Source organism: Haemorhous mexicanus, chromosome 4 (genome assembly GCF_027477595.1).
Source record: "Haemorhous mexicanus isolate bHaeMex1 chromosome 4, bHaeMex1.pri, whole genome shotgun sequence".
In the NCBI taxonomy this organism is placed as follows: Eukaryota; Metazoa; Chordata; class Aves; order Passeriformes; family Fringillidae; genus Haemorhous; species Haemorhous mexicanus.
Window position 1 is genome coordinate 49,689,741 of NC_082344.1, and position 108,462 is coordinate 49,798,202.

Genomic DNA, 108,462 nt, shown 5'->3' on the forward strand with positions numbered 1-108,462 from the left:
TGCTGGCATGTAATTATTCAGAAAACTGTATGTTCCTAACTGCATCTTACTTCAAAGCCTAAGTTTGAAATGTTCCTCTGCTAAATACATCAGATATTTTCAAGATTAGTTCTCACTTCATTTACCTAATATGTATGTCACAACATAAAGTCCTGTGTCACCTCTCCAACAGCTTGAGCTTAACTGTGTGAATGATTCCAGGTTGCTCTGAACTTTTAAAACCAAAATTTGAAAAACACTTCCAGCTATGATTCAAAAGTTTTAATATAAAATACTTTGAGAATTTTTAATATTTAAAGTATTTCAATACATCTTTAAAAATATTTCTCTTCATTAAATATGGGGATATTTAAAATGCAATATCACACAAAGGTTAAACAAAGGGAGATTGACAGAAACAGTAATTAAGAATAACTGATATATTTTTTATTAAGAAAAGGTACAGTAAACAAAATGCATTCACAAAATAGGTAATTGATACTTTTAAATACCATAAAGGATAACCTGAAAACAGAAAACACTTGTTAGAAACCCAAACATAGGAAACCATCATGAGTAGAAAACATACACTGGCTCAGCTTTTTTAACACAGTTGGGAATGTTATTCTATGTTAGCTCACATTAAGATGAATAAATTTCTCCAATCAAATGAGATAAGCAAACAAATAAAATAGAAAAATGAAAACAAGAGATTGTCAAATCAATACTCATTTCCTTCTTTTAATTATTATGTTTCCAAAAAAGTAAGAAAACTTAGCCAGGCTTGATACAAAACCTGTCAAACAGCCAGAAAAAGTCAGTCACTCCTGCCAGTTGGGAAAGCAGAATTTTGCAAAGTTGATTACTTCACCCGTTCTCAGAGGTTTCAAAGGTAATCAGTGATTTGAAGAAAACAGAGGTAAAATACAAGTATTCATAATTTATATAAAAAAAGTCCTTGTAACAAGGTAATGCTTCAGCTACTCAAGTACTGGTTATTCCTTGATGGTCACATTTCTGTGGAGTAAGAAAAGATGTCAAAATAAAGGTAACTATTATATTTTACTAATTAATATTAGGATAAAAAGTAGTAATTAGCTTTAGCCTCCTCAGATGGTCTTCTGTTATTCCAAATATCAACTATTAGCATATTACTTAAAACTCTACACCACTGACCCAGTGCTAAAATGATTTACAAAAGTAATAGTGAGATGAGGAGGAAGAGAAAATTTCTTGAGAAGATGAAATCAGGTCAGAGAGAGACAGCTGTAACACTACAGAACAGTAACTACAGAGTACACTTTACTCTGGTAAGCTCCCAAGAAGGAATAAACAAGAAGGATGAAAGATGGTAACAGCCCTGTTGAGATCACTTTGCTGTAATTGATACATTTAAAAAGGCAAGCTATGCATAACAACTGCATGTGAATTCAGTTGTTAAAAACCACGTTCTTTAAAAATACACACTTCATGAAAATGGGGTGTTTTCTGGTAAGATATGGTACAGAGTTGACATTGTTAAAACTAGGGATACAAATATTAGATAAAAATAGTGAACTACAAGCATAGCAACTGGACTTTTTATTGCTCTCAGGACTCACTGTAAAGCAAAAAAGACTAAAGACAATACTCTACTGATGATACTCATTCTCAGAAATGTATCATCTGTCATCACCTCAGTCAAAATGTCATTTTGCAACATAACAGGGTATGCCTAGGGGCTCACCAGTAAAGCACAAGGCATATCTGCTGTTTCATCCCCACTGTCAGTATTTCATTTGCTACAGTTTCCACTTTTTGCTTTGCCCTAAAATTCGAGAAGACAAAAATTGCTGACAATGTGGGTTCATGCCAGGCTGAGCTCAGTTCTCAAGAAACTTGTGTTTTTCTTAAGAAAGGTAAGATTAGAACAAGCCATATGTATTTATCAGTAAAAATAAACTTTAAAATCTGTTAGTTAGATTCATGAGCTGTCACACCACACATATTTCCTACAACAATCACTCTTTATCTCTTCCTGTCCTTCCCCTTTTCACTACAATTTATTATTCAATAGAGGACAGGTCAATACAATTCAATACAGTCAATAATCAAGCCTGTAACACATAACTGGCATAATCTAAAGCAACAATGATCTCTAAAAGAACAAACATGACAGTGAAAATGAACAGGTAAGAGGCCGATTTTGATTTCTTTTTTATGGACTATAGTGATCCCATTCTTAGACATTCATAGATTCAAGCACTAACAACGAAAAAATACATTAATTATTTTTATGCACTTGTTTTGGAGATAGTTTAATCTAGTCTAGGGTTCAAATGCATTTTAATTGGACTCTTCTCTGGAGTGCCTTTCCTTCATTGCTGTACTCGGGAGAATTTCATGATATTCCTCTTAATATGAACCATTCATTGTTTGGAGATAACTATTTCCAATAATAAACTGGTAAAGTATATTTGGATATAATAAACGGGAGTAATATGCAGGCAACATATATTTGAAAGTTATCAGGTGGTGCAAGGCCATTAAGAAAAAGCGGAAGGAGAATCCACTATATTATATGGTCTTTGGAGAGCACTTTGCATTTATTGGTTGCAATCAAGATTTTATAGTAGGAGAGACAGCAAAAGCAGAACTTAGAAACATCTGAAGCGTGTAACACTTTCATATAATCACAAAGGTATTATTTAGAAACAGCTTACACCTGACTCTTAAACAGAAAAGCCTTGCTCAACTCAAATCACTTACTTTTCAGCTGCTGCCTGCTCAGCTGTTCTGGCAGCGCTGCGCTCTGGAGAAGGCGAGGGAGACCTGAGCGTGGAGCTGAGCGGAGGCGAAGCGCGGAGCGAGGACGTGCAGAGGCCGTGCCGCCGCATCTCCTGGATGGCTCGCTCCCTGCCAACACACAGCACCCTCAGCTACACAGCACCTGGCACTGCACCACGGTAAAGGAACAAAACAGAGCCTTGCAAAAAGTCTCACTTCCTCGTAAAGCCCCTCCATTCTAATTCTTGAGAAGGGATTTTTTTTATTTTCATGAGAAGGCTTTTTTTTTCTTATTTTTAGAGGCAGTGGTAAACTCACAAAACTTACGAAGAAATTCAGAAACTGTGAAAAATTTTTTCTTAAAGCAGTTTTCAAGATGAACATTTCGTACGACAAGAGGAACAGAGTTTTCCATTAAAGTTCCTCGCTATTCAAAAAAGCAACACTTTTAAAATTGAGAAAGAAGAAATAAGGAGGGAGAGTAAACTCACGGAAAAACCAGCAGCTTACCGTTCAAATCGCTCAGTTGTCAGTTTCCTTTTTAAAACATCAGTATCAGTCTGCATCTGTGCAACTTTACTTCGAAGCATGGAAACCTCTCTATTATTGCTGCTTCTAAAAAAAATCATGAGAAGCAACAAAGTTTTCTTTCAACAATGTCAGCTATGAGCTTAGAGAAGTTAGAGAAAGATAAAACAAAACCAGATACTGAACATGTTGTTAAACAAACTAAATCAAAGACAAATTAGAAGCAGCAAGAATCAAATGAATGCAACAGAATGTTTCTGGAAGAACCTGAGGTGAGAATGAAGCAAGAAGTTGGCAAGCCTCTCACTATATCCTGACTACATCATGCTCTTTTTCAGACAAAGGAAAACACAAACATGTTTGATAAAAACAGACAAAACAATTAAATCATTAGTTTATTGCTTTACTGTCCTCTGTTCCAATTTGAGATAGTCTTTGTGTAAAAAAAAAAAAAGAAGAAAAAGGCAGTAAATATCCACAAAAAATTACAAACTTAACAGACAATAGCTTCAGTAAAAATTTTATCAAGTAGGCTAGAACTATCTGGCTAGCCATGAACACAACTGAACCAAATCTAAGTAAAAATTGTATTAAAGCAAATACCAGACCAGCAAAACCCAGAGTCCGAAATCTTGTTAACGACACCCTTGGTATTTGGGCCCAACTGTTTCAAGTGCAAGAATCAAAATTAAAAGGAGCCTTGAAAATCTTCAGAAACATAATTAATATAATAATCTCAGTAAATCATCAGCTTGGCTTACGCAATGCTTGGTCACAAAATACCATCAATTACATTATAAAGGAAGAAAAAGAAATTGTTGTATGTAAAGTAAATTGTCTAAATAAGAATCTAGACAGCTATGCCATTCCATACAGTCTTCAAAGCCACTGTGAGGTGGAGTGCTCAAAAGTCTCTTGTGGAAAAGCAAAGTTGTACTAGTTTATTGCTAAAGCACTGGATGGAGTACTGAAAAATGAGTTCCACTCCCAGCTCAGTCACAGACTTCCTGTCTGGCACCCGCTGGTCTTTGACTCCAGGAAGACGAAAACTACTCAAGAGATTTGTTCCACATAAAACCGCAGAATATTTTTTCCCATGTTCCCTACTCATCAGTAAAATTCCTAGAGTGGTATCTTGATCCAGTATGTTGATAACAGATGCAGAAGACAAGACATCTTGATGATAGCTTATATGTCCTTCAAAGACAGGCATATGCTTTCAGGATGGAGGTAAGAATTCAGGGCCCAAAATCATTATTGAAAAATAAAGAAAGAAAGCAAACAGTTTGTGAGTTCTGAGGTCATTCCCTGTCAATGACATTTAAACAAAATTAAGAGCATTAAGTAAATCACTCCAAAAATTTAGAAATATTTTGAAACCCTTTATGCACAGTAATCATCATATAAGTTTACATGATGATTCACAATTTTCAGAGGATATCTGTCTCTTTCACAGTAGATACATATAGCTCTCAAGAAGTAGTTTAGCTATTCTATGTTCTCTGTTTATTTAATTCTTTAATCACTCTAGACAATCAAGACCTCATTTACTGTACTATCACCCATGCAATACTCAAAGTAACAACTACTTATTCTTTACACAACTCATAATTTCAGCACTGGAGAACTTCACAAGTTAAACTTAATTCTTGAATCCTTCTAAAGTCAGAAGCTGTAGCAGTGCCATTTTCTAAATAAAGCAGAGGGACAGGTACTATAAAGCTAAAACTTTAAATAATGTTCAAAAATATTGGCACATGATTTTTGTCAGAGCTGAAATTCTGCCAAGTCAAATGAATTTCTGTGTTTTGCAAGACACAAACATAATTGTTACATATGTCAGTCACAGCTGTGAGCATTTAAAGTTCCTGCTCTTTAGACTACAGCTATCACAAACCAATTAGTAGAAAATAAGATATATACAACTAGTTCTCACATCTGAACACTTCCCTAGTAACATGCAAAACCTTTGAGATAGACAGTGGAAAAGAATTCAACAGAATGGCCACTCTTCCTCCAAGAGAACATCTTCCTTCTTCCTGCAAATATCTCACCCTATTAACACTGCAAGTATTAATGTTTACAAAAAATAAATGAACCCTACAATGTGTGCAAAAGGAAAAAAAAGTGAAAAAATTACTATGTACTTAGTTAAACAGTTTTATAATGTTTAATGTACACAAAGTAACTGGATTCAATTTCATTTAAAAAACTCAATTTAATTTAAAAACTCCTTTCCTTTGATTTTTTTTTGTTTGTTTGTTTTTGTTGGTTTGGTTTTTTCTAACTTTCACATTGAACTTTGTAATCAGGACATTCTATTAGCTTATGTTTGTTGTATGCAATTAACATTTTTTTCCTCAAGTAAACAAAACTCAACAATACTAAACATGAAGCAATTGCTGGCACAGGGGCAATAATAATGTCATCATCTCCAGATTCACTGAGAACACTGCTACTTGAGGTGGACCATCATAAGCTATCACAAGTTGTAGCCTCTACATAAATCGACCAAAAGCATATTTCTTGCACACCTGTGTGAGCAAGTTCATGACAGTTTAAGTGAGCTATATTCTATATCTCATGAGGAGTATTACCAGTTCCATTAATTTCCACATTTTCCTTTCTCTCCCTACATTAGTGTTTACTAAACAGGTGGATTTCTATATCTGAAATTCTGCTTTGACTTTACTCTTCACCACCATCTGCACTCGGCTGCTACTCCTCCTTCTTGCTGTTTAATGCAGAGCTACCACTAGTTCCTGCTGATGTATCCTTAGGAGAATGTCACACACACAGAGTACCTCCTCTCTTAATTTCATTGCTCCAAACAGATCAGTGTTTCCTATACAAGTGCTGCTAACAGTTACTGCTTCTTTAGGCAGGTCCACAGCAGAAGTTGTTGCTGGCCACATTTAGTGGAGGTGTCAGGTTTAGTTCTGTTCATATTTCAAAGGAATAAGTGACATAGGACTTTTCCCACAACAGTTAATATCAACAGCAGCAAAAGCACTTTTGCTTTTTCTAAAGCACTATGACTTCACTATTATGTAAGTGAAAATGTATGTATCATTACGTAATAATGATTTATGTAATCAAAGCAAGGACAACAAGCATCTTCAGTAGATAAGCACTTCACATTTACCATGAATTTAATATACTTGGGGTTTTTTTTGTGAGCAGTAAACGCATGTTGAAATTTTTGTGCAGAGGATGTTTCCTTTGGAACTCCTGTTCAATTTTACTGCTTGCACTAAACTGATGTCCACCAAAGTGCTGATTAACTGAAAGCAATATGAAATACCTGTAAAGAAACTTTAAATGATGCCATGAAAGGCCAAGAGACATTGCTGCAAAAATCTGCTCAGCCATACCGAACACCCAGATTTTGTGAATAAGTATTGTCACATAGTAATAGTTCTTTTGCAAACCACATAACACACACACATTTGTTAAAACTTACAGTTTGCTCTCAGCCAGTGTTAGCTTGTCTTTCAGTAACCGAATTTCGGTATCTTTGTCTTGGGACATTAATTGATTCTGAAATTCTTTGTCTCTACTAGTAGCCAATAACGTTTCAAGATTCTGTACTGTAAGTCTCTCACTGGATAGCTGCTTTTTCAGCAACTCTCCTTCCGATTTTGTATCTTCTAATTCTCCTAGAACCTAAGGCACAAATTTTATATGTTACTAATACACTAATTTACAAACACAGAGAATTTTGTTTTGCGAAGAGTTGTTACAAAAACTGAAATGAACAGAAGTTTAATAAAAAAGAACAAGAAACTGAGCTCACAAAATAGTGTAAAGGCTACAATCATTTTAAACTATACTTAATTTAAAACTATTCAAGCTGTACATCTGTCAATTGTTTTACTGGAAGCTGCATTACTGAGTGCTGGAAATGTTTAGGTGAGTACCTGGAACACAAATTGGCTTTTAATAGAACTTTACACAAGTACAAAAATAGTATTTACTATACTTCATTCTATTTGACTAGGTCAGCCCACAATTAGCATCTTTGCTGAAAATGTAAGAATATTTGTTTTCCTCTTCAGTTCTGTGAATATAAACAAATTTTACTGTTCTCACGGTCTTGAATACTACAGTCCCAGAAATGCTGACCAAGTCACTAAATGAAGACAAAATCAGCTGTAAAGAAAAAGGTTCAGAAAATATGAATATTTAGAACTTTTCAAACTATTTCAAAATATTCAGTGAATTCCAGCTGTATCTAAATTTCTGAATTGAAAAGAAGCCATTAGGGTAAGATATTTACTATCTAAATAAGAAGTGCACTATTTGCTTTCTATAAAATTTGTGTAAATTTAAAAACAAAAAGAAATATATATAACCTGTCTGTTAGGTGTAGCTCAAACTACACCTGCAACATTTTGCAGCGATAATGAATCAAAGAAACTCCCTCTTTTTGTAAAAAAACCCACAGCTACAGATCTGTATATTGTAAAATTTACAATTTATATAAAACCACAAAACTAATGATGTAAATTAACTTACCTTCCTCTAAGAAGTAATTATTTTCTCCAAAACCTATTAAAAGCAAAGGAAGTTACTTTGTTACAGCAAATTAATCTTGCCTTTCCTGCTTACCCTTTCATAATCCATGCTTTTGGACGTCAGCTGTCGAGCTAAAAGTTCTTTGCTAGCCTCAAGTTTCACACAGAGTTCTCTCACAGAAGTGAGGTCTGCCAACACAGAAGCCTTATCCTGATTTTCACGTTTAAGATCCTCTTCCAGTCGGGACATATTTTTGGTTATGGAGGAGATCTGAGATTCATATACTTGATGTGCAACAATATGCTAAACAAAACCAAATATGGATACATTTTTAGTATTAAATTTATTCCTGTTGAATAACCTGGGTTTTTTTAACACTTTATTTTCCCTATAAAATTAACTTAATATTGCTTCCCTCTCCCTAAAACATAGCTAAGGGCAACTAATAAACCATCTTCGCAATTTTTAATCACCAACCTGAGTAATTATAAAAGTTCTATGAAAGGGTGGAACAAGAATTAAAAAGCTTGAACCCCAAACATACGACCGATTTTTTAACTCAGCTTACAATATAGTCTCTAACTCTTTCTGGCTAATTAGAAGTATGGGACAAAATGTAGTCAATCCACCACAATTATGCTCCAGAACTTTTCTTATTGCTTCTAAAATATAAACCTCTGCTTCAAAAATATAAACCTTATGTTCTACAAAACTGGTCTAGGATTCAGTATTATGGAATCCTGATTCTGAATTTGGATGTCTACCAGATTTTTACCTTGACTCCAGCCACCAATCCTTAAAATACTTCATTCAAAGTTTCAGAGAAACGTAAGAACTAAGCTTGCAAAATATTCATAAAGCTAAATGCAAATGTTCTGAAGCAACTAAAGAAAAGTTTCTTACAATGTCATAGTAACAGTGATAACCCAACAGAAGAGATCTAAAACTATGAAAACATATGTCATGATTTTAATTTTGGGCAAGCAGGGGTGAAGCAAAGTAAAGCACATCTAAACTAACAGTAACTAATCAATTACTGTTCCAAAAACTCCAGCGTTCATATTTGAAACATTCACATATAGAAATTATTTTCCAATAAGGTGTTAAAAATCATACATTGACTTTATTAAAAAGCATTTGGATGTATCCCACTGTCCTAGATGGAATTTCATTGCACAAGTTATTACCCCTTGAATCTCTTTTTCCAGAAACTCTACTCTCTCTCGAAGATGTCTCCGATCTGTATCGACTGAAAGGAGTTCCAGTCGTATGGAGCTGCTTTCTCCTTCAGCCTGATGAGCCTTCATTTCCCAGCCTTCAGCTTGTGTATGGAGCATCCGGAACTTCTCCAACAATTCTTGGTTTTCTTTTTCCTAATGAAACAGTAAATCGCTCTGCAATGATCAACATACCCTCAAATTGTCTGATCTCATTTCATGCCTATTCCTTACAATATCTCTTCTCTTTTTCCCCCTAGAAAGCAGAACTTCCTTCATCCTCTTCATCCCACTATTCTGCAACTACTAAAAATCATCATCCTTTTTCCAAGTCCAAACAGCAAATAAATACAGTTATGGCATTAAGTTTTATTAAAATGGAATTACACTTAGGAGTTGCTAATGAGTTTTAAGACTCCCAGGAGAGGGGTTATTTTGGATCTATCTGCATTGTCAAGGGTCACATTACTGAGATACACTGTGTGCTGCCCTTTCCAAGAAATTCCATTTTCAGCTCTTTTCATTACTTTACTCTTATAAGTACTTATATTTCAGCAGTGCCTGAAACACTGGTAATCTACTAGAGCATATATGCCTAAGGAGTCTATCACAGACATACAAAAATGCAAGCTTTGCAAGCATGCTCTCCACTTGTGCAGTGATAGAACAAACGTTGCTTGTGAATTTTACTTTGGCCAAGCGTGGATTAGAAGGCAGGGATAGATTTTTCTTATTTACTTCCATTTCCTGCTCACGTAATGTGCAGGGATATGCAGGCTGGTAGTATAAATCAGTATAAATCTAATGAGAAAGGCAACTGTTTCTGAAATTCCTTCTGTGTATCCAGCAGAACTTGGGAAGTGCAGACAGGATCAGGCAGAACATTAGGAAATAGAAACTTGAGACTTAGCAAGTGAACACTGGGCAGAAAAGTAAATCCTTGTCTCCACAGGCATTACCCAGATACAATACTAGAAAGATGCCTGAAATCAAGCATTCATAATTGGTTGCTGGCATTCATAATTAGTTGCTGGCTGTGTATTCTATAGCTTCCTAGTACCTGACTTGAATAACTGGATTATCATTTGCCAAAGATGTAGCCACGTCTGTAGCTGAAGTAGTTTGAGCAAATGATATATTGTCAAATTCTTAAAAAATAAACTTTAAATATTTTAGATTAATAGTTCTAAGCTAACCTACTATTGACCTTAATTTTTTCTCCATGCTTCAGTTTCTGCTTGTAGAAAGTGGTTGAATTTACATGCATTCATCTAGACACGCAAGATGAAGTCAGATCAAAACTTACTCTTCCCAGTTCGAAGTTACATAATAAATTTGCCAGTTCATGTTGTCTTGACACAAATCCTATCTTTTAAAAATGATTTATAGTTTTAACTCACATATATCATGTTTTTGAATCCAAGTATCAGGATAAAGGACATTGAACAAGAGCACTATTTTACCAGTACTATTTTTACAATTTTATGCAGAACAGATAAATTATTTTCTTTTCCAAAAGGGCAAAATAATTAAAATCACTTTATAAGCTGCTTGCTGCCTACAATCATGAAACAGTACCCTTATTTTACTGATTGCCTGGTCAAAACCCAAAAAGCAAAAACATTCAAACATGGCATGTTTGTCAATCTCCAGCATTATGGCCAACTGAAACATGATCCATGCAATTGTGATGTGCTAGAATTAATCAGTGCTTCAGATCTAACAATGTGTTATATGAACACTAGTAGCTTTAAACACTGCAGAGAAAATAAGGGAAAACAAAAGAAGGAAATGGGACAGGCAGAGAGAACCGCACCCAAACCATGCAATTCTTACTTTTCTTACTGAATGCAATAACAACTGTCCACAAATTATATTTTTACCTTTGAAGCTATCAAGTTCTCAAATCTGGAGACTTCAGTTATATAACTATGAACCCTGGTTTTCATTTCTTCTTTTTCACGTATTGCATCTTCAAGCTCAGTACTGATAGCCTAGAGAGATTGCATAAAGGCAAAATTGTGCTTTGCAGTAAATTAATTGCTATATAATACTCTCTCAGATTAAATCAAAGTAATTGCATATGCCCTAGATTTTTTTCCATTCTACTTACAAAGCTCTTTGGGATTTGTAGAGTTCAGAAATATCCCCTGTTACCTTAGACACACCAATGAGTCTCCAGGCAAGAATAATCACAATAAACAAGACTATCCCACCAGTTCATAAAACATGCAGCTTCCCTGATGACACACCCTACTGATCTTTGGAAAATCTGACATACTGATGTTTGGGAGCTGGAATTTTTATAGCTTTAAGATTCAGTATCCCTGAGTAAAGGAAAGTTTTAGATTAATAGAAAGCCAATTTTCTAACATAATAACATTCATTTTAAAGTAGAATTACAAGACAAAATAACTAAATGCACTACTAAGATCATACTTAAACATCAAAAATGCACCATGGATTTTATTTGAGATATTCGAACTGCCCATTCTGTCCCTCTCAGCTTCAGCACTCTTCTCCTTCTGAGTCCTCTAGCCCTGAGAGCCAAAACTGCAAGTATCTTTTTCTAACTCCATGATCAAATGTGGGTAAATAAAGGATCCTGCCTTCTTTCTTCCCCTTCTTCTTATTGTGGTATATTACTATTCATTAGCCTTTTTACTGTATCCCTTATTTAACATATGCTAAAATCAGTCTGCCTGTCTCTGTGGTAGCCTTCCCAAACACTAGGAAAACTTCCATCAACACATTATGACATTATTCAATATTTTATCTTATTAGGCACTTGTAAAGAGTAGGCCTAATTTCAAAAATACATCCCCATATTTATATATTGCACTATACATTTTGCAAGAACTGTTCAAGGTCCTACATCACTTCCTTGAAACATGTTGCTATATTATACTTTGTGGCATCAGACTCAGCTGGGGTGACTGAGGGGGATTGAAATAAATGGTTTAGTTAACAATGTCCTGATTGTTTTTAGTGTTGGCACTTAGAGTGAAATCAAACAAAAATTTGTATCTCAGGATGAAAATTTTAAAAGGTACTTGAATCTCACAAGGAGCTGAAATAGCTGTATTTGCTATACAAGTTGTTTGTAGTGAGTTGCAACAAAATTCCAGGTTCACTCTTAAGATAACTCTCACATACCCTCTACAAAGACTTGCTAATGCTCAGCCCAATAAAAGATGTTACTTACCCTATAAAACACGGAACATTTTCGTTATATAGTGTCCATACAGACATTCTATACTATAGAGACATCCATGTCAGGCACTAGGAGTTGGGAGGCTTTTGGTCAGCAATAACCAGCTGCTGCACAAAACCAACTCATTATTCCTCCAACATCCTAATCTCCAAAACACCCTCATCTCAAATATGGCACACCTCACTCAATAAATCCAATGCTTCATGGAAACTAGATGGATGAAATTAATGAATCACTGCACCAGAACAAATTCAGATGTGCTACCAATCCCCTTCCTCTTCCTCTCACCTTCACCTGATAATCTGATGTCTGCTTTTGGAGTTTCTTTCTCGCTCTCAATAATCACTTCCACAGATAATAAAACCCAATCTTTACCAATTAAATACCGACTGCCAAGTGATATAACCAATTAACATAATTTCATTACATTATAAACAATAAGGTCTAGATTTATTTTATTTAGATTTCTTTTTTAATCTGAGGAAGGATTACCAAACTGAAAGCTTGCCCATTTCTCCCTCACTGCATTGACTACACTTAAGTATCTGAAGTATTTCTTTTACGATTTCTGCCCAGTGATTTTCAACATCCCGGGCTCAAGAAATACCAATAATTAAACACCTCAGTCAAAACTGAGGATGTAGCAGTTTTGATGCAAGCAAGCAATAAATGATTTAACACATCAGTATCACATACTGTCTTCATACCTGGTTTTCTCTGGCCATTGTAGCCAGGTCATCTTGCAGTCGCCTGTTTTCCTTCAGAGCCATTTCCTTTACTCTTCCCATTTCTGCAAGCTCTAGCTGGGATGTATCAAGCTGGCGATGTAAGCTGGCTATCTCACGGTCTCTGTTGCTCAGCCTGTCCTGCATCTGGCTATCAAGTGAAAATATTATTAAAGTTGTCTCTTCTTGTACTATACCACATACTGCTGAAAATAATCAGATAAAATTCTTGCTCTCTGAATGACAACAAACTGAGTCTAAATATAATGTAAACTAAGTATGGAAAATGTCAATCGGCAGAAATAAGATGGATTTAATCTTCAGTTTTGAAGATGTATCTGGTAAGATGTATCTTATTAGAGAAAGAGCAATTTTAGATACCTAGGTTTATTTGTGTTTGGTAGTGATGATGGTAATTGCATATTTTATAAGCCATAAAGGAAGAAGACAAATAATTTACACTTGAAGGACAAAAGAGTAATGAAAAGATTAAACAAAAAACTAGAAATATAAATATCCGTAAACTTAGGTGAACTTTTGCATTATTTTTTGACACATATAGCCCATGCATCAATGTAGCAAATATTCAGTTACATTGGTCTTCAAATATTTAAATACTGGTGTTTAAATTTTTGCTTTTAAGATTCTATAGCTTAAAATGTCATGCTTAACCAGAGGAAAGAATGAAAGATCAGAGGAAGCCCAGCTAAAAACAACATAAATACATTTTAATTAAGATTGTACTGGTATCTTAAGCTAGAAGAATTTGATTGCCAATCATAAAGAATTCAGCTCTGAATCTTACCTGGGTCAATCTAATACCCAGCAGAGTGCCAGAAAACTACTTCTTGACCAAGAGTTAGGAAACCTTACCAGTTTAGGGAAATTAATACAGACAAGCAATTGTTAATGACCGTTGCAACTGTTCCTTAGCAGCCTGCAATACAATTGCAGAGGATGTGTCTTCCCAAGACACATCTTTATCAACACAGTACACTCCTCTACTTGACTCAAACAATTAACTCAGTTTCATCAAAATAACTCAAACAGCCATCTACTTTCACTTTGAAACTACTACATAAAATAAAACCTAAAAAGAAGGCATCCTACTCTTTACTTACTCTGTTGAGGACTCCAGCTCAGAGAGAGTTAAACGTAAATGAGCAATTGTTTTTTCCTATGAAAAAAAAATCAGAAGTGTATTAGGTATTAGTATGTTGCAACATAAGAGAACACTTCATTAAAGAACTTTTAATGTAAACCTTTATTTTAGTTCTTCATCAATAAGTAATTTCCAAGTTTCTTTTCTTTACTGAGAAAGGATTGTCTTGTCATTAAAACGAAGGGAAGTCAGCTATAGATTCTGTCATCTCAGGCTAGTACTTTATATCTCAATAAATACCTCCACATGCAAAATGCAATCAAATGCTTCTTTATTTTCTTGGAGTATTTAGGGAATACAGTAACATCCATAATTAAAGTTCTACTGAGTTGGCAAATGACTGCATTGGGTCCAAGCAGAGTGTTTATGTGCTCTGCACGGACTTTGTCATCAAGGCAAAATGTCTCCCTAAAGTATAACTGCTTTAAAAATCCCCAAATGGAATGCAAGTAGTACTTTTACTGGACATACCCTGTTAGCTAAGTTGTCATCTAAGCACGCAATTCTTTCTGTTTTTTCATCTACAGTTTCTTGAAGACTGTCCTTTTCTTTGTCCAAAACACTAATTGTACTTCTCAGCACACTGACTGCTTCTTCCTGCGAAGTGCTCCTCTGGTTTAACCTATCTGAAAACAAAAGAGTAAGTGCTTTCTATTTTAAAAATCAGGAAATAAGCACAAAAATAGTTATAGATTACCTATTATCTCTTTCAGCTTTATAATTTCATCTTGAGCTGCCAGCAATTCATCCTTTTTGAGGGACAATCTGTGCTGTAAATCTTCAACAGACTTCTGCTGTTGGTCATTTAAGAGCCTGAAAAATGAATATACAGTTGAAAGAAGCTTGGAACTTATTCTGGGTCTTCAATGTCTGCTCTTAAGCTGCTTCAAGTGCTGGAACAGTTCCAGCATAACCTCCTGACAGGGCTGTACCACCAACCAGCAGCAGGGTTGTGCCATACTAACCATCCTCTCCCTTGAGGAGAAGGAGGACTTAAGGATTGCTGAGGCCAACATCACTTGGATCCCGCTTCAAGTCCACCTCAAGATCAATGCAAAATGGAGTAATGGAACCTTGGTGGAGCAACCACCTTAGCCAGAAACATTCACCTCCTTTGATTTCTGTTACTCTTCTTAATGCTACTCGTATCTTTTGATTCTTGCTTTATAAAGTTTTTGATATGGAGCTCATAGTAGGGATTATCAGCCCCATCACATTTTAAGAAACAACCAAATTGACAGCTACAGTTCTGATCCTACTTCAAAAAATAAAGAGCCTGAAAGATATTTGAAATCATCTACCTACACAGTTGTTTTTCTTGGAAAGAAATAGCAAAGTGATTGCGGGAAAAAAAAACCCACAAAAATTCCAAAGTTATTAAAAGGATTACTTATGAAACAGGTAAAGAAAAAATCCCTGTCAAGTGGGATCCCAGAAAAGCTAGAGAAGCTTTTCATTCTTAAAAAATCTCACTAATGCAGAATACAGCATGTCTCTCTATAAAGACTGCTTTCATCCACTTCAAAGTGAAACTTGAGAGGGGAAAAAGAAAGGACAAGGGAGCAAACATAGCATTTCCACCATGCAAAAAATAAAATCAAATGCTTAAATAAATGTAGCCCTACCCCTCATCTTCTTCTTTTTGCAATATTACTGCTTTACACTGAAATTATAGGAAACTAATATGACTTTCTAATATTTATTATTGTCCTCTTTGTGCAATTGGAAGCCTTAGATGAACTGCAAGGCCTGCTGCTCAGCTTCAGTTCTTCCTAGTAATCCCCCAGGTGCTGTGCTTTGACAGGCTGTAGTGTGGTACTGCTCAGGTGGGGGATTGGGGATACCCCACAGACACTGGTTTCTCTTGTAAAATATGCAAAAAATGTCATCTACAGTATTACCCATCCTGTAATGATCTTTTACATCAACAGTTCTCATTTCCACCTCTGTTTTCAAATACTGTTCAATATCATTTTCGCTTTCTCTAAGTCTTTTTCTTGTTCTATGACATTTAGACACCTGATGGGAGCTCTTTAGTAAAGCAGCTTTAAAAAGGAACAGTGATCCTGCAAGTTTAAATAGGCCTTAGAAATACATGAGGATACTTGAATCCTCCAGTTCTAAGCAAGCTGGTCAAATCCCCACAGACTGTGTCTGTGGATCATAAGATACCAGTTCTCAACACTGTAGGTCCTACTGCTGCAGTTTGCAAAGGCATCTGTCTTCTTTTTAACAAACAGAATTTGGGAATCCTTTTAGAATTTTTCAGTTCTACTACATTCATAAGCAGAAAATATGGTTATTGGAGGAAACAGTTCTAGAATGAGCCATAAAATTATCAGTATATTTGGTCATCAAGTAAGTCCAGGAGAAGCTTGCTGTGAAAAGCCACCACAGCCCTTTCCTTACTTACACCTATTTTTCTTTAACATACAAGCTGTACCAAGTGATTTTAAAAATATTTATAATTATAGTCTTTCCCAGGAACTCAACTCTGCTATACAGCCACAGAACAAACAGAATTATTCTAGAATCTGTAAAAGATCATTACATTTTGTATCAGACTTACTGAAGTGAGCAAATCTCAGCTTTAAATTGAGAAGAATCATCAGAAGTCTGGGCAAGTTTACTTGACTTCAGATTTAATTCATTTTCCAAATAGTTTATTCTTTCTTTCAGGATAGAGACTGTAGTCCTTAGTTCACACTTTTCAATTTCAAGCTGCAATTTAAAATAAATAACCAGAAGTTATTATTGCAGAAAGCTATCACAACTTGGCTTTTAAATAAATTTAAGTTGAAAACAGATATTAAAATTAATTTCTGGAACAGTCTATCCTATTTTAGAAATAATAAAAGCTTACTTCTTATAAAAGCACTTACTCCTTGAATATTATTCTCCAATTCTGAAATATCATGCTGCAGCTTTGATTTTTCATGGTATGCTGCTTCTTGATGCATCTGAGAAATATAAAATTACATGTAAAAACACAGACATTTTTAGATTTAGTCAGAGAAATTTAGGCTTCGTGTTTCAGAAGATATTGCTTTACATTCTTAGATAAATGACCAAATGCAAAGCTCTCTCTGTAAAACTACAGAACATTAGCTGAAAATACATTACTGTAGCTTAATATAACATCACTGATTTGGAGTTTGATTCTTGGTTTAGATTTTTTAAAATAGTATATTTATATTTGGTCCCGACCCAATTAATACTTGTCAGTTGTTGTAGAGTTTACTGAGCTGCATGTAAGGCACACTGCAAAGCTACCTGGCCTTTCCCTATATCTCTGAAGAAAATTTTAAAGATTACTTATCTGTTCCCTGACTTCTGTGCATAACTGTAGTGAAACAAACTCTCAAATTCCTAGAAATGCCTTAGATTAGTGTGTTTGTAAAGGTATTTCCAAGTGGCACACATATAAAACATTGGTACTCACCTATTAGAGGAAAGGATGGAGCTGGAATCACATCTCTACTACTGAATGCACATGCTTTAGCAAAGAGGTCAGATTTACTATCACTGCATTCAGGTACACAAGAGGCCTTTATTTTTGTGGTAGTAAAATAAAGCTATGGAAGCATTCATCATACAATTACTATTGACATATGTTGTCCTGGGATAAGTCCATAAAAATGATTTTCAAAAAGTTTTAAAACATTATATTAATGACCAATACAGAAGGCAGGGAAACAAATCCTCTGAAATTATAGGCTCTTAACTACAACCATTAATGCACATTAACACCAGACATCACATGGTCATAGAACCATAGAATCATTTAAGTTGGAAAAGACCTCTAAAATATTAAGTCCATCTATTAACCCAGCAGTGCCCCATTCAACACTAAACCACGTCCCTACGGGCCATATCCACATGCTTTTTGAATATTTGCAGGGTTGGTGATTCCACTACATTCCCGGGCTGCCAGTCAAGGTCATCATAACAGGAAAACCACTGCATTAACAAACATTTTTTTAAAGGTCAAAAATACTGAAACTTGGATTGAATTTATGTTTCATGGCTCAGTCATGTGCCATTTAATATATACTATGCTAAAAAATGGAACAGTAACTGAAGATCAGCAAAAATGAAAAAGCCCATATAATCCCCAATTTGTTGGATAAGAACCATATGTGACTGTGACAGTGTGCTCCACCCCGCTCCCCTCTTTTTTTTTTGGTTAAGCACTAGTGTCCCTCCTGATAGCTGCATCCAGCTCAAGGAGGACTGTGGGATGAGAGCTAACAGCACACAGCTAAGGGTTGTAAGTCTTGCTTGGCAGCAGCTGAGGGCTAGTTGAGCATGTGGCCACTGAAATACTGCTGGTATGCAAATAGAAGTCAATCATCCTAGTCCATGGATAGAGCATGGCCCATGGCCCATTGAGCTCTCCTGCATGGCAGCAGGCTGCACACCTGCATCTCCCTTTGAGCTGGGAAGCTTCTGAAGGATATATGTTAAGGCAGAGAGAATCCTTATTGCATCTCATACTCTGCTAATGAGTTGGGAATGAGAGCACTGAAATGTTGAAATGTTAGCTAAGTGATATAGAGGATTGATTGCTATAATCCTTTAGACACAAACTATTGATCAAGTATGGATCCAGTCACTCCTTTGAGGAGTCTGGAAGGCAAGAAGACCCTTCTGAACCTCATGCCTCAATGAGAAGGTCCCCCTGACAGTTTGGCCTCTATGCAGCAAACACTCAAGTGTACCTTACCATCAAATCTTGTTAAACCACCATCGCATTTACGATTGAATTTTTGAAACTCACTGCCTTAAGAGAATAAAATATATTGCTGCTTCTCTCTTGTGAGTGAAGTGCATGATTTCTTCCACCACAATGACACCCAAACATCTTCAAAATGGTGCATATGCAAGAAGTATTCTGTGGCTGGGCCTCCATATCTAGGTCTCCCACACAAGGTGATGACAGATTTGCCCTTAAATACTTTAAAGCATGTTCCTCTACCCCAGCTTGGGACTGTGTTTACAGGAAAACTTGCTAATTCATAACAATAATAATAATAGATATTTTATAATAATATAAATTCATTGAGCTCTCAAGTGAGTTTGAAATCCAAAGTTATTGAAAAGGGGAACTGATAGACAGCCAAACACAAACACAACATCATTGTATAACCCTTCCCTATATGCCACTTCAATGTAAGCAATTAAGCTATAAAGCTCACCTTTAATTTTTCTCCAAGACTTTCTTTTTCTGCCATTAGTATTCTAAAGTCAGTCAGTGCAATGTCTCTTTCTTCTTCTATGTGACTTTGAGAAACAAAACTGTGTTTTGCCTCCCTTCTCATCCTGTTCAATTCACTCTGAGACTTTAAAAGATTATAGTTTGTTAGCATACATGAACTGCAATACAGTGTACACACTAACAAAATGCTGTAATTACAGTAGAAGTTCCATTAGAGTCTTATTTTGCCCTAGATAACTAAAATGTATTCCCTGAATCACTCAGTGGCATGACAACTTACACTGAGTAATAAAATAATTATCATTCTTTTCCTTTATTGGCCCAAGTACAGCCTAACTTCACTGTTCTCTTATCAGTTAACTACTCCTCTCTTGCTCCTTTGCTGTATCTTTACACAACCTTCTCATGCATTGTACTGATTTTTTTCCTGATGTTTATCATTTACAAATGCCAGTACAATAACTTTTAATAGCTTTCAAGGTAATAAAATAACTGGAATACATAATTTATTAACAAGTAATAAAAATAGGTATGTATTTTATCAGCCTTGGTTGTGTTCTATTAGATTTTTTATTTTACATAATCAACAGTGCAAGAAGTGTTAATTGGTTTTTTCAATGTTAACTATAAACAATTTCTTCTTACCTGCTCATAAAGAACTTTTAATCTGTCTCTTTCTGAAGTCAATAATTTGACATTGGACTGAATTTCTATCATGTGTTTTTCAAATCTGTCTAACACAGACCGCAGCTCATCTCTTTCTCTGGTGATTGATTTAAGCTCTTCACTCTGAAAAGTGATCAATAAATTTATGTTAAAATTTGCTAATTAAAACGTCTGAAAAATTAATACCAGAAAAGAACTCTTCCTATTAGCAGTACATAAAAAATAAATTCAAAATAATTTTAATCACAAGAAAAAGCCTGGCACTGGTGGTGTAATCTAAGCAACAAGAACCAGCTGTTAAAAAGAAAAAGCAAAGATGCTAGCAATAAGATCTCAGCCTTTTTCTAATTATTATCTAGTTCTATTCATTTCAAGAAACTGATCAATAAGTAATCAGTGTTACTGTAAAATGTGACAAGGAAAGAAAAAGGCAAGTTCATTGGAGTTTCTCTCAGTTGATTTTTTGCATCAAGAATGTAATTTAGAAAACTACTACAGTCATTTAATGCCACTGAATTTGAAAATATATTTGATGTCTTCTTAATTGTTTCTACGGTATTTTTTTCACTTATCTTGACAGCAAGAACCTTACCTTCTCTGCAGTCCTGCGGCTTGGGCTAGGCTTCAGTCTAACCATTTTCTGAAGATAGTCTAATTCTCGCTTATAGTAATCTCTGTCATCTTCTAAGGTCTTCACAAATGCATCCAGACGAGATGGAGATTTGTCTCCTAGGGCAATACCAAAGTCCAATCTCATTCTTTCAATTTCTAGGACAAGCTCTCGTTCTGGAAGGAAAAAAAAAGAAGAAAGAAAAACAACTCCATGGTGAAGTAATGAATTTCCTCAAAGACACTGGCATTTAGGATGGATTAACTTGCACCAACCATCCAGGCAGCAATCCTGCTGAACAGGATGCAAGAGTTCTAAAGGCTAAAGAAGGCTAAACACAAATGAGTAGCATAAGACCATCAGAGGCCTCACAGCACCTTGAGCTCTATCGACAGAGGGATGTGATTATTCCCCTTTATTTAGCACCAATGAGATTGCACTTAAAATACTGTTTTAAGGTTTGCCCCTTCTACAATAAGAAAGATGTAGATAAATTAAATCCAAGGCAAGCCATGCAAGCTGGTCAGGGAGCAGAATGCTCGCTATGGGGAATAGCTGAGGGAACTGGGTTTATTCAGCCTGGAGAAGTGCTGGAGAGCCAAGGGGAGACTGACAGTACCACAAGGGACTTACAGATAATATGGAGCCAGCTTCTTCACAGATACATTGTAGGTAAATAAGGAACAGTGGCAATTAATTGCTACAAGCAATTACAAACAACTGTAATACGGGGAAAAATATTTTTCTCTGACAACTGAAGAACGTTAGAGATAATGTGGAATCTTCATCCCTGGAGGTTTTCAAAACCTAGATGGATAAATCTCTCAAGAAATGGAGTCTGAAGAGTTTTGGAAATTACTTTGTATGAAACTGCCACAGACTTAGGATAAGCATGTCCTGTGGGATCACACTAAAAAGCTCAACTTTCAGTTCTCACATGCAGAATGAAAACATCATTCTGTGACAGGAGTTTTCACTTCAACTATGACTGGAGACCTACAGTCTTCTTTTAGTTTATACATACTACAAGTCTTTTAGTACTATTAACTGTATGTTAACTAGGTAGGTATTCTATTTCAAAAATTACAGAAAGGTATTTTCCAAAAATCTATGTTTGATGATTTACCTTTTCTTTCTAAATTCTCTGTTTTTTCCGTCAACCTTTGCTTCTCTTGTTGAAGCTGGTTTAACAACAGCTCAAGATGCCCTTTTTCATCTGTTTTCCCAAAGAGTTCTTCATTCAGTCTCTCATTCTCCTTATGACATGAGCACAACTCCTGAAGTAACAAGTATTATTATAAAAATTAGAAGTGCCAATAGAGACATTTGGGGGAAAAAATGTAACATTTTGATAAACTTTTAATATACAACACTATTTACTTCTGGTTGACCTGGATGTTTTATGCTTTAATATTTGTTGCAGGCCATCATTGTATTTATTTTATTAAGTCTAAGTAAGCATTACTTTTTACATGGTTTGCAAGCAGTAACAAGAAAAGAAAACAATCCAGTAGGATAGTGGGATACAAACATGGGAAAAAATTTAACGACTAAAGCAAGAAATAATTTTAAGTGCATTTGGTAACAGTGTTGGTGTTAAAGTGCATTACAATACAGCATCGCAGTCAATGCAACTCTGAAGCCAATCAAATGCTATTTGGCACACCTTTCCTATAATCTGATGTCCTGAAAATTAAACATTTTTGTATTTGCAAGTTCCCTAGATAGACTGAAACAAAACACTGTACTCAGCTAATACACAAGTTGCCATATATGTTAGAAAGAGATCGGTCTTCAAAGAATTGATAATAGTGATGTTTTTCATCTGGGCCCTATGCTTTGTTTCTGAGTGAGCCAAGTATTGGATAATTTTTCACATCCCAATTAAGAGACAAAGCAGTTTCAAAACAATGAAAATCCTCTAGGGTGTTATAACTCATTTGTGGTAGAAATTATTACGTCCTCCGGAAATTATGACTTCAGATAGCAGAAATAAGGGAATGTGCAATAAGGAAATAGTCAACCATACTGTTTACAGTGATTTCTTTGTTTATTTTTTTCAACAATATGATGTAACTTCTCTAGCTCTTTCATTTATTCATTAGTAATTTTTACATCAAAGGTTCAGGGTACTAAAGAAGTTCTTGCTAATTGTTAAATTGATTTCTTTTATAATAAATGAAACAATTATGTGGATGACAGCATAATAAAAAGGGTACAAACAAGAACTGAAAATATTTTTACTTACTGATTTAAGCCTTGTTATTGTTTCTTGTAGATCCTGTATTTCACTGACTTTTCTTTCAATTTCTTTCTATCAACCAAAATTAACCTATATGTTAAGAGTTACATATTCAAAATGACAAAAATCCCTTTGTTACAAAAAAAATAAGGAAGCAGACTATTTTGGTAAGAAATGAAGTAGTTAGTTCCTGGTAATAAAGCAGTAAAGCTTCTATGAAGCGAAAGCACAAAAAATTTGTTGTATAAACACCCAAGCTCGTTTGGAGCACAATAATTAAATGAATCACTGCATGACTCCTCACAGGAAAAAACCCTCCAAATATATGTACTGCTGTTGCAAATATGCATTACCTAGCAATAGCATTAAGCACCTCAGCATTTTATTTCCTACTAAGCTAATAAAAGAAAAGAGACAGATTGTCCCTTAACTAAAATCATCCCAACCTAATACAGTAAAGATACAAAATAGTTGTGATTAATCCCCTTTAAGTGAGAAATTCTATGAAATGTTAAGAAAACTGGAAAAAAAGTTCTTTTAATCTTCCTTTCACAAGCCAATAAGCCTTTCATTGCAATTAGAAAATATAAAACCAAGTAAAATGGAGCAGGGCCTTCACTCTGTGACACATTAGTGATTACCTTTGCTTCTCCAATTTCCTTATCTGCAGTCTCAAGCACTATTTCTTTGTGTCTTTCCAACTGCTGTGCCAAGTGATCTATTTCATTCAGTTCTTGACACAGTTCTTGATTTTTATTGCTTAAATCCACAACCTCACTAGTCACATTTTGTTTAGTGTCCAAGAGATCTTGAATGTGATTTTCAAGTTCTTTGTTTTTTTTCTGAAGGTAATCAACCTGAAAGACATTTTTCATTAAAATATTAATATGCATTCTTAAGTTAGGTTGCAAAAGTTCCTCCCAATCTTCTGAAATACAGTATCTCTATATCCAAAGTAAAAAAGTGGTATCATGTTAAAAATGCCAAGATTTTCTATTTTTAGAACTTAATGCTTATCAACCTGAAAAAGAAACACAATGTTATGAGCTCTCTCATAGTCATGAATACCATTATCTAAAGACAACCATACATTTCTTGTCAAATAAAAGTGGTAAATTGGGACCAAGCCTGAGCAAATAATCTTGATAGGGCAAAACCAGCTTCAAGCAGCTCTGGGCTCACTCCCTGTACAATCAATTTGTATTCATCATGATTTACTAATTCAGGATCACTGAGCACAGCTGTCCTGTTTCCAACTCATAGCTCATTCCATATTTTTGCAGCAGTGAACTTAAGCTAATAAACTCTTCAATGTGCATCATGCACTGTACATCATGTACAATCAGTACACAAAATGTCTAACTCATGCGAGAAAAACCTGAGAATTGATGGTACTGATCCAGAGCTGGGCTTTATGTGATTTGTACTCCAGCCCAGCTTTAAATTCTCATTCAGAGACCACCACTGAATGCATGCTAATACAGTAAACACAAACACCTTGATCCTAAGCTTATCCTTTCCTCACAAGTTTGTGTTGGAGTAAAAGTGGGGACCATTTGAAATCCATGAGGAAGATTCCCCGCTCTCTCATGAGAATATCTACAGTGTTACCTTTTATCATAATTACATATACCATTGTTATTTTCTAAAGCATAAATGGCATGTATGCAATAACTTTCTAACTAAATAAAAGGATTTTCAAACTTGCTGAACACAGTGTGTCATACAAAAATTTGCTGAATACTTTCAGATTAACATACTATTTACAGACATGAGTTCATTGAATTCTTTACCAAAACCTTTCTGACAGACCTTCATAACAGGAAATGAAATTTCCTATTCAAGAAACACTGCCACCAGAAAAAGAAAGGCAAGTTCCATCTACTGATTTTATATCTATAGCAGTTGTTTGAAGAGCTAGAAGTTTTGTGGGGTTTTTTAGATCGCTATAGTTTTAGGTTTGACTAAACAACTGTAATAAATGAATTACCTGTATATTCAAGTGGGAAATAAGCTTCTCATTACTTTTAGTTCTTGATTCCAGAGAGAGAACCTCATGAGAACGCCCACCATCCAATGCCAGCATTAAGCGCTCGATTTCTTTGTCTCTTATCTCAACCTTTGAGGGACAAAAAAAAATGCTCCAATATCCTTACACACCATAAATAGTCCCTTCATTTAAATAAGCACACACATAACATTCGGCACAAGGTACACAACTAAAAATGCAATTTCTATCTTGTATTTGGTTTTCTGTTTTTTATATTTTTGGTTCTTCTGAAAAAATTGTGTCTTTGAAAGAGAAATAAATTAATAAAACACAATTTGTAAGGAAAAAATTGGAACAGTTCCTACTAGATTACATTCTTGAAGAAAACCAAATGATTTTAATTTGAAGTGAAGTTAACAAATGCTATAACTTAACTCAGACTAGCACTTAAAGTTAGGGAAAAAACTTCTAAGTAAGCTAACTCAGTGACTATTCCAGTCACTGGAAAAAATGAAATATTGGAAAAGGAAAAACCAAGATGTGAAGAAAAAAGAAAGACGACTGTGTCCACCAATCCCTAGAGTTTGAAAGACATAACATATGAACATTTGATGTAATTCCATTACTTAAAGATTGTACCTATCTTATCAATCCACTCTCATTAAAACATTAGAAAATCTGTTGTTCACAAAAATTTAAAAAATATAGCCAGTCCAAGCAGTGAAAAAATTATCCTAAGATATGTAGATCAAATTGCTATTTTGAATAAGTTAACACGCACTAAAAAATGCAGACAAATTCTACTTCTGATTGTCAAGTTTAGCTTATTTAATGTAACTTCAAAAGTCAAAATTTATCAGCAAAACCACTGGGCAAGTATTTGCTGCTGTCTCCAAAAGCAGAGGAGGGAAACTGCTCGACATCGGCAAGTTAAAATTATTAGATTTCACAAGCCCTACAGTTCATTCCCAAGAAGGTTTTTAAGACATCAAGGCCATTGCCATGGCTATAACACCCAAATAATAACAATATTATTAACATTAATAATAAAACAACAATACCACTACTACTGATGATACAAACATACCTGTTTGCTATAATTTTTCATTCCACTTTCAGATGTCTCCAGTTTTTCCTGTAGCTCTGTTACTTCTGACTGCAGTTCTTGGATTCTGAAATAAAGCACTATATTTTTTATGTGAATTCATGAAAGAACTGTATGCACACAATTCTATACTAGCATTTTCTCATTGCTCCTGAATCCAAATATTTCACAGAGAAATAGTTCTGCTCATGCAAATATTAATGCAGAAGCTGTTGTCTGAGATGCTGTAGCAGGCTGACTGTGTCTGACTGTCAGTCCCCCCCACAGATGGTCTCTTCCTTTCCTCAACAGGATGGGGGAGAAAAGAAGAAAAAGCTCACAGGTCAAGAAAAAGACAGGGAGACCATCTACCAACTACTGCCACCAGTGAGAGACTCCAGTGGGAGAAGATTAATTTAACTTATCAATCAAACGGAGTAGGACAGTGAGAATCAAAGACACACCTACACTTCAAAGCTAAAAAGCTCTCTGGCTCACCGATTATCAGCCACCTGGAGCAGGTCTGCAATATAAGGGTCCTCTGGCTGAGGCACTGGGTAGGCACTGACAGCTGATGGGGGCACAAGCTGGTCTATCTGCATGCGCTGCCGCCTGAAGGGAATGCTTTTCCTCCTGCCACCTAAAAGCCCAAACCAGAGACACAGTACTTGGAGTTAAAGCAAGGGAGTCATCATCTTTAATACCAAATTAATTTTCTTATTTATTCCACTGCTTCTGAATGGGCATGTTTCATCATTTTAATCCTTCTGCAATAAGCTGATAAAATTCATATATTCTAGACAACACCATTCTTGCAGGTTAGTACCAGTTTTGCCAAAGTTCACTATTATAATAAGGAAACACACAAAGCTTTTATAAGTAATTTCCCCCAGTGTTTAAGATCCCAAATACTCTATAGCTGAAATTTGTTGAAGCTGTTAGTGATTCAGCTTACTAAAACAGCTAAATCAAGACATCACAAAAGGCATTTGGTTTTCACATCTGAGAACTATTTCATGACTGAACTAACCTTTGCATTGTTAGGTAATATTGTAATTCCTTCTACTCTGTGTTCATTTCAGTTAATATCATATCCTATTGCTTAGCAAGCAGAGTATACTATTAGCTTGAATGATAACATATTTAGAAAAAAGCAAAACACAGTATTTTTTCCAGATAGAACATTTCCCCTTCATCATATGTTTAAATAAGAACAGGCAATATTGGATAATGCAGTATAGAAAAATCCTAGAAGACTGGTGACCAAGGGGCAAGTATGCAGAAGGATAGACAAAAGCCTAACACGTCATCTTTGTAGCAAAGGACATGAAGTGCAAAAAGGTATCCAAAAATAAAGAGGAAATTTAATTTTTTCCTAGCTATCTATTGATTTTCCTCAATTGCCAAAAATGCATATGTAATTCAATGACTTGGAAAAAAAGACAGTCTCAAAATTTCACAAAATAATTCTCTATTCTTTAGCTTCAAAATAATTAAGAAAAAGGAAACCCTGGAGAAAGACATTAACCTGTAAGTAACATCTAGAACATTTTAAGTTATCAAAAGACCCTTTAAATATTGTAAGTTTATAGAGGATTGGAATACTTGTAGACATACTTAGCATCTTGCTATGTTTAGATCTCGGTTCCAAAAATCTGAATTTGTCACTTACACATCAACTTACACTGTCAAAATTATGCAAGTGACAAACAATATGCCTCTTAATTAGTTGCAGCAATAAAAGAAATAGCTGTTGATTAACTCTGCTTTCTAGTCACATTTTAACTTAAAAGTCTTCAGTTTAATCTAAGTTTGCATTCAAATTTGTCCCTAACACAAGTGATGACCTAATGAAACTTCAGACAGAGAAATGACAGAATTCAGACCCCAAAGGTTCAAAGGGTGATGTTACTCTACTGGATATTTTACTACAGTAACTTCTCTTACAAGAGGAAAAGATATTATGTTCTGAAGATCCAAAAAAGCCCAGAAAAAAGTTGAAATATCTGTGATTATTTACACGCACCAGGTGTTTGCACCACGGCTTGCAGATTCTTCTCCTGAAGCTGCTGAATTTTTTCAGTTTTGGCTTTGGTCTCTTTTTCTAGCACTTTAATTTTATGTATATACTGGTTATTCAAAAATTTCAAGTCAGTTGTTTCGTGTTCAACCCTCCTTAAGCAAGCTTTCAAATCTTCAAGGGAGAGAAAAGCAATATTATCTCTTTCATTCACTATTATTTTTCCAAGTAGCACCAAAATAAGCATAAATAAAATCCAATATTCTTTTTCCATAGCATAAAATTATCAAATACACACACATATTGCATACTTTTACAAACAAACACACAAAAATATATATTTATAAATGTTTTACAAATAAACACCCACTGTGGAACAAAGGCCCATTTAACAGCAGTATTTAATTTTCAATTAAAAACCACCATTTCAAGGTACAAAAGTAAACATTAAGACTTCTAACATTGTCATATTTTATTGAAACAAAAATCTGCAGAACTTCCAAAGTTTTCTGACTGCAAAAGAAATGTCTGCGCACGAACGTTAATTCATTAAAGGCACCAAATTCCATGACCACTCACACTCACTTAAAAGCACAGATAAAAGAATCTGCAGATGAAGGATTTAGCCACGATTTTATTTTGGCATGGAAGGATTAAAATAATAAAATCTTCACTTGTATATTACCTTTAACATGCCGATCAGACTTCTCTTTCAGTTTTAATATTTCTAAATGTAGATCATTATTTTCCCTGGTAAGTCTAGCATTCTCTGTTTTATAAGGTTCCAAAATAGTATCATAATTGCTGCACTCTTTCTCAGTTTTTCCAGAAGAAAACTTTGCTTTGCGCAAGCTCTCAGTTGTATGAACTAAGTCACTAGGATAAAGGAGCATCAGATGTGTTAGCAATGTTATCAGCCTTCACACTGCAGATGCAAATGTTTATTATGACCGAAGAAACAAAACCCTTTTCCCAAGAGGGGGAACAAATGAGTTCAAACAAAGGCAACAAAACATTAATGTCATGTAAGAAAAACTGAAAGATAGGAACCATCTGTTTAAAAAAAAGGGTAATTAGGAAAGAACAGGACAAAGAAAAAAAGAAATAAAAATATTACAGAGCATATCAGGAGTTTACATCTGATAAGTATCAAAGTTAGTGATGGAGAGAGTAAATATACCTGTAGACACATGAATGAGACTTAATGTTGAAAACAGATGACTCTGTATTTGCCTAACTATGTTCTTCCATCTGTATTACATACTAGAGAGCAAAGGAACCAGAATAGCTACATTGGTGTGTTTGGTCAAATATAAGTGGATTACTATGGAAATTACTGTGTTCTTAATAATATCAAAGCCAAAAATTGGCAGATCTAATAAAAAGGAAATCTGAATATTTCTGCCTTTTTTCTGTTGTGTCTTGTAAAAAAGGGCAGAGACAACAAATCTAAAATTCTCTAAATGAAGCCATAATAAATGGAGATGTGAATGTTTTATTTTAAGTCACAGGACAGGCAATAGGGATTATTTTTTATACAACCAGTTACAAGAGTGTGTCCTTTTAAGCACACATCAATAGCCAATATTCTTGGCTCTCTTATGAGGTTAGAAAAGTTGAATCTTTCTATGCCATAAATCCTTAGAAACAATTCTGCTGAATTAAATTAAGTCTTAAGATGTTCCCATAATTTAAGCAAACCCATTTGACTTCATCAGACACTGGAACCTTATGTTAGCTCTAAAATAACACTGCTAGAAAATAATCCTCATATTAATCCTTCTTTCTTACATGTCAAAAATCAAACAATACCTACTATATGATTACTATTTTTAAACGAATCCCCTTTGAATACCTGAAAAGTTTTTCCACCAAAGGTAAACTGTCCACTCCCAGTGGGTGCCGATAGCCCAGCTGATTCAGACGTTTCCTGAGATTAACAAACCTTCGCTCTGCATTTGTACTCATTGTAAACACACCTCCAAAGCTGCTCTTGTCACACTCAACAAAAACAGGACACCTGCAAAAGATTGTTGGTTACAGCATCTGTCCTTTAGAGAAGGAAAAATATAGGATAAAATAATGGAAAAAACCTTTTTTATTCTGTAGGAAATACAGTGCATAAGCATGTCCTTAAAATTTAAGTAAATTAAAACAGGGTCACTGCAACTGAAAAGTTTTAAATATATTCCTTTAAAAATAAGTATTTGCCTTGGCAGTTAGTTTTCTCATTATATATTCTGATTATTTGAATCATGGTTATCACTGTATCTTACACAATACAAACTGACAGATTACTCTGAAAAACTCACTTTTTTCTTTCATTTATAAATCTTACTTTCAAAGTTTACAAGCCAGTACTTAATATAACTTATGCCAACCATTACATAAAATATGTAAAATGTTAAAGACAGATTAACTTTCAACATCTACATTCTATAATAGAAAATAGGAATGATAAAAAATACTGGTGTACTGTAGTCATACTTGCATCATTTTCTGGAAAATACAGTTTAAGGAACAGAGAGCTGGGATTTTCACAATTGATTGATTAGTTATCTTTTTATTACTAAGCAGATCTAAAAGGAACTGGATCAGCATTACTGTGTCTGAATCCAAATGATAATTTTGATTTTCCCGAGTACATCTGAGGGAAGAAGAACTTTTACATCATTATGTCCTTCTGAATTTAGACATAGAATGAGAAGACAAATCAAATACTAAAGCTTATGTTTCTTAACCTGTAAAAACATCTGTTAAATAGTTAGAAATATTTTTGAAAAGTAGTTATTTTAGTAAAACATCTTCCCTCACATTTCTTCAGAAGTTTCAGTATTAACCTATCAGCTGCAAAGACCTGAGCAGCCAAACTACCAATTCAAGGTGGTGGTGTTTGCATCTCATATAAAAGGAACAGAATACAGAGATCACCCAAACGATCATCGCAATCCTACAGATTTAAAAAAGATATTAAATAAATACATGCAGGTATTGGAAAATAAAATGAGTTATTATACTAAAGTGCATGAATAATAAAAGTTCATGTTTCTCTCATATCTAATGCTGGAAAATTAAGATTTCATCTCATTATATTAAAAAGCTACATAGAAGTCTAGCAACGGACCTGTGGTTGCCGGGTACTGCTCTGTAGATGAGACTCACCAGCCTTACAAGCACGGCATCTGCTCTGGGTACTACCAAAAATACTTGCTTGAAGAGGTTTGGGTTGTTGGGACATTAACTAAGCAATGGCATTGCCAACAATCCCTCACATACTGTGCTGAGGTGGCTGAAGGAGGCAGGGTTCCACCAGTGTACTCACTGGAAGTCAATGTCTTGATGCGTAGGAAATGCTCTTCATACTCCTCTGAAAGCCAAAGACTAAAGTAAAAAGTTCTTGGTATTTCTACATTAAAGTTGAAGATTCTGTGTTGAAATCAGGAAAAGTGTGATTGTGTTACTGTCTCTAGACTGAGACTCAGGAATACATTTTATATTAATACAGAAGAAAACTGGTAACTCCTGAGCTCATCTTCTTAAGAAGACTTGTATTAGTTAAAAAGATTAAATTACCTCAAAATAGTTCATCAGATTTGTTTAAAAGCTTGTGTTTTAGAAAGAGAAAAGATTTTTTTACTAACTGAATTGAGAAAGTTTTACAGAAGAAATATCAAGAACAAATCCCTGTCACAGCTTGTACAGGAAGTACCTGCAAAGAAAAATAAAAGGAAATATGTTAGCACTTCAGTTACTGTGGCTAGGAAGTACATATATAATCACACTAAATCCCTGCAATAGGAATTTAAGATATAGTAACCTAAACATAATCCAATATTGGGAAGTACTGACAAATTGCTGGTTGAATCACTCTCTTTCCTAAGAACTGAAATTTTTAATTTAACTCATTATTACCACTGGAATCAATCCAGAAAGGGTATTATCTTATATTCCCTAGAGTCATAGCTGATCCACAATAAGACCAGGAAATGAATAGCTGTAGTATAGGTCCAAAAGGCATCCTAGAATGAGTATAAGAATTGGGGTTGTTATTTCAGAGAGCTTAACACTGATATTAAAGTCTTCAAAGACAAAAATTGTCATACACCCTTTCTGGAAAGAAATTATTTGTCAGTAATTCCAGACCTCTGCCATTACAGACTACCACAATTTAAATCTTACACCCTAAACTTACTCTATCACTATTCTTACTATAGCATGAAAAAGTATCTAGCAACTTCTACATGAGGAAAATTTGTTTTTTCTGGAAATACAAAGTCAATATATGACATGCACTGATTCAGTTGAATTCAAGACCTGTCTGACACAATGTCCTGTGTCTCTTGACAGCTGCAACAGCAAGAGCATAAAAACCTAAAAAACATGAGTCGAATCTCACTCCTACATACATTTTTTTCATACAAGCCTATAATGCAGGGCCTTGAAGGGCTTCAAGATGGACTGAAACAATTATAATAGTACCTGATAGACCTTTCTCTGAGCAGCCACAGAGATACCCGGCTGTAGCCTTCACCATTCATATTGATTCCTAACTTATCATTTGCCTTTTTGATTGCTCAAAAGCATCGATTAGATGCAATCACTGTGACACATCTCACTGAATGGTTACTACCACTTCAGAGACCACATCATGTATCACTTTGCCTTTACTAACACTGCTCCTTAACTCTGGCATCATTACTCAGTCCAGTGAAATCCTTCTGACATCCTTGGACTGCACTTAACATGTCCACATAATGAGCAAATTTTGTCCCCTGCTGTTTAACCCACTCTTTCACATTACTGATCAGTGTTTGTCATAGCTTAAGCCCAGCCTGCAACCAAGCACCACACAGCTAGCTGGCTTGCTTACTCCCCCTACTCCCACAGGGGTGGAGAGGAGAATCAGGGGAAAAAAGGACAAAACTTGTGGATTGCCATAGGAACAGTTTAATACTCAAAACAAAATACAACAACAACAACAACAACAACAACAACAACAACAACAATAATAATAATAATAATAATAATAATAATAATAATAATAATAAGCAGCAGCAGCAGCAGCAGCAGCAGCAGCAGCATTGAGAGAGACTGATAAAACCAAGAGATGCACAATAAAATTATGCAATTGCTCACCACTTGCTGACTGATGCCCAGCGTGTCCCCGAACCACAATCAGCCCCGCTCTGGGTAACTCCCCAGGTTATTTTTTCAAGGTGTGGAATACCCTTTTGGCCAGCTCAGATCATCTGTCCTGGTTATGCTCCCTCATGGCTTTCCATGCAGCTCCTAACCGGCGCTGAGAAGTCCTCTGCTGAGAGCAAGCACTACTTAGCAACAACCACAACACCAGAGTGTTATCAACATCATTCTCATGCTGAATCCAAAACACAACATTGCACTGGCTACTAGGAAGGAAACTAACTTTATCCCAGCTGAAACCAGGGCACCTGGTCTTTGTTTGCTCTAAAGCATAGATTAAATACACTCACAGTGACACATCTTTCTGAGCAGTTACTGCCATTTTAGAGACTACAACACGTATCACATTGCCTTTATTAACAATATGCTTTAATTCCCACTTTATTACTCAGTCCACTGAAACTCTTCTGCAAGCCTTGAGATTCCACTTAACGTGTCTATAAAATAAGCAAATTTTGTCCCTTGCTGTTTAACCCATTCTTTCAGATCAGTTTTAAACAGCAGACAATCTTCTGCACATTCACTGTAAGGCAGTACTTCCTACTCTCTCTTAACCACCAGCTTCTTTTCTCCATTTCTGACAGAGACCTGATTTCTTAAAAGCATTTGGTAAACAACCTTCTCAGAAAGCTTTTTTGCAAATCCAAGTTTTCTACATTATTTGCACCCAGTCAATTCAATCCAGAATATGCTTTTATTTAAAGAAGCTTAATAGCCTTGTGAATCACAACCGAGTCCTGATGAAAGATATGTCACACCTACTAGACGTCTGTAAGTTTGCAAAGTACTGGAAAGCACTCTTAACAGCTCTGGTATTTCCCATGAGACAGGCTACATTAGCTGCATAAATAGTTCACATAATTAATCAACTAAATATTTCTTGCAATTTAGTGCTGCTGCGAAGAAAATCAAATTTCCATTTTTCATGAAAAATAGAAAAGAGATAATTGAACAGTACTTTAATTCAGCCATTTCTTAAATAGGAAATGTTTAAGAAATTACATCTCTAGTACTTTAAATCAACCATTAGCTAAACAGGATTTATTAATATGTTTAAATGATTACATCTCTCAATTGCTTGCTGAAGAGTATTCAGAGCCAATTAGCCTCATTTTGTGTTCCCCCTTTGCTCATGAAGACTGCCTAAAGTGACAACATTCACATGCTTCATTTTATGACATGCCTGGATGGCTGTGAGGAGTCTTTTGAAGATATAAATGTTTATGTAATAGATATATGTAGCACCTAAGAACTGTTCCCTACTGTTTTAAGTCACCAACTGAACCTAGATGTGAAAGATGGGCAATAACGAAACCTTATATTCAGCTGCTCTAGGCTTTAAGTAGAGAATCAACTGGCATAAAATTGTGTGAAAGAAGCAATGTTTGTAGGTATTAGATTAGCAGACTGAAGTCCTCCTTCTGTTCAAAGAACAACACACCAAAATTGGTGGTGAGTACAGTTTCGAACTGTTGCAGATGCAATAATTGTGTTATCAGTCAGAAAATGTAATAATAAAAAAGCAGAGCAAAGGTGGATCTTGGCCATGGAAGAAATAATGCAGTCATTGAGCCATGTGGACAACAAAACTACATTGATAACAGCTGAACACAAAGAAATCTCTATGGACAAATGCATATGCTATGAAACAATTTTTTTAAATTGAGTCTGTAACATTACCACCAAAGACAATCGTGAACTGCAGTTTCGGTGTCTCAGTTTTGGGAAATACCAAAATGCATTTTTTATTCAGCAGAACTTACATGTTAAGGGTTTTTTTCCCCCTTTTGTTCCTGTTCGCCCAGGTACCAAAGGCACTCAGTGGACCTGATATTTGACTACTGCGGTGCTTCAGGGCTGCGCCGTGATAAGCAGCTGCTGCAGTATCGTGTTGAAAATACCCCCAAAGAGCCAGCCTTGCTTTAGGAAAGTCTGCTTCCAAGGGGATTTGCTGGGACTTCACTTCTGACTAAGATATTCATACAACATGCTTGCTGGGAAGTCTCGGCACTTTGCCAATGGAAAGACAACACTTGTTCCGAAGAAAGATTTTTTTGCTAAAGTGTAATGGAATGCCCGAATCATTAGGGTTGGAAGGCAGCTCTGGAGATCATCAGGGTCACCTGGAGCCGGTGACAGGAACGTGTCCAGATGGGTTTAGAATGTCTCCAGAGAGGAAGACTCCACGTTCTCCCTGGGCAGGCTGTCACCACACGCTGGACGTCCCCACTACAGCACAGGAAAACTCTTTCGATTATGAGCCTGCTCATCAGCTTTGCAGACCTTCCAGCAATCCCGATCTATACCCACAGAGGGGCGGTCGGTCGCTTTGCCAACAGGTTTACGCTACTTTTCCCCCACACTTACCACTAAAAGCAGGTGCCGGCAAGCGGGGCGGCTGCGGAGCGGCCGCGACGTCCCAGCGCTGAAAAACCTTTGAAAATGGCGCGCGGAGCAGCGGCCGCTTCCGGCCCGTCACCGCAGCAACGGGGGGACGCGCCGAGCGCCGAGCGCCCGCCCGGGCCCGGCCCTTCCGTCCCTTCCCTTCCCCTCCCGCCCCTTCCCCGCCCGGCAGCCCTCGCGCGGCCGGAACGCTTCCTGCGGCCTCGGGCATCCTGAGATGCGGGATAAGCGGCGTCGGCCATGCCCACAGCCCGGCCCCAGGAGTCTGCGAGAAGGACGGAGGAGGATGGTTTCCATGGGCATGTAATGACAGGAGAAGGGGCCAAAGATTCCGAGTGAAAGGGAAGTAGGTTTAGATTGGGTAGGAGAAAGCTCTTCACTGTAAGGGCGGTGAGACGCTGAACGGGTTGCCCAGAGAAGTTGTGGAATCCCCACTCCTGGAAGTGTTCAAGGGCAGGCTGAATGGGCTTTTGAGCAACCTAGTGTACTGGGAGGTGTCCCTGTCCATGGAAGGCCGTTGAAACTAGAGGATCTTTAAGGTTCTTCCAGCACAATTCTGTGAAATCTAAGTTTCATCCAGCAGGTTTGTTACAAAACTCAGAAGGAAAAACAGTCATACTGGTTTTTTTTTTATTCTTGCATCGCATCTCAAAAAAAATTCTACTCTTGCATGTTTATGTATGTGTTTCTACCTTGTATACATCCCACCTCTATCCAACAACCTGGCCATTTCACCAAGCTGTACAGAAAACCTACGGCCTGAATCTCTGGCAGCTAAAGCTCCAGAAGAGGATTTACGTGAGGTTTAGCATATACTGATACTACATCATATTTACTAAAAGGAAGAAAAACAACATGGCTGCAGAAATGCAACAATTCTTCAATAGCAAGCAGGAAAACAATGGAATTAACTCCTTCAGGTATTTTCACCTCTTTGAAATAACTCTTCACAGAAATAAAGAATATGGTGAACATAGTTTAATAATTATAGCCACATTACATTTCAGAACATGAATTCAGTCTTCCCACTGTAAAAAGTTCTACATCCGTACTTCCTAGAACAAGGAAGGGAAAATATCTGATAGTCTTCAATACTTACATAATTTTGAGGATGAAAAATATTAGTGAAAACAGTAGTATTCTTTTGGCATACTATGAAGGTAGTGCTTACTGCTTTTGGCAAGAGAAGGAATTATAAATAAAAATATTTTAATATCAGGGAAAGGGAAAAACGGTATCCAAAGTGTTTCAAAGTGTTTCACTGAATTAATGCTTCCAAACAGTACTTCAGCCCAATAGAAGCCCAACAAATCCCCGAAGGTTTTATTTTGCCCTGAAAGGCTTTTGAAGCAGGAGTGTTACTCAACATACATGGCAGTTAACTACACACACATGGAAATCCACCTTTTAAAAACCCAATAACATTTATAGTGTTTGATTCCCTTATACACAGGCATACACTTTGCTAGCTTCTGTTTCCCTTTCTAGAACTTAGTGAGACTGTGCAATACTGGAGCAGTAGTCTAAAATGTCCTGTATAGTGAATTCCATAGTAATTCCTGATCCAGGGTAGCAGCGAGCTATCAGCCCTTCAAAGTGCTTGTACTGTCGTATGAATTCATCTTGCATAGAATGCCACACAACCTGCCAAAGAAAGCAAACTTTAGGAAATGTCAACTGGCACAACACACTGCATAGGTTAACTAGAAAACACTGGCTCATTAATCAGTCCTCACTTAAGGTGTCATTTTCCAGTTAAAGATTACTATTAAAGTTCAATAGCTCGAGTTACTGCATTAAAAAGAAGATTGATAGTTTTCACCCATTAAGATCTGCAATGCTGACATGACTTGTAATAAATGTGCAAAGCAGAAAATAGTAAAGAAGATGGAGAAGTTCTCCTAATAATTGCTTTTGCCTTTCAGGAAAACACCCTGAACCAGAAGAGTCCTATAATTCACATTTCAGACTTTAAAAAGCTGTTTAAACAAACTTAAGTCTACTTATTATTAATCCAGCGAGAAAGTTTACAGAGTGGAAGGAAAACATTAGATAACACAACTATCAGAAAATATATAACTGAAAGTATTCTGCTATAGTGCACCAGCTAAGATTCACATCAGGTTACCCATTCATTTAAATCTATTCTCTACTTCCAATATATTTTGCACAACAGACATCACCCATTAATGATCAGCTAGGGAATCATAAAGAAAGTTTCTTTCTGAAATTTTTTCTACCACTCTGGTCCAAATCAGTATTAAACAAATAGAAACAGAGTAGGATTATAAAAAACCCCAAAAGCAGTAGTCAAAATTTATGTTTTTAGAGTTATGCTGAACATTCTCACAGAATACAAATGCAAAAGCAGTAATAAAAAGCCTCTGTGTAACATTACAGGGTTTTTAAGACACAATTTAGTTTACCTGAAGTAAGTTTTCTTCTTCACAGAGATGTTTATCTACCTTCTTGTAGAGATTATCCAATCCCTTCTTCACTTCTTTACCGGGATATTCCTTTATAACTTTACGAAGCTCTTGTTTATTAAATGCCAACTGATAGCTTACTTCCTCTTCCCGTATACCTTGTGCCACACGAGCTTCAACACCTTCAAAAAAATGCTAACAACAAGTAATAGCATTAGTCACTATCACAAATCTGAGCTGTGTGGTTAAATTTTGATTCTGTTTCATGACTGTTTTGTTCTTCCAATTTTTGTTTTTTAATTGGGCATGAAGTACTGCTGAGCCATAAACATTAAAACACAGCCCAACAATACAGCAGTCCAAGTACTAGCATAAAATTGAAATCAACCATTTCTCAAAGCAATTGAGCTTTACTTTGCAACCTTGTAACTAATAACCACCAGTCAGCCCCAAAATCCCCAGTTCATGAGCTCATTAGCAGGGATCCAAATACGGGATCTTTTGGATGAACTCCCTAAGCACCTGAGCATCTTTTAAACCATAATTACACAAGAGCATATTTGTTCACAATTGCCTCCCTTTTCACTGTCATTGACCAGTTCCCTCAACATAGTAAATACAAAAGTTTCAGTAAATAGAGGGAAGTATTTCCAGGAACATTCAGGTTGAGCTCAACAGTGCATCAGGTCTGGGTAGGACAGAGGTAACTCCCTAGTTTCTTCCCAGCAGTCTACATGGTGCTGTGTTTTGGATTTATGGCTAAAACTGGGCTGATAACAATATTTTGGTTACTGCTGAACAGGTCAAACCTGACCAAATCATAGCACAAAAGATCATGCTCAGCTATAAAAATCAGAGCTGGAAGAGGCCGGTTTGGTGTTTGGCTTCAAGGTGGCTGTAGCTCAGAAACTGCCTGGGCATCAGTCTGCTTGTGAGAGGTAGTAAATGACTGCTTTTGCATCACTTACTTCATTTTTTTCCCTCTTTCTCTTTCCCCTTCTCTGATTAAAAGGTCTTTATCCCCACCCGCAAGTTTTTTCCTATTGTCTCCCCTGAAGAGGGGGGACTGAGTAGCAGTTAGCTACATGGCAGCTTAGATGTTGGTCAGTCAATCCACAAGTGGGAAACAGCAATAAAGCATTTTAATTTTCAAAAAGAGAATACATCTTAAGTGTCTCTGAAAAAGGATGCCTGAAATCCTGTTTATTGAAAAAGCCATGAGACATTCAAGTGGACAGAACTGAATCTGAACCTAAGCTGCCAATCAGTTTAACATTTAGCTCAACTTCAGACATTCAGAATTTTCCTATAACTTTTCTTGTTTAACAGCTCAAAAACTACAGCAATTTTCTCTGCAGTTGAGGTGAGAAAGATTATCCCAAAAATTCTGTTGACTTTTCCACTCACTTTCTTCTTCCTCAAAACCATTTGCTTAAGACACTGATGTTTAGTCAGTACTATTAATTGCCATGAAAAATTTGGTTATTTTCATCCAAGACTGTTACTCTCATTAGTACTCTTGCCAGATGTGCTCCAGTCCAAAATAATAAGAGATTATGACAGAGAAAGTGATAAAGAGATCAAATAGTGGAAATAATACATTCATAAACTATCCTGTACCAGTGAAATGAATACTCAAATATACTCACATTTAATTTCTCAAGAGGCTGCCCAAGTGAGTAGATTACATAAGACTGAAGATGATCAGTGTATTTCTGTTTGGCTTCTTTTTTCTCAGCCTCCAGACAAGAAATTTTCAAGCGAGAAAGTGTTGCAAAAATATGATGGAAGTTTTCCATCATGACGACATCCCTGGGTGTCTTCTGGCTTTCATTAGCTACTTTCTCAACTGAAAGAAATAAGCAAGATACTTAGATAAGCAAAATACTTAGAATACCAAAAGGACAAACAAATTCAGAAAAAACATAATCACCATAATGCTATCAAAAAAGGAATTCTGAATTTCATGTAACTGATTACCATTTGTATGAGTCATAACTACCACTAAGTAAAATGCTTCAAAATTATCACTAAATAAAATGTTGCTTTAAAAGCAACAGATACATACAGGCTCTAAGATGATGAAACCTGTGTGGCAAAAAAGTAACTTATAAAAAGATACAAAATAATGAGTATGTATGATCTCGTTACAGGTGTGAAGAACAAGTCACATTCTGAGAAGGCTCACAAGCATGCTTTCTGTAACCCTAATAAATAGCACATGACAGAACTATTTAAGAGAAGTCACAGCAAAATCAATTCCCATTTTCAGCAGGACAAAAATCTTCAGTAAGGTAGTAGGGGTTTTTTAAATGTACTTCTTAATCTCAATTTTTGCTTATTAGCTTTATGGTCAAAATTACTGTCAGTCCCTAAATGTAATAATTAAAATAGATAATACTGCACATAGATCTTTTACTTCCCCCTTCCCCTGTCAAAAAAAAACCCAACCCCAAAAAAAACAACAAGCAGGCAAAAAAAAAAGTTCTACCTATCCCTCCCTTACTGCACCTAAAAGCAGGCTGAAAGAGGATGGCTTCAACCAAGAGCAGTTAATTCTCTGTGCCTGTTCATCCATTAATCATTTTGCCAAGACTGTCAGGATGCCCATCATGAAAGTGATCCAGGGCACCAAAGTATCAGTAATGAGCAAAGATTCATTCCAGTCAAAACAATGAACTCCTAACTAGGAAAAATCTGCCATTGCCAATTTTTTTTCTTCCTATATGATTTTTTATAGGGGGAAACAAAAAGACAAGAAACCACTTCAGACTGAGCATTGCCAGGGTGCTGCTATCTCCCCTCCCTCTTCAGAGTCTTAACCACTTCCCTCTGTCACAACTCAAAGTTACAGGTTGTACAAAGGAAAGTATCTAAAAGTATATTACAATCAAAAGGATTACACTTGCTCACTTACAATAACAGAGACAACCAAAATTTCAGCATAGTCTTAAAAAAAACCCCACCTGTTCATTGGGGCACAATTATATATAAACAGGTGGAACCAATTATTTTAGTAAACTATGACAGCCTTGGAAGACCTACCACTGTCAAAGACAGCTCTAATAAGTTTTATGTAGGCTTTATCTAGATCTCCTCGTCGTTCTGCATTTTTGAAAATTGATTCAGCAAGGGCTGCAAACTCTTCAAATTCAGCAACAAATGGAAGGATCCCAACTTTACTCTTCTTTGAGATTTTTACTTCATCCATCTGCTTCATCTGATTACTCTTTAATTTAAAACAAGAACAAGTGTTAGGCTCTAGATCATGTAACAACTATTAAAAGAAAAATGCAGACGTACTGAAAAAACTGACATATATAAAAGACAGAAACAAATTCCTTCAATTAGTACATCTATTTAGTCTTCCACCCTTTTTACCATTATTTTTTTTTAAAGTAAAATAAACAAAAACAAACACCCAGTGGAAAAAAACCCGCAAATTTATGCACCAGAAACAATTTTCACTTTGTAATCGAATAAGAAATTTCACTTTTCTGATTCAGCCAAGCTCATAATTCCTTTTGCTGCACAAAGTTTCTTTAGTCTTCTTTTGAAGAAATTTTATTTCTGAGTGTAATAAAAAAATCAGTTTCCAAATATTATAAGTATTAAACTGATCAAGAATGGTCAGTTTTATGATGTTTGCCTAGAGTGAAATTACATTTATGACAATAAAACAATGTTATACCAACAACTCTGTTTTCACCTCTCATATTTAATATCATTAAATATTTGGTCATAACTGCATTAGCAAAAGAAAGTTTCAGACAGTAGGGGCTGCCTCTGCTACTGCCAAAAGACCTCATACCCTTGTACATCCACAAGGTTTGGTTTTGGCAAGTAAAAAAGGCAGAAAACTGTATTTTTCTTAATGAATTTCAGTAATCTCAAGGAGTACAAGTTTAAACAAAGAATTAAGAATGTCAGCTAGCTCAGAACCCTGAGCAAGCGGTCTTACTTGGTACAAAAAGCTACATATTGAGGAAAACTGGATTGGAGAGGAAAAAAGAAACCACCATTTATTTGAAGGCTTGGCCAGTAGAAAAGCAATAAACTACTAATTTTCACTTCAAATTTAAAAAATTTAGGTATATAGAAATGTAAAATCAAACTGGGTAGGAGTAGGCTTCCTATAATATTACAGTTAGCTTAATCAGAATAACTAAAGAACTTACAATGCACTTATCAAAGTTCCTTTTGACAGTCACCAAAACATTTCCAAGTGTTGTGCTGAGAAAGGACGCAGGGTCCACATTTTGTGCTGTCCATACATGATGGCTCATCTTAACTAACATATAAAGGGAATTAAAGCTATCAATCTTGTCTCCCAGTGCTATAAGGTTATTCAGCTCAGGTTCAATACAACGAAATATTTTTGTCATCATTTGTCGGATCATGTCCTTCCTATTAAAAATGCATAAGAGGAAAATATTACTCTGACAGTTTACTAGGGTATCTTACATGCTTTTTGATATATTTATTTGATATAGTAGTCTCATTTGCATTCAACAATTCTCATGACTTTCAGAAAGTCAGTACCACACAGTAAAAATTAACAGTCACAGGTATAAAATATTCCAAAAAGTATTTTCTCTGTGGAAGCTGTCACACACTCTCAGAACTTAGCATATTTTCTATATTATAGTGCCAAATTTCAATTTCCAAGCTATTAAGAGAATTAAACAACTATATACAGGAGCACCCATTCTATATACAAAAATTATTCTTTTTACCGACACACTCAGTGTCTAGGTAAAAATTTAAAGTTCACTATTCACTTTCACTGAAAGGGAATAATTTCTGATTTTAGAGGAAAAAAGTTTTATATGCCAAATAAACTCAAACATAGGCTTAAGAATCAGTAATAAAAAAAGCAGCACATACTCAGATGATACAGTTTGTGGAACACCAGAAGTGTGCGAACGAGATAAAGCTACTCCATCCGTTTCCTCCACTTCATTCTGTGAGAACAGGGAATGTATGTAAAGATAAGGTTTGTCTCCAATTCTTTATCAAAGCAGATACTACATCTGACAAAACCAATGTAAGTAGCAGTTCCCAGCAGCCCCCCCCCGCCTCCAGAGTAGAAAACAGAACAGTTTGAAAGTTTCTGGTAATTTTCCAGTCACATTCCACCAAATTCATTATTATCCACAATCACTCCCCACTGTCTTCCTATATAGCAGGATGGAGTGTTTGTTGTCATCTTATGAGGAAACAAAACCATGGCAAAGGAAACATGTCAGTCCTTCTTTCATAAATTTTGTTTTGGTTAGCCAAAATAAAGATCACTCCAGTTCATGAAGAAAAACAAATTACTTATCACCTGGATCACATAATCACTAAAAAATTCTCAAGTTCTCTTTCAAAGAGATCTCTTTTGAGGCTTGGTCAATACTTTTTACTACAGTGACAGAGAATCTAAATCATACCATTGTTGTTCCAGAGGTGCTCTGATGTTGTTGCAGTTTGAAAAATTTACTAATGAAGTCCTGTTCTGCCAGACACAGAGGCTCTAGTTCACTTAATACTTGCTCAAAAATCTAAAGAAAGTTAAAATATTTTATCAACACACCAAATACTATGGACGGTTAACAATACTAATTTTTATTGTTTGTTACATATACTTTTTATCTTCACTGAGGTTTAGAAGGCTTACTACTACTTAAGAAATGGAAACTTATAAGTAGATGTCTTAAAGTAATAGCTGCCTCTTCAGCATAGTCCTTTCTTATCCATGTAATACTGTGAAGAAAAGAACAGTCTATGTTTTTCCACAACTAGAAGTTTTCTACTTGCAGCCTGAGGAAGCACTTTTGTGCTATAATGGAAACACTTGCATTTTAATAGCAAGTCTTGGGTTCTGCCACCATCTCTTCTGCCTGGGTTGCTGAGCAGAGGAAGACAAAATTAAAAGCCTCAGGGAAGAAAAATAGGTCAACTGGGTATGTGGAAGTTAACTGCTCTGTACAAAAAGCAGAAAAAAATTCTACATAGCTGCTACAGAAACAAATCAGTAGGTTTTGTACTGAAGTATGCAACACAATTTTTAGATTTAAACTAAAGCAAAACACTACTTTGGCAATAAGTAATTACAAAAATTTAATTAATACAAAATAAGAAAATTCTAAGTCAGATGTTAAACATATTTCTCTTAGATTTTTCTATGCAAGTATTCAAAAATTAAGGCATGCAATAATTTACATAAATTAAACCAATCTAGCCACACAGGAAATCCACGCTGATGAAAATTCCTATAGGAAAAAAAATCCAACAACTTAGTAGGTCAGCTCAATAGCTTATAACTCTGTGTATATTAAATCACATTCACATATCCCCAATGGATGTGAGATACAAGTGAGAAATTGAAAATAATAACACAATAATTGCATAAACCTGTTTTAACAAGTTAGCTTTTTAATTCTAGACAAGTTGCTGCTACAAGTTTGTAATAACTTAACAGTTAGTATTGTTTCAAGCATATATTTCTTCTCAGAAAAAGACTGAGCAATCATTTGAAAAGTTCAGAAGAAAAACATTAATCTCCATCAAGTAATTCAATAGAGAACAACAAAACTATTTTTATCTCTGACTGATAACTGCTTGTTTTCCTTCCACAGCAGTGAGGAGTTAATTCTGCAAGAAATGATGAGCACTGTCACTTTTAATATGGTTCAGGGAAAAAAAGTCAACAGATGCTGAGGACAGCAAGTTTTAAAACAGGATGAGGCCACTCCAATAATAACTTAGTGCTATTGGTTACAGTTAAAACTGATGATAACTAATGTAAATCCAGTATAAGTAAAATTTTAGGGTCATGCTCAAGTCCTGGCTAAAATTTTTATCTTTCTTATCTTTTACTTTTGCTTACATACTGGCAAAATGCCATAGAACACTGCATGAATTGAAAAAAATAAAACCAGTGGAGAATCCATCAGTTCCATTCCTATTTGCTTAAATACACATATTTGGCTTAAACTTAAAATATAATTTTTTAAGCTTGATATTCTTTAAAGACTCCACACAGCCTATAAAGGATTTAAAGAATCTTATATTCTGAGATTAATACTGTAATCTACATATTTCTTAGAAATTGCCTTTATTAGATGTATGGTACATACAAACTTTGAAATTGGCATGTTTTAGGATTTAAAAAGCAGAGATTTTTGAACTATAGGAGAAGGACATGTAAGATACCTCTAACACAAAACTAAGCAAAAATCCTATGGGATATTTTGGCTTTACCTTATCAAATTTTGTTCTGTCAGCCACATCCAGGTCAGAAGCAGACATGTTTCCCATGTCTAACAGTGAGGATGACTGAGATCTACGGTTTCCTGAACTCTGAACAGAGAGTTTATTTAGACTAGAAGTAGACCCAGTTAATTTTCCAGAACTTCCATGAAGACCTGTGAAATAAAGACACTATGAAGGAGGAAAGTGAAGGCAGAATAAAATACTGAAGAATAGGTTTTGTTACAGAATATATGAGATCAAGAGTTGCTAGTAGTCCTATATTAAAATCAAACAACTTTTGTCTAAGCTATAAATGCTTTGCTGTAAATGTATTCTTTCCTCATTATAAGGTAACTGAGATTCTTCAGCAATTTTCAAAGTACAACATAACTATTTAAATTCTCATTGTAAAGTATGGCAAAAAGGTATAAAAGGAACAAAACTCTCAAATACAGTAACACAGGGATTGAAGACTTGAAAGCTAAAACCAGTTATCACATTTGTGGATGTATTTTGGGCAAAGGCTGCCACAAGCAGAAGAACTGAACCACAGGAAGGAAAAAAAATTAAAATGTTTTATATACAGGCACTTTTTCATCTTGCACTTGATCTTTCTGCTGTTAACATCCTTTTAACTACAGTTTGTTCCAGCTACTTTGCTGGACCTACAACCCGATAGTAACTCTGCTGCTAATACTCTCCCCTCCCTTTGATCATAATTAATATTCAGTCATTTCTTCATTATATTGCTGGGCCTTCTCCTAGGAGCACGTATTTCCTTTTTCATTTCCTTTTCCCTCAAATTTTTCAGAAATGTTGGACTAGGACAAAGAAAGCTAATAACAAAAAAGACCAAAAAATTATCATTATTTGATCTCCAAGTAAACTTCTCACATCTAAGCCACAAAGAAACTTATAAGCAATCTGGCAAGCTTCACTTAACTGCTCTGTTGGTATCTAGTCTAGGGACACAAGACAAAGTCTATAGATCAAATCTAAATTGTCACTTCAACCTACTGGAGGAATGGAAAACTATGACAAGGTCTCAGGCACAAATACATTTTTACTATTAACTAGTAGCACGGGAAACCAAAAGATATTGCCTTTATGTGCAAATTTTCTCAAATTCTTTGTTGGGACTTAGAGCTGTGCTTCCTTTTTGGCTTGCCAGCCCAATGGTTCTGCTCACTTTATTTCATTCTGAACAGAGTGCTTCCGTGTGAGGTAGATTCTTCCTGATGCAGCACTACATTGTAACATTGACACACATGCATTGACAACACCAACTAATGCAACTAGTTATACTCACTCTCAGTTTCCTGTTTGACAGCACTTTCTTTTCGAGGCAGTGTAGCTGGGATGGATTAGGTTGCAAGCATCAAAGACAAAGACAAGTTAAAATGCAGTTTGCACAAACCATGCACAAGATGCAAGTTAAGCTCTAACTGGAAAGAAACATGCAGAGAACTATGAGCAGCAAGTAACTACATTGCAAACACATTTAGTTGGAGAGGTACTATTCTAGAAATTCAGTATCTAAACTACATGGAAAATAGAATAAGCTTCTAGGTATTAAAGTTTGATTTTTCTTATATAGTATGTTCAAAGAACACTTTTGGTAACATGTATTTAAGTTCTCCCAAATTGAGAAGTCCATTAAATTATTTGTCAGACTCAGTTTCCACGTTAAATCATATCAATAATAGACATGAAGAAATTAAAATCCACTTATGGAATTTTTTTACTGAGTCTGAAATACTGTCCACCTTTCGAATTTAAAACACACACAATTACTGCAAAATAATTCATATCGACAGTAAGACTGGCTAACATTTCTTAGTTGTTGCAAATCAGGATATTTACATAGAGATTACATCTTTTGCATTCATGCTGCACAAAAACAGATGACTGCAAATTTGGAGAGGATAAAAATAATAAACATATAGTTAAAAAAATTTACAAAGAGGTTTTTATATTTTTCCTGGTTCTTTTCAGAATTGAAGTTTCCTCAAGTGGACTTCAATATGAAATTTAAAGTAAATGGGTATTTGTAGAAAATATAGAATCCCTAGAGTAAAAGGCATTTGCATACGTACACTAAAAGCAATATGAGGTTTTAAAGAGATCTTGATGAGGATGGATGCTACAAGCCCCCCAAAATGGAGCAGGCAAGCATAACCTACTGTAATAGAATGAGTATATATTTCTAAACGCCACAAACATGTCTTAAATACCAGATGTTCTCAAGTAGGCAACACTACTGATAATTGTAACATCAAATTCAAATTTAATTCCAGCCTGGTTTTTAGATCTTGGGGGTTTGGCCGATTTTGAATAAAAAAGGTTTAGGCATGATATATTTGGCATATGCAACTGTCATGCATTGGTCCCACTTCTTCATGATCCTCAATTTCTAAACACATGGGACTTAGAATGTGAAGAACTACAAAGATCAGGCCCTGGAAAACCAGGGGAGCCTTAGTGGCTTTTGACAAGCTACATCATATAAACATATGACAATAGTAGCATTCTTTCCAACACTGACTTTATGGTATTTAAGTATCAAAGTCTTGGCTTCATCAGAAAAGGAAAAAAAAAAAAAGAAAAAAAAGAAAAAAAAAGAAAAAAAAGAAAAAAAAGAAAAAAAGACTACTTCAGACAAGAGTGAATGCTCATGACCCAGGCTGGGTTTTTTTGCCATAAAAAATGCAGACAAAGAACCTTGCGCTAGCACAGAATGCCTGAATTCTCCCAGCATCCCCTCTGCATTTGAGGTATTCAAATAGCAGTGCTATTCCCAAAGCACAAAAAAAAGGCAAGAACACACACCAACACAACTTGGAAACAGATCACCTTTAGTATTTGAGTACAACTGGAGCATTATGCACCTACACTACTCTTTAAACAAGTTTACTATTAAGAAGTGATATATTTTGAATGAATGTGCAATTAGTAATAGTACAACCACTACAATGAACACAGAAGCCTTTGAAATTACACACCCTTATGAGGCGTTGCAACATAAATAAATTTGCACAAATACAGGACAGAAGTCTTCTCAAGGTGCAGTTTTTACTCTGGTGACTTGAAGGATCTCTTTCTCCAAAATGCCTGATTGCTCCATAACATTAACACAAGTTAGGGAACTGATACAAAAGCTGTCTCTTCACAAGTACAAATCACAAAACAAGTGTCAAGACAAAGTGTTTAGAACGTTTCAGAAATCAATTTGTTTTAGACTAAAGTAAGATTGCAGTAAGATTGCTTTTTAAGATTTATGAATTCAAATGTTCTGACAATGACATCTTTCTGCTTTCCAGGTCTTACAGCTTGCCAAGACTTATCTTCCCAATTCTCCATCTCTCAAACAAGCCTTGCTACCTTCCTGCATTCTTCCTTTCATTACATTTTTCTGGTTTCTACCATCAAACTTCAAGGCGCAAATTCAGGACCCAAAAGAGGCTGATAGAACTTACTACTTAGAGCTGCACATAATTCTGGAATTCAGAATTTGCAAAGTGGTAAACTGTGGCAATATAAATATTTCCAACAAGCTTTGAAACACTGCACCTCAAAATACAGAACTGACAATACATAAATACACTTATAGCACTGTTGCTTTTTAAGCTTTACTTCTATATTCACGCTAGACTAATCCAAGCAGAAATAATCCCCTAAATATAAACACCTACACATTAACAAATTATGATTTCTAGTCTCAGGCTACATAGGTAAACCCCCCTGAAAAAACACATTAAAATATGTAAGATTTACTAGGCGGGATTAGCATTATAAAACTAGCTTCTTAAAAATCCGCCCAAGATTTATTAAAAGCAGAAATAACAGCAGAAGGAACACAAAACAATGCTGCCCAAACTCCCTTTAATTACAACAGCTGCTTTTTCAAATTTGTTCAGGTAATAAAGTGGAACAATTCAAGTAAGAAAAAGTGAGTATAGATTTGAAATACTGTATTTTATAATTTTATTTTGACAAATTTCACGAGATTTCAGTTGTGCTACTCTGGCCTTGTGGAAGTCAGAAGTTTTACCAGTCATATTTTTCACCCAACTTCTTCCATCTTGTGAAAAGTAAAGAATTTTACACCATTACAAAATTAGCCCTAGGTGTCATAATGAGTGTTTTATATGCAAATAGTAAGATTCAAAGCAAGATATGTGCCTTCTGGAAGCTTACCAAACTTTTTTCCTTCTCTGGTTGTGCCTGTCATCTTGATCTTGGCAACTTCAAAGAAATCTTTTATTTCCCTTTCATAAAGTCGTGATAAATAATCCATATAATTCTTAAAAGAAAAATGTAACTTTAGTTAACAGGTATTCATACTGATTTTCTTCTATTATAGATAAATAACTCTTAAAACGTGTGCATTTTCAAGTCCTACTAAACAACAAACTGGTTTGGACTACATTACTGTATATATTAATGCAGCATACACAAAACTATATTTGTGATATTTAAACAGTTTATATTCATTTTCATAGTGAGTTCACTGAGCGTTAATCACGAACTTCTACTTTTCCTTCATAAGGAAAACTTATGCAGTTTTATAACTTATAGCAATGCAGTAGATACAGATAGGATTACTGGTGGTAGAGTATCACAGAATTCATTTCAAGGGTAGAAGAGAGAGAATTCAGCACCATTCTCCCTCTTCTATCAGACTCTTACTGTTCCCTCAAAAGCACACATAAATATGTAATTCTCATATTTTTTTATTAGATGATCACAAAGATGCCAACCATTCACTATCTGCTTTACACTGAAGGCAAATGAATAACTATTCGAAAGCTATTGTCAAAGTCCAATTTAAATCTTCCATTTAAGAATGACAGAATTTTAATTTAAAAAAGACTTGTTTTTTAAGGACTAAATTTTCCTTGACTTCTACTTGAACATTTTCTATACTTCTGTAGTAATTTTTTTACTCCACGTTAGTTTTAAACAAGGTAGTTAAAAGTTACATGCATACAAGGGAAAAACATTTCTATTTAATCTACTGTACAAGAGACCTCTAAAGTTTTTGACACTTCCAAGTGAAATGAAGGTCTGTTGAAATAGAGATGTTACACAGGCAATAAGCACACCAGTTTGAAATTAGCTTAGTATATTTTTCTTACTAAGCTGTTTAATGGCCAACTTGTTTTACATAAATATTAAGATAAATATCCTGTGATACCTCAGCATAGACTGAGGAAAAAAACCAATAAACAGAGCAAGAGACTGCAAATACTAAAACCTGAAGTTTTTATTCCAAAAAGGAATAAAAAAAGAGGAGCAGTTAGTTATACTTAATATATAGCAATATTAAAATGACATGTACATACACAGAGGCAATTCTTTTGATTCTCAAGGCCAGTCTGTTATGTGCATTCTCTAGTATCATTTGATCATTTCACATACCTTTGTCAGCCCTTCATATTTTCCATAATCTGTGTTCTTGAGCCACTCCATCAGTTTAGCATATCGAAGTAAATCTCTGTGAAATGGATGATGATTGGGTAATGTCAATTCAGCAGAGTGCTGGGCAAGAGTGGAGCTCTGATCATGACCCTTGATAAGAAAGAGTATTAAAGTAAATCTGGAGCACTACACAGATGCTTTAGAAGTTTACTGAAAAATTTAATCTGAAGCATCTCATTCAGACAAACAGAAAGACCTCAACATACCTCGCACAGAAGGGCCTAGAGATGCAGGCTGAAAAAGACACCTAACGTAATACTGACACTGAGTTATTATAGCCAAGGCAGGCAATGCATCTCAATAAGCTTGTTCATTTTAAGGCTTTTTGCCTTCAGGGTGAGTCCCTTTGGCACTTTTTGTAAAAGAATGCGATGTACACCTGAATGAAAATTTAATGACAAGCATTCAATTGTTCCTGAAAAATTTTAAGAGATTACCACATTATTCCTCTAAAACAAAAAACCAGCTGCTTCTATTTAAAGATGTTTTTCCCATATACAATTTTCAAGTCCACAGTTAATGGGTAGCCTCGGTACTAAAGATGAGCTTTACACCTCTCCTCTGACAGCCTGCTCCAGTTCAACATACTGTAGCCCACTTTGGCCAAGCCTTCCTTGATCAAATCTTAAAACATCAGTGCACACACATTCCCCCTCCCTCCACACAAACAGATACACAACACACCGTCAGTGAATGTTTACAACCAGCAGCATAAACCAATCCACTTAACACAAGCTACTAATTTCATGCCCTCCTTTACACAAAGATCCCATCATATTACTAGAACAACATATGATTTAGCTTTTTAAGTTTTCACTTGCTTGAACAAGCTTCCTGAGTAATTCACGAAGAGCAAGCAAGGTAACACCTCTGTGCCGCTACACAGCAGAACACACAGCCACTATGCCTGGGTTAAAAGAATGGAGGATAATTTATTTAATTAATTTCCAAATGGCTTTAATACTTTCTGTAAAGACTTTTTCTACTGGGCTTGCCATAAATATAGCAACAGAACTTACAGTCTGTGCCATGGAAGCACACAAAGATTGTACCAATTGGTCTCCAATTCCTGCATCACATGCAGGTGCTTTATATAGATCAGTCAATGTCCATCCCTGAGAGAGGAAGCATTCCTGACAGTTCCATCTTGGACATGACAAGTCAGCAGAATAAGCTATACCATTTAACAACTGCCCTTGCCTGATTCTAACTTGGAACAGAAGCCAGGTTGGATCAAAACCAAAGCAACTTTGTCTTACCCTTTTTCTGTTGTACTGGACACTAATCAGTTCAAGCCTTTTGTAAGAGAAAGCTCTTCTACAATATATTCACAGACTTGTTTAAAAAAAATCTAAGATTTAATTTGTAAAATACCAACTTTCACTAAGTAATGCAACATGAACACTGCCAGCTTCTGGATAAAGCTGAACTACTACATAACAATCATAGAATGGTTTTGAGTTGGAAGGGATCTTACAGACCATCTAGCTCCAGCTCCCCTGCCATGGGCAGGGACACCTTCATTAGAACAGGTTGCCCAAAGCCTTATCCTTAAACAACTGGACTTGAACACTGCCAGTGATGGGGCATCCTCAAGCTCTTTGCAACCTGTCGCAGTACATTTTTGTATCCAAAATGAGTGTGAACTTACTCTGAGCCCTGCTCTTTTAACTACATAAACTGACATACATAGACCCAAAGAACCAAGTCCTGGCCAACTTCTTTAATTTATGCTAACAGAAAATGGGGAAGGATAACACTATAAATTTTGCTTATAAAAACAATCCTGTAGTCTGACTTCAACAAAAAGCTAGTGTAATTATTGGAACATATAATTTGGAATTGGAATCCATCCAGCATTAGCAACGCAGCTGTTCTTGTGATTACTGAGGTCATATTCAATACTGTGGGCATACTTTTGGGGATACATATAGGAAAACTTCTCAACAAATCTTTGATATGCTTCTATAAAAAAAAAAAAAAAAAAAGATTAGAGAAGCTCCCTCTAGCCCCTCCTTTGTCACATTCCTACACCATGCATTTTTAATGTTCAAGTTCATTATAGTTTAACGTAATTTACCTGGTGACTGTCACAGCTTTCATCAACTACATCAGTCCAAATGCTCATTCATATTACTGCTAGCAAATACTCAGCTATCCAAATTTTCATTTCTTCTTTCATGTAACCATTTTATTCATGTCCCTTTATTACACACAACTTCTCTGCTTAGTAGTTGCATTTTTCATAAAGCTAGATGACAAATTCCCTCACAAAGTAAATTTCTCTCTCCAGGCCAACTTTTCCACAGGACTAATCATTCTAGTTACAGTAAAGTATGTTCTGTTCAAGATTGCTCTAAAACATTACAGAGCTTCTAGAGCTACCTTTCCCATCTCATTTAGGGGCTTTCTCTCATTACACATAAATTTATATCATTACCAAATGACACCGCGAATTTGTCATTCAACTATTTCATCATTTCAAAGCTTCAACCTACTACATATTTCAAAGGCAGAAAGCCTGGAGTTGCCTTTGAGTGATGAAGCTGGTTGTTAAAAAATCTTTAAAGTAATAGGTTAATTAATTATTAGTATTACACAAAAAATACAACTACATTAACTGTTAGTAAATGGTTTTTAACTGCAGCAAATGGCAATCTGAAGTTGCATTTCTGTTTAAAATTTTTAGTGTATCCTCCTTTTAATGTAAAGGAGGTGAAGCACTTTAGTATCTTCAACCATAGTTTGAATAAAGCATTGATTATTTTGCTTTTCAAAAAATAAAGAGCAATTTCATACTTTCAAGGAAATATATTTAAGCTCAAATGTCAATGTAACTATGTTTTCCATCTAATGACTTCCAAATCAAAATGTCTTGCTTATGTTAAGAGCTTCCTAGACATTATCATGTTTTCATTTGTCTTTTTAATTTACAATTCTCTATCTTTATCTTAGTTTTTTTCTGAAGTGCTTTAAATTACTTTTTTAAGAAACATTCTAAACAAATAATGCAACTCTTCAGATATTAAAGGTAACAAAGTATTGGAGCTGAGGTTTTCAACATTAGACTAAGAAATTGCTATATTCCTCAAACTAACAAAACTAGTAAGATTACACAAGAATCTGATATACCTCCAGCACTTGAATCTGTATCTCAAAATGAAGTACAAACCCTTTTTTTTCCTCTTTTACAACAATGAAAAAGCTTTGAAGAGTCTCATCTCCTGCAATTAATGAACTCTTCTTGCTTAAACTTGACAGCAAAATCATAATTTTTTATCTGTTGATTAATACCTCACAGCTAACAGCAAGCCAAAACTTTTCAGAGGGCAAGTTTGTATGAAAAACAATGTGAGGCCACTACTAGTATCACAATTTTAAAAAAGTAAACTGCCAATTGGTAATAGCATTCTCAACAGCACTGGAATGTGTCTTAAGAATAACAATTTCATCTAATACACATAATATTTCACAGTAATAATAATCTCTTGCCATTTTTAAAAAAAAAAATCCTCAGAAGAGAACATCAGAAAGCCATTCTGCTAAACAGCCACTTCCATACACAAGTCCAATATTCAAATTCTGTGGATGCATTTACACAAGAGTTAGACAACATAGTTTCTACTTGCTCATTTAAGGGCAGGGACACATAGTCTATACCCAGGTTTTCAAAATATGGAAAGTGACAGAGGAAAAATACCTTCTTAAGAACAAAAGCTAAAGGCAAAAAAAATATTATATTGTGGAGCTGGAATTCTTCTGCAAAGTGCAGACAATGTAGGAAGCAGTTACCTTTGCCATAAAAAGCCTGGCTCTAAATGCAATTTTCTATACAATTATCCAGTGTTACTCTATTCCATTTTCTGCACACAGTCTAATACATAAAATTTAGAACTGTAAAACTTTCATTGAGCTAATATGTATAAAACCAGAATTACTATTTTTTATTTACAAATACTGCAATTTCACACATTTTCAATACCCGTACTGTTGTACATTTATTACTATTTCCTGAAAATATTTTTCCTCCATGCAAGTCAATCTGTCTCTCAGCAACTTTTGGGAATGAGATCAGAGGAATGTTAGCTCATAAAAAGATGAACAAAGCTTAAGGGCTGACAAAAATAATAGTAGTGAAAAGGGACGTAAGTCTGATGCTCTGTAATCAGTAAAGACAAATTTCTTTTTGCAAAGTCCAAAATGCAGCTGCTAGTTAGATAATTTCAAGCTCGGAAAAAAAATTGGTTAGAAAATCTTGTATCAAACTCAATGTACTCACTGGAACTGAATGATAGGAGGACCTGTTATAGAGCTGAAGGAGGGTCTGAGTAAACTGATTGAAGATAAAAAACACATAAATTACAAAGCTGAGGCTAAAAAAACCACCCAGACTTTAGGAAACAAGTGTCAGGACAGTGTTTTATGAATATTTCAAGTTAAGAAACAAAACCAAGGTTCCGAAGTCTTATTTTGTATGTTTGGTTTCGGTTTGGGGGTTTTCTCACGGTCTTTGAGGTTCAGACAGCAAGACCTTCTATATTTTCAGCCACTAACATCCTTAAAATAGGTCACTGCTTTTTCTCCTAAATAATCAAGCTCTACAATTAAAGTAAATCCTTATATATCACATAATGCATTTAATTCTGATAGCAAGCTGTAGTGGTTTTGGTTTGTCAATTTGAGATTTTGGGGGTTTTTAAAAAGAGATGTTTGGGGATTTTTTTGATGTAAGTGATTCCTGTAGGCACTTAATGTTTGGTATGCTTAGCAATATCTGTGCCTGAAGACCTTCTAGCATTTCCTGATTACAGCACAGAATATGTCCAATTTTAGACAGATTGTTTTCCTTCTCCAGAAAGGAGACCAAAAATTGCATATTCAATAGTAAGAAATAATACCTGCTGAACAAATACGCTGTTCAAATGACTGGCAAGTCTCCGTGCAAACTGCTCACGCAGGTCACTAAACCGCTGCTGCTGCTGCTTCACTGCATGAAGCATATCATGTCCTACAAACAAAAAGGACTTCAGAGTGTACAAAACACAGAGTAATATATCGAATAGGGGAACCAAGAGGACCAGAGGTCACAATTCCTTCAATCAACAGAACAAAATCTGAGGCTAGTTGACAAGGCATTACCATAATAAATTTTATTAGACAGTAGTCTGACAAAAATGTTACCTGGACGAAGAGCTACATTCATACACTGCAGAAGGGCATCTGCTGCATTAGTGCAGGCCTCAATGCCTCGAGAAGATGTCAGATCTCCCTCCTGAAGGGCCTTTATATGGCCCTTAGCCAGATCCATGTGATTCTACAAAATAATGGATAGTATTGTCCATAAGCTGAAAGCAAATTAGTTTGCTATGCTAGTGAACCAAGAAGAATAAATACAATTTTGTCATTATAACTCACTGAAAATAGTGCAACAATTAAATTGAAAAATAAGCTTACTATTTTAAAGAAACCTCATGCTAAAGAGCATGAGGTTCCTTTAAAGAGGGTAACAATCTAAAAGAATTTTATACCTGGCATGAACAATCATAGTAAACATAACAAAAATGCTTACCACTAAGAACTCTATCTCTGATAGTAGTTTAACATTATTTGTGTTGCTGAGATGAATTAGGTGGTTACTTTCTGAAATTTGATCCATTTGCTCCTTTACACTCTGAAGCATTTCTTCATAACTGCTCAGCTTTAGCTCAATTTGGTCAACTTCCTTTAGAGCTTCATCCAACAACTTCATCAAGATATTCACCTGTTTCTCTGAGGCCATAATGGACTGAATATTTGCCTGTAAAGAAAATAAAGTCACACTTTAGAAGACATTTTCATATCTCAAAAGCATTCTGATATCTCCTTCTCCCTCTATTATTGCCAAATAGTTTCCAAAACTCTTGATGAAATTGACGAAACAAAATAAGCTACAGTGTTACTGAACACACAAATTCATCAATCTATGATGCATTCAAAAAGATAAGATATAAAGCCAAAACTTTGCTCAAATTCTTGAAGCTGAAGTATTGGTCTGCAGAAAAACAAAAACCCAAACAGTAATATCTACTATACCAGAACATTTTTAGTTCCAAAAAAAAAAAAAAAAAAGCATAGGTGATAGGGTCAGATTTTCTGTTGCAAGATCAGGCATCGCCATGACAGCAGCCATTTTCAAAATATACAAAAAACACACAGCTTGAAAGTTTGAGGAGGTTGTTGATGATTCCCTTAAGCCTGTACCCCCTGCATCTCCTAAGTTTTCCAAGTGACCTCTAGGATGCTGGGTTGTCTAAAAACGTCTACATTTCAGTATGTGACAGCTCAGGTTAACTACCTTTTCAGAGAATGCTCCTTGGTCAGCATCAAAGAGAACAGTTCAACGTGCTAGCACACTACTGTACATCAGAAGGACTACTTACCCCATCCAGCACCTGCAGCTCTCTTGACAACTTCTCTGCAAAGGCTTCAGCATTAGCAATAGCATATTCACACCCTTCCATCATTATTTCAATATCCTGTTCCTCTCTTGCGTTTAACTCCTGGTATTCATCCACAGCTTCTTCATCACCTCCTGCTACACTTTGATTCTCTCCACTTGGAACAGATTCTTAGGCAGAGAAGGAAAATAAAACACGTTATCAAGTCCAGAAAGTCACAAGCATTTCAAGAGTACTAAAGTATGTTTAACTACCTGTAAGTAAATCAATCCATTAAAAAATTCTCCTAAAAAGCACCTGCTGCCTATGAACACATTTTTCAAGCCTCAGTCTTCCACATGCTTCATTACAATTTCCTGAACTGATTCCCAACAGTGATGTTTTCCAAATTGTGTAACATAAACAAAATACAAATATCCACCTTCCTTTATTCCAAGGAAAAACCTAGTTTCAGTTTATTTACCTCTTACACTGGTAATCAGCATCAGAATATATTACAGTATGACACTCAATTTGTTAGTGGAAAATCAGTGCAAGTTAGATTCTCTCTTTTGGTTGACAGAGCATAACGGAAACATACCAAAGTTGATTAAGTTATATAGCACTGATTAAATAAAAGCTATCTAGATGCTTGAGATGAGTTTCACAGCAGGAAAATCAGTACTGGGTTGAGCGAAAAATCAAATAAACAATGGTTTCATTAACTACAATTTCTCACAATAGTGCTTAATGAATTTAACAAGCCACTCAAAGGCTGACAAATGAATATTAACACAGTCCAGCCAGAAAGTGTCTGGGACATTTGAAACATCTCTTATCTCTAGCAACTTGATAAGCTAACAAAAGCACTAAAAAACCAACCAACCAAACAAATAAACAAAAAGCATATTATTTAGCAAAATTGCTTATGAGGCAGAATAAAGGAAAAAGGTGTTACGCACCTTCTGCAACTTTAGGAAGTTCTGAAGAATTAAAAGGGATGGAAAAGCAGAGGAAAGGAAGCAGAGAATGTTAGCTAGACCAAGCACGAACAATGTGTATACATTTAAGTGGCAGTAAGTTCGAATGTTTTATTATTGCACAAACTTGAACTGTTAGATGTTGGTTTAAAACAAATTCCGGTCAACACCAAAACACAGAAATGCTATCCTTCCTGTTTCACATTTCCAATTCAATTTTTTCTGCGCATACCAGTCTATTTAATACCAGTAGTTTCACCACTTCTGACAGACTCCTTGTGATATACTCCTATTTGCTAAGCTTTACTATAAAATGTTAACTATTAAAGGATAATGTGACTATAAAATATTTACTACAGGATAAGCAAACAAGATACAAAGCCATCCTAGCCACCAATCAGTCACATAAATTGTAACAGAGTCCAGCAGAATTTAGCAGATGCCTCACAGTCAATGAACTAGAAATCTCATATGAAACCCCCTTACCTCCTAGAATGCAACAGACTCCCACTTTTTAAATTTTTCTAATTCAGGGAAAATGCAAATGAGAACAAAAGCAAATTTGTTACACATTTAGACCTACCCGTTCCTGGAGGTAGATTTTATTTTGTTCAAGAAACAGAATGTCTTAGAAATACAGAAATCTTATCAATATTTAAAACTTCATTAATGAAGTATTTTGTCTTGGTTCTCAGTTTTCTAACAAGAACTCTGCTATACAGTCATCTTGCTTATCTGAAGACTTAGAAATTATAAAGTTGAAAAGAAATAAGAATAAGAAAACAAGAAAACCCATCAGGATTAAGAGTATTTTTTTTTTAGTATATCTGTTTTAAATCAGTAATTACTAAACTTTATAATTCAAATACAATTGTAGAAATTTACCTTCCAACAGCTGTGAACTAACATTAATAAAGTCAATTTTCTTTCTAAGGTATCTCTGATTGAGTTTCCAGATACATGAAATGAAGGTGTTCTTTTCCACTGTGCTGCTTGCAACCCATTTGTACACTTTGTCAAAATGCAAATCAAATTCAGGACTCTCCTGCAAAAGATGAAATATGTTACATGCTCCACAGTCAAATGATTCTCTAAGTAGCAGAGACTGTCCACACATTTAATAATGGAGATGACAGGATAAAAATTAAATTACACACATGCCAACCTTAAGCTCGTACAGCAACTTTAAGGCCCTCATGCACCTTAATAAAGGTCCTAAAATAATGATAGTGAAAAACCAGAATCCATGCTATGACAGCAGTATTTTGTCAAGGCAGGTAAGACAAAAATAACACAATACAGAGATGTGTAAGATTTTTCATTAAGTTTATGACAACAAATTAATTTAAGAGGGCAAAAATAGGTTGCTCCTGTTATTCTGTGGAAAAGTCCATCATATCAGGACTGTATGCTTCCAGCTCATCCTCAGCCTTATATACTGCTCATTAAGAACATTTTAAGTGTCCCAGCAAAAAAAACATGACATGTAGCAGAACATTTTGGATATTTTGACAAATTTATTACTGTCATTAGTAGAACAGTCATAAATCCTCTTTCTGGAAATTAAGCTTGGGTGAAATAATTTACATAAGACTTAAAACAAAAAAGTACTACTGGTCCGTAGCAGATGCTCTCTACAGTCACTGAGAGATCACTACAACTAACAGGGCAGATACTGAGACTACTGCTATTCAAGCATATCTAACCTACTGTTACTCAATGTAACAGGGTTATATTCTTGCAAAAGGCTGAAAGAAAACACAGGCACAGGCTGCACAGGAATGTATCATCTGTTATCAATTTAATTTTTAAAGCAGCCAGTAACAAGGAAGTTAAGTCTAACTTGGAATGAAGGGGATGTTGCGAGCAGAGGACTAAACAAAAAAGTGACACATACTTTAACAGCATCTTTGGCATCAACAACAGCAAGGTCCCGAAGCGCCCATGCAGTCTGCCTTTTGTAAAAATCTCCCTTGTCAGATTTTTTCACTTTTACCACATTTACTTGCACTGGTCGTTCCGTTGTCACTATTAAATGAAGTAAGAGAGTCATTTCAAAACACGCATCATTTCAACACACACATAGTACCTTCACATCTGTTTCTGCTGTACTTCAACTTCTCAAATAAATTATCTGTGAGGGAGATTTTGTAGTATTTAGCTGATGAAAAGAAACATTTTGAAACATTTTCATCCACAATAACCACAGCTCAGTTTAAGCTGATATCTCTATACAGCTCATGAGGTAATGACCCCAATTTTCAGCTTTGATACAGCAGATCTTGGACTGTGACCATGTAACTGACAAAGCACAGACAAAACTGGAGAGTACTGTCAGAAGAATAAAAACATTTTCAGACATTTTTTGGTCAAAAAAATATTCTAGCAAGCTAATTTATTGACAGATCAATCCAAAGCACCTGATATTTTTAAGAGATAAAGTATAATAAACATACACTTAAAGGAACATTAGAACTCAATTCAATTGCTGTGCCTTTTGTTGGACTCTAACCAGTATTCTTTAAAGCATTTTATTTAGGCTTATCAGCTTAGATGATTACTACTGTTTTCAGCACTACATAACACCTGCTTCAAAAGCCCACCAGTCCCTAAAAAATAATTTTTCACTCTTTCCTTTCAAATTACAATGAGATCTGTGAATAAAAGTAGTAGGCTTTGCTTCTTTTTTTAGTAGAAGCAATGATGAATGAAAGTACAAGCTGTAACTAATTTTCTCCATTAGGAATGGAAAGCACCTGTTTTACACAAGTCAAGAATAAGGACTGTACATTAAGCTAAAACAAATGCAACCAAGAAAAAGCAAAGGTGAAGACAACAAATACAGTGTGGTATTCCTATGTACCTGTGGCACACAAAAAGCAATTCCTCTTCTTTTTGCCTGCTTTGCACACATTCACAATGCTCAATAAACGTTCATCATTGGGAGTGAAAATATCCCTCTGCAAAGCATGCTTGATTGCAGTCATTTTCTCTCAGCTGAAAGGTTTTAGGCGGTAAAAATAAACTCAACCACATTTAACAGACACATAAAAAAAGAAGCAGTCATGTACTCACAGTAACCGCAGGATTTTAAAATTCAATTTTACAGATAACTTAATGACTTGTAATCTAGACAGGCATGACTTGGGTAGAAGACCAGACCACTTTAGGAAAAAAATTTTTAAAATGCATACTTATTTCAATTAGAAAACTGTAATTTATTAATTAATATACCTGGATGATCCTTCAGCTTAAATTAATGGAGTACAAAAAACTTCTTTGTAGTTAAGCATTAACATAAAAAAGTTGAAACTGGAACCAAGAAAAAAAGACCATGCTATGCTCAAGCTTGTAGAATTCAATCACATAAGCCCAAAAAAGAACAAACAAAACAAAGCCCCACCAATCTCCAGAAAATTAAGGAATTAGCAATATTTACTTGATTCAGAACAATTTCTCACACTACATAGAGATTTTATCTAGACTGACCAGAGAAGCACATTAGACAGCACGTTCCAGTGGTTTTATTTAAATATAGAAGTTTCAATATTACCTGTGCCTTAAAATTCTACAGTGCATTAAAAGCATGTTCAGTACACACAACATGCTACCGTACTGAATGCTGAGACAATATATGGAGTTAAATTTCAGGTTGGCTTGTTCTCTTGAAGATGCTTGAGTTGCTTTCTCTGATAAACTCACAGAAAAGGCAAAATCTTGGCCACTACAGTAATTTTGAAGATTATTAACTCAAGAACTTTGTGAAAAGAAGGGCCACCATGCCCAAGTGGGAACAGTACTGTCAACAGAGCTCAGGGCGTGCTGCTTATATGACACCCTATGGCAAGGTACCACTCCATAGCTGCTAATAACTTCCCTTCTCTTCATCAAATGCTGGGCCCACCTTTTGTTTCCCAAATTGTACCAGGTCATCGTTCCTATTACTCTTCAACAGATGCATAAGATGAACACACAAAATACTGATCATCTCCTGCATTTCAGATTCAGATGCCTCTTTTCTTCCTATTAAGAATTTTGTTTTCTGCTCTAAGTCACAATCAAACTGCTACAAATTGCTAACTCTCCCATGTCAGTGCTAACACAAGTTTTCCAGATTAGGCAGAATACACCTTTCCCATAAAGCACAGCATGATAGATCCAAGGCTGACTCTCACATACAGTTCAACTTCTGAGTTACCAACTCAGTCCCTTCAGTCACAGCCACCAAAACCTTCACAGTGTGCCAGGACAAAGCACAAAATTAAGCTTTTTCACACTTGAATCCTGCTGTCTCAAAGGAACACAGAATTTAGCCTAAGGAGCTGGAAGTAAAGCTCCTTCCTCAGAAAGAAAAGCTTCAAGAAAGCAGAGACCACACCAGTCTCAGATAAATCCCTTTAGACATTGCTGCGTTTTTCCCTGTAATGTTCCAGACAAAGGCTACGTGAAATCTGTCAGAGACATCGCATCACAGACGCGGCCTGTCCAGGAACGACACGCCAGATGGGGCATGGCAGTGTGATAAGGCTGCTCAGCACCGCCCGGCCTCTCTTAGGCTGCAAACAGGAAAAGCCGCTCCCGCATCCCACCGGCTCAGAACACAACACAAGGGCACAGCCCAACCACAGCATCGCCGGAAATCAATCACAAGATAACAATTTGACAGAAAAACTCAGGAGAGCTACCTAGAGCAGCGGCGGCCTCCCGAGGGCCCGTCTGACACCGCTTCGCCGCCTCCCACCTGCGAGTCCCGCACAAGCGGCCCCCGACCCGCCCCCAACCCGGCGGCACGGCCACGGCCGAGCCGGCCCGCGGAGCACCGCGCCAGCCCCCACGCCTGGACGGGGGAAGGGGCGAAGGGCGCCGGAGCCGCCTCGCTCTCACCGCGGGGCCAGGACGGGGCCGGGATAGGGCCAGGAAGCGCCGGGATAGGGCCGGGAAGCGCCGGGCAGGGAAGCACCGGGCAGGGACGCGGCTCCTCCCGCCGCGGCTTCCGCCCACGTGAGGGTGGCTCGCGGCTCGGGCCGGGCCGCCCGGCAGCGCCCCCTGGCGGGGAGGAGCCGGCCTGGCGGGCGTGGGGAACAGCGGCCGCGCCAAAAGTGACGTCAGCGTCATCTAATGACGTCACGGCAGAGGCACTGAGGGGGTTTAGGCCTGTTCGGGGACAAATGAGTCCACAAAAGGAATGCAGATAAACCTGCTGTTGAAAGATGCATACAGTGCATTACAGTGTTGCACAATCAATTTCGAATTACAGTGTCCAGCTCTGACTGCTGCTGTAATTCCATTTGGCCACAGCATCGGGACTAACGTCAGTTCACAGAATCAGCAAGGTTGGAAAGATCTTTAAGATCATCAAGCCCAACCATCCACCCTGCACTAACACTACAACCCCTAACCCAGTACCAGATAGAGACACCTTTGACCATGTCCAGAGTTGGTGATTCCACCACTCCAGGCAACCTATCCCAATGCCTGACAACACTAAGGATGAAAAGAAATTCTAATATCTAACCTGAATCTCCCTGGTGTGAGCTTTAGGCCATCTCCTCTTGTCCTCTCACTGCAGGCACAGCAGGAGAGACCGAACCCCTCCCCACCAGAGCCGCCTTTCAGGGAGCTGTGGAGGGCAGTGAGGCCCCTCCTGAGCCCTCTCCAGGATAAACAAACCCAGCTCCCTCAGCTGTTCCTCACAGGACATGTTTGCTGGACCCTTCGTGAGCCTTGCTGCCCTTCACTGGACTCACTCCAGCACCTCAATTTCCCTTTGAAAGTGAGGGGCCCAAAACCAAGCACAGTGCTGGAGGTGAGGCTTCACCAATGCTGAGCACAGGGGGACAATCACTGCTCTGGTCCTGCTGGCCACACTACTGCTGTGCCCAGGGTGCCATTCTTGGCCATTCTTGGCCTCCTGGGCACAGCTGGCTCACATTCAGCTCATATTCCTAATTTGTGAACAGCATTCAGATTTTTGCTTTGCTCCTAGGTAGAAGAATCTGGACTAATTGACAGTCTTAGATGTCAGTGATAATCCAGATGGGAAAATTATGCTGAGACTAGATTTAGGATTTGGCATCTAACCATGAGAACTGATGTCCAAATTCGCTATAGATACTTGTAGTCACTGATGATTTCTGTGAAAACTGGAACTACCTTCACTGTGACAGGGGTTCTCCACATGACCAATATACTTACCTAATTTTTAGCATTGTTAACGTAATAGAGTGCAGAGTTAAGGACAGACTGAAATCATTCCAGATTACTTAAATTGTATATGATTTATTCATCTTAGTGTGTAGCTGATGAAATGTATTTGTGAGGCCATGGCCAATAAAGAACAGAAAACATCCTTTCCAAGGAATTGTTCTAAATTGCCAGTATGTGGCTTTCTAACACGTAGAACTGTGTTTCTGTAATTCCTGTGCCATATTTCCACTTAATCAAAAGCATTAATTGAAATGAGCTCAGTTGATTACAGCACGGTGCTAATATCACCAGTGTTGTGGGTTTGAGCCCCATATGGGCAATTCACTTAAGAGCTGGATTTGACAATCCTTGTGTGTCCCTTCCCAGAATATTTTGTGATTAAATACGACTGACCAATTAAATCTCACTGAATGTACTTTTGTTTTCTGACTTACAAAAAAACATGCTGTATAATTCTATAATATATCATTCATGAGAGCCATGGTCAAAATAGAAGTTATAGTTTTGGTCATTTCGCAATTCAGCCACAAAATGTAACTGTCTCTGTCTAGCTCTATAAAGACAGGACAAGGCAGCCATAAAATACTGGACAATGTTTCATAAAGCTGTTGTATTAGACAGAATGCTCTAATTTCCTATCTTTTAGCTTTAATTGTGCTAAAAGAGAAAGGAAACCACACTCAAATGCACTTTTTACTGCTAAAATGGGTTTACACATTAAAACTGAAGAGACATCATCTACCAAAATGCACAGTGCTATCCTTTCCCCTCCTACTTCAGCTTTCCACAGATGCTCTTTAGAAAGGGTGTTTGATCTTCCAATACTGACTTTAAGTCATGAAAAAAAAAATCCTTAAATTATATATTAAAAATTACAAAATACAATCACTCATTTTACTAGAAAAAAGATTTATATGCTGAAAGTGACTGAAAGCATTGGGCAATAGGTAGATGGCAGAGAAAGCAATATAGGCTTGTAGTAGAAAGAGGTTTGTTAGTATATGTATGACTCCAAAACAAAAAGAAGTATGAGAAATAACCTTGAAGGCATAGTTCAGAACATGCTCCCTGTTTCACTTCCAAAACTTTTTTTAAAATTCTGTACTGATCTGTATTTGCTTAATTTAGGATGCAAGAAAATACTAGTTAACAATGAAAAATAAACTCACAGGAGGGGAGTATTTCTGCTGTAAATAAATACAATTTAAATAAATTCTATTGTCATAGCTTTCCCTGTATTCTTGATTCTGATGTTGGTTTAAGTTTAAAAATATATAGAAAGAAATTGCCTATCTTGCATGATAGCCTCTGTTCCCTTTCTGTCTGTTATGTGAGCATGAATTTCCATTTGCTTATGATCACCCTTCATTTTCAGGCTATCATGTATTTTCTTCTCCCTGGAACAGACTTGTCTTCTGAAAAAAATCTACATTATATTCCCTATCTCAAGTAACCATTCCATCATGTAGTTGAAACCTTTTATAGGAATGCTACAGATACATTTGTGTTAATCCTTTCCTCCCATAAGTTTCTTCCTAGTCAGTTTTGGAGAATTATTCCAGGAGAACTAGATGAATCCCCAGATATTTTAGTTCAAACAACATTCCATTTATCTAAGGTCAGGAAATGTGATGTAGGAAATAATTCCACATTAACTGAAAGATGGGCTATTTAGCCTGTTGGGTCTTTTCCATTCATAATTTAGCATATTCTGTGTCCTGTGGTGCAGCTGTGCAATGCTCACCACAAAGTGATAGTGTCCCTCAGACTTCCCATAGCACAGTCAGGCAATTACAGTCTTGGTAGCTGATATCTTGTAGAGAACTGTGTTAAAGTAAGGAGTGCCTAGATTAGGTACACAAAGATCTTTTAAAGTACTTTTCCTTTTGATAGTAACTGAAATAATTGACATAGACAATGTCCCTGGTTTTTCCATTCCTTTTGTTCAGTCAGACTGCTCAGTTAAGAATATCTGAAATACTACATTATCAGACAGAAGAAATGCCAGAGAGATTTTAATTGCATATTCTTCCACATAAAATGCAGATTTATTGTCTTCCAATATAGTCCATTACATGTTTATATAGTACAAGAATAAAAATGTATCAACTACCAATGAAAGTCCATTAAATATGGTTGAACATTATAGTAACTGTTTAGCTTTCATCAGTTTCTAAAATGATACAGACAATTACTGGGCAAGAATTCAGTATACATGTACTTTATTTCAAAAGAATGCTCTGAAGTGCTCGTTTTTAGAGTTCTATGTTTTTTATTACAATTACAAGATGAATGATGAAAGCTTTTCCACCCAGAAAACATTTCCTTGTGCCTATTAAGCAAACAATTTGTAAATATTGCGGAAAACATTGTGACCTCAACAATCAATACACAATTCAAACAAGACAATGTATCATAGATAGCAGTAGCATGAATTATACTTTCTATATAAGATGGTTTTGTGGAACCTGGATGTTGGGCAAATACTTCTTGTAGGTAATAATCAAATGTCACAATACATTTACTTGCACTGGATTATCCCAAAGACATGCTCAAAAGAGCAACTGTATTGTGCAAACAATCACTAAAATTACATTCCTTCTCTCTAACAGTATTTAGGTGGCTAATTTAAGACCTTACAAATGCCAGAGGATTTCTGTTACCCACATAAACTGCCCTCACAGCTGTCTTACTGTACAGCAATAATTACTAAGATCTGTGTTAGAACCAAAGTAGCTCGCAATATAAGTCTAGAATAAATATCTAACTAATCAAAGGTATGGGCTTTCCTATATACACAATAGGACAACACTGCAAAAGTAGAAAGCTGTACATTTTACAGGTTTTCAAATATATTCTCACTTACTTGATGTTACTTCAATTTTTAACCCAAAGTACATTTATACAAATGTTTTCAAGGTGGGAGTTCACATGGAAGACAAAGTCCAAGCCACAGTACAGCTGAGTACCTTTGCACAGCTGTCCCATGTTAGAGATGGCAGGTGCTGAGAGAGGACATGAACCAGCCTCTGATTTTCTGGGACCTGACATCACTCAGTTCCAGGTTCATGCCAAGTTTAGTCCACAGCCTGCCTTCCTGAACTCCCTTGGCTGCCAAAGGAAAAAGCTAATTTTCTCCTGCAGGATATTCTGTCCAGAAGCTTCTCTGAATGGAGCTTACTTTGGGTTGGCATTTTTTTATTTACTATGGGATGGACAGCCAGCTAACTCAACTGACAGACACTGGGCAGGAACACCACGCTTCTTACCATTAACATTGTTCCTCTTCAGCTTCTGCTCAACACAGCTGACACTTATCCTCTGTTTCTACCATAGTATACTGCTACCACAAGTCCAGCTGTTACATTTTGTGAGCTGCTTCAAACTCCTCAAATAGACTCCACCCCATGGTAAATGTAGCTCTAAGTACTAATGCGCCTTTAAGTAGTACACTGAATATGCTTACACTTCGCTAGAAACTGGTGAAAATAATTCTCATCATTCTATTTTGAAAACTCTATCACTTGCCTACGAAGTAACTCTAGTAGCCAACAACTACTGTTCACACAGTATTTTCTTATCCTTTGGTTTAAAGATAGAGACAATTTCTGTTCCCTAACCACAGCTGCTTATAAACACTGAAGGGCAAGAACGGACATATTAATGTTACGGAAGTTCTGAAAGGTCTGACAAATAAAGCAGTGCTGCTCAAGAACATCTGTTTTCTAAGAAAGTATCACAAATAACATGAAGGCCAAAGGGAATACTAAATGTTCTGTGGGAAAATGATATAGCTGCATAGGTGAAAAGTTGGTCCCATGGTACCTGAGTGCAGTACTCCTATTCATCAGGATGAGAACTGGATTCTTGTAGGGATGTAGGTGTGATGTCTTTAATGGAGTTCTGTGTTTCAGCACAGTTGGAAATGGAAATGTGCATCATTCTCATACAGAACTCAACTGATGGCTTTTTTTTCCTCCTACTTCCAAGATATGAACTAACTGTTAATGCTCTTAATGCTGCAAAACTATTTCAGGCTATTCATTAAAGATAATTTATACTTCCATGAACATACAAGCAAATGCTGAGCTCTGCTTACATAAGCAATCCCCACTGACCATGATAATCACTGGTTCTATGTTTCCAGTCTCTAGAATGTATAAGTATTTGCTAGAATGAGGACCTCTTCATGTGTATAAAGGAGTTATCAACTATTCATGTAAAAAGTATGCTCTACTTTTTACTTACATGTAAAATTAAAAAGGAGACACTGCATATCACCTACGAACTTTTTGATCAGATGGTTTATGAAATGCTGGTCAATGAAAGTCAACCAGTCAGTCACCTTAATGTTAGAAAATACTTCTTTAGGACAAACGACAGAGGGACAGACATAAAAGGTTGGAAGCATAGAAGCAAACCCTCATAACTACTAAGAAATCTCTATTGCTGGATGACCAGATTGAATCATCGTTTAGGTAGGTGTCATCAAAGTTCACAATCTTGAAGTCCTTCTTAAGGTACGTGGCATTCAGTTTGTTTAGTGTTCGAGCAAAGGTATATTTAGATGCACAACTATATGCTTCCATATTGTAGACTTTTTGGAAATGCATATCAAAATATGGATTATCCTAAAAAAAAATTGAGAGAGAATGAAATTACTACACACATTACAGAGTTAGAATTGCAATCTGTTGTTCTCTGCCCAGCTACATACAGGGCTTTTTCTCAGTATGATGGGCTCTAAAGGACTTCACATACTTCTGCTGTTCATCTTAAATGGTCTTTTAAAACTTCAAAAAGTAGCAGCTGTAATTCTTTGCCATTGGGATTTTTTTCTGAGTAAAACTTTACAAGTTTTTTCATGCAATACACTCTACTTTATTGGTATTGCACCAATGTCTTGTTCTGAACTGAATCAGTTTGTTATGTTGCCTAAAACACAGTATACGAAAAGCACTTGCCTCGGACTATAGCTGTCTATGCCTGTGCGAGAAGAAGAATATTGATTGTCCTTTCTACTGGAGTTGAATTTCTTTGTGCTTGCTGACTCTTTGACACAATTAATCCTAGCAGCAGATAAATTCTTTTAAATTCTATGGATATGAATACCTATTATGAATATTTATAGCAGTGTTAATTACCCCATGAGTTTGAGGTTCAGTTAGGCTTTTCTTTAATCAAAAATGAGATAGATTTTGATCATCCCAGCTGTAAAAGGCTGAATCATTTCTGAAGAATATTTTAGCACGACACTTCAGAGGAAAGTCTCCATAAAAAATTTTAATGAAATTTTGTTTTCAAATATACTCTAAAATCTATTACATTAAGTGCAGTTTACACTGGAAGCTGCAGATGGAGAACTTTTATTACCAGTTATGATGACCAAATTAGAGAACACCCAGCTTCTGCCTGAGGTCTCAACCAGAGATGAAAGCTATTATAATAAACTAACAAACAAAAAAATCTCACCTTCCTCTTCGCCTCCAACAGTGCAAATGTGATATGGAGCCTCTCACATGCAATAAAGCCAAAATTCCTTGGTAACTTAATTTTATTTTTCAGATATTGCATTTTAATTGCTTATTAATACTTGTATTCTAAATTGCAAAACAAGAAAATTATTTTCTATGTACATAATACAGAATGTGACACTTACTGTATCTGCTTCTTTTCCATCAATCATCTCCAGATCTTTCAAAAACCACTTTTCAACTATTTCATATTTCTCCTCTCTGTCCACTCGCCAGTGTTTAACCATACATATTTCTACTTCTTTACTTTTAGTTACTGCAAGAAAAAAAGAGTTTCGATATGCAAGCAAGTACTTCTCAAAGTTAAACCCAGGAAGGGCTGTATTGGGTTATACTGGACTTATAGCTTTATTTTGCCCAGGTAGTAGGAACAGTGCCATGTTGTCAGTCTATGAAACCTGTCAGATTTTAGCAGATTTAGGATTTACCTTACCCACCCTGTGAAGAAAGAATTGTTTGTTCCAAAGCCTTTCATGCGAATTCACTAGCACTGCAATGAAATCCTCATTCTGGCACTGGGTCTGCATTATCCTTCTTACTTCAAGTGGGAGACTTTTTGGGGTGCTGCAGTTAGGAAATTGCAAAACCTCTGTTTTACCAAGGTTCTGCATTTACATGACTTCTGCTATACTTTTCATTCTGTGAAGGAAGTTCTCTTAAGAAGCCATTACTTTTTTAAAGCAAAACTTTTATTTCCCTACATAGTATGTAAATGAAATCAACATCAAAATTTTTTCTTAGAGCTTCCAGTTGTCCAGAGCTAAATTTATAGAAATTACTGTTTTCCAACTTAAGCAGGAAATGAGATTAAAAAGAGCATGAAGATGCTCTTTGCAATAACTACCATTATTAATTGATTACCTTGAGTGCTGACTAGGAGACTGGATTTCTGTAACAGACCATTACGAGTGTGAAAAGTACCAGAGCCTGAACAATCTCCTGCATATCCAGCTGCTGATGGCTGCAGGGCAGGCCACATTCCCAAGCTATCTGATAGCCCAAGTTATGGTCAATAATTCACCTACATCTGGCAGGAGCATTTTGACATCACAAGGCTAGGAACACAGGAGCAAAATGCTTTTATTTCCAAATACTGCACATAAAATTTTTGAGACCCCGTTTTGAAACTTCATTAGTTTTACCTTCCTCCTGTTAAAACAGCTCTTATTCTCACCTGCTTATTAGAAAATGATTATTAAATAACAACAAAGTATATATATATTGGAGATACTCCTTCTTTCCATTGCAAAGAAAAACAGTGGAAAATATATAGATTGATCATAATTTCTCTCAAACTATAGCTTTCCTGCCTGGGAAAAACAAATAATTTTATTCCTTGGTCCTATAAATCATAGTTACTCAATCATTTTTGACCAAAAGACCACCACTGTGTTATCTTCCATGGAGAAACTACAATGTTTTTCATTTGCAAGCAAATCTAGCATATTAATCTTAGAAAGCTCTCTTCATACTTTCAGTTTCACCCATTTTGTTTGTTGGTTTGCTAGCTTGTAAGGGAATATGTTGTGTCCCTCAGAGTTAAAACTAAAGAAAGCAAGCCCAAACCCCAAGTCCTCTCAAAAATACAAAGGGATATCCTAGGGGCCCCCAGATCCCCACATGGCCACTGCTGCACCTCTCTGACAACAGAAATCCTATGACATAAGGGCAGAGCACAGATCTTATGCACAGTGCATAAGATCTGTGGTGAAACTTGGGTGTGCTATTTTTAGTTAAGAGGAAACAAAAATCATTTTCCTGCATTTTACATACTGCTTGATCTTGCACTCCGTTAAAAGAGTCAAAGAAATTTTTTTCAAAGAGAGCATGAGCTCAGATCTACCATGTCACTCTATTATAAGCTCTAAAAGCTTTGCTTGAGGTGGGCACAGCTATGGCAGTACCTTCATAGAGGACAAAGCATTTCTTAAAGCCTTTCATGGACTAAACACCTTTTCCAGTATCTCTGTTGGACAAAAATGTTATCCCCACCATTCTTTCTTGGGTGTATTGGTACACCCAAGGGTTGTGAAAACCCCTAAACGGGGTTGCATTTCAGCTCTATGTTCTTCTGGGGTTTATAAACTGTTTTGAGAAAGGATACTGTCACCTTTGGGCAAGAATTGGGACTTGCTGTTGTGAAAAGGAAAGGAAATAGGGTTGGCCATATGGCAACAAAAAATATTGTTCAGTTACCCACACCAGGGTTTTGTTGTAACACACATTTCAAAAGGCATAGACCTCTGAAGTTTTGACTATAGTTTGACTGATTTTTTTTTTTTAATGGTAATTTGAAATCAACAGAAACACACAGAGGTTGCATTGCAGGGATAAGATTTTAGGTAATGTGTTTTGCTCCTACAGAATCACAGCAGAACACAGTAGCTGCTGGCAGCTGGATGCAATCCATCTTTCAGAATCAGGTTTCCACTCTACTCACCACTTACTCAACCGTGCCTGAATATATTAAGAGAGTGTAATATTGGATAGTGGAGAGATCCTACTCTTAATACTCTACATGAGTTTTCCTTTATGTCTTTAGAGACTTTCAATCAGTAAATCTGATAAGAGGCTTTCTTTAATGGTTTGTTCTCCTCTACCTGAAAAAAGAGTTTTTAGGAAAGATTTTAAAGGTGCATAATGTTAATTCTCCTTTTTGGAAGTTTCACAACAGTGAACTGCTTATAGAACTCCAACATGGAACTAACCATACTTCTACTGATAGTTTCATAAACTATGAATGAGATTGGGATTTCTGTTTGTTTAGAAGCCCTATGATATGCAGGAGTTAATTCCTTAAAACTGCTTTTATAGTTCTAACAGACAAAGCCTGTTCTACCAAAATTAAAGGAGTACAGGGAACATAGCTGGCTTAGGGTTTCCAATAACCAGTAAAACAGCTCATGTGTTCTAAGGACTTCAGGTTTTTAGAAAGTTAATGAAAACATAATAGTGGATGCCAACCCCATCTATGTCTCAAGTACACAGATTATTTCTACCTATTATATGTATTTGGAACCTGAAGAGGAAACAAACTGAAAGAATAATTTACTTCAACCTAACTACTTATAGATGACATTTCTCTTTTTAGTATTTTTCAGTGGTTTGAAATAATAATTTTAAAAAACCCCACTCAAACCAGCTTTTCTGAAACCTCTATGAAACAGATTATTCACTTGAAAAGAAATTTAGAAAGTAGCCAGATAATTACCACTTAAAGCAATCTTGTTTTACTCGAAGTTTGTGCTAATTACTAACTCCAAGGTGTATTTATTTAAACCACAAGTTCTAATTTGTTCGAAGTGGAATAGGGACAATACGCGGGACATTAGACCAAGCCGAGGGATAGTGCACAAAATTTACAAATGTTTCCTGCAATGCTAATGCAGGAAAAAAATCCATAGAATTTGTAAAGAATCTGTAGAATTTAGCAAAGAATCTGTAGAAACCCTGACTAGAACTACTGTAAGGGTTTGCTCTTTTCAGAGCAGTTCGGGCGCTCTCAGCACTGCCACGGCCAGAGCACTGCTCTCAGCTGCGGGGCAGATGTCGTGTTTCCCCGCTGGTGTCAAACCTGGAGCCGGTGTGACTCACAGGTGGGACAGAACGCCGTTCCGGGGGCTGCTGGCGGTGCGGGAGCAGCCAGCCGGGCTCCGTGCCGTGCCGGGGAGCGGCGCGGCGGGACGAGGCTCTGCCCCGCTCCGGCCGGGGGCGCTGAGCCCCGGCGCCGCTCCCTCGCCTCCCCCGCTCCCTCGTCCCCCCGCAGAGCCCCGGAGCCCGGCCCCGCCCGGCGGCTGCCCCGTACCTGCGGCGCACAGGTAATAGCGCTGGGCGCCCGCGCCCTCCACCTCGATGAACTCGTGCAGCCTCTGCCGCCGGGGGCCGAACAGCCTCTTCGCCAGGTCCTCCTTCACCAGCGAGGACATCGCACCCGCGGAGCTGCTCAGCGCCGGGCACCGGCCCCCCGCGCCCCGCAGCCGCCACGGGGCACCACGGCGGGGGCTGCGCTCCGCCCGCGCGGGACCGCGGGGCGCGGGGGAGGCATGGCCGGCACCGACCCCGCTCCCTCCCAGACACTTCCCCCCGCCCCCGAGCAGCCGCCGTTAAAACTTCGGCCGCCGGCGCCAGGAGAGGCCGGGCTGCGGATCTCCCCGCCCCGTGCGCCAGCGGGGCCCTCCCGGCGCAGGGGCCGGTAGCGGTACCGGCTGCGACGCCCCGCCGCTGTCCGAACCAAGTGCCGGAGGTGCCGCGGGGTCCCCTGCCCGAGCTGTCCCCCGGCCGGGGGGAGGAGATAACGAACGGGGAAGGACGCAAAACAATCACACAATCACACTAGAGGCGATTTCCAAAAAAAAAAAAAAAAAAAAAAGGCTGTAAGGCTGTTAACGCAATTCTTTAACGCAATTCTTTTTGTCAGTAGATGAAAGCGCTGAGAATTTATAAAGGAATTAGATAGCAATATGGCTGTCACCAGTGTTCCTCCAGTAATAGCTTTTTGGCTATTAATAGCGTTAAGGACAAAATTACCTTATGCCATTCCTTATAAACAGAAAGTGAGCTCACGTCCAGAGGAGTCGTCAAAGGCAGCCTGGGCACTACCCCCAGAATGTTTGCACATGTGAAGTCTTTCATATCAGACATAAATGTATTTGCAGAAATTTTGGTTGTTTCTGCCATTCCGCGGGTGTGTGGGTGAAATTCCTGGAGTTGGGCACTCTTCTAATTCCAGTATCTGTGGTAGGCTGTGCTAGTTTTGCGTTTTGGACTAGTTTCTGGCTGCTTATGAAAGTTTGGATATTCTCTTCAAATTCTTATCTTCAAGCTTAGTATAGCTGAATACCTTACTGAGTTTTTCAGTTTTGTGATCTCAATGCAACATAGAAAGAAATGTTACCTTGGAATGAAACTGAGTACTAAAGTGAAGGCAAGATTTAGAATCTGAGGATATTTCAAAAATTGGCAATATTGGAATTAGATAGTGACTTAGGTCTACATGGTGCTTTGATTATGTGAAGCAAAATGGAATCAAGTTAAAATGATGTAAAATTAGGGAGAATCATCCTCTGCTTCAGATACTAAGCATATTGGGTTGGCATGTGGAAAAGGATTGGAAAGAAACTAGGTTTTGATTTATTATGCTTTCTTTTGGTCCCAAACTATGTTTGGAAACACAGTTGCGATTTTTAGATATATAGATTAATTTCCCTCTGATCTGGGAAAATAAAGTTACTCTAAGCATCAGGATTTATGAGTACAGTGCTTAGGGATAAATTTTATCTCTTCGCTTTTAAGTGTTATTTTAGGAAAAGAGCAAAATGCTCACTTCCAAACCAAGACATCTGCATATCAGGAAAATGCTTTCTTATTGAGACTTCCCAGAGGATTTCTGATGCACAGGATGCCCAGGTTCCTGCCCACAATTTTGACGACTTGGCCATGCCTTGAATATGAGACTGCTGTACAAATTGGCTTGCAGTTCACTGTCCCTCTCTGTTGGCCAGACATTGGCAGAATTGGCAAGACTGATACCCCAGGCTTCATTTCATCACCACCAGTGTTAATAGTGCCATGGCTGGAGGTTTCAGTGCTCATACTCAGTGCCAGACTCCTCATTAGGAAGTAAATTTTGGCTCTGCTAGTCTGTTGCTCATGTTGCATCTCAGATACTTCAGTATTTTTTTTTCAGTTCTAAAGAAACAAAAGTACAGACAAAAATACCTTAAGAAAAATACTTGCAGCTCTGGAATAATTTTCAGTCAGTTTTTCCCTTGTTAAACATTCAGGTGGTATCAGAGTAACTACCTAGAGGGCAAGTAAGGCATCACTGGCATCTTTGGACATGATTGAGCTAAGGCAAAAGTGGCGCGTAGATCTGGTCTCTCTTGAATCAGATTTTCATTTTTCACAGTTTTATCATAATGTGAGTTTCCACAAGAGTGTTTTGAGGTTTGATATATTAATATTCTTCCGCAATATCCTTTATTGTATTCTCAAATGCTGCATTAAACTCTGACTATATAGGTAAAAAGGTGCAATGATGATTTTAATGGGTAATGTTTTAACAGGAAACATAAAAATTTGTAAATCACTATTGCTTTTGATTCTTTTGATTCTTTATTCACCCATTCTCTGTAACAACATAGCAGATTTCAGATCCACCTTAGCTGTGATAGTATAAACCCAAATCCTAACAGTCTGAAAGACAACAGCTGAGCTATAACACACACAGCCAGCAAGGATACACTTACTGTGGGCTGCGAACAACTTATCTGACACCCAAGGTCACAGCCAGCCATTCCTACCTCAGATAACGCCATTCCTGAATGAGGATCTTATAGCCATAAATCAGAAAAAAACTAAATTAATTGTTGCAAGGACCACAAAGAAATTTAACTGGGATTTACAAGTAGCTGCCCAAACAGGTGAATTACAGATGATTGTGAAAGCCACACTACCCCTCACCCAGGCTCACAGTGGTATACAAAGAAAGAAGTAGTCACCAGGGAAGTGTCTTAGACCCTTCTGCTAAATATTAATTACTTATGTACCTTTTTTCTCCCTGGTTTTCTCTTGCAATTTTTTCCCCATGTCCAAATGCAGTTTTCTTTACTGTACCCAGGATATTAACTTTAACAGATGTAGCAGCAGATCGGAAAATGGTACATCTCTTTAATCTTCATTGTTTCTCAGTCACAGTGTTATGGTAAAAAATCTATTCACCAGCTTTAGAAAAAATATTTGTGATGGGTCCCTCTACTTCTTAGAATTTACCATTGGACATTAGGATATGCATGAAATGTGATTATTTGAGGCTTGATCCAAAACACATTAATTCAATTACAAAATTTTCTTTGATTCTGGTGGGCTTCAGAGTAGTCATTACGGGCACAGCAGAATAGGTACCATGTTTAGGTGGGACTTCACTGTGGTCTGCATGTTGAAGCCTTCCAGAAGATATACATCTGATCTTTCTCTCAGTTCTTGGCATGCCCTACAAAGCAGTGTTTGCTGGAAGCATCTTTCCCATTGCTCCTTGTTTGACAATGTCGTGAACTAAAGGGAAGGAAAATGCAACATGAAGAATAATTTCTCAGAGCTGCAAAGAATCCCTATAGACTGAAAAATATAATTTATAGTAGGCTTTACTTTCCGATAGCTGCTGTTTCTGTTTGAGGTTTCAGCCAGGTGCAGTTTTCTCTGTTAACAATTACTTTGTTATCTGTAAATATTTTCCACAGCTTTGAGTCCCCAGACCGCTTCTTTGATATCCCAGACGATATTTTAGCAAATGACATTCTAGTGACCTAGCTGTATAGAGCAGTTTCCAAAGCTGACTTCAGAAAACTAGTTCTGAACAATCATCATTTTTTCCCTGTGATTTACAAATGATTTTTTCTCAGGTCTCTTTCCCCACTGGCATTTATAGAGGATCTGACTCCTAATTATGGCTATATAATATACCCGTGTTTTTGTAGCTATGCCAATAGATAGTGCAGTGAAGCATAAACCTAGCTGTGTTGTCCTGAAAACTCTTTGGTACAGAAGAGATAGCAGAGTTTCATGCAGAAATGCTGTTCAGTAAGCAACAGCTTGAGACACTCAGTTTTAAAGTAGGAGCATAGAAATACATGAAGTAGAAGACATCAGTCGGTTAAAATGTTCTTGCAGAATTGCTTTTCTCCTGACTGTTTTGGGGAGCCCATTAAAAGAGTCTTGTACCAATGCCGGGATATTTGGGTGCTCAAACAGACAATGATTCAAGATTTCATCAGTTCTGGTAAAGAAAATTAAACCCCAAATGTGGCTGGTGTCTCTAATGATATGATGTAATTACTTGGTTTTTAAAAGCAGTACTGTACTCATTTCTTGGAAGAAAAGAGGTAAAAGAGTTTATTCTTGATTTTATTTAACTGACGCTCAAATTCCTCAAGTTTATATTGACTTTATACTGGTGAATAATTTTCAAAATGTAGTAATGAGTGTCACTGACATAAATGGTCCCACACAATGCCAACATCCTATCCAAAATTTTCCTTTCAATAGAAAATAGACACATCCTTCAAATAATTGTAACCAGGTGCTGTTTTATAGATGGAGTTTGAAAGCATATTTTGAAACATAACACAAAAGTATGAAGTATCCAACTTTCTATGAAGAATTTACACATGTTGAATTTTACACATATATGAACTAAAAATTAGGGCTGTAAGCAAATTAAGTTAAATAATAAGACTTTCAGTTCCTGTTCAGCAGAGCTCCTAAAAGCACTTTTATAAATTGCAGCCACATTTTTAATTAACAGCGTGAAATCCTGGCATGATGGATTCGGCGCTCTGCTATTCAAATATAACACATTCAATATCATACAGTTTTCTTTGTGGAGGTGAAACCAGAAAGTTAAGAATAAAGGAAAAAAAACAGAAAAAAGTTAAAACGTATCCTATGAGTTTCTATGCATACAAATGACCATTAATCTTCTGACAGCTGAAAGCTTTTGAAATTTAGCTCAGGGTTTTGACATCTGTGGCATATTTTACAAAAAATACAGAGGAGAGCACATAGTAGAGAGTTACATTGATCAAGAAGTCAAGAAGTATCTTGATAATACATTAGAAGTAAATTAGGTTGTTACACAAATCAAAGTTCCCTTTTATGTTCTCATTTTCTTGTAAATTTTTTAATAAATGGATTTTTTCTTCCAGAGTTACTCAGAACAACTTTAACAGATATTCTGTCAAAAGCCTCTTTATACTTTTTAATAATGATTTTCATCTCTATCTCAGTAGTTGCAAGTAATAAATTTAATTTGTCTTGGCACAAGAACCGCTCTCTTCTCTCATGAAAATTGAACATTATTATTAATGTAGATAGTCAATTACTTCAGATTAATGTGGATTTATATTTTAAATCAATACATCACTGTGATGCAAAGCACTCTTAAAACACTGCAAACTTCTGATGGATATCTAATCCATTTTTTAAAAATTCATAAAGTCGGGAATCTATACAACTGCGTAATTTGTATGGATGTTGTATTTAGGCCGTGAGCGCATAGCTGACAGTTGTGTGGCTTAAAATATATCTTATTCTATATAGACCTTTTGAAGTTCTTATCCGGTCAGTTACTTAGAAATCTTAACGTCAAATACATCAAGAGAAGAAATAAAACACAAAATTTTGAGAGTAAATTTAATTTGTTGTGGGAAAATACTGATAAGAGAATGGTGGACACATCTCCAAATTCTTTCAGAGGTGGCTGCTGTCATCTAAGAGGTCAGTTGGTCAATTACAAAGTACAGAGCTCAGTACAAGGATCATTAATGCAGATGTAATGACATTAATGCAAATGCATGAGCATTTGCAAATTGTGTGATCTGACTTTAAACAAGTTTCTAACATTCTCTTCCTGGAGTGTTGAAATGAAGACAAATGGCTATTCTGCATTGTCCACTTAATGGAGTGCTGCATATGGAAGAAACTGCTTGAAGATGGATGGGAGTATTCACCGGACTAGTAGATCAGTAGATATGCTTTTCTTATAGCAGGATCAACTTGATCTAGCTCATTTATCTGGTCTGCTCCTAATCAGAGCCACAAATTCTGTAGTGGTCATAAAGTCAAATTTCTTCCATACCAAACTGCAGCACTTAAAGATTTCTAACCCTCTCTTTGCTTCACCCAGTGGATGTTCTTGGAACTCTCTGGGTGCATGAACTGAGGAAGATTTGATGCAGGGTATTTGAAAAACAGAGTAGGAGTCCAGGCCAAACATCTGCTTTTTATGACTTGAGAACTCCTTAAAATTTGGTGTTGAAAACTTGGATTCATTATGATTTTTTTCTTGGTCTTCATTCAATTCTTATATTTCACTCTGGAACAGAAAATCAAAAACTGAAATTGTATATTGGTGTAAGATCAATAAAATAAAACTACAGGGTGCTTCATAACTTTTTCTTGTCTGAAATTTGAGCTGGAACTAGAGAATATTGCCTAATGAGAAGATTCATTCAATTGCATTGTTTAGTGGATCCAGGCTAGAGACTGTTGATTTTGTTTTGATATTTTGGTAAATTTTTCTAATAGCCTGGAAACAATACTGATTAAAAGTATTAAATATATCCGTCCTCCCACCCCAATGATTCAAGCATATTGCAACAGGTTAATGAATTTTCGTTATGTCTGCCAGACATCATAACATTTCAGAATCAAGCCCTTTGACTGAACTAATTAAATAATTAATTTATTCTGTGACTAATTAAACCTGGTTCACAAAGAATTTCTGCCTACTGGGTGGCTGATTTTGTAACAGAGTTGCATTATGACTGTGGGGAATCTGCTCCCTGCTTGGACATCAGACAAAGCTGGTGAGAGCTGCTGTGAATCCCTGACCACAGAAGAAGTTTGGTCAGAACTAATGTCTGATTGGACACCAGAGCTCCACATCACCCCAGTTTCAGTTTCTTCTGGAGTGAGTGCTCTGATGGAGCATGGACCCCTGCTGAAGCACATACTGCTCTGGTGTGCTCTCTTTTGTGTGGCTTTTTGAATGTCTATCAACAACATTAACCAAGAGTGGGGTAATTGGGTGTGTGGCGATCATGATTGCATGCACCTGCATGTGTGCCTTTTTGTGCAATTGCCTTTTGTAAAAATGTTTTCTAGGCTAGAAAGTTGCAGGTAATTATGATGGTCTAAATTATAAATGTACATTTTAAATAATGTACACATAGCAACACGTATGCCGCTGTTTTCCTTGATGCATTTTGTTTTTCATTGCTTTGCTTTGCTCCTCTTCTCTCCAGCTGCTTACCCTTGAAGCAAATGAATAATCCCATTGGATTAACTGTTCCCATTCAAAACAAAGTGCATGCATAAATATGTTTTGAAGTATTTTTCTTTCACTCAAATAATAACTTTTTGTACTGCTTTTCTTTTTACTAGATACACTGACAGGAGTGCCCTGGGCAATGTTCAGTTTAGGCTGTCTCATGTTGGAAGAGCTCTGTTACTCAAAGCCAGTGATTATTTTACAGATAACCTGGTTAACCTTGTTGTCTAGTTATTCTCCACAGTGAGAGTACACAGGAATAGTAGCTCTGATACCAAGAAGATAAAGTAGCTCTGATATCAAGAAGATAAAAGGAGTAATAATTAGCCAAAAGGGAGAGTTTTCCCTGCTTCTCAATATCCTGCCTTGACTCTGGAGCAGTGGTAAAGAAAGCAGAATATCAGTACAGAAAGAATCCAAGTTGGGCCTGTGCAAGTGGTCTTTCCTAAAATCAGCTGGATTCTGGTAATCAGTGCCTTAGAGACATTCTAACCCTGAGATTGTGTTCAGTCTGCTATGTTTTGTAACCACCAGTAGACCTATCTTCTATGAAATTATCTAACTTAATTTTTAAATCATTTATACTTTTGTCCTCCTTAGCATCCTTTGGCCGTGAGTTCCCTAATTCTGTTAATATGCTGGATTAAAACAGTTTTTTTCATTTTAAACCTGCTATCTGAAAATATCTTTGGATATTTCCTCATGCTTGTGTTGTAAGAAGAAGTGGAGGGTTCCTTTTTGTTTTCAAATGTTTTGTGATTTTGTAGCTTATACTGTATCCTTACCCTTGGCTATTTAATGTGCAAACTGAAAGTTCATAACCTTTTTACAATCTCCTTATATCTCTGATCAGTCTTTCTATATTTGCCTCAAGATTTTTCTTGTTCTCTTGTTGGAGAGTACTTCTCATTTGAATGTAGAAGCCCATCAAATGCCAGCTATTTGTCACTCACTGTCAGGTCTAGATTTAGCCAACCTGGAAAAGTTTGTATTCTCAATAAGTTGTGTCACCTAATTATTTGCTACCTTCTTTTTCTGGTTTTCTTGTCAATATATTTTATTTAAATAGTCACTGAAAGACCCTGAAGTAATTTTTTTTTTTATTCACAACAAACCATTTGTTTCTGCCTTTTGTTTATCCTCTATTTTCATGAGTTCATTGGAGGACTTTCCATTTACCCCATACCAGCCTTACCTCTGTCAGTCACTTCATTTCTAGTTGTCTTCAGAGAAATGTCTCAGAAGCCTGGGTATACTCCTTCAACTGGACAATGTGACCATAGGATTGTCAGCTTTTTTTGACAGTTTAAAACATGCACAGCCATGACTCATCTCTGCAGAGCATATGATTTCTTCTGTGTTAGGTTGTTTCACAGGTTATTTTTTAACCTGTGAAATAATATAGTTTCTATCCATTTTTGTAGTATGCAATGTCAGACACAAAATGTTGTCGAATGTTGTCTACTCAAGGAGATTTATTCCTCACTTTACCCATTCGGTCCCCAACTTTGTTGTAACCTGCCCATCTGGTTGACCCTGCAGATATGAAAAGGCTCCTTCATTCACAGGAGATGTGGCCAGGTGTAGAGGTCTGCCTGGACAGATCACAACAAATTCTTTCTACTTTTTCCTATATTCTTGAAGCAATAGTAAGAAAATAAATCACACCATAAAGTTCAACATGTTTCAGACACAGGCTCTGTAGTGCACTCAGCAGGTAGAAGATCAGCTACTGTATAAAAGCTGAAACTCAGGAGTAGCTGTTGGTTGAGTTTTTATTTGTGTAGTAGAAAGCATTCAAATAGTCAGTATTTCACAACATGTATATTATTGTATTTTGTAAAGAATCTGTTTTATAGATTAAGATGCACCTCAGGACTTTTTCTGAAGAAGCCAAAAATTTGTTTCTCAGATACTTCCCTATCACTATTGGAGAAACTTTTATAATTAAAACATATTTAGTGTCTGTGGGGAAAGTGGGATGCAACCCACATATTTGCAGGGCCCAAGGCTTGCACATTCCCCTTGTTTCAGAACACAGATTTTGAAAAGCTTAAGTATTTACTGAATAGTTGCTCCAAGCAAAGAAGCCAGCAAGACTGCAGGTAGGTAAGGAAAATAGATTTCTGCTGATAAATAATTAATCCAGTAATGCTGCTGCCCCTTATACATAACCATTGTATTTATGCAAATGTAATTTAGAAGGAGAAAGAGCATTTGCTTGGAGTGTGCAACATTATTGATAGCTCTCATGTTTTAGGCTATTTCACTTGGAGCTGTCATTCCTGCCTTGAGCATGAGAGTGCTAATCTCTCTGATACCAGTTTCCCAGTCTTGAGGGAGCTGCTCTTGGCAGCCTCTGCTGTGGTACAAAGAAGAGCAGATGACAGTATTGAGCACTGGCAGTGTGTATACTCTGGGGAAATTTGGCCCTTCAGTATGTATTATTAGACATAAATACTAGAGTACTGAAATGTGCCAGGATGCAATACTAGAGTACTAAAATGTGCTAGTACTTTGAGAGAACTGTGGCTATTTCTCATACTGAAGCAGCAATTTGGTTTGAGTCTTTGCTGTTATTTTGCATTCTGCAGAGGGTAAAGAGAGAGAACAAGGGTAAAATGAGATAATTAAGGATGCATGAAAACAGGTTTTTGATATCAGGGCAATGAATATTCAAGATGGGAGATTTATATCTGATTATGGCATGTTTTTTAGGCTTTCAGACTAGTTCAAAGACATTCTCTACAGCATTATCAAGTTTTTTTCTCACAATTAAGCAGGACAACAGACAGAAGGACAAGATATTTTTCTGCTCTCTAAGTTTTAATACATTTATGTAAATAGAGTAATCCTCTTCTATTAAAATAAAGAGCAAAGCAATTTTGATTCAAATTTTTTAGTGGACACAAAATAAACAGGCTTTTTAGAGCGAATAGGTTTTTGTTTAGTCACATGATAGGATAAACCTTTTCTGTAAGCGTGAGACTTGGTCTATAGCATTTGGCAAATATTGAAAAATATTGCCTCTTTTAAAAGGCTACAGCACCAGCTGTCTCACTTATCATGAAGGTGACTGTTCAACTAGACACCACTTCCTACTGCTTACAGTTCCAAATTTTTGCAAGCTTCACAGAACTGGCAGTATAATCAGTGTTCTGTTCTACCAAATATTTCTTAATATGTCTTAAATTTCAAAGAGCTGTTTTATAATAAAAACATAGATATTTTTAACAAGTAACTCCAAAGAAGAGCAGAACATTTCTTTATTTATCCACTAAAACACACCTCCAACCTATAATGTATTGAAAGTTAAAGGAAAGAACATTGCACTACTCTCCAAACAGGAAGCATTTTCAAATAAAACCAGAACCAAAGTCTCATCAAAAAATGTTAGTTATACCTCAGGCTCTTCAACTTGCAAAGTAAAATGTTACCAAGCATCTTTCTGATATTTTGCAAATTAAGCCTCAGCCCCATCGAACTGTGTCCAAAGCAGTTAAGAAATAAATATCCACTGCAGCAAAATCAATGTTATGCTGCATGGCAAAGCCAGTGTGCCATATAGAATTCTCTTTAAAATGTTAAAGATTATTATTTAAATTTAAAATCCTTCAAACCATACAAGAGACTTCTTAGCATCCTATCCTATCCTATCCTATCCTATCCTATCCTATCCTATCCTATCCTATCCTATCCTATCCTATCCTATCCTATCCTATCCTATCCTATCCTATCCTATCCATCTTATCCTCTCCTCTGTGGTTTGGGGGACCCACTACACTGGAAAATTTCCTCCTTTGTAAACATTTCTGAAAGGATGGCCAGCATGTTTGACATGTCTCAAGACAACATAAGTGAATTTTTCCAATTACTTTGCTATTTCCTTTTTTTAGGTCTTTTAAAGACCTTGAAGATCAACACCTCAGTAAAAAAAAAAAAAAAAAAAAAAAAAAAAAAATCAATCTTTTAGAATCTGTGTGCTAAGGCCTTATGTGAAAATTGGTATTTATGTGTTTAATGTAAAAGTGTGATTGATATGTTGGAGGACAGCTGAAGTAAATGTGACTGCAAGTTTCTAGTCAAGTGTCTAGGAGTTGTTTTATTTGATAATAATTGTACAGGAGAGGTGCATATATCAGTGACTTTGTGGACTGTTCTCACATGGTCTTCTTTTCCACACAGCCCTTAATGCAGTCTCAGTGAGGGAATCTTATGCTTGGTTTTCTTAGAAATGTTCCAATGTCTACATTTTGCTACCAACATTTTATAATTATTTACTGATGATATTTCAGCATCGGTTTCATTTTTTGGTTTGGGTATGTGTCCTTTACCTGTGAAGTTGGAGCCACTATGATAAGAGAAGGATATGCACCAGGTGAATGCTATTTAATACTGTTCAGAAAATTCTGAAGCAGTTAAAATTTCAAAGCTCAGGCTTTTGCCTCTGAAAGCTGAAGAGGGAGATTTTTTGTATGTACTTTCAAATTAAAAAAAATTAATTTAAAAGCCTTTAAATCTTTAAGGTTTTATTTTCAAAGGCAAAGAAGGTAGGTCAGTGCTTTAACAATTACTGCTGCACTTTTTATTAATAATAGAATAATATTAATAGTGTCAAAATACTGAAATCTGCACTTCTGCACACATGAATGTATATTGATGTGTAGTGGTGTGCACAGCTTCATTTATATTAGTGAATGGGAAAACTCAGGTAGATGAGATTGAAGCCCCTTGGACAGCAATACTTGTTGTACATCGACAAAAAGAACATCTGTATAGAAAGAAATGGCAAGCTGGGCAAGACTTTGGCCTACAATTTAATATAGAAGTCATTTAGATATTAGGCTGAAGATTTCTTTTTCTTTTTAAGATTACAAATAAGCAAAAGTTTTTGTTTGCCACTCCAGGATTCTTTTTTGTATTTCTAATCTATTTACCAAAGGCATTTTCAAGTGTCCTAGTTGTTATTCAAATGATGAGTCCCTGAGGTTAGAATTCTCTCTAAGTAGTTTTCTAATGCTATTTACCCAGTGTATTCCTGCTCTAATGAAAGTGGTAGGTTTTATATCAAGACATGCCAGGTTCTGGAGTTAATTGATGATGTTCTCTGTAGGAAACTTTGAAATAAGAAACCTGATTTATCTCCATTGAAAATGGAGAAATGGAGGAACTTACTGACACTATTAGAACACTGCAGTGTATCTCTAGGATATTTTGTGGTCTTCAGTGATAGCCCAAAAGTGCTTTTGGTTATTGGTGTGTTTAATGACATACACAGGAAAGCAAGGAGAGACTTCACAGAGTTATTTAATGGAATCAAATAATGGTTCTAGATGGCTATGAAAGGTTAAGTATTTTTAATCAGACTCTTTTGTCAATGCTAAGCAAATAAAAGTCAATATTTAATATTCTCAGAGATAAGTGATGCTTTGAATAATGCTCAAAGTACTGTACAATAATGTAACTCAATCTGAGAATGTCAAAGGCAAGATTGTTGTAAGTTTTAGCAAAGTGTATTGGTTCATGATGGTCATGGCTTTGTGGATTTTTTTAAAAATAATTTAACCAAAATATTGAAAGCCAGTTTCTTGTTCTTCAAAGAACTGTGAAAGTAGTACATGATTCATAATAACCTCCTGTGCTGCAGAATATGCTATTAAAGAAATCATATTGTTCCATATGTAAATACTGTAGAGAGGAATGGAGAAAGAATCATAGAATATCCTGAGCTGGAAGGGACCCGTCAGGATCATCGAGTCCAACTCCTGGCCCTACACAGGATACCCCAGAAGTCACACCCTGTGCCTGAGAGCATTGTCTAAACACTTCTTGAACTCTGTAAGGCTTGGTGATGTGACCACCACCCTGGGGAGCCTGAAGAGTAAGCTGCATCCAGGAATTGGAAGATCTTGATGAAAAAGAAATCAGTGGAGCCCTTGTGGCACAGAACAAGCAAAATATCTTTTTCCTTCCCCCTCTTGTTTTTTGTTTTGTTTTGTTTTTTTTTTTAACCAAAAAGATGTTAATTTTAATTTTGGAGAGTATCATAATTACTAAAACAGATGAAGATTTTATGTATTTTGCTCTAAGATTCAAAGTTTTTGGATTAATTTTAGATTTAAAAGTGCTGTTTGAGACAGAGGTGCTCAAAGGAGCAGAGGATGAGAATCATCCCATTTCATCATGAGATAGAAATGAGTGTGGGAGATCATCCTGTGTCCTGAGATGAAAAGATCATACTTTTAATGATTCACCCCATTAGCATTAACTGTTTCTAAGACAAACATCTTTCCTGATTCTAGGAGCTGAATGCCAAAGTCTTTGTGTACAGAAAGAAAATCTCACGCACCTTGGAAAATTGGGTAGTAAAGGAGAAGTTAATCCAGGAGTCCTGTCCAGAAGACAGGACTTGCACAGCTTTCCTTTGCAGATGAAATAGGTCCAGTCTCAACTAATGCACCATAGTCAAGACTGAAAATGCTTAGTGGCTCATCTCCTCCTCCAGGCAACTTCAGTCTTTCACCAGTCTTGCAATGCTGTAGCTTCCAGAGGGAAGATGCTTTGGTTGCTTTGAAAGCCTCCTAATAGCTCAAAAGGCAGCTGTTGACCCACACAGTAGTGTAAATCACTTTCCACAAAGGACAAACAAGGTCTGTACACGCGGAAGATCAGGATGATTTCATGTCTACAGGTCTCTGTTGTTCACTTGATATATCCAGCAGGAAAACTCATCTCTTCATCTGCTACCACCCAGCCACTAAAAGGCATCTGTGCTTAGAGTCATCTATACAGGGACAGTGACCATCTGCTAAACCCTCTAGCTTCTTTGTGACTCTCTTTATGATGACAGATACATTTTAAAAGTTTAAGTGGCCTTGAGAAAAATGTAACTTTTTACAATAACTGTTTTTGTTGCATTTACAGGTATTTAATATATCCATAGCTCAAGAATGGTAGTCTAGCCATTTTAAAGAAATGTTTCCTCTGTTTTTCTTTGCTCCTTATGAATTTTATTATGCATATTTTGATGGGGAAATGCCCTCTAAAGCTCAGAGAATGTCTTCCACTCATATGGTAGATGTCCATCTGCATCTTTATGCATTATTAATGTCATAGAGTCAGCAAAGGCTTGTGGTTCTTTGTTTATAGGGAAAGAGATTGAAGTTTAAACTCTGTAAGAATTTGTCTACTTAAGGTGAACTAGGTAATGGAATATAGAAAAAGAGTTTAAAAGCTTGCTCAGCTCTTGGGATTTGGAGCTACAGTATGAAGGTTTTCACCTCTTGCATGAATAAACTGACGTAGAAGAAATTTAAAGCATGGACAAGCTTCTTCAGCACTTTAGCAGCAGCAATTACAGTCAGCAGATATATTAAAGAGATCTCAAAGTGGCAGCATCTGCTGTAAACTCCTCCTTTTGCAATATTGCTGCATAGTGGTACCTGTCCAGTAACAGCTGATGCAAATTGCAAAGAAAATTCTGTCATATTCAGGCAAAGACCAAAATTGGTTTCTTCTATAGTAAGTCCCCATAAAGCATATCAAGATAGTTATCACAGAATCACAGTTGGGGATGGGGGGCACCTCTGGGGGCACCTCTGGAGGTCACCTTGTCCAACCCCTGCTCAATCATAGCCACCGAGAGCCAGCTACCCAGGCATTGCCCGGACAGCTTCTGAACAACTCCACAACACCTCTGGGCAGCCCACTCTAGTGCTTGGTCAGCCTCACAGTAAAAATGTGTTTTCTGATGTTCTGAGGGGTAGTCTTGACTTCAGTTTGTGCCCCCTGCCTCTGGTCCTGTCACTGGGCACCCCTGAGAGGAGCCTGGCTCTGTCCTCTTTGCAGCCTCCTTTCAGACGTTTATATGTGTTGATACGATGCCCCTGAGCTTTCTCTTTGTGAGCTAAATAGTCCTTTTCTAATAGAAGAAGTGCTTCAGTCTCTTAATCATCTTCATGGCCCTTCATTGGACCCTCTCCAGTATGTTCATATCTCTTTTGTCCTGAGCATCCCAGTACTCAGGCAGCCTCCCCAGTGCTCAGTAGAGGGTAAGGAATTACCCCCTTGATCTGCAGGCATTCTTTCACTTACCTTCCCTGCAGCAAGGACACATTGCTGGCTCGTTTTCTACCATAAGCACTGCAGAAACATCCTTTCCACTGTTATGGTACTCAAATCCTGAAGACATTCCTGGAGATTATGGTACCTGAAGCACACTATCTATTTTGAGATCCACAGGAAAGAGAAATACCTGAAGTCCACAAAACAATTGTCAGAGATTTAGAAAATCAAATTGTTGAGGAGAAAATTTGCTTCACCTTCTCATCGTTTTTCCTCCACAGACTAAATGAAACTATCAGTGCCTGTAGCAGCTGTCTGTGAAGGCTAGGGTGATGAAATTGTCATGTCATACCTATAGGGATCAAAACAAAATGTAGAGCAAGAAGAAGCAGATTTCCATTAGTACTCAAAAACTCTTTATAAAGACAGTGGAGCGTAGGAACTTGATCGTAGAAAGGTTTTAGATCCACTTTAATTGGATATTTTTCATGAGGGACAAGACAAAACAGACAGGATGGGCAGCTAATTTGTTCATGGAGTTGTGATACTGACCACATTATGATAATGTGATAATCTTCTGGCCTTTGGGCCAAAGCCCAGAAATGCTGTACCTTTCTTGATTCTAGATACCAAAGTCCTGGTCCCTAAATGCTGACACACCCCCTCACTCCCGAAGGCAGCCCTTTTACTCCTGGACAAGGCAGTCTGCAGGAGTGCAGGAGAGTCACTTAAAGGGATTTCAAACCATGTATAAAATGCATTTGAAGTCAAAATAGGAGATATCTTAATCCACTTTCAACTCCAAATGTTCATTAAAGAAATTAAGGGCCTAGTGTAGGCTTTTTCCTATAGTTGGTCATGTGAAGGTCAGTCAGTGTTTGTTTTTAATGCTAAATGTCTATACTCTGTAATTTTATTTGGCTTCTAATTTTTATTGCATTTAAACAAATAAGGTATACAGAATAATTTGATTTAATAAACAGTTAGTTGCTGCAGCAAATGTTTGAAGAGTTTATTATTCAGATGTGTAGATTGCTGATGTGAATTCTTCAGAAGTTCAATGAGAAAAATTCAGATGTCTTATGAGATCCAGTAAAGCCAAGTTATCATGCTGAGTTAAAATGTAATTCTGTTTCACAAAAGTACTGCAAGCATTGCATTTGTAACTCTCTTATTTTTAATTTCATCTGTAAAGACATTTCTGGTCCCATCCAAATCCCTTTGGAATTTTGGATTCTTTCTAGATTACCTTTTTGAAAAAGAATGATGGGTAGCTTGCAACCTCTGAATATTTGGCTGCAGAGCCAGAAACAGAAAGTTTCAAACTCTCTTTGAAACATCTGGGTCTTCTTTCATCTGGAAAATGCTACTGACACCTCTTGCCCTGAAAAGAAAAATTCAAGTGCAGAAAGTAATGGAAAACACTCTGTGAATCTGTGAGTTTAGAAACTTCAGCCATCAACAAGGAATCTTGAAATACCACCCTAAAAGCAAACTTAATCAAAACAGGAAAGGAATGCCATCTAGAAACTCAAACCCAAAAATTGCAGAACAAAAAGTTTTCACTCTACCATATCAGAAATGCCCAAACTTCCACAAAGTTGTTTTTATTTGTTATTGCTGTTGATTCAGTGTGGAAGATACTTGAGTGCTACCACTCTTACCAAAAGTTTTATTGTGGCACTGTGTCTGCTGCTTTACCTTGGTGAGTTTTAGAAATACAAAACAGGGATCTCTTCTGTAGTATTTAACTTGTTTTTACTTAATTTTGCCAAGCCTAGAAGGGAATTTAGCAAATGACATTATCTAGCTCTAAAGACTTAAATTTAAGGTTATAAATTTTTCTGTGAAATCTAACATTTTATAACGAGTTGGAGGAGAGGATGCCAGAGACCATTTTCTATTTCTTACTAAGTAGCATCCTTCAATAATATATTTTAAAGAGAGTAATTTGTTTAATCCTGAGAGACAGCTACGATAATCTAAGGTCATTTAAGTGAAAAGAAGCTGCAGAAAAAGTTAGAGCAGCGCCACCTGGGTCAGAGCAAACATTTAAAGAAGTAGTGTGTTAATACTTAAAGAATTTATTCATGCATTTTTTATAACTTCTAGCTTTTGTAGTTGAATGTAATGAATGGATCTCCAAGAGCTTGAGTCATCATGCCCGTAGCTGATGCCAGTTTCCAGGCATTAACTTTAATTATTGATGCTTTCCCTAATAGACTTGATGGCACATTTTTAAAGTAAAGGTTGTGTCTTACTGAAGGCATGCCCTGCTGCTGGGCACACAGGCAGAGGGGAACCACCTGCTCTTTCAATTAAAGCTTTGCTCCTCGGGTTCTGTTCTTTAATTACTTGGTGTGTGGCTGTCACCTCTGGGCTAGGCTGTCTTTGAAGAAGTTTGCAATTGGAAGAAGTTTCTAATTGGAGGAGCAAACCAAGCATGAAGGGCTTGAGGGGTTTTTCCAAGCCCATGGAGTTCCTCTGGAAGGCAGCACAAAGCTCTGTTGTGGCTCCACCATGTTATTGAGCAGCAGCTTCCAGATCGATGTAAGCGCCCCAAGAATTTTCAATGACAACGTTTTGTGCTTCAAATTTTTAAAATAGTACCTTTTTGGGAAGGTAGCAGGGTGTTCCTTTCATGAGATTAAAAAAAAAAAGGGTGGTGAAAGGTGCACTCAGGTGCTAGACTTAGAGGTAAATTTTGAGTTAAAGAATTCCTGGCAAAAGTTGAAACTGAAGTTATGCATTCATTTATAATTTTACTTAAATAAGTGCAAACTTATATTTAAATCTATTCTTCACCAGCAGCAGAGTTCATGAGGTGAGAAATAGACAGGCTCTTTCTGAAGAAATGACTGATAACAAATGACTTAACAAAATAGTTCTTCAATAAGACATCATTAAAAAAAAGGATTATAGATGGTGACTAAATTCCCTTCAGATTCTGAGCACACAGCATTCTTTCAGCTCCAGAGAGACCCCAGAGGGATATTCCCATGGCACTGTGTATCCCCTTTATGGACAGAGGCTCCTTCTTTCTATACATATGACCTGTAATATGCTTTACTTACAAGAAAATAAGACATAAAGGATATTCAGGTGAGCACTTCTTCCTGTGCTTTCTGATAAAGGTGGGGTTGTGCAGGTGTTGGAATTGCTGGTACTGAATGGGTGCTGCCCACAGGCTCTGGTGTTGCAGTGGGGTGGCTGAGGTTGTCCTGCCGGACATTCCTCAAGGAATGTGGCTCAGCACAGCCCGGCCTTAAGGCCATGCTGGGTGTGCAGCACCTTAGCTGGCAGCTCAGGTTAATAAGTTAGTGTGGGTCACTGACTCCTCGATGTAGGACAGTCTCCTGGTCAGGATGGACACACCATCCTGTCTGGAATAAGTTCCCTTTCATTTTGAGAATGAATGCCCACACATGAGCTTTCACCAGCAAGGTTCAAACTGAGTTCTGTGATTTGAGCATCCTCATGAATAAAACCTGCATCTTGTGTGTGATATGCCTCTCTCACTTTTTTGTTAATAAAAGCTATGAAAGGAAATTGAGTTACACGTGTAATTTATTGCATGAGATCAGTCACACACCCATATAATTTTGTTTTAAAGTAAAAGCATTAAAAGAGCAATAATAATGAACTAAATAAGGCAGAAGATCAGCAAAATAGACTGAAAAGGGAGGGGGCATTCAAAATCTTCCAAAATATAATCCTGGCATTATACTCTCATTTTTAAGAGGACTTTTCATACTGTACATCTCTCTCATGCTCTTTAAAATGGAGTAACTAAGTATTTTTCTTCTGAAAATTGTTGATTTTCAAGCCCTCCATGGGTATATCTGCTCCGTGGCAGGTCTCTGTGATTCTGCATTGCCTGGAGGGCCAGTGACACATTGTGAGCGGCCACTTTGTTCCCAGTGATGTGTTTAGAGAAGTTTGAACAGAAAGAGCATGGTTTGTGGCATGGGTGACTGCACAAACTAATCCCAGCCTTTCTCATGCTTCTTATCTAGCTTGGATATTGGCCTCTCACAGTTTAAATCTGTCTTGTTACTTTCATGTAACAATGTTATGTTATCTTGTTTCTTATAATCATCCTAATTAACACATCCCAGGAACCTGACAGCAGCTTTTTTAGCATGAGATTTACTGATATTTTGTTTCTTACTCTTTGCATTTCTTGAGAGTTATCTCTGGTTCACAGAATACACAGAATATTCTGTTAGAAGGGACACCAGGGTCATTGAGTCCAGCTCCTAAATAAATGGCTTATATGGGGATTGAACCCACAAATTTGGTGTTATTAGCACCTTGCTCTCACCAACCAAGCTAATCTCACCATACTGAGCTAATCTCAGTACATCTCTCAATCATATACTTGCATATTTGCTGTATGAAAAACACTGCACAATATGTAACTTTTCAAGGTAAAATTTTCTTTAGAAAGCTGATTTCAATCAAGCAATCAGACCTGGTTATAATACTTTTGGGTATTATAGGTAAGATGTTCTATTTGTCTTTCATAACTTTCATTGGATTTTATTTAGCTTCATGGACAACCAGGTCTAAATCCACTGATAACAACTGGTGTCTTCTAGTTGACTGCTGGGGTTTGAATCAGGTCATAATGAATGGGCAACTGCAGAGTGTTGATAACTATTCCTGTGTAGTGAGCCAAATCCATCTCTAATTTAACCATGTCCCTTCCATTGAGATGCTGCTAATAAATTCACTTGTGGCATTAAAAACAGGACTGATTTTGTGAGAGGTGTCTGATTTGGAAACTGAAGATAAAAGGCAAGGTAATGAAACATGCATCAATCGAAGGAGCAACATAATAGAAACATGGAAGAAAAACAGGGAAAACAATAGATATATTTTAAAGCATCTTAATTTTGCATTGTGCTTGGTTTATGCCTATTTCTTGTATCAGTCAGGGGTTTTAAAATGTCTTTGTGTTAATATCACCATAGTTATATCTCCATACCAACAAAAGCACACAATAATCATGATGAGAAGTGTAATGCATGGCATCCAGACACATTTTCTTAGTAATTTATAATTATGAATTCTTTATAATAATAAGCTGCACTGCACAGCTGGCTGGTTTCAAACAAATGAAAACGGGTATATTACATCCAATTTCGATTATGATACCAATATCAGTCACATCAAACAGAATTAAAATTTGGTTTAATTGCACTTTGATTAAACTGGCACAAACTATTGGAAGAGAAAATTATATTGGTATTAAAGTGTTCTTATGCCTCTTAAGTTACCAAAAGAGAAGCAGTCAGCTTTAAACTGAATGAAGGTTGTCAAGACAACACTTTTCATACTTTTGTCAGATAAAAATCCCAATTTTAGTTCTCTTTACAGCACAAAATGATAGCAGTCTGTTCTGTACAGATTTGCATCCAGAAGTCTTTAAAACTGGCTGTATCATTATTAAGCCTGCCATTTTCTGATTTCTGACTTCTGCCACCATGTAAGTCTTTGGTATCTTTTACTGATTTTGTGAGGGACTCTCAATTAATAACAGCACATCTTATTTTTGTAATAATTTTTTGGAAATAATAATTTTCCCTGCTTTCTGAGTATAGTCCACCACATGCCCCCATTCCTCTAACTGGGTCAGTGTGGTCTTTTTACCATAACATCTCAAACACTTCAAAACATCATACACAGAGCACTGCTTAGGGCCTCTCACTCTTTTTTCTTTGAGTGCATAAAGGATGTTGCCATTTCCCAGAGATGCCCACAAAAATTTGGTACCAAGGAGCGTGGGTTTTAAACCACAAAAACTACGTGGACCCCAAATCTATACAGAAAAACAATGTCTCTCAAAATGAGATAGCATGGCTACTCTAGAGAAGCATGGCTGCTCTATTTACTGATAAACTTCTTTCAATTTGCTGATGTATTTCGTTAGAGAGTTTTAAATTTTTTCCGATCTCTTCAATTTTTTCATTCTTTATTCTCATAGGCATCCCTGGTTTGTGTAGTAGCTGCCAGGGGTGGCAAAGGTTCTGGACACAAACCAGTTTTTTTCCTCTGTAAAACCTGGAGTATGATGGTGAGATCTTTAAAGTCCGATCAGAAACAAGGAACCAAGTTTATGAATGTGAAGGGAAAGCATTTCCTGAACAGCTCCCACAGTCCAAGTTCTTGCTCCAGCCTTCAGCTCACACAGGTGGTTGATCTTCCTGTATGGTCCCCAAGCATCTCCTTTCACCTACAGAGCTGCACTGTGAGGATCTTAGGATGTTTCCATTTCCTAGAACACAGGTTGTAGATTGAACAAAGGGATCCAATCTCAGAAGTTGTGAGACCATTCAAAACATTGTTCCAGAACTAATTCCTGACAATATTATTTTTTTCTGAATCTGCCATCTCTTTTTTATATGACCTTCTTTCAGCCTTCTTGAAGTGCAGAGCATGTTCTGGGTTTACTTTTGGCAACCTCAGATAGAAACATATCTGGTTAGCAGCATAAATCATGTCCATCCCTAATGCTTAATGTTCCATTACCACATTTGCTGTTTAGTTTTGCTTTTAGATGTTAGCACATTACTGATGTATACTTGTAGTTTAAATCCCAGTGTGATGTGGCCTCATTTTTTACAGTAACTCAGCAAGGCTGAGGCAAGAGGATTTGTTCCCAGCATTATTTTTATAAATGTTATGTGTTTAAATCTGGCTTTAGAATTTTTCTATTTTATTTTGCTAAAATATTTCATTCCTTCTTAAGAAGACTGGAATACGTCAGGCATATTCCAGAAGACTGGAATGCGTTCTGGCAGCAATTTGTGACTGAGCTGGTTAATATAATTTTTGTAAAGGCAGAAGACTTAATCAAATAATATTCTTTATCAATGCATATGATGAAATCAAATGCACATCTTGTACTAGAAGTAATATCTTGAAGTAAGAGCTTTAAACTTTCATTCCTGGAGCAGATGGAGGGATTTTTGGTGTAACTGATGAAGGAGACTAGGAGGGACCAGAGAGAGGGAGATGCTCCGTTGCTGCAGTTACTGATATCTGTCATCCTGTCCAAATTTCTCACGTTGACCTGTGTGTTACCAGCATATTATCCATGTGCAGAAGTTTGCTTGTCCTGCCTCTGCAGCCCCCCTTGTGAGAGCACAAATTTGTGTTGGCTGTGCAGGAAACTGCACTGAGGGCTTAATCCAAGTTGAAAACAATCCAGCAGCAGCAGGAAGCACTAATCTCCCCAGACCAGTTTGGCCTCATAATTGCTTTTGCCAGCAGGAGAGGTTGATGTAGATGTGGGAATGAGCAGCAGCAGCAGGAGGTGAAATAACTTCTGGCTTATTTGATCTTAAAGTAAACCTCTGGTGAGCAACCAAGCCCCTAGAGATGTGTGTTTGTGGACAAAATCTTCCTTGTCAATTTGCATAGTACCTCAAACAGAAACCCTTTTAGATCCTTCTCATAAATGCAAACAGGTTACATGTTTTGCTGGCTCACTGGTTTTGACCATTTTTCCAGTACGTGCCCATGTGCCCCATCCTATTCCCCTCTAGACTACATCAGGCCTATTCTCCTTAACATGGAGGAAAGATTTAAAGGGTTGTAAAGGGAGTAGGTGCACACTGAACATATTCTTTTGTGAGCAGCAAAACCACATTTAGTAGAGGCCAGGCTCTTTACTACTAAATATGTGTGGGGTTCCCAGCAGCAGAGTGGTTTCTTTCCACACAGCTGCAATTTTTAATTATGCAGCTGGTGACATCTGGTGCCAAGATTACAGACAGGATTCCCTGTGGCAGATGAAAGCTGGGGCTGCTTTCATAACAAGGAGATGGTGGGAAAGGGTTTGTGCCTGGGATTAGGCTCACATGTTACAAAATATATGCATGCTCTGCTGGGAAGTTCTCTGCCAATTTTTTATTTACTTCCTATATATGGCTAGCTTTGAGATCCAATATCTTGTAACCTAGAGAAAGCAATATCCAATTTTTTCCCCACCTGTAATAACAATAAACTTTTAAATGCCACTTTGTGTGATTGTACATCTTTGTAGAAAGCAGGGCAAATCCTATTATTTTAGGTCACAATATTTTGAAATAATGCTATGAAACTGAATAAAAATTAGCTTTTAGTTAATAAATCTTGAACACGGTAATTGATGCAAAGAAGGTGCTATCCAAGAGACCAGGGGCAACAGATTAGAAAGCTGGATTTTGCACAGACCCCAGCTGATCTGCTCTGCCTTCACCTGCTTGCCAATTTATTTCAGAAAAATAGGGTGGAAAAAAATCCCCAGCAGATGGTGCTGCCTGATCACTCATGGACCCAGCCCGGGCAGCGAAAAGGTAAAAACCAGTTTGTGGTCTCTTAAAAGCAGTGGTGGTGAGACAGCAGTGTCATTGGAGCAGGAACTGAAACAATCGCTGACTTGACATGTCATGACTCGTTTTCCTTAGAATTGATGAGGTATTTTTTAAGCAAATATTTAAATTCTCTTTGTTTTTTCTCTATTGTCCTAAGTCTATTGAAAGTTGATGTAATCAAAAATAGCAACTCTACAGAATAAAAGATTTTTTAAAAAAATTGCAAGTCTATTGAATAATGTATTTTAAAGATATTGTATAAGCACACACACAAAAAAAATCTGTATTCATAATTACATCTCTTTTCTAAGGACTGTACTTACATACTGACTCTTCAGTAGATGACAGTTTAGTTCATAAAAATTTTCCTGATGTCTGTATAAATTTCTCACAGGATTTAGCCATTAACCACTTCATCACCTCAGTGTGATAATTTGGACTTGTCAAATCCTAATGATTTTGTAACTAAATGCAGGTATTTGTGTCGATAGCAGAAACCACTGCTGCTCCTGAAGGAAATCTGCTGTAATATATGACCTCAGCATGAAACCTTTAATCTTGCATATTGTACCTGCCTCAGCACTCAATAGATGAATGATTCTGTCTCATGTAGCATGTGCTACAATACATTTATGAGGATGTTAATCAAAAAAGAAAGGCTCATAGCTTCATAGCTCAATGAAAATAAAAGGTTCTGTCCACACTGTCGTTGGCAATTAAGTATTTGTCAATAACTCAACTGCTCTACAATCTGCCTCCAGAGTTTTAAAATGCAGATAACTTCAAATGCCCATTAAGGCACATGTCCAATCTCATCTTCTGCTTGCGCTTCCTCCCCCACCAAGCTTCCTTGTGTTGGACAGGTCATCTGGTGGATTCTTGGAGGACTTCAGTGGCAGGGCTCACACTGACTTGTGTGACACCAAGACCCCTTCTTGTCCCTGCAGCCCCATGTCACCTGCCCAAGAGCTGAGCAGCCTCTGGGAGGCATCGAGGGCTCAGGCTTTGCTGTGCCTGCAGCAATGCTGGAGGGGGTAGGAAGCACCTTCCCAGGGTGAGTTCTGTCTGGGGGCACTGTTTAATTTTGAACAGCATCTGCATTTCTCCTGAAGCAAGTGAGAAGAAAATTGTCTGAGAGTGTTTTCTATGCACTCATCCCTTTCAGATTTCAACTCATGCTTATCCGTGTCTGAGTGCTTCAAGCAGACAGTGATTGAAAGATTTTGCAAAGGTTCCATTTGAAAAGCTGGGCTTGGGTGGCCTTATGGGTCCCACTAAAAGCCATGTTTTGAGTTTTTCCCCTTTTTATTGTTTGTACATAAAACTCTCCTGGAGGAATGGTGAGATTGTGTCATCTCTTGGCAGTAACAAGATTAGAAATTTGTGGATCCTTTGTCATTGCTGCTCCAAGTGTCCTTGTCAGTCTGAGACTTAGGTAAAAACTGATTTTTCAAAATGTTTTCCCTTTTCCAATAAAATCCACCATTTTGTGGCAAAATTCCTTAATTTTTTTCATTTCCAAGCAGTTTCTCTTGCTGAAAGTCCCATATCTATTTGTCACTGATTTTTCAATTCATCTGCTTGTCACTAATGTTTCCTCTCATGAGGAGAGACGTTCTCATTTATTATAAAAATCTTTGGCCTTTTCTTAAATCCTGTTGTTCAACAATCAGACTTTTTTGTATCCTTGTCTACTTTCACCAGCAATTCTCTTCCTATTGAGATCTTCCTTTTTTTTTAACATACACACATATGCCAACATGCACAGAAAAAAAAGGGCAGATTTGGACAATAATAGCCTTTGTCCTGAGTAATTCACTAATTGTCTCCCTCCTACCCTGCCATATAGAAGGGCTGCATGGTTTAGTGGTGCACTTGGCAGGTTTTGGGTTAATGGCTGGGCACAATGATCTCAGAGATCTTTTCCAACCTTAACAATTCTACAATTCTGTGGCTTTATTTCATTCTTCACCACTAGGTATCAGCATTGCTCACTCTATTTTTATAATATTTCCTAGCTAAGAAATGATGCTGTTAAACTTCAGTCCCAGCAAGGAAATTATTAACTAGTGAATAAGTCTTCAATCTGCTTTTCTGTAGCAAATGGTCTTGAATACTCTAAGGACAAAGTTATAAAGAAAACTCAAGGTGCATAATTAGCTGGTGTCTACTATAAGTGTGTTATATTGACATGGTCTGTGCAATGAACGTTCCAAAGAACAGTCATGCTTGGTGATTTACAAGTAATGGTTTCTCACAAATAAATGCTAGCAAAATCAGGTGGAGAGAGGGTTTGAACAGAACAATGAAAATAGCTATTAACAGTCACTCAAGTGCATTTTACAAGATGCTGAACCCACAGTCCAGATATTTAAAAAAAAATAAATACTTCCTCTAGAAGTATTGTTTAAGATCATAAAGTAAGAACTAAGGAACAGTCAGAAAAAAATAGATAACATTTTTTGAAAGACAAAAGTGAAAATGAACAAATCTGGGAAGACCAAAAAGAATTCTACTTATCTGAATTGTCTGGTGATGATACCAGAGCCCTTTAGGTGCAATTGCCTCAATTCTTAATTTTAATCTGCCAAGGGAAGAATTCCTTAACACATATTTCTGTTCTCTTGTGGGGTGAAGTTCATATAAGGGAGATCATATTTTCTGTAATAAAGCAGAAACAGTTTTAATTCTCAGAGTAATGTGGAGTTATTTTAATAAGAATATGGTCTGATGTCCTCCCTTCAGAGGTCTTAGGACAACTAGTATTGCCTGAGCAAAAGTTAGTATAACAACCAAATCTAAAGATGTTGGAAAAAAGCACTGAGTAACTGAATAAATTGAAAAAAAAAAATTGCATAGTTACACAAATAGATATGAGAGTAGGCAGGGCATTTTTACACGCTGTTGCATAGCACCCTACAAAATAGGAAACTTGGAAGAGCTGCAGCTTTATGGTAGAAAGCCAAATGTCCATAAAATCCCATTGCAAACTACTGGACAAGTAACCAGAAAAGCCAATATTGCTCTGCAAATGTATAAAACAGAGGAATCCTAAGCAAGACCTGAGTTAGGGAATAACACTGACAATTCCGAAAGACTGAAGGAGCTGCAGGAATGGTTAAAGAGCAGGAAAACCTGATCTGCCTGCTGTTGTCTCAAATAATGGGAGAGGAGGATTCCCCAGAGGTGTGGAGGAATGAGGTGAGCCCTTGTAGCTGTGAGTCAGGGGCTGGCTTGGGCTGTCCTCCTGCAGAGCCAGGTTTGCTCCCTTGGCATCCACGTCACAGCTGATCTGCACCTGGGCAAGCCGGTGACTGGCACCTGTGAGCTGCCCGAGGGAAACCTCACAGTGACCAGAAACTGAAACTAGACAAAATCTAGTGAAAATAAGATGAGTTTCTGAAAAGTCAGTGCAACTGACCATGAAAACTGTCTCCTAAAGCTCACTTCTCTGTAGGTGGAAATACTTGTAGCAGATGTAGACTGCTTTTCTCCTTAAGATAAGCCTTATTTGAGGCAGGAGCTAATTCTGTCTGGTTTCTCTGTGTGGGTGTTCTTCTATTGCCACATTCATTCATTTTGAAAAACTATAAAAGCACTTCAAGTAATTATTTGAAAATTTAAAATATTTGCTTTGTAATAGGTTTCTACATGAAAGGGGGATTGCTTTCAAAAAAATCAGTATGATAATTGTTTTTCTAGATATAACCAATAAGTAAAAAAAGTAGGCAATTTTATTCCCAACATTTGTTTGTCATTACATTTATTCTACTGTTTGTGCTAAGATATTTATATTCATTTGACTACATTATTTGCATACAATAAGGGGTAATGCTTCACATAATAACATATTTGACCATTTTATGAAACATTTTACTGAGAAACCAATATCTCCTATGATTGTTCTATGCTGTCACTATGAGTAATTGTAAGTAATTTAGACAGGTGATATATCCAAGGTGATATATCACTTAAAATGATGGAATAAGTGAAGACATGTTTAAAATCCTTGACTGTGCATAAAAGCTGACCAAGGCAAATCATTGTTCCCTGGTAGATGCACAGCCACTGAATACATTTAATCTGAGAAGAATCTGTCATGGTTTAAGATCAGCTTTCCCTAATTTAGTGCCCTATCCCTCCCACAGTTGTTTTCCTCCCCACTCTGGTGGGAGACACAAGAGGCAGAGATTACAGGTTGAAGTAAAAGCAATTTACTGGACACTGCAATGAGATAAGAAAACAAACAGCAACAGCAACAATATAGATAAAAATATACAAAAAGAGGATGATATACAGGAAAAAATTGCTCACAGATTGGGAAAATGAGCACAGGATACACAGATCCTCCAGCTGGGATCAGTGTTTCCCCACTGCTCCATTTGCTGCTTGCTCCCCAGGAAAAGGGACCTGGGAGGAGGCAGAGTCCCTTTTTCCCACTCCCAGCCATGACATAAGATGCTGTGGAATAGCACAATGTCTTGGACATGCCCACACAGCTCCAGACTCTGCCCCCTCAAGTCTACTGCAGAAACTTAGCCCTGTCCTTGCAGGAAACCAGGACATAATCTAAATACTTGCAGGCACTCTGGAGCACCTTGGACTATTTGTGATGGCCATATTTATGAGAAAATTATGGCTTGGGGCACATTTAGCCTTTGGCAATCAATGAGCTTTTCTTCAGGAACTGATGTAAGAACCTGAGTTTACATCCCAGGGCACCATCCCCATTGCTCTGACATGTGCTGCCTGTGCAGGAGCTGCTGGTGGCAGCCCATCCTGGGCTGGAGAGCCCCTGTTCCCCTCAGCACAGGCAGTGCTAGTGCAGTTATGTGGCATCCACAGTTTGCAGGCAGCTGGCTGGAAGCAGGGGCAGAGCACCGGCCCAGCTGGATCCATCTGGATGGTGCTGGGAAGGGAGGTGACAGAACTGCCTTCTGGCAGCAGCAGGTGTGGCCAAGCCAACCCCAACATATGACTTTACTCTGATTCATATGAAACTTGCTTAGCTGATGCCTGGAATTATACCATGTTGCTTCCTGATCTCAGCAGTGGAAGACACCACCTATCTTTTGCCTTACAGAATTTGTTCCTGTGACTTAGACCAAGTCGAGGAAATAGCCTTGGTATATTTGATGGCACCAATACTCTGGTTGTGGCTAAGATAGAATAATTTTCTTCCTAAGACACAACAACATCACAGACTCCCTGCTGCACCATCAAGCACAGCTTTGAGCATGCTGTTGTCTTGTTGGGAGTTAGGAGGCTCTTGGATGGTAACCTCATGGCTGGATTCTCGAGGATGTGCACAAGTCCAAATAGATGCAATTGCACACCTAATTGGATGAAATGGATATTATTTAATTCCTGTATTACAGGAGACACTGTGGGTAAGTGTGTGTGAGAGTATGTGTGTGAGAAACAAAATGTGAGAAGCAAAATTAATCTTGCAGCAAATGCATGCCTGGAGCTACTCTTTCACAGCAGATGCTTCAAATTTGCTTGGTCCACTTCCTACTGAACTGGCCATGAAAGTCAAAACACAAAATTACTTCAGTTCAGAAGTTGCCACTTCTCTAGTTGCCACTGTAACATCCAGAGTCTCCCTTTTTACCATATATATAGGAGGATGATTGCCTTTTCACCAATCTTTGCTGATCCCCTTTTGCTTTAAAGACCCTAATATACTGCCCCAAGAATGTCATTTGTAAAGAATGACACCAGGAAAATGATCAGATGGAGTTGCCATCGCTTCGCAGTGCAATGCAGTTTTAGTTAAGTAGCAGATGTATCATGAAATTAGACGTCATACAATATTTAGCAGGTCATTTCCAATGTTATTTCATATTTGTCTAATCCTTACAGGGAGATTTTCTTCCTTTCCCTGGGTCAAATTTAATTTAGAAAAAAATTGTCTGGATTTTACAGGACAGAAGCCCTAAAAAATTAAATTTTTTGTGGCTTCTGGATATTAAAAAGAATTGAATCAAGCACCTTATGAGTACATTGGCCCTTCCTTTGCAGATCTCCTTAAATTTGCCATAATTTCCAGATACTGCTGCTGGCTTGGAAAAGGGTAGATCACAGGGAAAACCGAATAGATAAAATTATTGACATACAGAATTTTATCGCGGCACCTCTATAAATCTGTAATTTTGCTAAACTAGATAGGTTTAGCAAATGCAGTCATGCACACCTTGCACCACACACTACTGCAAAGCTAAGAAAAACCTACAACAAAGTAGGTCAGAGTCCAGACGAAGCTGGGGGGTCTCGAGGCATGTGCAAACACCTCTCACAAAGCTGAGCAGAAGCCAACCAAAGGTGTGGGGCAGAGGCACTGCCTCTGCACTTCAGGCTCACTTTTCATTGTTATTTCTTTATGTATTACAGAAAGATCTGTAGATCCCAATTAAAAAGTGCAATTCACTTCAATTTCAGCAAAAATAAAGTCTCATCCCAATGCTTTGGAGCAGAGTAGGAGGCTTATTGACAAGCGTAGAACTGTGTCTCATTTTCGAACAGATTTGCAGTACCTTTTTCAGAAAAAGAGTCTCTCCAGTACACTGCTCCCTGTAGAGATATTATAGATCTTGCTACTGAAATGTAACATAATCAAATATTAAAAAGGATACTTTTTGTTGAAACAGTAGGGAGAATTTTTTAATAACTAGATGCAAATGTACCCAGTTAAACTTGACCTATAACTAAAATGTGTACCATATGGCTTCTAACAAGCTACATAAACACTATGTTTCTACTCACAAGGCTTCAAATTTTGCCATGAGCTGAAAAATATGTTAAAAAAATTTTGCTTTCAAGTCAGCTTTTTGCAGTTTGCAAAGCACGAATTTCTTTCACTTCTATGGCATGAAATTGCCCTAAGTAATCTTGGAGGTTGCTTTGCTCCCAAGTGTTTCTGGGGTTTTTTGCTTTCTTTAGGACAGGAACAAGCATTATCTCAGGAAGCTCAAATGGTCACTGTCATATCAGTGAGTATATTACACACACCTGCTTTCCAGAAGGTGCATTTAAAGCCACTGTAAGGCACAGTACTGAGGGTTGCTGTGACAGTGCTAATGCCAAGTCTGACAGTCATGAAAGTCTGACAGGTTTAAAGGTTCTTTGGCTGACAGGACTTCCCTCATTTCCATGTTAGGGTTTTCCTGTGGAGCAGCCCCTGCACAGCTTTGTGCAGTGGGCATGCAGGATTCTGCTTGTCTGTCAGAAGCAAAACCACAGAGAAGTGTCACATGGCTGCATCTGTCTGCTGAGACTTGAAGCAGTCACTGAAAGCTGGAAGCAGTTCTAAGATCTCAGTAATCAAACATTACAGATGTTTAACTATTGAGGGTTTCTCAAGGAAGGAAAGATGTTACCACAAGAGCCATCTGGGAAGCATTCTAAATTTCTGGAGCCAAGACTTATGTCTAAGGTTTTACATTTGGATTGAAGGCTGATGGAAGACCCCATAGCATTTGAAAGGGAGGGCATCTTTTGCAAGCATGAATTTTCTGGGTAATCAGAGCAACATTAATATATAGGGCTGGTATTTGCTTGTTGATACCATAACTAATACTGTACCTTTATTTTTTATTTCATGTTATCTGATTAAATAAAAATCTGTATTCCTTAAAGCAAAACTGTATGGACCCCTGCAGTTCCTATGCCTCACAGACCAGACTGTTGTATGCAATTTCTTAGGCTGGAGATTTCATAACCAAAAGTCTTGTGTTTTTAAAGTTACTAGAAGAGTGCTAGCTTGACCTTCTTGCATGTTTCTGCATAAATACTGATAAAATGCATAATCACAATAAGTATGTTTTACTAAGCTCTAGCCTGGTACTAAAGTGAGCAGTTTGATTGATTTGGACAGGAAGATGGTCGAGCCAGGTAATGATGAACTAATGGTTCCTTATTATGATTAATGCTTCTCTTTTCTTTCTCTCTTTCTTTCTTTCTTTGTATAGTGCTGATGTTGTGCATATGTAAAAATGTGCAAGAAATATGATACAAAAGCATATTTTAGGTCGGTATGGAAGAGTTGTAAGTACAGTAAATGTGCTGATAAAACTTTAGCCAAAACTGAACTTTTTTTTTCTTTTTTCTTTTCTTTTTTTTTTTTTTTTTTTTTTTTTTTTTTTTTTTTGTAAAATAAAAACTTGACTTCAGGGGTCACACAATTATTTAGAATTAATAGCATTAATCACTTTTTTTGCTTGAATGTAGTCACCCTATCCTGGTGTTCAAGCTGCAGTATTACAGCATGTGAAATAAGGACATGCCTAATTGAAAAGCTCATGCCAGAATTTATTTTATTAGAAGGGAATTTAAAAAGTCAGAGAAAATGAATCATTTCCTAAATTAATGAATGTATCACTTACTAACTGTCATTAAAACCTTGTTAATTTGATCCAGTGACAAAGCTAATTAAGAAGATATATGTGCTTCTAAAAACTAATGAATATTTTAAACACTTTATTCTTGTAAGATCTTACTCAATTGGTTTAATAGACAATGGCAGCACCGTGTTGTTCTCTGCTCACCAGAGGTGCCTTTGGAGACCTGGCAGGGAGAGGTGAGGAGGCCCTGCAGGCAGATCAAACAGCAGGCAGCATTTCTGGGAAGTGACAGCTCTGTTGGGAAGCCCAAGGGTGAAAGCAGAGCTTCTGAGTGAGGGCAGATCTTCCTCAGCAGCAGCAGATGGTTGAAGCCAGAGACTCCTCATAACTCTACTGACTTAAATGCAGTTATGAAGCTAAGGAAATAGTGAAAGCCCTGTCTACCCCGTTAAAAACTTAAAAATTTCTTGCTAGAGGATATGTTGTGTTGCCAGCAACAATTTCAAGAGCCATGTTTTCAAATAAGGTCCTCTCCTGCACCCAGCATTGAGCTCTTCGATCACCTTATAAAATATTTCTTTTACCTGTGAAACTGCACAACCTGCCTTGAAATGTTTTGTCAGCAGTGTAGATGAAGATTTTACCCTGAGAAAATCTCTGTCATTATTTTCACAAGAATTTATACTCTTAAGTAAACACACAACTGTGAGTGTCCAGCAAGTTATCATATCCAGTTTTGTACTGTAGCCTTTTAGAAATAAGGCAGCAACTAAACCAGGCAGGTTTAGCTTTTACTGCATTTCTACAAAAGTTTAAAAGCACATACCACTATATTCCCTTTTTCTCCTTTGCTTACTTTTTTTCCCTCCTGAAAGGAATAAATTTAATTAATCATGCAACCCCTCTCTCCTTACAGGTATTGCCTATTACTTCCTGAACCATTTGAAAATAAGGCTTGAATAATAATTTCAATCTGATGGTCAACTTGCAGGTATTCCTTGTAATGTTTTATGTACCTAGAATAGCTGAGATTTGAGGTTATTTCTATTCCATACACCTTTCCTTTTGCTGGCATCATTGCTAGTGGTTTTTAGTCCCACTACCTTCACCAGTACCAGCTGTAATGCTTTTTAGCTGGTGGAGATCCCATTGTAAACTTTTGTACACGTGTGTGAAGGCATTGTGAAGTAGATGTTTAAGAGGAGGGCTTTATACTTAACAGAGGGATATAGTCCATTCAGTATCAAGAAAATAATTTTAAAAGTATTATAACTATTATACACTGAAAACCAGAAAATTTGGCCATGGAGGAAGCAGATTAATGGTACAACAGGGGAGTGTATTCTCATGATCATAAAATATAACAGCAAATGGGATCTAAAGTCACTTCAGTTTTTGTGCCATATGACTGAGGCATGGAAATATCTGGCAAATCAAAGTATGCTGACACTTTTCAATGTGTCTTGCCAGACAAAACTAGAATTTACAGTCAGAGATGCAGCTGGCTTCTAATGCTCTAAATCAAGAAGTCAAGGAAATGTCTTACAAAGCCAAGAGTAGCCCCCAGCCAGGCTCTGACCTGCCAGTGATCCGACCCCTCCTGTGCTCTCCTGAGAGGCTTCCAGGCATCAGCACACAGACAGAGGCATCCCATCAGTGCCCCTGCAGAATCAGGGCTTCAGCTGCAGCCCTCCAGCTCCGCTGCTGCTGCTGCTGCTGCAATGTGAACTACGAAGTGGAGCACAAGGTGCTGTTTCTGCACCAGTTGCTGGTCCCTGAAAGCAGTGTCCTCTATTCTACTGCAGTTTGTAAGCCTCTAGAATGTTACCAAGATTGCTGTCAGCCAGATTTGTGGGGATTTTTAAGTTGAAAGCAATTTTGTTTTATTGAGGAGTAAAATAATAAAAAGCTTTCCCTTGTGAAGCTTGGCAACATGCATTTAGGAAAATTAGTTTGGAAACTTCTTTGCTCCTTATTGGAATGGGAAAATTGTTTTAAAGTGCTCAGCATTTCATTAACATGGAGAATGTTTTGTTTTCATGTCATCCTGACTGCTTTCACAAAAATAAATACAAGCTTGATGAACAGGATTTTTAGAGATACTGTCTATGTACAATCTCCTGTGGCTTTAAATGGAAATCTTTGGTAAAGCTCATGCTGTGGATGCTACATCCTGCTTCAGAGACTAATACTTCTGTGGGAAAGGAGGAAAAGAGACTGGGATCTGACTGTTTTCAGAGAAAACACCTAGGCTATTCACAGTGTTTGTGCACACACATACAATATGCTCAATGAACAAAGGCTGGCATAAAAGCTAATAATGTATTCCTTCTTCTAATAAGTGCAGAATAGTGGAGAGCTGCAACAAAAATAATATTCATTAGGTTATTAACAATGAATGTCTACAAGCCTAAAAACCAGCTAGATGCCAGGCTCATATTAACCATGTGATTGCCATGATCCTAGTTTCCTCGTTCTCCCTGAGCCATGGTTTGGGGTTTTTTTTTTTTGCAACTTTTAACTTTCAAAGTGCAAGTGTTTTGCTTGCAACAAATCAGCCCTTTCCAACCAAAATAAATATTCCAGATTAAAAAAAAAAAAACAAAACCCAGAACTGTTGCTGTCTTTCTGATTCAATATATTTGAGCTCTGGCCCTCATTTGTTTGCTGCATGTACTAGTTCTTGGGTGAATGATGCCTCATTAACAAAAATTAGTGCAGGATTGAAAATAATAACAGTGCATTGAGACATTTTCCTAAGTCCTCCTGAAGGAATCACTCCAGCTGTGGAGTGATTCCTTCCATTGCTCACCATGGTTTTTCCTACCAGTTTCATTAGTAAACGATGTTTTATGTTGTGTTGTTCAAGATGTGAGTTAGTATTCAATGCTCCCAAGATTCAAAAGGAGGCAGACATTAGCAAATTAGCACATTGCAATTTTAAAATGCAAGTTTAATAGAGGTTGAAATACAGATTTTGTCTAGAAAGTTAGCTGTTAAATTAACAACAAATTATTTATGGATGAAATAAATTCTGA

The 108,462-nt window shown here is 36.9% G+C and overlaps 3 protein-coding genes across 12 annotated transcripts; all 3 read right to left on the reverse strand.

Moving 5' to 3' along the window:
* Positions 1 to 404: 404 nt before the first annotated feature.
* CEP135 (centrosomal protein 135) lies at positions 405 to 35,648 on the reverse strand. Of its 6 annotated transcripts, none has more exons than XM_059844802.1 (28): positions 35,509 to 35,648; positions 33,076 to 33,253; positions 31,064 to 31,648; positions 29,795 to 29,959; positions 28,625 to 28,815; positions 27,946 to 28,113; positions 26,418 to 26,559; positions 25,923 to 26,007; positions 24,836 to 24,964; positions 23,487 to 23,702; positions 22,852 to 22,917; positions 21,730 to 21,880; positions 20,586 to 20,779; positions 19,973 to 20,116; positions 19,308 to 19,451; positions 16,992 to 17,069; positions 16,679 to 16,830; positions 14,807 to 14,922; positions 14,581 to 14,735; positions 14,069 to 14,124; positions 12,930 to 13,098; positions 10,892 to 11,002; positions 8,979 to 9,164; positions 7,885 to 8,094; positions 6,737 to 6,939; positions 3,256 to 3,360; positions 2,728 to 2,874; positions 405 to 996 (listed from the first exon to the last, which is right to left on the reverse strand). In XM_059844802.1, the coding sequence occupies exons 4-28, from the start codon at positions 29,905 to 29,907 to the stop codon at positions 975 to 977; spliced, it is 3,453 nt and encodes a 1,150-aa protein (XP_059700785.1). In that variant the 5' UTR covers positions 29,908 to 29,959; positions 31,064 to 31,648; positions 33,076 to 33,253; positions 35,509 to 35,648; the 3' UTR covers positions 405 to 974. The 6 variants fall into 6 exon arrangements, 5 of the variants coding, with proteins under 5 accessions (XP_059700785.1, XP_059700786.1, XP_059700784.1 ...); XM_059844803.1 differs by having other exon boundaries at positions 31,262 to 31,648; positions 33,076 to 33,250; positions 35,509 to 35,633; XM_059844801.1 differs by having other exon boundaries at positions 31,102 to 31,648; positions 33,076 to 33,250; positions 35,509 to 35,633.
* An 859-nt stretch (positions 35,649 to 36,507) lies between these two features.
* Positions 36,508 to 63,074, reverse strand: EXOC1 (exocyst complex component 1). Of its 5 annotated transcripts, none has more exons than XM_059844806.1 (20): positions 62,971 to 63,074; positions 60,950 to 61,083; positions 59,984 to 60,114; positions 58,972 to 59,131; positions 57,110 to 57,297; positions 56,260 to 56,487; positions 55,872 to 56,004; positions 55,589 to 55,698; positions 54,970 to 55,023; positions 50,631 to 50,780; positions 49,407 to 49,512; positions 46,519 to 46,563; positions 45,219 to 45,382; positions 43,406 to 43,516; positions 42,858 to 42,934; positions 42,149 to 42,377; positions 41,016 to 41,199; positions 39,620 to 39,819; positions 37,971 to 38,165; positions 36,508 to 37,188 (listed from the first exon to the last, which is right to left on the reverse strand). In XM_059844806.1, the coding sequence occupies exons 2-20, from the start codon at positions 61,071 to 61,073 to the stop codon at positions 37,036 to 37,038; spliced, it is 2,742 nt and encodes a 913-aa protein (XP_059700789.1). In that variant the 5' UTR covers positions 61,074 to 61,083; positions 62,971 to 63,074; the 3' UTR covers positions 36,508 to 37,035. The 5 variants fall into 5 exon arrangements, with proteins under 5 accessions (XP_059700789.1, XP_059700788.1, XP_059700791.1 ...); XM_059844805.1 differs by lacking the exon at positions 62,971 to 63,074 and adding an exon at positions 62,772 to 62,910; XM_059844808.1 differs by lacking the exons at positions 54,970 to 55,023; positions 62,971 to 63,074 and adding an exon at positions 62,772 to 62,910.
* A 3,232-nt stretch (positions 63,075 to 66,306) lies between these two features.
* EXOC1L (exocyst complex component 1 like) lies at positions 66,307 to 73,891 on the reverse strand. The gene is made up of 3 exons (XM_059844810.1): positions 73,633 to 73,891; positions 69,953 to 70,083; positions 66,307 to 68,924 (listed from the first exon to the last, which is right to left on the reverse strand). The coding sequence occupies exons 1-3, from the start codon at positions 73,751 to 73,753 to the stop codon at positions 68,661 to 68,663; spliced, it is 516 nt and encodes a 171-aa protein (XP_059700793.1). The 5' UTR covers positions 73,754 to 73,891; the 3' UTR covers positions 66,307 to 68,660.
* Positions 73,892 to 108,462: the final 34,571 nt, after the last annotated feature.

Bases quoted from the DNA above. Each gene is read 5' to 3' on its own strand.
- CEP135 (XM_059844802.1), bottom strand. From the start codon at position 29,907: ATGAGTACAAATGCAGAGCGAAGGTTTGTTAATCTCAGGAAACGTCTG. The intron at 9,165-10,891 runs GTAAAAATATAA...CTGTTTCATTAG, and splicing joins AGAACTTGATAGCTTCAAAG to GAAAAAGAAAACCAAGAATT. The intron at 6,940-7,884 runs GTAAGCAGGAAA...TTTGTGCCTTAG, and splicing joins AAAGCATGGATTATGAAAGG to GTTCTAGGAGAATTAGAAGA.
- EXOC1 (XM_059844806.1), bottom strand. From the start codon at position 61,073: ATGACTGCAATCAAGCATGCTTTGCAGAGGGATATTTTCACTCCCAAT. The intron at 55,024-55,588 runs GTATTATTTCTT...ATCTTCAATCAG, and splicing joins ACAGCGTATTTGTTCAGCAG to TTTACTCAGACCCTCCTTCA. The intron at 50,781-54,969 runs GTGAGTACATTG...TTTCTTATCAAG, and splicing joins CCTCCTATCATTCAGTTCCA to GGTCATGATCAGAGCTCCAC.
- EXOC1L (XM_059844810.1), bottom strand. From the start codon at position 73,753: ATGTCCTCGCTGGTGAAGGAGGACCTGGCGAAGAGGCTGTTCGGCCCC. The intron at 70,084-73,632 runs GTACGGGGCAGC...TTTTTCTTGCAG, and splicing joins CTATTACCTGTGCGCCGCAG to TAACTAAAAGTAAAGAAGTA. The intron at 68,925-69,952 runs GTAAGTGTCACA...ATTTTTTTTTAG, and splicing joins ATGGAAAAGAAGCAGATACA to GATAATCCATATTTTGATAT.